This window comes from Notamacropus eugenii, chromosome 1 (assembly GCF_028372415.1).
Source record: "Notamacropus eugenii isolate mMacEug1 chromosome 1, mMacEug1.pri_v2, whole genome shotgun sequence".
Lineage (NCBI taxonomy): Eukaryota > Metazoa > Chordata > Mammalia > Diprotodontia > Macropodidae > Notamacropus > Notamacropus eugenii.
This window is the reverse complement of record NC_092872.1, coordinates 132241619-132385797: the sequence shown is the minus strand read 5'-3', so window position 1 is coordinate 132385797 and position 144179 is coordinate 132241619. Positions and strand designations below refer to the sequence as shown.

The window sequence follows — 144179 nt, the reverse complement described above, 5'->3', positions numbered from 1 at the left end:
AACATCCTTCTAACCTATAAGGTTCTCTTTCCTACCAGGATCTGGGTGACTAAGCTTTGAGGAAAATGTCCATCACTGGACCCTGTCCTTTCTGACTGTTCTCCTGGGTGACATCCTCGACCTTTTGCTCTTTTTCCACCCTCCTCTTGAGATAAGGTTCTATCAAGAGGTTTTGATGTCATTGCTAGTTGGGTTGAAAAAAGCAGAGGGCTCTTTAACATTCTGGTTTGAAGGAAATTGAGCAGTGGTGTTGACATTTGGACAAAGCTTCTTTTCTAAACCTTAAATACTTTGCAGCTCTCATCTCCATGGCACTGTCTGTTAGCTGCATTTGTATTTGTGATATGAAGAGCTGTGTAGCTTTCAAAAAGGACATGGAGAGAGGAGAAAAATGGAGAAGAGAAAAGGACGCTTCCATTAGGGTTTAAGCCAATTTATGAAGGCACCCTGGCCAATCTTGGACATAGGCACTTGGCCATTTACAGAGAATAAGTAAGAATGTGCTCTCAGGGCGTAGGGAAGACAGTGATGTCACTTGTCTTTTCACCAGCTGCTTTTCACCAGCCTGTTCCTGCCATGGCCAGAAATCTGTATCAGCTTCCTATCTTTTGAAAACATGATACACAGACCACATAACACTGTGCTTTCGAATTTTTTGGGCTAGTGTCCTAAGACTGTGGCATTGTGGATGGGATTCTGGACTCAGGAACATCAATTCAAATTCTGCCTATGATACTTATTGGCTGTAAGATTGGCTGTAAGGCCAGTTCCCTAGCATCTCTGAGCCCTACTTTTCCATCTATAAAATGGTGATAATGCTTCCTATGGCTACCACCTCACAGAGTTTCAAGGCTCAAACTTTGCAAATCTTAAAGCATTGTATAGACATCAGATCTTCTTGTTGTAGGCTTACTAGACAGAAGGTTCCATAGGGATAGATCCTGTGTTATATAGATTTTGCATCTATTCCAAGGATTTTGCTTATTATTTGACACATAGTGGGTACTTAATATTTGTTGCATGGATATTTAAGAAGATCAGAAAATTTTATAGTAATCTGAGTGCAGCTTAAGAGATCACAGATTTTATTTGTGGTATTATGCATTAAAAAAAAAGTATGAAGCAGGAACTGAGACTGATGAACATACCTTTTTTCTTGACTCAGATCTATTTACATGTCAATCAGAGGAGATCTTGGGAGTCCTAGGAGCCTAATCATCACAATCTTGTGAGTTTTTCTTGGGGAGTGGGTGATTGAGGGGAGGTAATTCAACAAAATGTTTTTTGGATATGTAGACTTAGAATCAGGAGTTTAACTGTACTTAAGAAGGAAATTTTCAGTCCCTAATTGCCCAGGGCCAAGAACCTCATATAAACAAAAGGAAAAAGATGGTTAAAATAATAGACAGTCTTAGTCTGAGGCACTCATTTTTGCATTTTAAGCTCACAATAGTCATGTGGGTTGTTTTTCTGAGTTTGGTGGCTTATAACTCTTAGCTTTGCATTAAAAGAGCTTCCCGTCAGGGAGAGACTTCCTAGGTACTATACTCTGGGATATGATATGAAAAAGGATCAGGTAGTGCTGATGATATGACAGGATACAGAGTACAGATACATAACCCAACAGAGAACAGTGTGATAATATCATCAGAGGATATCTGAAGTGTCAGAAATGTTTGCTGGTTACATATGTCCCTCTACATGTTTTACCCTTGCCACATGATTTTCCTACGTGTAATGTCCACATGCTTTACTTTATTACATGTTCCTATATCAGATGTTCTCTTAATCTATGCCATCCCCCTTGGTGGGTTGACAACCTGTGGAAAAATGTGCACATGATTGATTAAATATCTTTGTTTTGAACTAGTATATACCCTAGTTGGCTGATAAAAGCAAGCACATTGGTAGAGATTTATTAATTATGATATTGAGTTGGTTCTGACTCACAGAATGCCTTGAACTTGATGTAATCTTCTGGAGCTCACATCAGAAGGGGGATCTACATGTCTTATAAACAAATATGTATTGATGGAAATCTTTTGTGTAAAGGCACTCATGTATTCTATATCAGATTGCTTACTGTCACAGGGAGGGAATAGGGGAGGAAAGGAGAGAGAAAATTTAGCTTTTTTAAAAAAAATACTGAGAACTGTTTTTAAATGTAATTGGGGAAAGCAAAATATTATTTAAAAAAACCAAATGTATATTGAAAAAGACAGAAATTGGGAGTCATAGAGGAATATTTGAAAAATGAAGAAGCTCTTAGTAAGAAGCCACTGCTTCTCTTCCTTAGTTAACTTTTGGCCCTTATTCTATTCTGTTTTCTTTTGGATGCTACCAGGTAGTAGGAGCAGAGAAGTCAAGGAGTGAGGGTGGGACAAGCTTACCAATAATAAAAAAAATATTGTTGGGATTAGTAAGTTTTTCACATTAATTCATAAAGCTGCTGCAATGTACTGTATATAAACAGTGAGTCAGCAAGCATTTATTAAGTGCATACTATGTGCCAGGCACTATGCTATGTACTGGAGAAAGAAAGGAAAGCCAACTATAATATAAAATCTTTAGAGATCCCAGATTTCTATTTCTATACTTTTTGTTCCCTCATTAGTTTTCTTTCTTTGGCCCAAAGCCTAGTGGTTTCCAACTTTCCCTTTTCAAACCTGATCTCAGAAAAGAATTCTATAAGCTCATTTGACCTAATTATCCATAAAGGAATAACAAAATGGATGAAGATGTCATTTATCCAGATATATAATTGGATGAGTGACCCATAAAGCTCATCTTTTGGGAAATTGAATAGTTCTTTTAATGACCCTAAACTTCTTCCAGGAACAAAAGCCCATCTTTTGAACACTAACCATGATGTTCTAGTGAATATGCAGGTCTGAGAATCATGGAACATTATAGTCAATGAAGAAATGAAGGTGAGAATTACCTAAAGGGAAATGCAGAAGTACCTGGTGGAAGACAACAGGTTGTAACACATCATAGAAGAGAAATGGTCATGACAGCAATGAATGGCTAGAAAAAAGATGGGCCAGCCTTATAAGGAAGGAGCCTAACATGGATGCTGACTATTTCATTGGTACCCATGTATATGTTAAGAGAACATTTGTCACATTGGAGGGATCCTCTGTGGAGGGTTTACAGGACAACATGGACAGGAGCTGTACCAGATTGGCAGACATGGATGGATTGTGATCTGGGAGCACCCTCGCTGATGAGATCATAGACCTATTGGGGCACCAAAGTAAATTTGTTCTTATTGAGATGGAAATGACTGATGAGGTTTAATGTGTTAACTCTCCTTAGGGGATCTGCATTTTAATGAGAGACATGGCCTTATTTTGTTGACTCTAAATGAAGCTTTAATTATGAAATTTCTGGCATCAGTAGACTGGATGGGAGAGAAAATATTGTTGGGCTGGGGGGAGGTAGAGATTGAATAACTTCTATGTGTCCCTGAAGTTACATCATGCATGCAGAAGCATATTCTGTGTAGAAATAACGTTTTGCAAACATAATTACCCCCCCATCCTCATTCTTTCCCTGCCCCCATCTCTCCCAAATCTCAGATAAAGAGATGGACAGATATTGTCATCCCAATAACATCTTGTGGAAACTGACATCTGAGTCCCTGATGATCCTGTGATACATTTCAATAGACAGGTGTGTGTCTTGTTTAGTCACATTTAAAATAAATCACTTGCCCACACACAGTTGATGTACCAATCTGTTTTCTTACCTTGCTTTCCAGGAACAGACTCCTTAAAAAAGGAACTATGCTCAAAAGAGATAGAGAGGAAAAAAAGAGCTTAATAAATAAAAAATGGCCCTGGATGGGACCCAGCAAACATTTAGACTATTTTTAAAAAATGATGGAATATAGTAGAAAGAAAACTAAATTGAGAATATGGAGATGAGTTCGAATTCTCTGCCCCCCTAAAATCACTTCATTTCTCTGGCCCATATTTTCTTCATATCATAAGGACTAGAAATATCTAAGGTCCTTTTAGCTCTAAAATTTCTATGATTTCGTAGATTTGGGTGGAAACCAAAATATGTTAGCAATAAAAGAAATGTTAGAGATCATTTGAGAGACCCCTGCCCTCCATTTTATATATCAAGGATCTAAGGGTCACAGAAACTAAGTCCTTGTTTGAAGTCACATAGTGGCTGAACTAGGACTAGAACCCAGGTCTCCTGGCTCCCAGCCCAGTGCTCTGGAACTAAACCAAAGCTTCAAGTATTCCAGGGAGTGTGTGTGTGTATGTGTGTGTACATGTATATGTATAAGAATCCTCTCTATCCCATTGAATGATGGCTTGGAATCAGAAAGCCCTGAGTTCAAGTCCTGCCTCTGTGTGACCCTGAACCTCTCTATGCTCTCTAAGACTATAATTTGCAAAGAAGATGTTAACCTGCATTGGCAGAGGGAGTTTCCTGAGTTGAGAGCTCCATATACTAATGAATGTCTAGGTCCCATTTAATAAGCAGAGCTGGAAAGAAGCACTGTATTTGAAATTAAGTCATTAGGACTGAATTCTAGTTCCGTTAGTACCTGTGTGACTTTGTGCCAATTGCTTTCCCTCTCTGGGTCTCCATTTTCTCTTCTGTAAAATAAGACATTGAGACTAAATGATTATTAAGATCCTTTCAGTTCTAAATCTTATAACCCGAACTCCAACTCATTCCACAAACATTTTATAGGATCATAGATTTGGAACCACAAAAGACCATTGAATCCAACTCCTTTATTTTTAGATCGCTGCTTTTCCTTTGGATCATCAGCTCAGTTGCAAGTAGGGATTTTTTCATTCTATGTACTAAGGTATGATTTAAAGCCTTCCTGACTCTCAGTCTCTGCCCTATCCTCTAGACCAGAGATAGCAAACTCAGTGTTGCCAAAACTCCTCTGAGTCCCCTCACCCCAAACCAAATTAAAATATAATTGAGAAATGTTTAACAAAAAAAATAAAAATAAAATCGAGCCCTGATAATGTTAATTTATGGTTTTCTAGGACAATATGTGGTCCTCAGGCATCTGTTTCTATTTGAGTTCAATACCACTGCACTAGACCATGCTATCTCTCCATTTATTAAGATCCTGGGCTATCCACAATCACATAGAAAAATGCTCTAAATCACTAATAATTAGAAAATGCAAATTAAAGAAACTTTGATGTTCTACTCCATACCTACCAGATTCACAAACATGACAAAAGAGGAAAATGACAAATGTTGGAGGGGAGGTGGGAAGACAGATGCACTGTCATGCTGTTGGTGGAGGTATGAATTGGTCCAGCCATTCTGGAAAGAAATTTGGAACTATGCCCAGAAAGTTACTGAACCGTGCATATCGTCTCACCTCTCTATGCCACTACTAGGTTTTTCTACCCAAAAGAGATCAGAAAAAAGAGGAAAAGGATCTATACATGCAAAAATATTTATAGCAGCTCCTTTATAGTAATCAAAAATTGTAAACTGAGGGCTCATCCTCTTTTTATGGAATAGCTAAACACATATTGGTATATGAATTGAGTGAAATATTATACCATGAAAAATGATGAAATTGCAGAGAACAGGGAACAGAACTAGAACAATTTATTTAATAATAACCTTATAGAAAAAAAATATTGAGATACTTTAGACCCCAACCTTTAGAACCCATTGTGTTATCATACAATGATAAACCATGAGTCCAAAAGAATGAAGGTGAAATATGTCACTCACCTCCTGACAGAGAAAATGATGAATTTAAAATGTATAAAGAGACATGCATTTTTTTGCTTTGTTCTTGGTGTTCAGTCATTTCTGATTCTTTACGACTCCTTGTGGGGTTTCTTTGGCAGAGATACTGAAGTCATTTGCCACTTCTGTCTTCAGCACACATTTTTGGACCTGGCTACTGTGGGAATTTGTCTTGTCAGACCATGTAGATATTCATTGAAGGATCTTTTTTATACTTAATGGGGAGGGGAACATAGTGAAAGACAAATAAATTTAAAAAGCACTTATTACTTGACAATTAAAGAAAAAGATAAAAAGAACCTGCTATATACAAGATACTACTGGGCACTAGGGACACAACTATTAATATACTATACTTATTATGGTATATAATATATTAATATATTATACTATAAAGGAGGTTCTTGGGGATTATATAAAGGCATACTGAAAAATATGATACACTGTAGGGTTGATGGGTCCAAAGAAGAGATCCAGATAAAATGTCTTGAAAAATTTGGGGAGGGAGAGAGCACTCTCAGTCCTTGGGAATTAGGGAAGGCTTCATAGCAGGGGTGGCATTTCAGCTCAGTCTTGAAGGCCAAAAAGAGATCTAAAAGGTACAGGTGAGGGGGGAGTACATTCCAGGGATGATGAATCAATAGACCAAATGTGTAGGAGTAGGGGTTGGCAAGTGAATGGAGAGAAATGATAGTAGGCCAGTTTGACTGAAATGTAAAATTCATGAAGGGGAGTGGGGTGAAATTAGGCCAGTTGAGATCAGATTGTGGGAGATCTTAAATGTCAAGGAGTTTGCGTTTCACCCTGTAGCCAATTGTTGCTCTTTCTTCCTTCTTGAAGTGGACCAGTGACATCAGGAGGGTGATGTCTTGATTTACAAGTGAATTGGATTTAAGTGAGAAGAGCTATGCAGAGTCATCAGCTTCATTCTCCCCCAGAATCATTGAAGTCTAGAGGCAAGACATAGGTCAATATGCCTGGCAATGGCCTCAGATGCAGTGGGAGACCTTGGCCTTTCTCAGGTCTCAGTTTGTCTGAGTCAATGCCCATTCAGTGATTAAAGGCTAGTTAAGAATGGAGGCAAAAGATGGACTAGTTTGCTTTTGCAAATAGATCAGTCTGGGAGGGGAAGACCCTCAGAATTTAGATGACTATTTATATTCATACTGAGCCACCAGAACCCAAACAATGAGCAAGTGAAAGTTGTCTTGGTCAATCAGTGAGAGCTACAATGATTTGGGTTTAAAGGCACAATCAATTTGAATCCCAATGGACTTTCTGAAAGCCTGGCTTTTCAGAGCTATATTTCAAGAAATTATCAAATAAAAACTACATGAGAGAAAAGAGTTAATTGTCCTGGTTTTCAAAAAAACAAACAAACAAACAAAACCAACCAATGATAGAATAAATAAGTAGGAAAGAATAAAAATCTAACCTTCAAATGTTAAGCAATCAAAATTTATATTCCTTTGGACAGAGTACCAGAGAGTGAGGGTATGACTCCCCATATGGACAGAAGGAGGAGAATGAGGAGGAAGGGGAAGAGGAGGTAGCAGCATTGCCCAAATGAATTGAGTTGCCATTGGGTTTCCAAGGGGGCAGTTATTACTACTCACAGATGGTTGTCCTAGAGATAATAGGGAGCTACTAGAGGATCTTAACAGGGAAACTGCATAGTAAGATCATACAAATGGGAAAAGGATTCACACGTACAAAAATATTTATAGCAACTCTTTTTGTGGTGGCCGAGAACTGGAAATGGAGGGGATGTCCATCAGTTGGGGAATGGCTGAACAAGTTGTGTTATATGAATGTAATGGAATACTATTGTGTTATGAGAAATGATGAGCAGGAGGATTTCAGAAAAACCTGGAAAGACTTATATGAACTGATGCTGAGTGAGGGGAACAGAACCAGGAGAGCATTGTACACAGTTACAGCCACATCGCATCATGACTAACTTTGATAGACTTGGTTCTTCTCAGGAATGCAAGGTGCTAAGACAACTCCAAAAGGCTCATGATGGAAAATTTTATCTACATCCAGAGAAAGAATTATGGAGTCCGAAGGTAGATCTAAGCGCACTATTTGCTTTCTCTCTTTTTTGTTTTGTTTTCTTTCTTCTTTCTGGTGGTTCATTCTATTAGTTATAATTCTTCTTTGCAACATGACTAATGTGAAATATGTTTAATGTGAATGTATATGTAGAGGCTACATCAGATTGCATGCCATCTTGTGGCAGGTCAAGGGGAGATGGGGGAGTAAATTTAAAACTCAAAAGCTTGTGGAACTGAATGTTGGAAGCTAAAAATAAATAAATAAATAGTGTGGGGGGGAAAGAAGTTGCATAGTATGACTTATGTGTCTTTTGAAGATTATGTTCTCAGTTGTAGTGAGAATGAATTGGAAAGAGGAGAGACTGAAGTAGGGAGATCAATTGGAGGGCTATTAGAAAAATATAGGCAAGAGATCCTGAACTGGGGGAAGGGGCAGCAGGGTGAGGGCAGAGAAGGGGAAAGATGGGAAAGATATTATAGAGGTAGAATTGATAGAACTTGGCAACTAATTGGACTAAAAGATAGAAAAGTCAGGTGAACCAAAAATTTGGAGTCTGGGTAACTGGGAAGACATGGTATCTCAGTAAGAATAAGGAAATCAAGAAGTCTTCTGAAATGTCTGCAGACTTTCTTCTCTATGAATCCATGCCCCCCCCCCCCCATCAAGATTTGTAGCTTGGGGGGCAGGGGAGCCAAGATGGTGGAATAGAAAGACACACATACGCAGGGTCTCCCCACACAGCCCATAAAATAACTGTAGGGAGGGACTCTCAACAAATTCTGGAGCAGCAGAAGTGGAGAACAACAGAGTAGAGGAGATTTCCAGCCCAGGGTGACTTGAAAGACCCATGGGAAACGTTGGTTACACCGCACTCAGAGCAGAACCCAGCCCAGCATTGGCCGTGAGGCTCATGAACAGTCCTTGGGGGTGGAATCTCCAGTTGCAGAATCCCCAGTCCCAGTAGCAGCAGTTCTCAGATCCCTCAACCCACAGGCACCAAAGGTCAGTGACAGGGTATTTTCAGCTGGCCAGGAAGGGAGAAGGGCCTTTCCATAGCTCTGGCAGCAGGCAGGGGCCACACAGAGGCTGCACAGCAGCCAGTACAGACCACTCCATTGTTGGAGCATAAAAACCCCTAGGGGCACTGAAGAGCTGAGTCTTATCTCAGCCCTGTGTGGAGGCCCTGGGGGAGCTGGTCTTCATGTCACATTGAATGGCAGCCTTGCCCATCCAGCTTATCTGAAAATCAGCCCCCAGTGCTGACTTGGCGGAACTGGAGGCCAGGAGGCTGTGGAGAGGTAACTGCTAAGATTCTGGGCACAAAAATCCCCTTCTGTGTCCAGACCAGTACACGCTTGATCGTGACACCTTGGAGGAACTGAGATCTCACAGATTCCCAGAGTATATCCTACTCTTGACAAAGGACTCAAAAGTCAAATAACTGGTTGGGGAAAATGCCCAAAAAAGGGAAAAAAAAATAAGATTATAGAAGGTTACTTTCTTGGTGAACAGATATCTTCTCCCATCCTTTTGGATGAGGAAGAACAATGCTTACCATCAGGGAAAGACATAAAAGTCAAGGCTTCTATATCCCAAACATCCAAAATAAATATTCAATGGACTCAGGCCATGGAAGAGCTCAAAAAGAATTTTGAAAATCAAGTAAGAGATGTGGAGGAAAAATTGGGAAGAAAAATGAGAGATGCAAGAAAAGCAGGTCAACACCTTGCTAAAGGAGACCCAAAAAAATGCTGAAGAAAGTAACACCTTGAAAAATTGGCTAACTCAATTGGCAAAAGAGGTTCAAAAAGCCAATGAGGAGAAGAATGCTTTCAAAAGCAGAATTAGCTAAATGGAAAAGGAGGTTCAAAAGCTCACTGAAGAAAATAGTTCTCTAAAAATTAGAATGGAACAGATGAAGGCTAATGACTTTATGAGAAACCAAGAAATCACAAAACAAAACCAAAAGAATGAAAAAATGGAAGATAATGTGAAATATCTCATTGGAAAAACAACTGACCTGGAAAATAGATCCAGGAGAGACAATTTAAAAATTATGGGACTACCTGAAAGCCTTGATCAAAAAAGAGCCTAGACATCATCTTTCATGAAATTATCAAGGAAAACTGCCCTGATTCTAGAACCAGAGGGCATAAAATAAGTATTCAAGGAATCCACCAATCACTGCCTGAAAGAGATCCAAAAAGAGAAACTCCTAGGAACATTGTGGCCAAATTCCAGAGTTCCCTGGTCAAGGAGAAAATATTGCAAGCAGCTAGAAAGAAACAATTCAAGTATTGTGGAAATACAATCAGGATAACACAAGATCTAGCAGCTTCTACATTAAGGGATCGAAGGGCATGGAATAGGATATTCCAGAAGTCAAAAGAACTAGGACTAAAACCAAGAATCACCTACCCAGCAAAACTGAGTATAATACTTCAGGGGAAAAATTGGTCTTTCAATGAAATAGAGGACTTTCAAGCATTCTTGATGAAAAGACCAGAGCTGAAAAGAAAATCTGACTTTCAAACACAAGAATCAAGAGAAGCATGAAAAGGTAAACAGCAAAGAGAAGTCATAAGGGACTTACTAAAGTTGAACTGTTTACATTCTTACATGGAAAGACAATATTTGTAACTCTTGAAACTTTTTTCACTATCTAGGTAGTTGGTAGGATTACACACACACACACAAGAGAGACAGAGAGAGAGAGAGAGACAGAGACAGAGACAGAGAGAGAGACAGACAGAACAAGGTAAATTGAATAGGATGGGATCATATCTTAAAATAATGAAATTAAGCAGTGAGAGAGAAATATATTGGGAGGAGAAAGGGAGAAATGGAATGGGGCAAATTATCTCCCATAAAAGAGGCAAATAAAAGACTTTTTAGTGGAGGGAAAAAGAGGGGAGGTGAGAGAAAAACATGAAGTTTACTCTCATCACATTCAACGAAAGGAAGGAATAAAATGCACACTCATTTTGGTATGAATACGTATCTTACAATACAGGATAGTGGGGGAGAAGGGGATAAACAGGGTGGAGGGGATAATGGAAGGGAGGGCAGTGGGAGGAGGGAGCAATTTTGGGGAGAGATAGGATAAAAAGAGAATAGAAGAAATGGGAGGCAAGATAGGATGGAAGGAAATATAGTTAGTCTTACACAACATGACTATTATGGAAGTCATTTGCAAAACTACACAGATATGGCCTATATTGAATTGCTTGCCTTCCCAAATGGAATGGGTGGGGAGGGAGGGATGAAGAGAAGCTGGAACTCAAAGTTTTAGGAACAACTGTCGAATATTGTTCTTGCAACTAGGAAATAAGAAATACAGGTAACGGGGTATAGAAATTTATCTTGTCCTTCAGGACAAAAGAGAAGATGGGGATAAGGGAAGGGAGGGATGTTAGACGGGAGGGTAGATTGGTGATAGGGGTAATTAGAATGGTTGGTGTTTTGGGGTGCGTGGAGGGGAGAAATGGGGAGAAAATTTGGAACCCAAAATTTTGTGGAAATGAATGTTGAAAACTTAAATAAATAAATAAATAAAGATTTGTACCTTCCAGAGGTCAACCATAAGTTATCCCATTCCTATTAGATAATTACTTCCTTCTAAGATTTTTATTTAGATTGTATTTGTACTGGGTTAGGATATAGATGGATAGCCAGGTGGTACAATGGATAAAGCCCTGGGCTTAGAATCAGGAAGACTCATCTTCATAAGTTCAAATCCAACCTCAGACACTTACTAGCACTTACTGGGCAAATCACATAACCCTGTTTGCTTCAGTTCATCTGTAAAATGAGCTGGAGAAGGAAATGGAAAACTGCTGCAGTTGTTGTTTGTCCTTTGTCCTCTAGGAGGAGGAATGCAGTTTGTTTGTCCTTCATTCTCAGAAGATCATGACATCAGGGAGGTGATGCCATGACATGCAAGTGAATTGGACTTAAGTAAAGGAAAGCTGTGTAAAGTCACCAGCTTCACTTTCTCCTCCACAGCTATCTGGGTCAAAGGTCAGATGTGGATCAAGGCAACCGAAGATGACCCAGAATTCAGTGGGGGACCTTGGCTTTTTCAAACCAAGGTCTTTAACAGGTCTCAGTTTGACTGAGGCAGTGCCCATTCATTGATTAAAGCTTAATAAAAATGAGGCAAACAATGACACTTAAGAAAATAGATCTGGGAGTGGAAGACTCTCAGAGTTTCTGGCCAAATAAAAGACCAGTCTTAACTCCAAATCACTCTGGTCCCAGACCAAGCCCTAAACGATCACTGTTTGGGTCCTGATTGGCTCAGAATGAATGCAAAGAGGACCAATGGCATCATGAGGGTAATGTCTTAACTTGCCTGTAAATTGGATTTAAATGAAGCAGACGTGTGCAAAGTCATCAGCCTCATTCTTTCCTCCAGAATCATTGAAGTCCAGTGGCAAGATAAAAGTGAAGATGACTGGGCAATGGCCCAGGATGCAGTGGGTAACCTTGGCCTTTCTAAATTAAGGTCTTTCCCAGGTCTTACTTTGTCTGTGCAAGGCCTGTTCAATAACTAATGGCTAGATAAGAATTGAGACAAAAGATGGCCCAGTTTGCCCTCACAAAAATATCCATCTAGGAGGCCAAAGACCCTCAGAGTTTCTCACTGAAATAAAAAGTAATTGCTATTTATATCCATCCTAAACCATAAAATCAAAAACAATGAGCCACAGAGGCTTGGGCTAGGGGCTATTATTGGGCATTCAATGGAAGCCAAAAACCATTCCAACATCTTTGCCAAGAAACCCCAAAATGGGGTCACAGAGGTGACTAAAGAGACTAAACAACAAGCGTATGTACACTTGCACTTTGCTTTATAATGTGTTTCTAAGATTCACGTGCCTCTACTGTTTTACAAATGTTTATTACAGGGTAGTGCCTATATATGTTGCATGCATTTTGAGTCAAGGAGACCACGAGTTAGGTTCATTTGGGATTTGGTGAGTTTGAGACTCTAGCAAGATATTGAATCAGAGAGGACCAGCAGGGAGAGGTACAGGATAGCAACTCCCTGCTAAGAACGGAGGATTCTATAGTAGTTCTGAAGAGAGATCAGGCCTGAATACATTGATTTATGAGTCTTCTACATGGAGGTAATAATTAAATTCTCATTGGGAGCAAATGAAACCACCAAAGAAGTATTTGGAGAAACAAGAAAAGAGCACCTTGGACAGAGGTTTGTGGGTCGCACCCTTAATGGACAGGAAGAAGAAAAGAAGTCCAAAACAGAATTGTCCAGTAGGTAGGAGGATAACCAAGAGAGTAAAGTAAGGGCATGGAAGTAAAAGGAGAAGATGATATCCAGAGGGAGGGAGTTCTGCTCAACAGTGCCAAAAATTACCAAAAGTCAAGAAGGATGAGAAATGAAAAGAAAAGAAAAAAGGCTGTCAGACTTGAGTTGTTATAAATTGGTAACCTTTGAGGAAGCACTTTGAGCCTAGGATGTAAACCAGGTCACAAGAATTTGAAGAATAAGTAAATGGGTGGTGAGAGGGTAAGGTATGGAGAACTCTTTTTAACTTAGCTGCGAAAGGGAAGAGAAGTGTGGAATGACAGTATGAAGGGATGACAAGATCAAGGAAAGGTTTTGGAACCTTTAGAAAACATAAGTCTCACACCTCGAATTGAAATTGACCTTGCAAAATGTTAGCCCCAATTAAAAAAAAAAAGTACTGCTCTTATTCTGTATGGGAGATCTGGAGGAGGAGCCAAGGAGAATACAGAAGACCAAGAAGACTTCGTCACTGTCCCGAAGATCTTTTAACTTAATGAAAACCATTCACATACGTATAGCAACTGGCATAGGAGATATTGTTTGATCCTAGCAAATCACCTATAAGGAAGGTACTATTATTACAGCCCTTTTACAGATGAGGAACTTGAGCCTCAGAAAGGTTGTGACTTGCCCACAGTCACAATGATCAGATATTATTGGTTAGATAATAAGTATCTAGATATTATTAGTTAGATAATAAATATCTAAAGCAAGATTAAAGATCAGATCTTACTGACTACAAGTTTAGTACTTCATCCAACATATAATATTGTCTCTTCATTGGAGAAATAGTAGCAACACAAAAAAACACCTTAGAAACATTTTTCAATTGTGAGGACACAAATATAACATAGTATCTCTTAGGTTTAGAGGCCACAGAATGAAGGAGCAGGTGAATCGAGGAAGGCTTCATAAAAGAGGTGGTTTTGATGGGTCAAGTCCTGAAATAAATCAAAGCCATGAGTTGAGGAGTAAAATGTTCTTAATTGAGATAACAGGGTAGCAAACCTGCCACCCTGGGGGAGTGGAATGTCCGGTGGATTTTCCCAACTCCAAGACCCATGCAAAAGCATCTTATACCTTTAGGAGGAGAAGGGGAGGAGGTAGGGGAAGGAGGTAATGTGAGGCAGCAAGATCTGGTCATGAGATCCCAGCTACCCTCAGCAATCTGGGCAAGGAAAACCACTTCATTCCGGTTGTTTTGCCCTTCATGCCATGAATCCCAACAGAAAGGGGCAAGGACATCAGAGGCCTAGATCCAGCTTGAGCCAGGTTCTCCAACAAGACAAGACCTCAGGATGGGCTTTAAATTCTGACTCAGCACAACCTAATCAATACTATTTGATTGGGAATGCTACTGATGTTCTGATGTTGCTAGGATCATTTAGGGAGTGGCAGGTAACTACATTTGGTATTAACAATTTCTGTCATTATATTAACAATTTTCTGTCACATGGGAGTGGGGGAGAGCACAGACTAGGAGAGATGAAGGAGCAAGGGCATTTCAGAAGGCTGGGTAGAAAGTAGTAAGGAACAAAAAATTGGAAAATGAAAAGAAAATGCTTGAGAACAACTCAATTTGACCTAAGAAAAAACTTAGGTGACAAGGAGCAGCCTATGGCATTTAGTTTCCTGCCACAAAAATATAACTGAATTTGTACATAGGTTTATTTCTGCTCAGAATCAGATGGGGACTAGTCTCTATCACTTTTCCCCTCCCACTCCCAACTTCACATACACAGCCTCCTGTATGGGACAAGACTCTCCAACATAGCTCTGAGCAGCTAACATCTGCCTGAGAGATTCATTCCTCTCCAGGCTGTATTGCTAATTCTTTCCCCAAAGAGCTTTCTTTACCATGCCATAGTAATGTTTTTACACTGGAAGCCCCCTACATTAATTTCTCATATTAGAAGTACTCTCTATCCAGTGATATGATGATAAATATTTAAAAACCAGATCTAAAAAAAAAGCATGTAGATACTTTTGGGTTCAGTCTGCATTATTAACTTTTGCCCATCACTTTCTTAAATCTAGACAAACAACAAAACAGTAAATCAAACCCTTATTTGTAGTATTTGCTAACTTTTGGTGCAAATGGGCAGCTAGATGGTATAGTGGATAGAATGAGGAGGACCTTCAGGTCTAGAACAAGGAAGACCTGCTTTCAAATCTAATCTCAGACATTTACTAGCCATGGGACCCCAGGCAAATCACTTAATCCTATTTGCCTCAGTTTGCTCATCTGTAAAAAGAGCTGGAGAAGGAAATGACATACCGTTCCAGGATCTTTGCCAAGAAAACCCCAAATGGGAATATGAAGAGATGGATATGACTGACCTCCCACAACCAAATTTAACCATCTGCTCTTGCTGGAGCTGGCTCCAGCACATTCCTGATTCCATCCCTGGGGACTCTCCCTTGGATTGACAGATTGGTTCAAGAACCTCCATTTTGAGGAGGAGGCCCAGGCCAACCCATATTTTCCTTCCTTTCCAGGCTGCACTGCTGACTCATCTCCTTAGGACTTTCTCTAACATGCCATCTTCTCCTTCCAGTTCCCTTTTTTGTGTTGTCTTCTCTCATTAGTTTGTACATTTCTCCTTGAGGTCAGGTTAGTTTTCTTTTTTGCTTGTATTTTTATTTTCTGTATTTAGCACAGTACTTGGAAAATAGTTAACTTCAAATAAATATTTTTTTACTTGATTTGATTTAGATGTTTCTATTTTGTGTGTCTTATATTTGTACTTGTCCTTTGTTTTTCAAGAGGGCTATGATGTTAGAGAAATGATGACATGACTTGCTCTTGACTTTGTTTTGAGGGAGAGAGGGCTATGCAAGGTCACCAGCCTCACTTTCTCCTGAGCCATCTGGATCCAATGACCAGATATTCATCAGGATGACTGGAGATGGGCCAGGATGCAATGGGAGACCTTGGCCTTTTAGGTAAAGTTGTATAGTAACTGCTCGGTCAATGTCAATGAATAAATGAATGAATGAATGAATGAATGAATGAATGAATGAATGAAGAAGTCAGGATATCTGCTTCAGACATTTCATAAGCCTCAGGTATCTGTCTGCAGATAGATGAAACTCATGTTGTCTTTCTTTTTCTTTTCCAAAATAATGATCCACATTTATAGAACATATTCATGCACATTTTCCCTATTTAATCATTACAACAACCCTATGAAATTAGGATTAGAATCATACCTTAATCAATATTTGTTGAATTGATGAGACAGGGAAGGAATTAGGATTCCAGTTTTATGAACAATGAAACTGAGAGCCAAGAAGTTTAAGTGATTTGCCAAGAGTGCAAAGGCAGGAAACGTTCAAGCCTGAATTCAAACATAAGCCTTTTGGTTCCACATCCAGACCTCTTGCCTTTATGCCCATCTGTTTGTCACAGGTTCACTAGAAATTGCCTAGGAGTCTGCTCTCTTTCTCTCTCACTAGAGACTTGGAAGCTCCCAGTAAGCAGGGACATTGTTTTATCCCGTCTACTTTACCATCAAGCCCTAGCCTCACCTCCCACCACCAGTCTTGAGTAGAAAAAGCCCTTGCTTTTCTAGGGAATGGAACACAGTTGGGGCTTAATAAAAGCTTGAGAAATGAATGAATTCTTTTGAATCCTTTTATAGAGAGCCTATGACTATCTAGAAGCGATTTCTTTCACTGGTTCTGCCCCTTTCCTTTCTCTGGTTAAGTTGGCTACAGAGTCAGCTGGCTTAGGACCAGAGAAGGGCAGGTCAGAGGAATAGGCATGTGGCTATTTCTCTTTCTCCTTTGGTCTCTACAGCAGACTTACATAGAAATATATGTGCCCTTTTCTTATGATAACAAACTGAACCAGAGAGACCAGATTGGAAAAGGCTAGGAGAAACTGAATCAGGGAAATCTGAAGTTTTCATCTTCCAAATTATTCTTGATATGTTAGCTAGCCCAGGCAGTGGGGATTTACTATAGGTCAGTCAGGCAGTCAATAGACATTTGTCAAGTACCCACTATGGACCAGGCATTGTTCTAAGTCCTGAAGGTACAAAAAGAGTCAAAAGACAGTCCCTGCCCCCAAGGAGCTTATAATCTAATGGATTATAGAATCACATATATGATATATTTATATGTGTATATGTACATACACACATATATGCATAGATGCAAGGTATGTGTGTATATATACATATATAATATATATTTGTGTGTGTGTATATGCACAGAATCCACACAATCATAGAATCAAGGGTCAGAAATTACGTTACTGATTATATAGTCCAACCTCCTGATTTTACAGATGAAGAGTTCTGCAGCCACATGCCCCTTATTCCTCTTCATTCACTGTTTACAAATCTTAGGGGTAGTCTCCACGAATATTCACATTTTAAGAGTTAGAAAGAACCTTAGAGGCCATCCATTTAGCCCAATCACCTCATTTTACAATTGGGGAACCTGAGGCCAAGACATTGTCTAAGGATTTGAACTCAGGCCCTCTGACTCCAAATCCAATGCTCTTTACACTGGGCTTCTCATTCAAAGGAGAGTTCTTGAATGAGGAGAGTTTTGCTGTGTAGGGAGATCTCATAATGGCCACTTAATATGAGGTAGAAGGGGAAAAGGGGGACTGAGGGAGGGAGACAAGATGTTATTTGAGCCTCAAGTTTTTTTTTCCCCCTCTTTCTTATTTTCAGTGGGAGCTAGAGGGGAAAGGTAGGAGGAAAAGAAAATAACTGCATGTTAATTAAAATATAAATACATAAATAAAAGAGGTACACAACAAAGGACTCTCTGTAGTCCCCAAAGAAATGCCATTACGGACATCCTGACCAGGAGGATTAAGGCAGACTATGGAGACAGTATAGTTGAATAATGATAATAACTGGAATTTATATAGCACTTTAGAGTCTGCAGCCCATTTTGAACTCATTTAAGCTTTGCTTTGCACCTATTGCCTTCTTCATTCCCTTTGGTAAAATATAGCCTGCTAACAACAGAGTCCAGAGCCCTCCTAGGACACAAGACACAAAATACTGCTGTCTGTGGCAGCCCGTGCTGTATGATGTACCATTAGACCCCCACTGCCATGGGCAAGGGGCTCTGGGAAAAACCCCTCTGGCGACAGTTAATGTGCAGCAGGGGCCTTTTTTATGTCTTCTCTTAATGGCAGCGTCTGAGGGGGTCCTAGATGGCAGGTGGAAATGTGGTTGTAGGTACATCCTTTATGTTAACTGGTGAATAGCAGAGACATAAAAAGCTGAGGAGTCAGCCAAGAACTGAGCTAATTAGTTAGTAATTAGCAGGTTAATAGCTCACATCATGGCTAATGTAGGACTGCAGCCATATGGCCTGGAAATCTCTTGAAGTTTGTCTGGCTCTTTGCATGCCCTCCTTTCCTGATGTTTGATGGAGCTTTGAGCCCTCCCTGGGAAGGTATATTTCATACTTGGGTCCTTTCCTCTGAGAAGGGGGCACAGGGCTCAGAAAACTGATGCCCTGACTGAGCTCATTCCCACTGTCATTATCAAGAAACCTTAATATACCCTTAAAAATAATAGGAAAAGAAAGGAAAGGAGTAGATAGGAGAGGAGGAGGAGAGGAGAGAAGAGGAAAAGGGAGAAGAGAGGTGATGATAAGAGGGAGGAGAAGAGGAGACAAGGAAAGGGAGAGGAAAGGAGAGGAGAGGAAAGGAGAAGAAAGGGGAGGAGAGGAGAAGACAGGGGAGGAGACAAGAGGAGGAGAGAGGAAAGAGGAGGAGAGGAGAGAGGGGAGGAAAGGAGAAGAGAGGGGAGGAGAAGAGAGGAAAGGAGAAAACAGGGGAGGAGAGGAGAAGAGAGGAGAGGAAGCCTCACATCTAGCTCCATCCATCATCATTCTCATAGCCCATCCAACCAAAGATCCTTTCCTGATTCTTGCCTTTGTTAGTGGTTCTCCTCCAGTCTTCACGATTTTCAAAGTGTGGTCTGAAGATCCTCAAAACCTTTTTTGGGGACAGCCTGTGAGATCCAATCTATTTTAACAATCATGTTTTAATTTCTAATATGATAGATACTGATATATAACCCACCATGGTTGCTGTTCTTTTTTAAGCTCTTTGGGATGGCCCTTCATAATTTTAAAAGGGTAAATCGATCCTGAGATCAGAAAATTTGGGAATCATTGCTCTATATTTACCTGTGTCCTTGTTATTTTCCTCCAGTAGAATATCAACTTGCTGAGGGCAGGGATTATTTCACTTCTCTCTTTGTATCCTCAGTCCCCAGCACAGGGCTTGGCACCTTAGTAAATACTTGTTGTCTTGACTTGTGAAATTAAGTGGAATTCAGTCTGACGGAGAGTTTGTGGAAGAGGGCATTGACTTGAACATATTAAGGTGGTGCCACCTCTGAATCTTTATTGATGCTGTGCCTTGCCTTGGGTGCTGTCTCCTCTTTTTACTTAACCAGAGATCTTTCCTTTGCTTTAGAGTCCAGATCCTTTTATCTTATTCCCTATTGGGATCCGGCATAGCAATTCTTGGTGCTTATTTACATGCTGTTTTAGAGTTTAGAAAGTGCTTTCATTATAATAACCCTATGTATCTCTATCTCCATTTTGTAGGTAAGTAAGCTAAGGCTCAGAGAGGTTAAGTAATTTCTCTAGTATCACGCGGCTCTTAACAGTTGGAATCATAATTTGAAGTGAAGTCTTTTGAATGCTAGTCCAAGGTTCTCTCCATTATACAAGAAGGCCTATTAGAATTTAGCCAAGCACGTGTGCAACATACATGTGTGCCCAAATATACAAACACATACATGCAGACACACATATTCAGCCTTCACCACCTATGGAGCAACTGGATTAAACACATTTATCTATCTGTTTGTCTATCTATCTATCTATTATCTATCTATCTATCTATCTATCTATCTATCTATCTATCTATCTATCTATCTATCTATCTATTGCCAGCTATATAAAGCAAGGCTTCCTTTTATCTTCTCTAAACCTATATCCTTGAAGTTTGTCCTCTTTCTCTGGGACTTAAAAATATACCCATGCACTTGGAATCTGATCTTAGAAACTTAGGAATCTTTAAAAATCTAAGAAATGTTATAATCGAACAAAAAGCAGTTTTTGGCTCAACTTTGACCCCAGAACCACACTGGTTGTGTCACCCTGGGAAAGTCATTTAAATTCTCATTGCCCCAGGAGGTAAAGCTATGTATTCTGGAGCACTGGCTGAGTTGCCAAGGGAATTTCCACCACCAAGGATCTCCCTATGCCAATGAAATCAGTTCTGGACCAAAATATAGCTGCATAGAATCTGGGGGAAGGGCACTGGTAAAGTTCCAAAACACAGTCCCAGCCTTGCTTCTTCTAGTCTGTGATAATCCAAGAAATGCAGGCTCCCCCTGCTCTGGACACCAGGCATCCATGCCATAATTTGGTGAGTGTACGTGTGTGTATGTGTGGGGAGGCCCAGGGGGCATTGAGGAGTTTATCCTGAGCATTGCATTTCCAAGTTGCTGAGAGTCCTTAATTCTGTCGGAAGCTTAAAAACAGCTGAGTTTAGCTCCTAGTTTGCCTCTTTTCCTAGAATAATTAATTGAAACAGGAAGCTGCCAGATGACTCACTTCCTCCCTAGTTACACTCCAGGTACAGTCTTCCATCTCCAAAGCTAATGCTTGTTGTACTATGGTACAACATACTGGATTATTCATAGTCTTTTTCTATTGAAGGAATTCAATAGCCTGAAGAGTCAATTGACCAAAAAGACTAACATTAGGACAGTATGGAAAATCAAAAGTATAAGGGAAAGTGGCATTTGTCCCCATCTTAGGTGAAGTAGATTCTGGCCAGGCCAGGCCCTATTCACTACCCCTTCTACTGAGGTCTCTATTCAATAGGGCCTAGGATCTTTGTCTTCGTGCTGTGAAATGGTACCCCAGTAGGACCTTAGGTGCTCAGATCTCTCTCTAAACTAGATTTATCTTTAAAAGTTGATTTTAAGACATGTTTTATACTGCTTGCCCCAGGTATGTTTTGTGAAGTTGCTTCAGGAACCAAAATGACTATTTATATCCGCTGGTCATGACCCTTCTTTCCACCGTTTTCTGGAAACTTTCACTACCCAGACTTGAACCTCCTATTTGATTCAGCCAGGTCTCTCACATTAGCCAATCCCTAGCATCTCTATTAGTACAATGTGAGAGGTAAGAAAATGGTCTGACTTGCCTAAGCAAACCCCAGTTGCCTTGCTATAAACCTATGGCCTTCCAATTGTTTCAAGAGGGTGCCCTAGAGTAAAGGTGATTGTGACTTGAATATCCTGTACACCAGCCAAAGGGAAAGGATGGAGAGCTCAACGGAGCTGGTTGTGCCGGTTCTGAGGCCTTTGCCTAAGGACCTTCACCAAGCTCCTTCCATTCTATCATGGCCTAGAGACCAGAGCAACTGAAATTCTAGCAAATGATATGCTTCCATCCTTCCCTTGCTACCCCCGTTTCTCCATGTTCCTCCTCCAAGATACTTTCTTTTAGACCTTGAATCTTCCCATGTGTAAGCTAAAATATGCAGACAAAAAATTATTGCTTTAGGCATTACTACTCTGTCTGATTCTTTTTTGAGGGGAAATATTCTCTTGGTCCCATAACTGCTGTTAAGGACTAGGACACCATATAAAATGATCCTGACAGGAACAAACATTTAGAGGACACACAGGCAGTTATCAACATAAAACAATTAGATTAATGGGCAGTAAAATAGTTCTCTCATACACTCTCAGGTCAGTTAGCCAATCAGTCATTCAAGAATTTATTAAAGACAATGAAGAAATAGAAGGCACTTACATGGGTCTAGTCAAGCAGATGACCTATGTTCCTGTTGTGACAGGCACATTGACAAGAATCTTACCTGGTCACATATTGATTGCTAAGGATACTTCAGTGGAAGAAATACTGGATCTGGAGTCAAGAGAACTTAGGTTTGAATCCTAGCTTGACCACTTCTGGGTGACCTTGGGCAAGTCATTTTTATTCATTGGACTATAGTTACCTCATTTGGAAAATGAGGGGGTTGGATTTGATGGATAAGATCTCTTCTAACTATAAATCTATGCTCCCAAATAAAAATTTATATACACACATACATACATATATACATTGTCACAGTTTCAAAATATCACAAACTAGCAGAAGAAATTAAATGGGAATTGTTGGAGAGTTTTCCAGAATCCACAGACAACACACAAATCAAGGCCAGTAGACAACACAGAGCCTATGACCAAACACTTAAGCCAAATTTTACAATAAGGTACTCTAAATACCCCCATAAAAGAAAAAGAAAAAACATTCAGATTTCTTCTCTTGTATGTTAATTTCCCCCATTGGCTTAACTTCTCTCACTAGATTACAAGTTCTATGACTTTCTTTTTCATATTTGCATCCTAGTACTTGTCATGGTGCCTGGCATATAGTAGGTGCTTAATAAATGTTTATTGACTAATCAGTTCAAAGGTAGTAATACCTCTTTGTCTTATACCATACTATTTCTCTATCTTGGCAGTTAGGTGGTACAGCAGTTAGAGTGTTGGGCCACAGGAAGATCTGAGTTCAAATTTTATCTCAGACAGTTACTAGCTATGTAACCCTAGGCAAGTCACTTAACTTCTGTTTATCTCAGTTTCCTCATCTGCAAAATGGGGAGAATAATAGTTCCTGTTTCCCAAGCATTCATGAGTATCAAATGAGATAATGATGGTAAAGTGTTTAGCATTGTGCCTGGTACATAGTAAGAATTACATAAATGTTAGTTATTATGTTAGCTACTATGTTCTGCAGCCTCTCTTCTACAAAAGGAAGCAATGACCCAAGAAAGGGGCATTTGACCCAGAGCACAAGGGTGAGGGCAGTTGGCAAAGGTACAGGAAGTTGCAGAGAGAGTTTGATAGAATGAAAAGAACCCTGGGCTTATCAGGCTACCTGCATTGGAGTTCTAGCTCTGCTACTATTAATGTGACCTTAGGAAAATTCCTTTACTGTTTGGAGACTCTATTTCTTCCTCTGTAAAATGAAGGAATTGGACTATATGATCTCAAAGGTGCCTCCTAGCTCCGCAGCCTATGTTTATTGAGAAACCTTTAGTCCACTGTTGCAGACTCTCCAAGCATTGGAGGTCTCTTATTGTAGACCCCTGCTGGAATTTGTGGGGCTGTTTTAAAGGTCATATGACCCTTCCAGGTAGTCAGTAGATGCCACAGAGATGAAAGGGGAGGTGACTGGGAATCATCCCTGGGAAAAATGGTAATGCTTGTCCCAATTTTGCATCCTCCCATCTCCCTTACTCCTTCTCTCCATCTTGTAAATGTCCATATCAACTGCCACAAACATCAAGCACCTGGTGTATTCAGAACAGAACACTGTGCTAGGTCCTGGAGGAATTACAAAGAAAAAATCCAGATCCTGCCCATAGGAAGCTTCTAGTTCAGAAGGCAGATAGGATGCCTATATGACTGTATGTATAATGTACACATATAAACACATTATATATAAGGTTATGTGTCATATAAAATTGTATAATGTTATATATAATATGCTATATGTCACAAATATGTATCATATCCATAATATTATGAACACACATATAATAATGATACACAATTAGTACATAAAGGAGGTATAAGCCAAATATTATGCAAGGAGGAGAGAACAGAGGAGGAAGGGAAGCATTATTGACAGAGGATTCAGGTAAAGCTTCACCCACAAGTTAGCATTTGACCTGGGCCTTAAGAGACAGGCAGGATTCCTTAGGCTAGGGGTGGGGAACCTTTAGGTCCTCAGTGCAGTCCTTTGACTGAATCCAAAAGATTTGTTCTGTGAAGTTTGGATTCAGTCAAAGGACCTCTCTTGAGGGCCACATGTGGCCTGGAAGCTGCAGGTTCCCCACCCTTGCCCTCGACTCTTAAGTTATCCTTTGCTGGTGGTGGTGGTAGTGGTGGTAGAGGGGAGGTTAGGGAGGGACGCAGTTAAAGGAATCACATAAAATCATTGTCATTAAGTTTACACCTTGCAGGGAGGAGCTGCATGTAAAAGTAGGACCCAAATGGGAGGGCAATATCTGATCTAAAGAAATAAATCTCTAATGATAGAATCCGAGTTCTCCACTGATGTCTGGGATGAATTTGAGAAGTTTGTCTTGAGGCCCTTCAAATCGTATTCAGTCCAGTATTTATTAACTGAGTAGGATACAAATGCAAAATGAGTGAGTTGCTGTCCTGTCCTGAAGGGATTTGTATCCTACTCCTTTTTTTTAAAAAGCATTTTAACTTTTTATTTATTGATTTAGCATTTTTTTTTTTTGCATTTTGAGTTCCAAATTCTCTCCCTCCATCCCACTCCCCACCCACTGAGAAGGCGAGCATTGTGATATAAATTATACATGTGAAATCATACAAAACATGTTTCCATTATTAGCTATATTTCAAAGAAAAAAGCAAGAAAAATAAGGAAAGTATGAAAATTGTATTTCAGTTTGCTCTCAGAGTTCGTCAGTCCTCTTTCTGGAGCTAGAGAACATTTTTTCATCATGAGTCCTCTGGAACTGTCTTAGATCAGTGTATTGATCAGAGTAGCTAAGTCTTTCACAGTTTGTTGTTACAACGCTGCTGTTACTGTGCACAGTCATCTCCTGGTCCTTCTCACTTCACTTTGCATCAGTTTATGTAGGTCTTGCCATGTTTTTCAGAAATTATGACACAATATCATTCCTTCACAACTGTATACCACAGCTTGTTCAACCATTCCCCAGTTGATGGACATCCCCTCAATTTCCAATTCTTTGCCACCACGAAAAGAGATGCTATAAGTAGTTTTGTACACAGAGGTCTTTTTCCTTTTTTACATTCTGCTGCTACCACATAAAAGTCAGCCTTGGCTTCTTGGCCCCTAGATTTTCTCATTTTCCCAGAAGTAGAGTAGTGTCTCCTCTCAGTGTGGTAAAGTTAGGAATAATGATGGATTTGGAGCCAGGAGAGCCAGTGTAATTCACCCAGGGCTTCTTAAATACCTACTATGTGCCTGGCATTGTGCGAGGTGTTGGGGATAAGACGAAAAGGAAACGGTATCTGTCCTTAAGAAACCTAGAGATAGAGAAGTAACATGTAAATACAGCATACCTCAATTGGCCGATATTCATTTGTTGAATGCTTACTCTGAGCCAGGTATTAAGTGCTGAGAATTCATGGACAAAAAAGGAACAGGTCCCTGCTTTGAAGGAGCTTATGTTACAAAGTAATCTGGGAGATGGAGGAGGAGAAAAAGGGGGAGGAGGAGGATCAGGAAAAGCCTTCTCTTAAAGCATTGGAGCTGAGCTTGAAGAGAGCTGGGGGCAGGGGAGAGGGAAAGCATTCTAGGCATGGGGGGCTGCTTGTACAAAGGCACAAAGAAGAAGGAGATAGAATATTGTGAAGAAGGAATACCAAATACTATAGACTGGTCTGGCTAGAATGTAAAGTGTATGGAGGAAGATAATATGCAACTAGCCTGGGAAGACAGGTTGGAGACAGATAGCAAAGGCCTTTAAAAACTAAATCACATTTATATGCCACCTTAGAGGCAATAGGGACTGGCTAAAACTTCTTGAGTTGGGTAATGACCTAGTAATAGTTAGGTGAGAAAAAGGACAGGAGGCATTCCGTCTAGAATCACTGAGATGAAGGCACACTTGGATGATACAGTGTTTAAAGGGTGTCAACTTAAATAGAGATCATCCCAAAGGACTAACAAAGTATTGCTGTTTTCCTTAATAGAAAAAAAGAAAACCCAACTCAAAATGGAATCTAAGCAAATGATGCTCCTTGAAATGAGTCATTTTCCCAAAATGAAAGAGACCTTGCCTGGCTAACAAATGGAGGTCCTAGCCCAGTTGTTAGAACCAGGGTTAGCTCAGCACACTTGTGATGGACAGAGTCCAGGATTAAAGGGTTAGGGAAGAGGCTGATGAAGTCATTTAGCAGAAGCTGAAACAGCTGCCCAGGCTCTGAGGGCAAGGGAAGCTGAGCCAGAAGTCTCTTTCTTTGGCTGGAGGACCATCAGTCCAAGTAAATTATCTAATTTGAGCAGGGTGTTAAAGTTTTGGGATTTGAATCCCAGCTTTCCTAATTACCTGTGTGACCTTGGACAAGCCACTTAACCTCTCTGAACCTGTTTTTTCCCCTGTAAAATGCCAAGATCCAGCTCTAAATCTGTAACTTAAGGGTGAGGCCAGGGTGAGCTCTGAAATGGCAAAACAAACAAAGCATCAGTGCAATTGGTCAATAAACATTTATTAAGCACCTACTATGTGCTAGGCACTGTACTAAATGCTGGTAATACAACTACTAAGAAGAAAGACAATGTTTGCCCTCAAGGAGCTTATAATCCAATGGAGGAAAACAAGAACACTGGCATTTTTCTTGATGCCACTAGACCTTTAAACTCCCCCCAAATCGTATTTGTTTTTTCTCTTCTAGGGAAGAGGAGAATTAGAACGGAGGCTGATGTAGCCCGGCACAGATTTGATAAACGCAGGAGATTTTAGAGGCAATCAGGAGAGAAAAGAACACGCATTATCCCTTGTATTCACAATGCAGTAGCTAATGAGCTGAAGGAGCTCTGATTTGATCTCCTCCTGGCTCTTGCATCAAAGGATTAGCTGGTGTTTGAAAAGGAACAGAAGGAGGGAAGCTCAGACTCAGGCTTCTTAGAATAAATAAGGTAATTCTGCTCCTGTAAATACAGCAGGCAGTTCCAGCAACCTGCTGGCTGGCTGGGCAACGCATCTCCAGAGCACAGCGATGCTGAGATGCTTGGTGGTCAACAGTGATTGGGGGGAAGTAGTGAAGGAGCCAATGAGGATGAAGCCCCCCTCCCCCATGTGAAAGAATTCAGGATTCAGCTGAATAACATCTCCCATCCAGCATCAAGGCAAAGGGTCAGTGTAAGGGAAGGAAGACCCTACTGTGAGGTTATCTTACCCATAAGTCTCTGCTGGAATCCGAAGGGTGGTTCACAAAGGGTAAATGCCCAGGATTTCAGGACAATCCCTAGATCCTCGTGTTCCTCTCAGTCCTGTGTGGTCTAAGGGATCTCTCAGAGGAGAGGTCATTCATGCAGCCCAACAGTAAAAAATGTCTGAACATGTGCCTGATCCATAGGTGTATATTTCTTAAACATAAAGTATTGATGTACCGCTGTTCTAAAAAGTATGTGTATTATAAAACTTACACAAAACAGATATTTTAAAAGGATGAAATAATATTTGGTCTGTGATGGAAATCTTTCATTTTCCTTTTTATTCAATTTCACTATGACATTCCGGTTAACTGAAGTCTGTTTTCTGTTAATATTAGCTTCATCTGGCTAAAATAAATCAAATCCAACCCATGGAATGATGGTGTTAAGGGAAGACTTTGGACATACCTGAGATAAGAACCAAACCAGGAAAGAGGAGACTACATCTTTCAAACCTCCTGAAAAGACTGTATTTGTGGAAGAATTTTCCTGACACCAAGTTTTTGGTTATCTTTGTGACATGTGAATCTTTCTTTGTCAATTAGCCCATTCTGACTTCTTTAAAATGAGGCTTTATCATGTTTTGTAAATGTAGGATTTTGCAAACTAAGTCTTTAAATCTGCAACTTGGTCTGTTTACCAATTTGTTCTAAGTAATCTGTTCAGTCTTAATTAAAAGAAGTGATGAACCTGCTTAACTGTTTGCCTTTTGTGTGACCGTGTGATTGTTACATGTTTAAAAAAAATGATTTCTCTGATGAAATTTTCTCTATAAATATAGACTTGTCAGAAACTCCAGACTTTGTTCAGCGTTATTTTTCTGCATCCTGAACCTGTGCTTAAACATAATTAAACCTAGGTTTTTACCACTACACTTTCTTTGTTGTGGTATATTAATTCAGTAGTAGTAACCTACTATATGAACTCAAAGAGGAGATAACCTCCCAGAATAGACCTTAGGAAATCATTTTGACAGCTGTGTGGAGGATGGATTAGAGAGTGCAAAGATAAGTGAGTAGTTCTTAAGCTTGTTTGTAGACCCTTTGGCAGTCTGGTGAAAGGCTTTTACTCAATGGTCACTCTCCTGGAGTGCAGAGTCCCTCTCTGAAGGATGCCTGCCATAACTGATCTAGGGGGCAAGGCTGGGTATGATTGCGTGTTTGGGGGTATCCCATGACACCTGTGCACTATTCAGGCAGACGTTGCCTTGAGGGAGCCAGTGCAGACTTATAAAGGTAGGAGTTTGAGGACTTACCCAGAAGAGGAAGGTGTTGGAGGAGTAGAGTTATTGGGGCATAAAGGCAGATGTGCTTGTTTTGGAGTCAAGCTCCATGATTGGTTATTGCCAGGAGAGCAAGTTGACTCATCTTTTTATTCTGATTGGCTCATTCCATCCTTTGGAGTCAGGCTGTATCCCTAAGTCCCCAGGCCCAACTTTAGAAACCACTGACCTAGAGTCAGGCAACCTAGTTTCAAATTCAGCATCAGATAGATAATAGCTTTATGACTCTGAAATTATATGTCTATAATTTTATAGTTATTTATAATTTATTTATATTATATAAAATTTATATTCATATATTTATCACAATTTATTTATAATTATATAAAATTTATATTATATATTTGTTATATGTAACATATAACAAATATATAATATATATTTATTTATAATTATATGAAATTTATGACCATATTTTCAGCCTCTTTGAGCTTCAGTTTTCTCATCTGTGACCTGGGTATAATCCTGGCAGGATTGTTGGGAAGAAAGTACTCTTTTTTTTTTCCATTAAAAAAATCCAGCTGTGATTTAATTGGAATAGGAAATTTCTGGTAAGGGATGCTTGCTGCCTATCACGGTTTTAAAAAGATAACTATCTTGTCCATGGCAGTTGCGTTTGCCTAAGTGTACATGGTTGGAATACGGAGAGACAAAACCCAGAAGGAAGACCTAAACTACTGGGATTTATTCCCATAAAATACGTTAGCATTGGCAGAGCAAGATTTCTGGCTGGGGTTCAAGGAGCCAAGCACTACTAGCTTATTTGAGGGAGAAAGGGAACAGCCCTTGGGACCAGATGCTGCTAGCACGTTGAGTCTGGCCACAGGCGTGGGTAAGTAGTAAAGTTACAACCACTTCCCCCCTTTGCCCAGAACATCATGCTGAACTTGAAGGAGAAAGGCTCTCACCCTCCAGATGGGAGGGGGAAAACAAGTTGTGTGAGCATGCTCAGTAGGTCCCCTAGCCCAAAGGATGATTGATAGCTCAACTTACTTTGCTCATCAGTGCCACCTGGTGCCACCTGAGTGACAATTTATTTATCCACACAAATAAATAGGCTTTAAAAAATAAATGAATGAATAAGTGTTAATATCGTATTGATTGGGCAGGGAAGAGATCAACCGTACCAGGATGAGAAAGTCATGCTGCAGCAAAGGAGAACTCTACCTTCCTTCCCAAACTGGAGCTGACTTACTTACATCCAGTGGGACTGAGTAATGAAATGATACCTCTAATTTGCCCACCAGACTGCTGTCCATATCCTGAGATTTAGCGTCTCATTCTCAGAGACTGAGAGTGTTTGTGAGGCGTGATTTTAAGGCTTCCGTCTCTGTAAGAGAAACTCTAAAGCCTTGGAGTAGGAGCCGGGGAAATGGGCAGCATTTGGGATCATTGGGAAGCCTTCTAATCCATGGTTTCCATTGGTTCTTTTCTCATACAATGGCAGCCACCTCTTTGGTTTAGGCTGTGGATAGTACTTTAAAGAGTCTGAGAGTTCATAGGGAGAAGGAAATGGCAAACCACTCATGTATCTTTGCCAAGAAAGCCCCAAACGAGGTCACGAAGAGTAGGGCGTGATTGAAAATGACTGAAGAACAATGAGAATCCATAAACTAGGTGGTGCAAGTAGATAGAGCACTGAGCCTAGAGTCAGTGCTGGTTCTAGACTCAGGAAGACCTGAATTCAAATCTGCCCTCAGTTACTTATTAGCTATGTATCTCTGGACAAGTCAATTAACCTCTGGTTCAGTTTCCTCAATTACATAAAGGGTATAATGAGTACCTATGTTAACTAGACCATCTTAGTCAATATTGCTTTCTTAAGTCTGAGTTATGCATTCATAACTGACGACATCTGATCATTATGGTGGGATGTAAATCAGTGGAGGTTCCTCAACCATAATGTCAGATGAACAATCTCCCGACTCTCCAGGGGACCTCTGCCTCATTCTGGGGACCCAAGTTTTACTGCATATGGGAATTCAGATAAAAGCCCCCATCATCTACATATGCTATATAAAGAGAAGAATTGATGAATCACAAGATCGAGACTGTGAAGGCAATAACAGGGAAGGTCATAGGTTCTGGAGATAATGATGAATTCAAAATAAAGGTTTAGGCAGAGGGGGAAATTGAGGCATAGGTATTGAATTGAAGAAGCTTGGTTAAAGAGAAAAGGCAAAGTCATCTAACAATTAAGAGTATCATGTACCAGCCCCTACCTGAACAGGAGTGATCTCAGAAGACATTAATCAGGTACCAAGCTTATGCTGAGCCTGAATGTAAAACTCATCACAGAGCACTCCCCAGGTTGCTGGCTGTACAGAGACCTCCAGACAATTGAACAAATGCAACAACAGATGTGCATAACTTGCCAAAGAGACACAGATGGTGCACATCCTGCTAGTGACTCTTTTCAGAGAGGGTAGACATCCTAGCAGAACTCAGAAGCACATACACAGATCAAATTAATAAGTGCCTATTAAGTGCCTACTGTGTACCATGCATTGTTCTAAAGGCTAGAACAGAGCCATAATTAGGAATTATTGTACCCAGGAAAAATTAAATTTGGGTGGAAACATGTGGCAGTGACAGAAAAGATGCTGCCCACTGGCCCAGTTGCACTGGATGAGATTGTGGTGTCCTGTCTTCCAGAGAATTCATACCTTGTTAGAATGGGAACCCTGATGGTAGGAGCTTTAAGGCAGTAACTGTACATGCAAAGTATGGTGATGGTGACCTCTCATTTACTGATTCTTCTAAGACATAAGTAGGTCAGCATATTTATGTGTAACTGAGAAAGCCCAGGTTAAGAGAATGAATGAAGGAGAATGTCAGGGGTCTATGGGGAGACAGCTTGAGGCTGGAGAATACATTCCCTATCTTTTGCTTTGACATAGCAACACAGAAGACTCTTGTTCAGGGGGAAGAGATTCTGTGAAAAATGACAGAGCAGAAAGATACTTGAATTTGGAATTTGGAGATCTAGGTTCTAGTCTCAACTTTGCTATTTAATGATTGTATGACCTGGAGCTTACCTGCTCCTTTCCTTGGGTCTTTGTTTTCTTCTTTGTAAAGAATTGGACTGAGCTGGATAATAATAATATTAGTAATGGTAATTATGAAATAGTAGGAGTAATAATAAGGACTAATAAGGAGGAGGAGAAGGAGGAGAGAAGGAGAATTGAGGCATAGGAGGAGAAGGAGATGGAGGAAAAGGAAAAGGAGAAGGAGAAGAGACATTTGTGCAGTCCTTCAATGTCTGAAAAGTACTGTTGATAAAGTATCTCACGGGGGCCTCGACAAGCCTTGCAGGTAGGTGCTACAGATATAACTGTCCTGATTTTACAAATGGAAAAACAGCAGCTCAGTACACTTGAAGGACCAGAGCTCCCAAGGTCCCATGGTTACTAATCATCAAAGGTGGAATGATAGCTAAGGTCCCTCCCACTCTTACACCCTAGGATTCTCAAGTAATGAGTACTGAGCATTACCTTTAAAATAAGGGGGAGATCAGACTAGGTGGCCTTTGAGGGCCCTTTCAGCTCTCAGTCTCTGGTCCTATAATCCTAAGGTGTCTGTTATCACATGACCACTTTTCAGAGGCAGAAGTCAAGGTGTGTGGATATTCCGTGTTCACTGGATTAGAACCCAGCTGAGTCACCCCCATTCGTCCAGCCCAGGGTTCTGTCTACACTTTGGCAAACTCAATAATCTCAGGGGAACTGAAGATCAGTTTCTAAAGCTGCCAGTCAATACTAACAAGTCTCGTGGTCAAAATGGCATGAACCCTGGAATGGACAATGAGTGTAATGAAGGTAATGGAAGAAAACGAAAGAGACTCTCTAGAAGTCATTACATTGGTTGGTTGGAATACTTAGGAGAGTGAGAAGTCTGAGGCATATTCAGGCACTAGGCTGTCTCTGGTTCTCAGGGGAGCATTGACTATGCCAAACAAATACTCATATTAAACAGCTATTCCTGACAGATTGATGTGTCTTTTTATGACCTGCCTTTACAATATGATGACTCTATCCTTTTTAAAATAAGATTAATTCAGACAAGACATTTGTTTTATGGTCAGATCTATCCCAGGGGTAAAAAAAAAAAATTAAACAAACAGCTTACGAAGGGGTTGTTGAGGACTTGGTTGGAATCAGACTGGAAAACTTTACTTCTTATCTTCCTGAGTACATTCACCAACAATGAATGGGCTGTGCTGATTCCCATCCAAGGACAAACTGGGTTATATATAAATACACTTTGATTGGAGTAGGAGTGGGAATAAGGCTTGTAGAAATGAAAACAGAGGAGAATAAATTACTAGTCAGGAAAAACCCCCCAAATATGTGTTTTCCAGTATAAATTTTTTTTTATTTTTTTTTATTTTTTTATTTTTATTTTTTTTATTTTTTAATGTTTAGCAATCACTGCCATACAATTGAGATTTTATCCCCCCCCCACCTATCCCCCACTACCCCCCTCCCTCCCCACGACTGCATACAATTGGGTATAGGTTCTACATATACTTTTCTATTGAGTACATTTTCACTATAGTCATGCTATGTAGTCGGACTAAAATAAATGGAAGAAATCATATAACAAATCAAAACATGATACACAAAAACATACACATACACAAACATGATCTGCTACATTCTGCGAATGACTTCCATATTTCTTTCTCTGAGTGTGGAAGGCATTTTGCCTTGAGAACCACCTTTGGGATTTTTTTTTTTTTATTATTATAAGAAGTTTTTGCGTTATTACAAAATTCCAAGTCTACCAGAAAAAACTCTCACATACTGTGGTCGTTGCTGTGCACAAAGTTCTCCTGGTTCTGCTCCTTTCACTCAGCATCAGGTCATATAAGTCCTTCCAGGCCTCTCTGAAGTCTTCTTGTTCATCATTTCTTATGGCACAATAGTACTCCATTACATTCATATACCATAATTTATTCAGCCATTCCCCAATTGATGGACATCCCCTTGACTTCCAGTTTTTGGCAACTACAAAGAGTGCTGCTATAAATATTTTTGTACATGTGGGACCCTTTCCCATTTTTATGACCTCTTGGGGATACAGTCCTAGTAGCGATATTGCTGGGTCAAAGGGTATGCACATTTTTGTAGCCCTTTGGGCATAGTTCCAAATTGCTCTCCAGAATGGTTGGATGCACTCGCAGCTCCACCAACAATGAATTAGTGTTCCAACTCTCCCACATCCTCTCCAGCATTTATCATTTTCTTGTTCTGTCATGTTTGCCAATCTTATAGGTGTGATGTGGTACCTCAGAGTTGTTTTGATTTGCATCTCTCTAATCAATGGTGATTTAGAGAATTTTTTCATATGATTATAGATAGCTTTAATTTCTTCCTCTGAAAATTGCCTGTTCATATCCTTTGACCATTTATCAATTGGGGAATGACTTGTATGATTATACATTTGGATCAGTTCTCTATGTATTCTAGAAATGAGGCCTTTATCCCCGAGCTTAGCTGTAAAAATTCTTTCCCAATTTACTATATCCCTCCAGATTTTGGTTGCATTGGGTTTGGTTGTGCAAAAACTTCTCAGTTTAATGTAATCGAAGTTATCCATTTTGCATTTCATAATGCTTTCTATCTCCTTTAGTAAAGAATTCTTCCCTTCTCCATAGATCTGATAAATACACTATTCCTTGCTTCTCCAGTTTATTCATGGTATCAATCTTTATACCTAAATCATGTACCCATTTGGACTTTATTCTTGTGTACGGTGTCAGGTATGGGTCTATGCCTAATTTCCACCACACTGTTATCCAGTTTTCCCAGCAATTTTTGTCAAACAATGAGTTCTTATCCCAGAAGCTGGGGTCCTTGGGTTTATCAAACAGAAGGTTGCTATATTCCTTGCCTACTGCATCTTGAGTGCCAAGTCTATTCCACTTGTCTACCTCTCTGTTTCTTAGCCAATACCAAGTGGTTTCGATAATTGCTGCTTTATAGTACAGTTTGAGGTCTGGTAGCGCTAGGCCACCTTCCCAAGCATTTCTTTTCATTAGTCCCTTTGATATTCTGGACCTTTTGTTTTTCCAAATGAATTTTGATATTATTTTATCCAGCTCTAGAAAGTAATTGTCTGATAGTTTAATTGGTATGGCACTAAATAAGTATATTAATTTAGGTAGAATTGTCATTTTTATTATATTAGCATGGCCTACCCATGAGCAACTAATGTTTTTCCACTTACTTAAATCTGACTTTATTTGAGCAAAAAGTGTCTTGTAATTGTGTTCATATAATCCCTGGGTTTGTTTTGGCAGGTAGACTCCTAAGTATTTTATACTGTCTACCCTAGCTTTAAATGGGATTTCTCTTTCTATCTCTTGCTGTTGGACTTTGTTGCTAATATATAGGAACGCAGAAGATTTGTGTGGGCTTATTTTGTAACCTGCAACTTTGCCAAAGTTGTTTATTAATTCAAGTAATTTTTTACTTGAATCTCTGGGATTCTCTAGGTAAATCATCATATCATCTGCAAAGACTGATAACTTAGTTTCTTCTTTAGCTATTCTTATTCCTTGAATATCTTTATCTTGTCTAAGTGCCACAGCTAACATTTCTAGTACCATATTGAATAATAGTGGTGATAATGGACAACTTTGTTTCACCCCTGATCTTATTGGGAATGCATCTAGCTTATCCCCATTGCATATAATGCTTGCTGAAGGTTTTAGATAGATACTGCTTATTATTTTATGGAAAGTTCCCTTTATTCCTACATTCTCCAGTGTTTTTAGTAGAAATGGGTGTTGTATTTTGTCAAAAGCTTTTTCTGCATCTATTGAGATAATCATGTGGTTTTTGTTAGCTTTGTTGTTGATGTGATTGATAATGCTAATAGTTTTCCTAATATTGAACCAGCCCTGTAGTCCTGGTATGAATCCTATCTGATCATAATGTATTAATCTCATGATAAGATGCTGTATTCGTTTTGCTAAAATCTTATTTAAAATTTTTGCATCTATATTCATTAGGGAAATTGGTCTATAATTTTCTTTCTCTGTTTTGTCTCTTCCTGGTTTGGGTATCAAAACCATATTTGTATCATAGAAAGAATTTGGGAGGACTCCTTCTTCCCCAATTTTCAAAAATAGTGTATGTAGTATTGGAATTAACTGTTCTTTAAATGTTTGATAGAATTCACTTGTGAATCCATCTGGCCCTGGAGATTTTTTCCTAGGGAGTTCATTGATGGCTTGTTCAATTTCTTTTTCTGAGATGGGGTTGTTTAAGTATTCAACTTCCTCTTCTGTTAATCTGGGCAATTTGTATTTTTTAAAATATTCATCCATCTCGTTTAGATTATCGAATTTGTGGGCATAAAGTTGGGCAAAGTAGTTTCTAATTATTGTTTTAATTTCCTCCTCATTGGAGGTGAGTTCACCCCTTTCATTTTTAATATTAGTAATTTGATTTTCTTCTTTCTTTTTTTTAATCAGATTGACCGAAGGTTTATCAATTTTATTAGTTTTTTCATAAAACCAACTATTGGTTTTATTTATTAATTCAATAGTTTTCTTAATTTCAATTTTATTAATCTCTCCTTTGGTTTTCAGTATTTCTAATTTGGTATTTACTTGGGGATTTTCAATTTGTTCTTTTTCTAGCTTTTTCAACTGCAAGCCTAAGTCATTGATCTCCTCTTTCTCTATTTTATTTATGTAAGCATTCAAAGATATAAAACTTCCCCTAATAACTGCTTTTGCAGTATCCCATAAGTTTTGGTATGTTGTCTCACTATTGTCATTCTCTTGAATGAAATTGTTGATTGTTTCTATGATTTCTTCTTTAACCCAACCCTTCTTTAGAATTAGATTATTTAGTTTCCAATTGATTTTTGGTTTCTCTTTCCATGGCCTTTTATTACATGTAATTTTTAATGCATTATGATCTGAAAAGGATGCAGTGATTATCTCTACCTTTCTGCACTGGATTGTGAGATTTTTATGTCCTAGTACATGGTCAATTTTTGTAAATGTTCTATGTACCGCTGAGAAAAAGGTATATTCCTTTCTATTCCCATTTAATTTTCTCCAAAGATCTACCATATCTACCTTATCCAGAGTTTTATTTACCTCCTTAACCTCTTTCTTGTTTATTTTGAGGTTGGATTTATCGAGTTCAGAGAGGGGGAGGTTGAGGTCCCCCACTAGTATAGTTTTGCTATCAATTTCTTCCTTCAACTCCCCCAACCTCTCCTCTAAGAATCTGGATGCTATACCACTTGGAGCATACATGTTTAGTAATGATATTGCTTCATTGTCTATGGTGCCTTTTAGCAGGATATAGTTTCCATCCTTATCCCTTTTGATTAGATCTATTTCTGCTTTCGCTTTGTCTGAGATTAGGATTGCTACTCCTGCCTTTCTTACATGAGCTGAAGCACAATATATTCTGCTCCGTCCTTTGACCTTTATCCTATGTGTATCCCCCCGTTTCAAATGTGTTTCTTGTAAGCAGCATATTGTTGGATTATGGCTTTTAATCCATTCTGCTATCCGTCTCCGTTTTATGGGAGAGTTCATTCCATTCACATTCACAGTTATGATTACAATCTGTGTATTTCCCTCCAACCTCTTTCCCACCATTTGTGCTTTTAGCTCTCCCGTCTCCCTTCCCCTCCTCAATAGTATTCACTTTTCTCCCCCTCCTCCTGCAGCCTTCCCCTCCTTTTTTTAGCCCCCCTCCCTTTTACTCCCCTTTACTCTTATTGCTTCTTTCCTCCCTTTTAGCCACCCTCCCCTTTCTTCCCCCTTCCCCTCCTACTACCTATAGAGCTAGTTAGGATTATCTACTTAAGATTATTGTTCCCTCCTTTGAACAAATCAGATGAGAGTACCTGTCAAACAATGCTCATCTCTCTCCCCTCCTTCCCTCTACTATAGTTTTGTACTTCTTCCTGTGATATAATTTGCCATTTTCTGCTTCCCCCTTTTCACACCTCCTATTACAATCCCTTCTCATACTTAAATCATATTTTTGACATGACATCATTTACTTTATGCCCGTTCCCTCGACATATATCCCTTTTATCATAATAGCTGCACAGTTCTCAAGATTAACAGGTATCATCTTCCCTTATAGGGAGGTAAACAGTTTGCCCTAATTGAGTAGCAAGTTTTTGTTTTTGTTTTTTCCCCTCTGTTTACCTTTTTATGATTCTCTGCTGACCTGCATTTGAAGATCAAATTGTCTATTGAGTTCTGGTGTTTTGGTCAAGAAGCTCTGGAAATCCCTTATTTCGTTGAATGACTTTCTCCTTGCCTGAAATGTTATGCTGAACTTTGCTGGGTAGTTGATCCTTGGTTGAAGTCCCAACTCCTTTGCCTTATGGAATATTGGGTTCCATTTCTTTCGATCTTTTAATGTAGAAGCTGCAAGGTCCTGTGTGATCCTGACTGTGTGTCCTTGATATTTGAATTGTTTCTTTCTGGCTGCTTGTAGTATTTTCTCCTTCACTTGATAGCTCTGGAATTTGGCAACGATATTTCTTGGGGTTTTGAGTTTGGGATCCCTTTCGGGAGGGGAACGGTGGATTCTTTCGATGACTATTTTGCCCTCTGAGTCTAGTACTTCTGGGCAGTTTTCCTTGATGATTTCCTGGAAGATATTGTCCAGACTCTTTTCTTCATCATGGGTTTCTGGCAGGCCAATAATTCTTAAATTTTTCTCTCCTGGATCTATTTTCCAGGTCAGTTGTTTTTCCAATTAAATATTTTACGTTTTCTTCTATCTTTTCATTCTTTAGATTTTGTTTGACTGATTCTTGTTGCCTCATTGAGTCATTAGTTTCTACTTGCCCAATTCTAATCTTCATTGTATTGTTTTCTTCAGTTAGCTTTTGCATCTTCTTTTCCATCTGACCAATTTTTCCCTTTAAGGAGCTATTTTCTCCATTTAATTTTTGTACTTCTTTTTCCATTTGACCAATTTTCCCAGTTAGGTTTTGGGTTTCCTTTTCCATCTGATCCATTTTCCCAATTAGGTTTTGGGTTTCCTTTTCCATTTGATTAACTCTTCCTTTTAGGGAATTATTCTCTCCAGTTAATTTTTGAACTTCCTTTTCCATTTGTTCAATTTTCCTTTTCAGAGTGATGTTCTCATCAGTGAATTCTTTTTTTATAATTTTAAAATCATTGGCCAGTTTTTCTTTTATTTCCTTCTTCAGATGTTCCAGGTAATCTAGTTGTGCTTGTGAGAAATTCATAGTCCCATCTGAGGTTTCAGATGGAAGTACAGTCTCAGCTCTGAACTCTTTGGTGTTTGTGTTTTGGTCCTTATCCCCACAGAAAGATTCTATGGTTTTTTCACTTTTCGTCTGCTTTTTCCTGATTCCTGATGTTGGCTGAGTGTTGTAGCTTCTGGTTCTTTCAGTCAGAAGGTACAGATCTTTAAGTTGAGCTGATGTGTGTCTAGGCTAAAAGCAGGCTTTTTTTTTTTTTGTTTCCCAGATCAGCCCTGGGGTTAGCTTATTAGGTGTGTGGGAGGGGTGGTCTGGTCTCAGGAGATCTCCTCAGCTGACCTGAGGCAAAGGCAAGGTCAGGGGATGGTGATCCCAGCTTCCCTATTGTCTTCCCTTTTCCCCTGGAGGGTTGGGGCACGCCTAGAAGCTAATGTGTGTTCCTGCCCCTCCTGGGGCTTGTCTCCGGGCTCTGAGGCTTGCCTGGGTCTCAGTGCGAATTTTCTCTGCCCTGGGTCGTCTGTCCTCCCAGATCGCCTCCGCCACAGTAGGAAGAATCCCCCTTTGCTATTTTTCCAGCCTCTGGTGTTACGAGACCACTTGCCCCCCTCTGCTGTTCCCGCTGATACAGGATTTATCTGGGGAAGAACTTTATGATTCTTTCACAGTCATCAGGGGGGAGGAGAGAGCATTTACTGATCACTCCACCATCCTAGCTCCCAGAAGTTCCAGTAAGTGACCTACCGAAGTTTAGTCTTCAGGCTGAAGGTTTCAAGGGCTGCTGCGCTGATATTTGGCCCTCAGCGGCTCTCACCAGCTCGGTTTGGCTTGTCTCCTGCTCTGCTGGTTTCGCCCGCCACTCTTGGGCTTCTCAGGTCCCTTCCGCCCTGCTGCGCTGACCGCGCTGCGCTGTGCGCTGGGGGCTTACCCCCGCGGAACAGATCCTTCCCGTGGACCTTCCAGTCCAACCTGGGCTCTGAATCTGTCAAAGTCTGTCACCCACTGGATTCTACACCTCCAAAGTCTGGTCAGATTCTCCTTTCAGAGATATCCAGAGGAGTTTGTCCAGGAGCTTAGGTGAGTTGTTGCTTTCACTCCGCCATCTTGGCTCTGCCCCCTCCAGTATAAATTTTTTTTAAAAAAGGCCCTTGGGGCTACTGAGGGTAGGTGCATGTGTTTACATAGTAAACTCCCACTTATTTGGAATTCAGCAAATTCAGAAAGCTCAAGGTACAGAAACCCTGTTTTCATGAGAAAGAGTTTAATGATAAGAAACCAAGTGGAAATCAGGGATTGTGTCGGAAAAAAGTACACCTCCCATGACCTATGGGCATATTCATTTTGAACGGTTACATGTTTCTCATCTTCATCCACCTTACCAGACGTGGAAGATTCTTGGCCAGGACTCAGGCTCCAAGACCCTCTGGGTCCTATGAATCATCAAGGCAAGATTAATTTACACTTAGTTTGATTTTAGGATTAAACACATTCTTGATTCTAAGGAGGTGCCCTACTTGCAGCCCTATAGCCATCATCCAAGGAAGCCACCCTGGTAGAATGTAACTGCACAACTGCCTTTGTAGGTGCTCCAGCCCTTGCCTCCTCAGCAACTACAGCTAATGAAGAGTCAAAAAAGAAAGCTCTCTTCATAGCAAAGTCTTTGTCACCATCAAATGGATCCAACATGGGAAATGGGTATGATTTTACTACATTTGATGTGTGGTCATGAACTTGGCCACCATAGCCCAAGGACCACTGGGACTTTCCTTATGACTTGCAGCTGAAAGTTCCTATACCTATCTTCTTCCTCTATTAGAATGTGAGCTTTTTGAAAGCAAAGATTGTCCTACTTTTCTATTTGTATCCAGTGCTTTGAATCATACTTTGTACATAGTAAGTACTTTATATATATTTTTCTTTCATTCATGTATATATCAGTAGTAACTATTAACCAGAATATTTTCTTAATCAGAACAACTCAATCTCCAACCATTAAACAAGAGCTTTATATATTGTGTGTTGTTGTTCAGTTGTTTTCAGTCATGTTAAACTCTCTGTGACTCTATTTGAAGTTTTCTTGGCAGGTACTGAAGTGGTTTGCTATTTCTTTCTTCAGATCATTTTGCAAATGAAGAAACTGAGGCCAACAGGGTTAAGTGACTTGCCCAAGGTCACATAGCTAGTAAGTGTCTGAGGTCAGATTTGAACTTACAAAGATGAATCTTTCTGACTGCAGGCCCAGCATTCTATCCTCTAGCAGATTTCAAATCTTAGAACAATACACTGTATATGTGCATATAAGCAGTTACTTTAAAAAATGTGTTTAGATAAGCTCAGAGAACAGGTTCTCAAATCTCCAGTTTTAAAAACGTCTCTGACCCTAGCTGTTTATTCTCTTTGTCACCTACTTTTCTCCTCTCCTAATCTTTCCTGCTATCTACTGCTCCCCACCTAGAATTCACTCTGTCAATGACCTGCAAATAATACGTCTTACCAAAGGCAGAGCAGGCACCTGCCTGCCTGGTAGGATTTCAGGCCTCCTCCCCAAAATGACCTCCTCTACCTTCCAGCTAATGTCTGAAATCTTTAGCAGAGGACTCAGTTACAGTTAAATGTAGGAACTGTATATTCATTGAATTCCATAAAATAAATATATGGCTACAGGGGACACTGAGCTGTCCATCAACATAAAGTTGGCTGGTTTTGATTGGCTGTTGTGTCTGTCTTAATGCTGATTGGTAACTCAACCAACCAGTGATGGAAATAAAGATCTACCTCCTTGACCTCTTGTCTACTGATGAATTCAACACAAGAAAAAAGCCTTAGGCAGCAAGAAAAGGGACCCTGTAGAATGCCCATTGATGGTTAGTTAGAAAAAGGCGAACCAAAAGCAGGTATTTCTTAGTTTTACCTTTATTAGCTTATTGGTAGCTGGGGAATAGGAGATAGGATTTCTAGCTGGGCAGTAGAGAGGAGCCCCTAAATGCTCCCTAAAGTGGAAAGAACCCTACCGTTAGAGCCTCAGGCAATGAAAGATCCAAGCTTGGGAGAAGGAAGCTCAGTGGCTTTGCATTCATACTCAAGTGTAAATGACTGATATAAAGTCTTTCCTGAGAGCAGGGTGGAGTGTGAAAAAACTACAAATGGAAAATGCTGGGTGCCTAAAATTCAGTAAGAGACAAGTATTTATTAGATATCTATTAAATACAAAATACTGTGGTAGACACATGGTAATGCAAAGACAAAATTGAAAGAGTGTTTAACTTTCAGACCTTATGAAGTAGTGTGGGGGGAGGGGAAGGGGAAGACAGAAGGGGACACAGCAGAGAGGTTATGACAAAAGGAGGGAAATCACCTTGAAAAGGAGAGTCTGGACTTCCTGAATCCAAACTCTTTTTTAATTTTCCAAAGACAGATCAACCCATTCAGAGTTGCCATGGAAGTGGATGAATGAACGAACGAATGAATGAATGAAAGAACATTTATAAAGCATCTGCCATGGGCCAACCATGGTGTTAAGTGCTGAGAATACAAATTTAAAAATGAAAATAGTTCCTGCCCTCAAGGATCATCTAATGTGGAAGATCACATATAAAGGGGAGAGGTAGCCAGGAAGGAATATTTTGTTTTGGAGAGTTACAAGGATGGTGAGTAGAACCACAGGGTAGTAGATTGACATACCCTTTCCAGGAGCAACGACACAGTTGATTATGGTTCCAAAACTGGAAATAGTGGGATGTGTAGGTGGGGCAGGAAAGCAGGGAGGTTGGAGTATTGGGTCTTCAGGGCTGGGTTCCAATGGGGTAAAATCCTCTGAGGCTTGGTTTCTGAAAAGGTCAGAGAGTGAAGCAAAGAATGGCTGGAGTTGGGGTGTGTTTGAGGAGTGGTGCAGGGTGGGGAAGGTTAATGGAGGGTCCAGGACAAGACAGATGAAATTCCATAGAAACCTTGCCAAGAGAAACCTCGTTGGAGATGTTTTGGGAATATCATAGGGACAGTCAGGTGCCAAAGTAGATGAACTATTGGGCTTGGAATCTGGACGACTGGAGTTCAAATCTAGCCTCAGATGCTTCCTAGCTATGTGATGCTGTGCAAGACACTCAATCTCTATTTGCCTCAGTTTCCTCATCTGAAAATAAGGAATAATTATAGCTCCTATCTCCCCAGGTTGTTGTGAGAATTAAATGAAATAATCATTGAAAAGAACTTAGCACATACCTGGCACATAGGAGACCCTGAATCATCCATCCTCTTGGAACTCTGAATCTGATTTCTTTTAGGTTCAATTTTTGGATCTTTTTGCATCACTTCTTTAGGATCCTAAGTAATAACTGATAGAGAGACTCAAAATATCAGCTTTTCTGATTTCTAAATGATTGATGGAAAAGGTTCCAGTTTATTTCTCCCACTGCAGTAGGGTCAAGTGCAGCAATGGGGTTCTGTCCTCCACATTCTGCACACTGTCTCACCCTGACTCCATTGCAGTCTTTCGTTTTCATAGAAGAAGAAAAAGAAGTGGGAGAAGAGCCTTTACAAAGATGGATTTTGGCCTGCCCTCTGGGACTATTTCTGATTGCCTCAGACTCCATTGTACCCCTTAGCACTTAATGAATGCCTGTCACCTCACTAGGCAGAGAATCAGTTGTGGAAAAGGAATATTCCTACCTGGCAACATCCAGGAATGTGTGTTCACTGGGGCAGCCTAGGGACCAACCAACCAAATGACATTATGGTTGGTGGTGTGGCAAGACAGGACTTTGTCTAGCAATAAGCTTTCATTAAGTGCTTGCTATGTGCCAGGGACTTAAGACACAAATGCAAGCAAAAAGACAGTTCTTGCTTCTAATGAGCTTACACTCTCATGAAGAAAAACACCATATAAAAGGGAGCTGAAAAGATGGTGTGGAGAGGAGTTGGAGGTTGGTGAAGATATCCATCCATTCAGCAGAATGGTGCTGAAGCGACCAGAAGGGAAATGAAGGTTGACTGGCCTGTGTCCCTGTCAGAAATGGAGTCCTTACAGCAACCAATAGAACAAGGGAGAATGAATAAGAGATTGCACATAACCCAGAGAAGTTTCAGGATGAGAAGTCTTCAGGATGTCATGAATGCTTCAGGGTGAGGAAGTCCCAACCCTGAAGATTCCAGGGTAAGATCAGAAAGTAGGCATTGTTCTAAGATACAGAAAGGAATATACCACTTTCTCAGGTGTATGTGGCCTCTTCACAAAAACTGATCATGTTTTAGGGCATAAACAACTCCCAACCAAATACAGAAAAGCAGAAATGTTAAATGCACACTATTCAGATAATAATGAAATAAAACTTAAGTTCAATAAAAGGAAGTGGAAAGATAGATTAAAAATTAATTGGAAACTAAAAAATCTAATGCTAAAGAATGAGTCAAAAGACAAATCATAGAAACTATCAATAATTTCATTAGAGAGAATGACAACAATGAGACAACTAAAATTTGTGGGATGCATTGAAAGCAGTGCTTGGGGGAAATTTTATATCTCTAATATCTCTTATATTTCTAAATGCATACATCAATAAAAGAGAGGAAAAGCACATCAACAATTTGCCATGTGATTAAAAAACTAGGAAAAGAACAAATTAAAAATCCTCAAATGCCAACATGGAAATCCTTAAAATCAAAGGAGAGATTAATAAAATTGAAAGTTAAAAAAATTTAATAAATAAAAATGAGTTCTTTTATTGAAAAAAAAAATAAAATAGATAAACCATTTGGTTAATTTGACCAAAAAAGAAAAAAGAAATTACCAGTATCAAAAATGAAAAGGGTGAATACACCACCAATGAAGAGAAAATTAAAGCATTTAGAAGTTATTTTGCCCAATTATATGCCAGCAAAACTGAAAACCTAAGTGAAGTGGATGAATATTTACAAAACTATAAACTGTCCAGATTAACAGAAGAGGAAATAGAATAAAGAATTCTGTCTTAGATAAAGAAAGTGAATAAGCCATAAATGAGCTTCCTAAGAAAAAAATCCCCAGATGCAGAGGAATTTGTAAGTGAATTCTACCAAATATTGAAGAAACAATTAATTCTAATACTATATAAACTATTTGAAAAAAAAAGGTAAACAGAGAGTCCTACCAAATTCTTTTTATGATACAAATATGATTTTGATACCTAAACCAGACAGAACAAAAACAGAGAAATAAAATCATAGACTGATTTTTGTAATGGATGTTGATTCAAAAAATTTTAAATAAAATATTAGCAAGGAGATTACATATCACAAAAATCATACACTGTGATTAGGTGGGAGCTGTACTAGGAAGGTAGGGCTGGTTCAGTATTATGCTATAAGAATTGACAAACAGGATGATTTCAGGAAAAAAATCTGAGGAGACTGCTGGGAACTCAGGCAAAATAAAGAAAGCAGAACCAGAACATTGTACACAGTAACAGCAATATTGTAAGGAAGATTAACTGTGAAAGACATAGCCTATCTGCTTAAGACAATGATCCAAACCAATTCCAAAGGACCCATGATGAAAAATACTACCCGCCTCCAGAAGGAGAGAAATAATGAACTTCTGAGTGCAATTTGAAGCATATTTTCTTTAACTTTCTTTTTCTTGTGTTTGTGTTTTCTTTTGCAATGTGGTTACTATGGAAATATGTTTTGCACGACTTTCCATGTATTATTGATGTCAAATTGCTGGCCTACTCAAGGAGAAGGGAGGGCAAGGAGGGACGGAGAGAAATTAGAACTCAAAATTTTATAAAATGAATGTTAAAAAAAATTTAACTTGTAATTGGGAAATAGTTAAAAAAATAAAAATATATTAAGAAATAAAAGAGTGCTGTGATCTTGGTCCTTGAGGCTCAAAGGGTCTGGCCTTGGGTGAGCTCCTAAGGGATCCCCTAATACTAGTCTTTAGGTCTAAGGGTTGTAGTTGGATTCTATCCCTTTTTTGGGATTTAAAATACAGGTATCACTTCAAAGGCATTGCTTAGGCAATGCTTAGGTATTCAGTGTAGAAATAAAGAAAATGTTTGCCACCCGCATGTTCATTATTTTCATATTCTGTAGTTTCCAGGAATGACAAAGGTAGTGTATTATCCTAACTCAGTCCCCTGGATTCAGTTTTCTTTGGATGGGAAACAGATTTGTTCTTGGCCCTCTCTCATAATAAGTGACATTTATATAGTGTTTCTAAGTTTCAAAAGTGTTTCATATATATCACCTTATTTAAACTTCACATCAATTCTGTGAGGCAGGTACTGTTACGACCCCCATTTTACATGGGGAAACAGGTTCAGAAAACTTAAGAGATTTGCCCGGGCTGGGCAACTAGTAAGTATCTGAGGCAGGAGTAGAATTCAGGTCTTCTTGACCTCAAACCCAACACTCTTTCTACTATAGGCAGCCCCCTAGCTGCCTTTCACCTATGAGGACCATTTCTTATCTCTGAAGACAGCAAGAATAGGGAGAACCCAACAGCACTCTGCCTCCAACCAAAGAAGAAAGAGCTCAGCCCCCACCCCCAACTTGTGTGCCTCCCACTCCTGACAGAGCACTCAAAGGTTAGAGAATGATGTTGGTGGCTGCCTAAAGACACAAATGAATCTGAAATTGAGAAAGAGGAACAAGGAAAATAGAGAGCAATTTTCACAGTTATTATTCAAAGCAGCACTCCAGAACCAAGTGTATGTGGGGCCCCAATCAATCACTCAGTCATGCTAAAAACAAACAAAAAAAAGAAATCTCCCCCCCCCCCCACACACACACAGACATACACACGGCCTGCAAGACAATTTATAGAGTGCTTTGGTTGGCAGGCAATGTGTGCAGGGTCTAAGAGAATCTGAACTCTCTCTTCTAGAGCCAGGGTCCTTGGAGAAAAATCAAAATCTCAGCTGCCAACAGCTGGGGTCAGACAAGCCCCATCTGATGAGGAGAAGGAAAGGGAGGAAACCTGGGGAAGGATCCCCAGAAACTGCAAACTGAAATCACCTCATCCCTGGTCCCCTTCCACACTTTGGCTTGCCTCTTGGAGTTGGGCATCTTGACTAGAAAGAGGAGATAACATCTGAGAAGAGATTACACGTATAAAGCCCTTTGCACACTATAAAGTATGTGTGTGTATATATGTGTATATATATGCATATATATGTGAATATATATTCTAATTATCATCATCTTCATTATCATTATCATTATCATCTACTCCAACCTATACTCCTTCTTAGGGAAGAAAAGTGATTAAGACAGAGGTTGGGAGGGGGAATCTCTTTAGCCCTTCCTTGGTGAACCTTTGTAAACAACATATTGTTAGATTATGGTTTTTAATCCATTCTGCTATCCATCTCCATTTTATGGGAGAGTTCATCCCATTCACATTTACAGTTATGATTACTATGTGTCTTTCCTTCCATCCACTTTCCCCCTGTTTGTGCTTTTAGTTTTCCCTTCTCTCAGTCTTCCCTTCCTTCTTTCAGTCCCCTTCCCTTTTCTTTCCCCCTTCCCCTCCTACTTCCTATAGAGCTAGTTAGATTTCTATACTTAACTGAGCTTGTTGTTCCTTCCTTGAACCAAATCAGATGAGAGTAAATCTCAAATAATGCTCATCTCCCTCCCCTCTTTCCCTCTACTGTAATATATTTTTGTGCCTCTTCTTATGATGCAATTTACCATTTTCTGCCTTCTCCTTTTCACATCTGCTGTTGCAATCAATTTGCACCCTGAAATCACATTTTTATCATCACATCATTTACTTTACACCCTCTCCCTCTATGTATATCCCTTTTATATATCATGATAAATATACAATTCTCAAGATTAACAAGTATCATCTATGCTTATAGGGATGTAAACAGTTTGCCCATATTGAAAAACAAGTTTTTTTTTCCCTGCTTACCTTTTTATGCCTCTCTTGAGACTTGTGTTTGAAGATCAAATTTTCTATTGATCTCTGGCCTTTTCATCAGGAAGGTCTGGAAATCACTTATTTCATTGAATGTCCATCTCCTTACATGAAATATTATGCTCAACTTTGCTGGTAATTGATCCTTGGTTGTAGTCCCAGCTCCTTTGCCTTACAGAATATCATATTCCAATTCCTTTGATCTTTTAACGTAGAAGCTGCAAGGTCCTATGTGATCCTGACTGTAGTTCCTTGATATTTGCGTGGTTTCTTTCTGGCCGCCTGTAGTATTTTCTCCTTAACTTGATAGTTCTGCATTTGGCAATGATATTCCTTGGTGTTTTCAGTTTGGGATCCCTTTCAGGAGGTGAATGGTGTATTCTTTCGATGACTATTTTGCCCTCTGAATCTAAGGCTTCTGGGCTTCACTTTCTTTGATGATTTCTTGGAAGATATTGTCCAGGCTCTTTTTTTTCATCATGGCTTTCTGGTAGACCAATAATTCTTAGATTTTCTCTCCTGGATCTATTTTCCAGGTCAGTTGTTTTTCCAATAACATATTTTACATTTTCTTCTATCCTTTCATTCTTTAGATTCTGTTTGACTCATTCTTGATGTCTCATAGAGCCATTAGCTTCAACTTGTGTGATTCTAATTTTTATCAAATTGTTTTCTTCAGTTAACTTTTGCATCTCCTTTTTCATCTGTCCAATTGCTCCTTTAAAGGAGTTATTTTCTCCATTTAGTTTTTGTACTTCATTTTCCACTTGTCCAATTTTCATTTTAAATTCCTCTGTGATTTCTTTTTTCATATTTTTAAAATCATTAGCCAGTTTTTCTTCTATTTTTCTAATTTGGCTTTTAAAATTCTTCCTGAGTTCTTCCAAGAATGCTCTTTGTGCTTGCAACCAGTTTGTATTCTCTTCTGAAGTTTCAGATGGGACTACAGTCTCAATACTGACCTCTTTGGTATTCGTGTTTTGGTCCTTGTCTCCATAGAAAGATTCTATGGTCTTTTCTTTTCTGCTTTGCTTCTTACTCATGATGATCATACTTTTCCTGGCTTTTATAGTAGATTTCTGCTTCTGGGGCACGAGGGGCTCTGTCCCACAATTCTTGTGCTTTGAACTTGAGTCTTTGTGGGTTGTGGCCTCTGGTTCTTTCAGCTAGAAGCTAAAATGCTGCAGCTTACCTGGTGCTGAACTGGCTGGTGTGAGAAAGCAGAGGCCAGGTGAAGTCTTTCTGAGTTTCCTCATTGGTGAACCTTTAAAAAAGAGTTTGGCAAGTTATTTATTTTGTTTTTTTTCAGTGGTATCTGACTCTCCATGATTTGGGTTTTTTTTTTGGTTTTTTTTTGGCAAAGATATTGGAGTGGCTTGCCATTTCCTTCTCCAGCTCATTTGACAGATAAGGAAACTGAAGCAAATAGGGTGAAATGACTTGCCCAGGGCCACAAGGTTAGGAAGTGTCTGAGGCCACATTTGAACTCAGAAAGATAGTCTTCCTGACTCCAGGGTGGAAATTCTATCCACTGAGCCACCTAGCTGCCTAGGAAACAAAGACCAATGATCAAAAGATCAATGTCATCTTCTCCCTGCAGAGGAGGCCAGCTGAATGAGGAGGGTCTAGGAAAACTTACTAAACTTGACCTCTTGAAGAGATATGAGAATATCCCCAACACCTCTTCTTTGAAGAGGTAGAATTTTCTGGGTGTGGAATAGTATATATACAGTCAAACTTCTGTTGCTTAGGAACTGCTTTTTCTCCTCTTTCTTTTTTATTCTTTGGCACTAGGGATAGATTTCAAGGCAAACAAGAAGGATGCATTTATTAAGCACCCACTATGTGCTAAGCACTTTATGAATATTATCTCATTTGATCCTTACAACCATCTTGGGAAGGAGATACTATTATTATTCTTATTTTATGGTTGAGGAGATTAAGGCACACAGAGGTTAAATTATTTGCCCAGGGTTACACAACTAGTAAGTAGCTGAGGTAGGATTTGAACTCTGACTTTCTTCACTCCTGGACTAGCTCTCTATCTGCTAGACCACCCAGTTACCTCTGGGTAGCTGGCAAAGGAAGAAAATCTGGGAAATGTAGGCCAATGAATGAAAAAGCATTTTATAAGCATTATCATGTGTCAAGCTCTATGCTAAGCATGAGGGATAAAAGTATGGAAAAAAAAGACAAAAAGTTCTTTTCCTTAAAGAGCTTGTATTCTAAGGATAGAGAAACAAATAGGCCAATGGTAGACAGGAAAGGACACTTTGATCCAGAAAGTTAAAGGAATGATGAATGTGGAACTTTGAGGGAATAGCTTAATACAATCCATCCAGGTACAAAGACTGAGTTGATTGACTGTGGCTCAGGGTTCAAGAACTCAAGAGTTCTGAGAAGACTAAGGCATTGGTGGTTGGAGAGGAAGAAATGAAGTGAGCATGACTAGAGCTTTCCTGATATAGAGCTCTAGGAGAGATAATTATCAATCAGAAGAGCAGGGCCCCTGGGCCAAAGTTCTTACCCTTTCCTTGTGTGCTACCATGCTGAGGAAGTCTCACGTAGCCTCTGGCTCCCTTCTCGGAACAGCCTTTGTAGTTGCATCAAGTAAGATAAAGAAGATTGTAAAGGAAACTAATTATATTGAAAGATATTGGTCAAAATATTTTTTAGAAAAACCATATTCACAGACTCCAGGCTGAGAACCCCTGCTCAGGGTGTGATCTCTGATGAATGTAATGCAGAAACAAAAAATAACAATATTGATTTTGTTTAGGAAGGTAGAAGGCACCTCCCAGAGCTCGCCAAACTGCCTCCATCACATTTAGACCTATATCCTCCCTGTGCCTTGGGCAGAGTCATTCCTATCTCCATGCCTTTCTTCCCTTTGGGTACTGTACCCGTCCCATACCTGCTCCTCTCCACTGATGCAAATCTTGCTTCAGGACTTGCCTCAAGCACTGTTTCTTCCACGAAGCTGTCTCTAACTATTTGAGGCCACATTGATCTCTTCCTTTCTCTGAACTCTTTCGATTACATTCACCCAGCTATCGATTATAGTCATTTTGGCACTTGGCAGTACACCGACTGGTATCTATCTTTGTGTTAGCACAGCAAGGAAAATGGCACAAATGAGCCAAGGAGGCAGGTAAAGGCACAGACACATGCAGCCCTGCTACAATAGAGTGTCAGCTGTTTGTGTTGACGCTGTTGTTAACCCCCTTGAATAAAAGGCAATGCATGCAGCCAGCAAGTTAGGAAGGAAGGAAATAAGAACCTACTCTGTGCCCGGCACTGTGCTAAGCATTTTACAAATATTACTTTATCATCACAACAATCCTGGGAGGTAAGGACTATTATTCTCCCCATTTCACAGTTGAGGAAACTGAAGCAGAGGTTAAGTGACTTGCCCAGGGTCATACAGCATGTCTGAGGGTGGATTCAAACTAAGATTTTCCTCAGTCCAGGTCCATCCCTATAATCACTGCAGCTATAGCCTCTGCAGCTAGCTGCAATGTTACTGGTGCCTCGCAATTTTGTGGGTTCAGAGTGGAACAGTGAAAGGCATGGGATAAGTCCCATTCTGGACTTCAGTTTCCCCATCTGACAGATGGGCAGGGACTAAATGATCTTTGAGGTTCTTTCTCACTTTAGCATCCTTTGAATTTGAGAAGTATTTATAAGTAGCCCCTCCTCCATGAAGTCTCCCCTTCCCATTCCAGCATGTAGTAGTCCTTCTCCTTTCTGAACTCCTACAAACATTACAACCTATGCCATGGAATCTTATGCCTGAGAGTCTATAACCTTATACTGACCTCTAATTGTTTCACGTGTATAAGTATCACCTGCCTAAGTTCCCTGTCTTCTACAATATTTAACATAGGACTGGGTAGATGGTATTCCATAAAGAGGATAGGAGTTAGATCTAGGATTTCATCATCATGGGGAACTCCCAGGTGAGAAAATCCTGTCAATGCAGGTTAACAACTTCTTTGAAATCTGTATCCATAGAGGGTTGCAGAGAGTACTGATACTTTCTCAGGGTCACACAGCCAGTGTGTGTCAGAATTGGGACTTGAATACAGGTTTGAAGCCAGCTTTTTCTCTATTAAACTATACTACTTCCTATGTTCCATAAAGACTGTATCTCATTGAAGCATGATTTGTAGTTTTCCCATATTATCTTTCTCCATCTGTTTCTTTATACGTGCCATAGTGTTATTGACTAAGGCTCAGATGTGTCCACACGGTGGCCAACATCTGAATGCAAAGTGAAAAATGAAGTTCAGCCGGATGTTTTTATTTGCCTGCAGGATGCCAAACATCTGGATATTTGGGAAACATCCAGACAACTGACTGAATTTTTCTCTTCCAGCCCAGATGGTGTGGTCCCAGAGGACAGGAAGTGGTACTGGTTAGTATTTTCTCAACGAAGGCTAGGCCAGCACTATGAACATGCTCTAGAGACTTTTTGATGATTCGATTAGTTTCCTGATGGGCCTCAGGTTCAGGTTTTGGGGTGCAAGAGCAAATAGTAGTCAACAGGGACAAAATGGATCAGCCTTATTTTAAGTAGGCGGAGGAGGCATCTGCCTCTGCAGTGTATATAAAAGAAGCTAGGGAAGGTTTTCCACCCCTTAATATTCTATCTGAAATTATTTACTTGAACACAGTGCCTACCATTAGAGTGTAATTCCTTTGAACAGAAATACTTTCCCCTCTTCGAAGGAAAATCCATCCTGGGAGAGGCAGAATGTATTAAGCCTTCTTGTTTAAACAGACTTTAATGTCTGAGTTCATTATGTCTTTTCTTGTGAGAAGTGGGAAGTGTGGGAAGTTTTATTGCCCTGCCTAAAGTCTTTTCCTTTCTTATTCAGTCTCTGAGTAGTTGCCTAAGTGATTTTCCTTAAGGGTAGATCTCACCACAACTCCTTTATATTTGTCAATAAAGTCTGCCATGGCTCCCTATTGCCTCTAGTATAGAAGAGAAATATCATAGTTTGATTTTTAAAGCCCTATTCAACCTAGCACCAGCCTCACAAAACTTTACTTCCCATACTTTGTGGTCCAAACAAACTGGCCTCTACTCTGTTCCTCAGGACTGAGGACTCTTTGTCTTCCATCTCTGTTCTTTTGCACTGACTGAAATTTCCTTCCTCCCCACCTTTGCTGCATAGAATCCCTCTCTTCAAGACATAGTTGACACATCACCTTCTATACAAAGTTAACCTTGATCCCATTCCACTACTGTTTTCCTTTCTCCTTGTCTTATATTTATTTTTGTATTTCCTCAATACATACACACATATGTATGTATATAATATATACTTACATTTTATATGCATATATGCAATTATATATTTAACACGTACTTATATGCAATATATACAGTTGTATATGTATATGGGGTCATAGAATCGTAGATTTAGAGTTAGAAGTTCAAAGACTATGTCATTGAATCCCAAACCCTTATGGCAGAGTAGAAAGATGCATATACTCTAGCTCTTCCCCCACAGCCCATAAAATACCTGTAAACAAAGATCCTCAACAAATTCTAGTGCAGCAGAAGCCACAGAATGATGGAGTAGAGGAGATTTCCAGCCCAGGGTGACCTGGAAGGCTGATGAGAAAGGTCTGTCATAGGATAAGGAGTGGAGCACAGTCCAGCCTTGGCCTCACCACATCAGGAGGACTAGGGCCAGAGCAGGTCTCAAGCAGAATCTCCAGCAGCAGCAGCAGAGGTTCCCAGACCCCTCAACCTACAAACACCAGAGGCAGTTTCAAAGGTCAGTGAGAGGGCTTTTTCACCTCTGTGACCAGGGAGCAGGGTTCTCCCCTAGTCCTGGCCCCAGGCCGCAGTGGTGGCAGTAGCAGCAGTGGCTGTGGCCCAGATAGGCAGCAGTCAGGTTCCCTTGTTGAAGCCTCAGCTTAAAGCCCTGGGGGAACTGAGCCGCTGATCTGAACCTCAGCTGTGAGCCAGGCCTGGGAGTAAACTCCTCTCCCTTGATTGTGCCACCTTGGAGGAACTGAGAACTTATAGGTTCCCAGAGTATACTGTACTCTTGACAAACTACCCAAAAGTCAAGTAACTGGTTGAGAAAATGCCCAAAAGAGGAAAAAATAAGACTACAGAAGGTTACTTTCTTGGTGAACAGGTATTCTCTTTCATCCTTTTGGATGAGGAAGAACAATGTTTACCATCAGAGGAAGGCATAAAAATCAAGCTTCTGCATCTAAAACCTCCAAAATAAATATGCAATGTTCCCAGGCCATGGAAGAGCTCAGAATCAAGTAAGTTAAGTGGAGGAAAAATTGGGAAGAGAAATGAGAACAATGCAAGAAAATCATGAAAAATGAGTCAACAGCTTGCTAAGGGAGACCCCAAAAAATGCTGAAAAAAATAACACCTTTAAAAATAAGCTAATTCAATTGGAAAAAGAGGTCCAAAAAGCCAATGAAGAGAAGAATGTTTTAAAAAGCAGAATTAGCCAAATGGAAAAGGAAGTTCAAAAGCTCACTGAAGAAAATACTTCTTTAAAAATTAGAATGGAACAGATGGAAGCTAATGACTTAGAAACTTAGAAACCAAGGAATTATAAAACAAAACCAAAAGAATGAAAAAATGGAAGATACTGTGAAATATCTCATTGGAAAAACAACTGACCTAGAAACTAGATCCAGGAGAGACAATTTAAAAATTATGGGACTACCTGAAAGCCATGATCAAAAAAAGAGTCTAGACATCATTTTTCATGAAATTATCAAGGAAAACTGCCCTGATATTCTAGAACCAGAGGGCAAAATAAATATTGAAAGAATCCACCAATCACCTCCTGAAAGAGATCCAAACAGAGAAACTCATAGGAATGTTGTAGCCAAATTCCAGAGTTCTCAAGTCAAGGAGAAAATATTGCAAGCAACTACAAAGAAACAATTCAAGTATTGTGGAAATACAATCAGGATATCACAAGATCTAACAACTTCTACATTAAGGGATCAAAGGATTTGGAATATGATATTCCAGAAGTCAAAGGAACTAGGATTAAGCCAAGAATCACCTACCCAGCAAAACTGAGTATAATACTTCAGGGGAAAAATTGGACTTTCAATGAAATAGAGGACTTTCAAGCATTCTTGATGAAAAGACCAGAGCTGAAAAGAAAATTTGACTTTCAAACACAAGAATCAAGAGAAGCATGAAAAGGTAAACAGCAAAGAGAAGTCACAAGGGACTTACTAAAGGTGAATTGTTTACATTCCTACATGGAAAGATAATATTTGTAACTCTTGAAACTTTTCTCAGTATCTGGGTAGTTGGAGGGATTATACACACACACACACACACACACACATACACACACACACACACACAGAGATAGAGACAGAGAGCACAGGGTGAGTTGAATAGAAAGGGATCATATCTTAAAAAAATTATAATTAAGGGGTGAGAGAGGAAAATATTGGGAGGAGAAAGGGAGAAATAGAATGGAGCAAATTATCTTTCATAGAAGAGGCAAGAAAAAGCTTTTCCAATGGAGGGGGAAAAAGGGGGAGGACAGAGAGAAAAGATGAAGCTTATTCTCATCATATTTGGCTCAAGGACGGAATAACATGCACACTCAATTTGGTGTGAAAATCTATCTTACACTACAGGAAAGTAGGGGAGAAGGGAATAAGCAGGGTAGGGGGGATGATGGAAGGGAGAGCAAGTGGGAGGAGGGAGCAATTAGAAGTCAACAGTCTTGGGGAGGGACAAGGTCAAAAGAGAGAATAGAAGAAATGGGGGGCAGGATAGGATGGAGGGAAGTGTAGTTAGTCTTACACAACATTACTATTATGGAAGTTATTTGCAAAACTACACATATTTAGCCTATATTGAATTGCTTGCCTTCTCAGTGGGGATGGGTGGGGAGGAAGGAAGGAAGAGAAGTTGGAACTCAAAGTTTTAGGAATAAATGTTGAGAATTGTTTTTGTGCACAACTGGGAAATAAGAAATACAGGTAATGGGGTATAGAAGTTTATGTTGCCCTACAGGACAAGAGAGAAGATGGAGATAAGGGAAGGGAGGAGTGATAAAAGGGAGGGCAGATTGGTGGAAGGGGCAATCAGAATGCAAAGCGTTTTGGGTGGAGGGAGGGGTGAGATGGGGAGAAAATTTGGAACTCAAAATTTTGTGGAAATGAATGTTGAAAACTTAAAGTAAATAAATAAATGAATTTAAAAAAAAAATTGAAATCTACATGGGCATTCCTCCCAGAACCTCCATTCCTGGTTAAGTCACTTGACCAAGGTCACACAGCTGGTATCTTAAGACAGGACTAAAGCCTAACTCCAAGTTACGCATCCTATTAATTATACCAAAGTGGCTCTCATTATACTGTTTCCTTCACAGAGTATAAGCTCCAGAGTGGGGATTGTTTGATGGGTTTTTTGTTTTGTTTTTGTACTTTTTTTGTTTTTGCATTCCCAGGGCCTAATACAGCATTTCATGCACAGTCCATTCTTAGTAAATATGTGCTGATTGATTGAATGGAACTTTAGTTGGGGGATGATAAAGAGAAGAGCTTGGCCCAGCATGAGGACCCTGGATATGGGAGAGGGAATAAAGTCAGTGAAGGAGTGAAGAAAAGGGAATAGAAGAGGAAAACTGGATAAGAACTTGGACAACTTCCCAGTTTTAGCAGGGACAGCCTGAGGCATCATGCTAACTCACAAAATCAGAGATTCAGAGCTGGAAGGCACCTCTGCGGTTGTTTTTGTCCAATTGTGTCTAACTCTTTGTGATGCCATTTGGGGTTTTCTTGGCAAAGATACTGGAATGGTTTGCCATTTCCTTTTCCAGCTCATTTGACTGAAGAGAAAATTGAACAAACAAGGTTAAGTGACTCTCCCAGGGTCACACACCCAGTAAGTATGACCTCAGACAGCCAGATTTCAGCCCAAACTTCCTGACTCCAGACCTGGTGCTCTAGGTGGCTACCATGTCACCTAGCCAGACCTTAGAGGTCATCTCATCTAAGCCATTTTACAAATGGAGAAATTGAGGTACCGAGAGCCCAAAGCCATACAGGTAGGAAATATTAGAAGCAGGAATTAAACACAGGTCCTTTGAATCAAGAGTCAGTGCTCCTTTCATTGGACCGCTCCTGTCATGCAATCTTTCTGGTGGCCCAGATTGCACGAGGGGAGGGCCGATTCCAATCCCCTGCTGTCAACTCCCAGGGATTCCTGTGGAGCTACTATTTGATTTGATATTATAGATGGGCCACTGTCAGTCAAGTATAATGTGCCAGGCTTTAGAGACATTACTTAGTCTTCTCCGCCCTCTAGTGAGCAAATAGTTTAGTGCCATGATGAAAGTGGAAAATCCTAAAATTGTTTTTGAAAGATCATCTAACCATGGCATCAAAGATTTAGAGCTAGAAGTGGCTTTTGATATCAGGATCCAACCCTCTGACTTTACAAGGTAATAATAGCTAGTATTTAACTCCTTAAGGTTTGCAAAACGCTTGACAAATATTTCCTCACAACAACCCTACAAGTTAGGTATTAGTTAATACTGGTAGATTGTTACATAATCTTTTCTAGTATTTGATTCTCCATCATTAGAGCTTCATTACAGAGGACTGAATAAGATATTATTCCCTGTTAAAATTGCAAACACTCCTGGGAGGGATAATGCTGGGTTCTAGTGGAAAAAGTATAAACTAAGGAGTCAGAATTCAAATCCTACCTTGGATATTTAATAGTTTCATGACCCTGAGCAAGTCACTTGACCTCGGAGCCTCAGTTTCTTCATCTGTAAAATGAGAGGATTGTCTGATATGACCTTTGAATTCCCTTCCAGCTCTAAATGTATGATCTAGTCATTAACCAAGACCAATATTTTATTGAGATTAGTTTATTAGATTCTTTCACTTGGAAGAGAGCAAAGCATTGAGAGTTATAGGCTTTTAAAGCTGAAAGTAGCAGAGCATGAATGAATGACTACCTTTGTCAATCCCTCCACACCATGGGACTCTCACATTCCTACCTGAGGGTATCTCATGTACTATATATGAGAATTTCCAGGTCCTCTCAGCTTCTAGTGTTGTTTTTCAGTCATTTTTTTTTTCCAGTTGTGTCTGACCTATCATGATCCCATTTCTTGGCAAAGCTACTGGAATGTCTTGTCATTTTCTTCTCCAGTTTATTTTGCAGATGAGGAAACTGAGGCAAACAGGGTTAAGTGATTTAGCTAGCATCCCACAGCTAATAAGTGCCTGAGACCAGATTTGAATTTAGGTCTTCCTGACTCCAGGTCAGGCGCTCTTTCCACTGTGCCACCTAACTGCCCAGCAGCTAGTGGACCCCTTCTCAAATCTAATTTTGTGTTAATTTTGCATATATTTTGCATATACTAGGCTCTACTCCTACTATATACACTATGCCATACTGGCCTTCTCAACCTGAAAGTTCAATCAATCATTTGACTTTCTTACACTGCAAGTATACTCCATCTTTGTAGTCCCCTTATCTAAACTGATTGGTTCCTCCCAGAATTTTCATTTTAAGAAAAGTGTTTAGGCCAGCTAATTCTTCATAATTAATAATAGCTAACATTATGGCACTTTAAGTTTTGTATAATGCTTTATAAATACTATCTCATTTTATCCTCAAAACAAATCTAGTAGGTAGATGCTAAAGATTAGCCTCTTTTTGCAGAGGGAGAAGCTAAGATTTGATGACTTGCCCACAGTACCACAGGTAGTGTCCAAGGCTGGATTTGAGCTCAGCTTTTCCTGATTCCAGCTCTAGTGCTCTGTCTACTGCACCACCTACCTGCCTCTCCATGTTCCATTTCTGAGTTGCCACACTTTGTCCACTATGCCTCTGTGCCAGTACTTTTTACTGCCTTTTTAGCGTCTTTTTATATGTTGTCTTCTCCCATGAGAATGTAAATACCTTGCGAGTGGGCTCTGTTCGTCTTTCTGTTTGTATATGTGTTCACAGTGTTTAGCACACAGTAAGCTTGTAAGAAATATATGTGGACTTGTTGTTTCCCAAATTATAATGTGAACTCCTTAGGGGCAGGTACTGTCTGTCTTTCTGCTTCTGCTTGTATTCCTAGTGTTTGCATGAAAACTTGGCACACAATAAACTCTTTTAAAATGTTTTTATTAATGTCTTCCTTTAAAAAAAATCATCATATTTATTCCCAGGATCCCTTCTTTTGTTCTCTAAGAGAGCTAACTTATGTAACAAATAACATTTTGTTTTAAAGATGAGAGACAGAGACAGACAGAGAGGCAGAGAGGAGAAGTATGAGTAGAAAAAGAACAGGAAGAAGGAGAAGAAGAAGAAGAAGAAGAAGAAGAAGAAGGTGAAGAAGAAGAGGAAGAAGAAGAAGGAGAAGAAGAAGAGGAGGAGAAGGAAGAAGGAAGGATAAGAAGAGGAATAAGGAAGAGAAGGAGGAAGAGGAGGAAATTTTCAACAATTCAGCATTGAAAAATGTTGAAAATACTTGCAATGTGTAACACCTCCTACCTACCTCCTCACCTCCATGAAGGAGTCTTTTAATACATTTTCATTCATGTCATGCTTGATCTTTAAAATTATGTTACGTTTACTCGATTTTTTGTGTGGTTGTTCTTTCAATTTACAACATTGTAGTCATTGTCTACATTGTTTTCTTGACTCTTCTTACTTCACCCTGTATCAGTTCATGTAGGTCTTTCCATGCTTCTCTGTATTCATCACACATAGAATTTCTTACAGTATAGTAATTCTATTATGTTTATGCACCAAATTTATCTATTTCCCAGTCAATGAGTATCTACTTTGTTTCAGATTCTTTGCTATCACAAAACAGTGCTGTTAGAAATATTCAGGTATAAATGGGGACTTTCTTCTTATCAATATCTTTCTTGAGGCATATGATGTATTCAGGGAGGACTAGTACCTCTGGTGTGAATTCTTTTCAGGGCTGCTTATCCACCTTTGATGTCCATCTTCATGCAACTTTCATCTGTGACTCTAAGAAGTTATTGCACATGCAGTGGTCACACTCCAGTGAACTGTTTTGGTTGAGGATAACCAAACTAGATTGAGGGTAACCAAGAGTCCTCAAACGTGTCAGTGAGTTAGGGGGATGTCAACCCCAAGCATGTAAAAACTTCCCTGGTGAAATGGACAGATGAGAACAATTTATTTCAATGGCGATGAAGGCAACTAAAGCAGGGTTTGTGGAATGCTTAGAGGTTGGTCAAGTATCAAAGACACCAAGGTCATCACTGCATCCTGGGCCATTTTCAGTCATCTTGACTTTTGTACTGTCACTGGACTTCAATGACTCACGAAAGAGATTGAGAATGATGACATTGCACAGCTCTGTCTCTCTTAACTCTAATTCACACACAAGTCAAAATATCCTCATGATGTCCCTTCGAAAATGAAGGGCAAACAAACAAGTTTCCTTGAGGATATAAGTCGAATAATAGAGTCTCTGGTTCAAAAGGTGTGAGCATCTTAGTCATAATTCCAAATTGTTTTTCAAAGTGGTTTCACCATTTCATAGCTCCACTAACAATGTATTGGTGTGCCTATTTTAAAACCTCTCCAGCATTAACTATTGTCATTTTTGGTCATTTTTGCTAATTTGAAGGTTGTGAGATGAATCTTTAAGGTTGTTCTGATTTGCATTTCTCTTGTTATTATTAGTGATTTGGAGCATTCTTTCATCTGGTTGTGAATATTTTTCAATTTCTCTTTTGAGAACTGTTCTTTCCTAAATAATTTCTATTTTCTGATTTGTTGAACATTGGTTTATTGAGTTTCAAAGTTTTTGATTCTTCCTTTCCTAATCTGTTCCATCGATCTATCTATTTAAAAAAAACCCACAAACCAATATTAGATGATTTTGGTGACTGCAACTTTATAATATATTTTGAGGTCTAGAAGTGCTAGTCCCCTTCCACTCCTACTTCTTTTCATCATTTCTGTTGATATTCTAGACCTTTTATTTTTCCAAGTGAATTCTGTTATTATTTTATCAAGTTCTATAAAGTATTATGTTGGCAATTTGGTTAGTATAACAGCAAAAGTATAAATTAACTTTAAAAGTATTGTCATTTTTATTATATTGTTATGGTCTACCTGTGAGCACTGAATATTCTTCCAGCTATTTAAGTTTTTCTTTACTTTTTAAAGGGGTACTTTATAGTTAAATATATACAAGACTTCTGTGTGCTTTGGTAGGTCAATTCCCTGTTGTTTTGTGCATTTCATAGCTATCTGGAATGGAATTTCCCATTCTGTTATTGCTTTTTGTGTTCTGTTATTATTGTATAGAAATGCTGTTGAGTTTTGAAGGTTTATATTATAGCCTGAAACTTTGAGGAAGCTAATAGCTGTCTCAATTAGTATTATTGATGATTTTCTAGGATTTTCTAAGTATACCTAGATATCACCAGCAAATAGGAACAGTTTTTACTTCTTCTTTACCAGTCTTTATACCTTTAATTTCTTTCTCTTGTCTTATTGCTGTTGCTAGCATTTCAAGAACTAAATCAAATAATGGTGGGGAGAGTGACCATCCTCACTTCACACGTCTATTGATTGGGAAAGGCTCTAGTATATCTTCCCTGCATGTGCCACTTACTTCTGGTATTAGAAATATTACTTTTATGATATTCAAAAGGCCCTTCTATGACTATACTTTGTGTTTTTGTTTTGTTTTTAGTATAAATGAGTATTGTATTTTGTGAACAGCTTTTTCTGCATCTATTGGTATAATCCTGCAGTTGGGAATATTTTGGTTTTTAATATGATTAATTATGTTGATTGATTTCTTAATGTTGAACCGTCATTGCATCTCTGGTATACATTTCATGTGAATATAATGAATGAATTATTTTAATAAATTCCTATAGTTTGTTTGACAAGACTTTGTTTATAATTTTTGAATTAATATTCATTAACGATGTTGTCTAATAGTTTTCCTACTGTGTTTTATCTTTCCTGGTTTAAATCTTAGGATTATATTTGTCTAATAAAATGATTCTGGTAGAATGTCTTCTTTCTCAGTTTTTGATAAAAATTTGTAAAGTATAGATACAAATTATTTTTTTTAAAAGCTTGATATAATTTTCCTGTGAATCCATAAAAACCTGGAGTTTTTTTCCTTTGGTAGTTCCTTTACAGCTAGATCTATTTCCTTCTCTTAAGTTTAGGTCATTTAAGATTTCTACTTAGTCTTCTGACATTTTGGGAATTTTATATTTTTGAAGGTATTCCTCTATTTCTTCTATGCTCTCAGTTTTCTCAGCATATAATTGTATGTTACATATCCTGATTATTTCTATTTTTCTGGTTTTGTTGTGATTTCACTTTGCTCATTTCCTATTTTTTATTTAATTGTCTGCCCTCTTATTTTTAGTCAAAATAGCTAAATTAGCCAAAGAACCAGATTTTAGTTTTATTTATCATTTCTGTTTTCAATTTATCTAATTCTCTTCTAATTTTTAATATTTCATCTTTTGTACTTATTCTAGGTTTGCTTACTTATTTGCTTTCTAATTTTTAAAAATACACATTCACTTCTTCAATCCTCTCTTTTTCTACTTTGTTCATATATATCTGTAGGGATGTGATTTCCCTCTGAGGATTGCTTTAGCTATATTCCAGAAATTTTGGCATATTATTTCATCAAATCATTTTCTTTTACATAATCATTTATTGTTTCTATGCTTTGTTCTCTGACACACTCATTATTTAGGATTTCATTGTTAACTCTCCATTTGGGTCTATGTCTTTTGCTTGTGGTCCCTGAACCAATGACTATTTTTTATTGTTTTATAGTTTGTAAAGGATGTATTTACTATTTCTACCCTTTTACATTTGTTTGCAATATCTCTCTGCCCTATACATGGTCAATATTTGTAAAAGTTCCAAAAGTTTTGTAAAAAGTTCTAAGCAACATGTATGTTCTTTTGCAGTCCATTTAGAAAATATCACAAGTCTTTTAGATCTAGTTTCTCCATCAATTTGTTCAGTTCCATATTTTCCCTTTTGTTTATCGTTCTGTCAGACTTATACAAAACTGAGAGAGGCATATTAAAATCTTCTCTCAGCATTGGGTTACTGTTTATGTCTTCTTGTGGCTGAGATAATGTTTTCTTTATGAATTTGGAAGCTAAGATATTTGGAATGTTTTATTATTGATATTGCTTTCTTGTCTATGGTTCCTTTTGATATCATATGATTCCTTTGTCTATCCCTTTCTTGAATGTTTTAGTTTTGTGAGATATAGTTCAAAAAATTCTATCCCTTCAGAGTTATTTTGTGTAAGTCTTTGTTTTTTAAATGTTTCTTGTAAGAAACAGATGGCAAGGTTTTGTTTTCTTTACCAATCTGTCACTCTTTTTCATTTTATTTGATTATTTAATCCATTCATATCTAAGGTTACGAGAGATTCATATTTTTCTCTATTTGTCTCTAATATTTTTTCAAGTTATCATCTCCCTTCTCTTCGATGATTCCTTCAGTGACTTTATTTTAATCTTTTTATAAAAGTAACCCTATTCCTATTAGCTCTCTTCCCCTTATTCCCAATACTCCCTCCCATTAGTTATCCCTTTCCCTTTGGGATTTTGCTTATTAATTTCTTCTTCTTTCCTGATTTTATCTGTTTATTAGTTTTCTCCCTCTTTTTTCAGTCAAATATATTCCCACTTTTCTTGCCCTTCAACTAATCTTGTTCATTAGTTATTTTTTAATTCTGTCTTTTGTACCCACTTATTGAGAGGATTTCTTTCTTTCTCTATCCCGTCATTCTGTCTACTCCAGACCCCTGTCCTCTGGTTCATGACCCCTATAGTTATCTGGTCTCTCTCTATATTACTTATGTAATCAGAATTTCTAAGATATCCATTTTGCACTCTCTCCTCTAGGCAGTTTCTATTAGTGCCTTGTAGAGCTTGCCCTATAGATTTCCTTTTTCACTTGTACTTCAGTCCCAAAACAATGCCAATTCCTGTAGGTGACAGAAAGGATACTGCCTTATGGTAGGACATTCCCTGTTTCATATCCCTGATTATGCAGACCACCACTACTCTTCTTTCCCATTTGCCTCAAAATCTTCTCCTTGAGTTATCCCTTCCTGTTTCCCAATGTGCCAGTTGCCCCTAGGAGCTCCAACTGCCTCCTTTACTGTAGTGTAGGATAAGCGGTCTTTTCAAGTATCAAAAATCCCCCTGACAATATCTCCCTTCTCCCCATCTCCCTTCACAGAACATTTCTCTTTTTCTACAAGAACATTGGTTATCTTTCCTTCTACAACCAAAGTAAGGCCTTCTCTTCCTACTCTCATTTTAACTCCACCCCACCTCCATACTCAATGTAGACTTTTCTCTTTCTGGGACAATAGGGGTTCATTTCCCTCTTACTGCTAGCCCTCAGTTTGACTTGGGCACATCCTGTACTCTTCTTTATTGTCCTGCTCCCTTCCTCCCTTCGTGTATCCTCACATTTTGTAACATTGTCCCACAGAAAAAAAACTGATTCACTTGTAGGCAGGGTGTCATAAGATTCCGTCTATATTGCCCACACCTACCTCTTTACTATTGCCTTTACTCGCTTTCTGCCCTCACCCCTGTCTCTTTGTGTACGTTTAGAAAGTCCCTTGCTGTTCTCTCTCTTGCCCCTCTGTTTTTACTCTCCTTGGATGTTGCATTCATTCACCCTTCCTGCATTCCTGTTTATTTGGGAGTGTATAAGAAATAAATAATCTCATCAGGAGTGGTTTTCTTACTAAATATTTCAAACACCTTTTTATCACTGAATTTCTATCTTTTTTCATTTATGATTAATTTCAGATTGTCAGGTCACCCTGGGCTGCATTCTGAGCTCTGGTGCTCTTCAGAATACATTATTCCATTCCCTCCTACATTTTCTGGTGGGTGTAAAATAGTCTTAAATTATTTGAATTTTCCTTCCTTTGTATTTACAGATCTTCTCCTGGTTATTGGCAGAACTTCTTGTTTATGAATTGAATTGTTAAATTTAACCATATATGTCTTGGAGTTTGTAGCCTTATTTTATTTCCTCTAGAGAAAAATCTGTATTTTTTTTCCTATTGGCATTTCATTTTCTACATTCAGAAGTTATGGGTAGTTTTCTTGTATTATTTCTTGCTTTATGATTCCTAGGTTTTTAAATCTTTTATGTTCTTCTGGGAGATACCTAATTCTTGGCTTGTCTTTATGCATCCTGTATGATATCAGGATGTTTTAATTCAATCAAGAGTTTATTTTCTATTAATGTTATTGTTTTTTGCTTCTGCTCTTATAGATTGTCCTGTGTATTTGCATTCCCATTAAATCATTCCTTTTTTTGTTTCTTTTAGTGAGATTTGCCGTCAAAGATTCAAAGTTTTCTATTCTATCAATTATTTTTTTCTGTGTCAATCATATATTCTACCCTCAAAATTCTCACTTTTCTTTTAAACCACTCAGGAACAGGTTGTACTCTTTTCATGTTGTCTTCAAATTCAACAAAATCTCTCATCAAGTGTTGGATCATTTTCTGTTTTTCAGTATTTATTCATAGATACCCAAACTCACCAATTAGATTTGGAGGCTTTATTTCCTTCTGTTAATATTTTCACTGTTGATTTATCTGCTTCCATTTTGGGGCTTTGAGTTTTCTTCTTCATGAAATCTTTGGTAATCTTAGTCTTCTCTCTGCCTTATTTTTCCCTATTGCTCTCTTTCTGACTCCTTTCTTTCTGATAATGGTTTCCCTGGGGGATAGGTCTCAAAGCATTTCAGCCTCCTCTCTTGTTAAACAATTCACAGTTCCTTAGTATACATTTCTGCCTTTTGTGGCAGTGACTTTTGGGGGAACAGAATTGAACCTAGCTGGATGTTGGGTTCTTTCCTTCAGACTTAATGGAGTTCTACACAATTGTCTTCCTGCCCCCAATCACCACTATGTCTTGCTCCATTCTGTCTTTTTTTCAGTTCTCAGTTATTTGGTGCTGATTCTTCCCGAATTAATCTTAGAGCAAAGGTTCTTACACTGAGGTCTGCCACTAAGGATAGATTTCAGTAGATCCATTTGTTTGGATGGAGGAAAATGCATCTTTATTTTCACTAATCTCTATTTGAAAATTAGCATTTTCTTCAATCATGAATGTGGGCAGGCAACAAAAAATTATTCTGTGGCAAGGTCTTTGGGCTTCATGAGCCTGCCAGACGGGTCTATGACACAAAAAGATTAAGAATCTTTCTGCCTTACAGAGAGACAATGAGATTTTCTGATGGCCAAAATCCAGCTTCAAAGCCAGCTGGTCTTGCTACTAACAGATTTACATAATAAAGGCAGAACTGAGGGCCAGGAGAGTGAACGCAAGGATCTAGCCTGCTTTGCTTAGTTTTTGTTCTGGCTCAAACTCATTTGTATGCCGAGCCAGAGTGAAAGGGGCTTCTATCTTCACTGAGACTCTGCTAATTACTACCCATGTGATCTTGGTCATTTCCCCTCTCTGGATCTCACTTTCTTCATATGTAAAATGAGGTTTTTGGACTGGTGAGACACAGTAATTTTTTAGATGGAGAACTGGATTTGGAGCCAAAGAATATGGGTTATAAGCCCAACTTGGGGTCTCTGGTCTCCACCCATGTCTGGTCTCAGATCTTTATACCATATTCAGATGATTGCACTTATCTGACCCAACTCATGCTCCCATGTTTCCCCATTGTTTCTCCAGGTTTCTTTAAAGACCATTTTGTCCACCCAAGAACAAATTTTAGTTAAAAAAACTAAAACTTAAACCATTTTTAGTTTCTTTGAAACAATTCTCCCTTACAATGTTGTTTCACCAAAAGTTCTGGGTTCTTCCTTTCTTTCTTATTTTCTCTCTTTCTCTCTCCCTCCCCCCCCCCCCTCTCTTATAACGAGTCAATAATATTAGATGAGTTTAGAGAGACATCATGATGTATGTAATACAGAATCAGTCTCAGAGCCACCATATCCTGGATTCAAGTCCCTCCTCTGAGACATATTGGCCCTAGGAATATATGACTGTGACAATACCCCTCAGGGATCAAGGCTACTCTCTAAAACAATAAACAATAAGGCAATTGCCAGTCTGCATTGGAAAAGTGTTTCTGTACTGGGATTTCCCTAAATTAGTGAAATGATAGAGTGGCACCAAAAAGAAAAAGAAAAAAAGTGGAGCATTCCTGTATTTTTTAAACTCAGCAAATAAAAGTCTGCCAGATGATGGGACAAAAATGGAGGGACAATTGCAGAAGAGAAGTATCCCATGTTATCATCCACTGGACATCATGATCACTCTAGGATGAACTCTAACAGGAAGGTGGATAACTATCCTCAAAGTATCATCATGATTTTGGCATCTTGAAACCACACATTCTCCCTTCTCCTCTGGAAGCAGACGATGTAGTATAGCAGACAAAAATGACTTTGGAGCACAGTTAAGTTTTATTACAATATAAGGGAATTTCAAGGCACAAGCTACATGCAGTTGAAAATGACCACTGATAGACATTCTTACTGGCTCGTCAGCTTAGCTCAACTCAAGCTTACAAGCACTCGTGGCACTACAAGCACTGCTGATTCTAGCTGATGCTTCAAGCTCCCAAAGATAGATGCTCTCTGGTTTTTTTGCTGAAATATGTTCCTGGGAGCCTCATTGTAAAGTCAAATGGGGAAGAGTGGGCATCATCACCTCTCCACCTCCATGCACTACCCCAATTTGGGATAACTGTCTGTAGTTATATCCTTTCAACAGTAGATGATGCTGGTGCTGCCAGTGCTAAATGCGGAAGGGATTATTTCAACTAAATTGACAGGTGGAAATCTAGAACCAAATGAGGTGGCAATGGTGTTAGAGTATTAAGGAGAGAACTATCAGTGTTTTTTTTCCTCAACCAGGAAAAAGTATAACAACAAAATACGAAACAGCAATAGCTACACTGATGGGATTAAATTCTTACAGGAGGCTCTTGTCTGTCCTCTCCAGAAGGAAGTGTATAATGGATAGGGCACTGGACTGGGAAACAGGAAGAGCTAAACCCACCTCAGGCACTTACTTGGTATGTGACCCTAGGTAAGGCACTTAACCTTTCTATGCCTCAGTTTCCTCATCTGTAATGTGAGGACGTTGGACTACATAATACCACTATTCTTTCTGTTCTCTATATCTGATCCCATGATATGAGCCTCCCACTACCCCACTCCTACCCTTACTTCATAGTCTGCCCTCCTGAACTGAGTTTATTTCTTAGGTCCGCTTCTAGTCTCCAAATGAGAAAGGTCCTCAACCATTTGGGCTCAGAGTTTACCCTAAAAGGTTTTCATCAGTACCACAAAGACATTTCAACCATCTCTTTTACCATTGACTCTTCCCCTAGGAATTCCTAGAGTCCCATTATCTACCACTATGTTAGTTTAGCATAGATAACCTTAATACCTTCATAGAATTACAAATTTTGAGGTTTGGAAGGAATCTTAGTGGTATATAGTCCAGCCATGTAGAAAAGAAATCCTTACTACAATACAGCTTGACGAATCATTTTCCTTCCTTTCTTTCTTCCTCCCTTCTTTCCTTCCTTCTCTTCTTCCTGCTTTCCTTCTTTCCTCCTTCCTTTGTTCCTTCCTTCCTTCTTCCCTCCATATGTTTTCTTTCTTTCTTCCTTTACATATGTATATAGAGATTTATAATTTACAAAGCACTCTCACATAGAATATCTCATTCGATCTTCATAATCCTTTGTGAGGCAAGCAGGGTACACAATGTTATCATCACCAGATAAAGCTCTGAGATGGTAGATGACTTGTACAAGGTCACACCTATCCAGCAAATGGCAGTCAGGGCTAGTAGTCAGGTCATCTTACTCTGAATCCAAGACTTTCTTTTCTATATACCACTGCCTCTGGTCTTTTTGTCCCTTTGAGCTATTTTGTCAGATTCCATTCCATGTTCTGAACTCAGATGTAACATATGTGATACATAGGATAGCATATTAGGCTATAACTTTTCAATCTTCCCAGCAAATAGTTCTTCTCTCTCTCTCTCTCTCTCTCTCTCTCTCTCTCTCTCTCTCTCTCTCTCTCTCTCTCTCTCTCTCTCTGTGTCTCTGTATTTCTGTCTCTAAATATATGTATATATACATATTTATGCATGTGTATATACACATACATATATCATTGGGAGTAAGAAGTGTGATATAGTGAAGAGAGAGCTATAAGGGATCCAGGAAGACCTGGGTTCAAATCTCATCTCAGAATCATATAGGTTATGTGACCCTAGGCAAGCCACTCAGTGTTCCAAGGAGCTCTCTAAGACTCAGGGTTAAAGGACAATTACTGAACTGCATTAGTAGGGGGAGTTTCCTCATGGGGAACTCTCTACCCCCAGTCAAATCACAGGTCCTGTGGAAAAAGTAAAAAGATTTGTAAAAGTATGTACACACATGTGCTGACATGCTGCGAGTAGAACTCCTCCTACTGAAACTGTCTCCTGGAGACTCTTCCACCTACCTGAAAATGCCTTGGACTTTGCTCCTCTGAGAATGCTTTTCAAATTTTGTTTTGTATTTTGCTAAATGTGATGGGCATGGACATTTCTAGGATTTAATTAGTTGTGTCACCTTGTGCTAGTCATTTCATACCTTTGGGACTCAGTTTCCCAATCAATAAATATATATATACATATATATATAGAGAGAGAGAGGTGACTATATAATATTTTCAGTCTTACAAAGAGCTTTCTATACAACATCTCGTTTTATCCTCACAATATTATGTAAGAGAGGTTCCCCATTTTGCAATGAGGAAACTGAGACTTAGGTTATTCTACTTGCCCAGAGTTGCACCATTAGTACTTTTCAAAAGTGGGATTCAAACCCAGGTATTCCTGATGAGAAGTCCAATAGATTTTCTATACTATGATGCTGCCACTCAAGAAAGAGAAAAAGAGAGATATATACAAAGATTCTGAGAGATAGAGAGATAGAAATAAATATGGAAAGATGCAGAGGAAAAAGATAATAGGCAACACAGATAAGAGGAGAGGTTTTTTCCACATGAATTGAAAACCTTTTCCCTTTTCTATTTACTTGTCTCTGAGAAAGAGCACAGATTAGGCACATACTGGGGACTTGGGGGAGCATTCCTCTGAAGACTATTTTAAAAGGTAAAATTTACTTGAGATTCTCCCTGAAACTGCTTTTGCCAATATGTACATATATTCTTTCCATTCCAGCCAGCCTTCAGCCTGAGATGATCGAGAAACATATGGCAGCCCTCCAAAATTTTAGGATACAAGCATTCAACAATATATTTCCACTATATTTTGTTCCAAATGAAATCCATCTGGTATTGGTCTCTTGAGTTCTATCAGGACAAGATAAAATTTGGAGAGGAGCATTAATACCTCTGCTCCTGTCTTTGTCCTTCCAGGTAGCCTATGTGAGCATGAATTTGATCACAGGTGGCAGATTTTGACATCCAAAAACAATACATCTCTATTAAATTACTCCTCTAAGAATGATGGTTTCCTAAATCCTAATGAGAAAGAGCTGGCAGGGTTGGAACTAGAAATTCTCTTTGAAGAATCTGAAGTTGCGTTGTTCACAATGATTCTTCAGCACCTTGGCCAGAGCTGGAGATCCGCAGAAGAATACCTGGACTTTGCCCTTGTTTTCAGCAGCCACCTTTTGGAACACCTGAAGCAGAGGAGAAGAAAGACAGAGAAGGGGCAAAGGAGCCTGGTCACAGATCTAGAGCAGGAAGAGAACTTAGAAAAAATCCACTTCAATCTCCTAATTTTAGAGGTTGAATTTGGAGGTTGAATTGAAGTTAGAGGGGGATTGAAACAGGGAGGAAGTCTTGGTTGAAGACAGAAGTTAAACCAAGTCTCTGTCACTAACTCCATGACCCTCAAACAAGGCCCATAATTTTAGTTCCTGGGTCCTTTCTTTCTTCCTCTAGTGTAGTGACCTCTTCTCTCCCTCATGTTCTGTAGAGTCTATAGGAACCATAACATTGTCTCCCCATGATCTTAAATTATAGCTAAAGGCTTGCATGGTTCCTCAGTTTCTCTCTTTTAGAAATGGGAAGGATCATCCCTACTTTCCCTGGGAGAGAAGAGGTGTGGCTCTATGGTTAAGTTCCTAGAAGGGAAGAACCACAGGATAGTATGAGAGTGCTAATGTGTGAGATTACTTTAAACTGTATCATAATTCTATGATGCTGTCAGATCCTTACTTTGCTCCAGTCTGGTCTCCCTGGCTGGGTTCTTGTCTTTAGTCCAGTGATGGAGTCTTTGCTTTCTTTCTTGGCCAGGAGATCAAGCGCCATCTGCAGGCCAATGGCCTTCATGTCATTCTTGCTCAGGGCTGAAGTCATGTACATGTGCAACTCCAGGAAACGACCTGGGGGCAAGAGAAGAGGGAACATGCTTTGAAGAGATGCCAGTTCAACTGAGGTAGTATATGATCCAGTTCTACCTCTTCTAGGGTTCTAGATACAATGGAAAGGCTCTGAAATGAATTTATTTAACCAACTTATAATTCAATACTTGAAAATATTTATGGTTTCACAAGTGTGGGCATTCCCCCAAATAGATCACAATCCCTGTAGCACCTTCTTTAACCTTCCCCATTCATACTCCATTCCCAGTTCCTGACTATTATGGTGCACTTGAGGGCTACCTCATTTGCAGGCCATTCCAACCTCTGAGACTCCCTGACCATCTCAGCTTACCTCCCAGTTCCTCTTCAGCCTGATCCATCTCAAGCTTTGTCAGCAAACTCACAAACCATTCAAATGACCTCTGGTCCCGGTTGATCCAAATGAAGTCCACCTGGTGATATTAATCCATCAAGTTGGTAAATATGCCACTAACTTTTTCAAGATACTTTCAGTCCAGTTCATTATCTGAGCACCTACTATCCACAAAGCTCTGAGTGAAGAGTATTTCACATTTATTCTCACATTTGCTCCTTATGACAACTACTTGTGGTACTACTACCACTATTACTACTGCTGCTGCTGCTGCTGCTAGCTAGCTAGCATTTATTTAGCACTTCAAGATTTACAAAGCGCTTTACAAATATTATTTCATTTTATCCTCACAACAACCTTGAGAGGTAGGTACTATTTTTATCCCCATTTTATAATTGAGGAAACTGAGGCAAAGGGAGGCTAAGTGCTTACCCAGGATTATACAGCATGAGGACAGATAAAAACTCAGGTCTTCCTGACTTCAGGTTCTGTGCTCCACCTAGATGCTAGGATTCCTTTACATTCATTGATCTAGGATTATAATGCTTATTTTTCAGATGAGAAAACTGAGACCCAAATAAGTCATATGACCACCAAATCATTTATTTGAGCCAGAAGAGACCGTGGAGGTCATCAAGCATAACTTGCTCATTTTGTGGATAAAGGAAAGTTAGGTTGAGAAAATTAAGTGACATGTTCAAGCTTAGACAGCCAGCCAGGACACAAGCCTGGTTGTTCTGGCTCTCAACCCTTCCACTGGAATACCTAGGACTGGATGCCCTATTTTATCATGAAACTCAGGCTGATTTTCTGTGTCAGGTCAACCCATTTGATTTGTTGCAGGTGTAGTACAGTGGAAAGTGTGCCAGACCTGGACTATGGAGAACTGGGTGGGAAGCCTGGTTGTCCCCCTTATTATACTGTAAGTTCTTGGAGGGTAGGGACTATCCTATTGTATCCCCAGGGCTTAGCCTGGCACATAGTAGGCTCTTCATAAATGTTTATTAAATTTAATTCAAATCAGGAAAATAATACTTGGCAACCACTGATTAGCTGTCAGGAAAGGACTCTGTGACCTTTAACGTACTATGTAAATAAATGTAAGTCCTTCTTATTGTTAATAGAATGGAACCATGTCAGCGACCATTCTCGCTTGGTACCAGCATGTTGCCTATAGCAAACAGAATCATGGTTTCTGAAAGTCTGAAACCATCTAGTTGGACTCCCTCATTTGACAGTGGAGGAAACTAGGGTCCAAAGAGAAGTAACCTATCTAAGTTCACACAGCTCATTTGGCAGCAAAGCTGAGTCTAGAACTGTGTTGAGTCACAAATTTAGATCTAGAAGGAATTTCCAAAGGTCATCAGGGTGAACCTCATTTTATACATGAGGAGGCACTGGGTGACAGAAGCAGGTTTTGAACTCAGGTTTTGACTTCAACTTCTGCAACTTTACCATATCACCATGAGGTCCTGATGCTCAAGAAAGTTTCCTTTCTGACCTAGACACTCAATAAATAGGGAATCTTAAATTGCTTTGGGTGCAGTGAGTGAGGATGTCCTTGTCCATCTCCCAAAGCTCCCAGTCTTCTGGGCTTTCCACCTTTGCACTCAACTCACAAGCTGTGGCCATATACCCTGAAGCCATGGTCATATATCCTACAGCCTTGGCATATCCCTGCACTCAAGAGTACATGGGAAACTCATCTATTCTCTGTCCAGGCTTTTTCAAAAGAAGTGTTTCAAAAGAGGGGTGGTGGTGGAATAAATCCTTTTGCAAAATGAGAGAATTTAGAGCAGGGATTCTTAACTTTTTTGGTGACATGAATGCTTTGGCAGGCTGGGGAGGCCTATGGATTCCTTCTTGGAACAATGTTTTTAAAGTTTTGAAATAAAATAAAATACAAAGGAAGTAAAAAACTAGTGAAAATAGGGATGTAATTTTTTTCTATCCAAGTTCATGGGCTTCCCAAAGAATTCCTAGCTAGAGGGAGTTTCAGAAGAGATTGTGGGAGCCATAGCATTCCTACCACCACCACCAAAGCAAATAGGACCTGCTTTACAAGGAGATGGGATAGATAATCACATACTCAGTGTTATTTGAATGGCCAATGACTACTATCTTTCCCTCTATCCCTACTCCTATAGCACTAGACTTTTTTCCTAATAGAAATTTATTTCTTTTTGCTGATAAATTTCTAGCTGTCAAATTTACTTCTTTTTAAGTAAAAATCCTTTACTTAAATGTAAACTTAGGAGGCATTAGAATCATAGACTCTTCAAAATCTAATAGAGTCTCTCACTCAATGCAAGAACCTTCTTTGCAATATCCTTGACAAAGATTCAAATACTTCTCATGACAGAGAACTCATTCTTGTGAAAGCCAAGACCCTCATTTTGTTGTATAACAACTCTAACTGCTATGCATAATCTAAATCTTCCTTTCTACCTCCCTGGATCATACACACCTGCCAGTCCTAATTTTTCCCTTGGAAACTATACAGAAGTCTGATCCTTCTTCCATATGACAGCTTTTCCCATCTGTTTTGATTAGTTTAATCAGATGATTTCTTCCTGATAGGTAATTAAGATCCTCTCACAGAAAAGGTGGATAGAACAGAGGAGGGGAAGAACAGGTCTCCAGGGATAGGGCAACATGAGAACATTGGGCATCTAAGAAAGCAGGATGGGGAAGGCAGAGTTGGGAGAGGGTGTGAGACAATAATGAAGGGTTCCAGCAGGTAAAAAAATCATCTTATTCCTCCCCCTTTCTCTGTGAAGGATATTCCTTCCTGGGTTGTTATACATAATTAGAGAAAGATGTGGTACCAACCACCATATCCTTAGAAAATCATCACTTACCTTTCGCAGCTTCATTTCATCCTTGACATCCTCATACCATGAGTAATGGCAGTTGGGGCATTTTTTCTTTCTCTTTTGGTGCCTGAATAAAGTCAGCCAGAGAGGGCCAATGAGAAAGACTGGAAACTGGGGTATGAAAAATAGAGGAAAGAGGAACAAGGAAGAGGAGGAAAAGGAAAGGGGAAGGGGAAGGAAGAGGGTAATGGGTAGTGACCTAAGATACTGAAGGAACTGGGTTATTTTTTTTTAAGTTAACCCCCTACACTCCCACAATTTCAGCTGTGACTGTCATGAGCAAAGAAGCTGTGGTCAGACCTGGGGCAGTTGGGGTGACCTTTGGCCCCAGGTGACTTGATCTGGGACTGTCTATGGACTCTTTGGGTATACACAAAATCAGTTTCTAGGACTTTGGTGATGAGCTCCTGAGACCCTAGGGAACCTCCTTTCTGTCTGCTTTTAATTTTCTCCTTTCGTTGCCACTTTTATTTTGCTCAATTGCTTTTAATTGTCTTGAAAACTACTTTTACCCCTTGGATATTTGAATATGGTTTAATTAAACAGGAAGTTTATTTGACTTCTCAGGCAGTGGATAATCCAATACATCAGAAGTGGAATAGGCTTGGAATAAGAAAAATAGAAGAAAGACAAGAGGACAAGACTGTCTCTAGACTTCAGAGCAGGGCGGGTATGATGGGTGAAATCTGAAATAAGTGAGGAAAGAAAGGTTCAAGCTTCTGAGCATATTGAGTTATTAAATAATGCATGCCAATTGCATAACAAGTCAGGACAAAGTCTCTTCAGCTTGGCATTGGACCTTGAATATAAAGGGATTAAGAGCATTAAGAGCAAACAGTTAACAGGCTATAAACCAGGATACACGATAAAATAATCTGATTTCTAACTGGAGGAAAGATGAGGGACTTTCCAAGTTGGGAGGGGGATGAGTGACTTTTGGGAGTCAGGAGAGTGAGCAAGTGGACTTTGAGGTATGTGAAAGAGGATGTCACTCAGTTCCCATGTAAGAAGGTGAAATTTACAGGGAAATGAAGTGTACATCTCAATGTAGAATCAGTTGTACAAGATGAAGTCAATCTGGTGGCCACAATTCCCTCACTGGCAAATCAGTCATAGATGCCCTACTCACCTGTACATGATACTCTGCAGAATGGAGGCAAAAGGGGTAATGCCAATTCCAGCCCCAATCAATACTGCATGTTCAGAAGCAAAGATCCTCCGGGTTGGAGTTCCATAGGGACCATCCAGGTAGCACTGGAGTGAGAGGAGGAAAGGGGTTGAATTTCATGCTTCTCCTGGCTCTGGTAACATTTGAACCTCTGAGCTGCTGAGCAGCCCTGACCCAGTCTCCTTTCCCCCATTCTCCTGGGCAGAAAAGGTCTTTTTGGAGAAGTCATACAATCAGAGTATTACAAAAGCTTAGATTTAGGAGAGTCCCCTTTGTCCAACCACTCACTTTAAAGAAAAAGATTCAGAGGTAGGAAGGGCTTTGTCTGTGGTAGCTAGGTCATGCAGTGGACAGGGTTCTGGGGAATTAGGAAGGGCTGAGTTCAAAGCCAGCCTCTAACAGTTGGCTGTGTGACCCTGGGCAAGTCACTTAACCTGTTTGCCTCAGTTTTCTTAACTGTAAAATGGGGATCAAAATAGCACTTACCTCTCAGGGTTTGTGAGAATGAAATGAGATAATATCTGTAAAGCACCTAGCACAGTGCCTGGTACACAGTAGGTACCATATACCACTATATAAATGTTAGTTCTTGTTAGCTACTATTAAAATGCATGACAGAACAGAGACTAAAAAATGGATTCTCTGGGTTAGGTATAGACATAGTACAGTGGAAAGCTTATTGGACTGGTTTCAAATTTGAACTCTGCCATCTACTAACTATGTAAGGTTGGGAAATTCACAATTTTCCTAGGCCTCAGTTTCCTTATCTGTAAAATGAAGGAATTGGACTGGGATGCCTCCAAACTATCATCCCATTATCCAGCAGCATGGCCTAAAGGACAGTTTCCATTTGTTATGTCAATGGGGCATGATGTCATAAGATCATGAATTTAGGGCTGAATGGAACCGTAGGAATCATCTATTCTACCCTCCTCATTTCACAGATAGGACAATGAATTTCCAGAGATGCAAATAGTCAAAGGTCACACAAATAGTCAAGTGAGTGAGGTGGAATTTGAATCTGTTCAATGACTTCAGAACCAATTATCTTGCTGTTTCACTCTGCCCCTCATTTTATAGGTGAGGAAACTGAGGCCTAGAGAGATTATTACTTGTCCAAGACCACTTCGGTTAAGTAAGTGATGAGCTCAAATTTGAACTCATGTTCTAATTCGCAACTGAATATTCCTTCCCCCAAGGGAATAAGCCTTCCAATAGAGTCACCATGGTACCTTTGGTCATCCCCATCCTGAAAAAAGAAGGACGATGTAGGTCTTCACTGGGGCACATGACTCACAACTTCTTTAAAGACTTTTCCCCAATCACCCTCTTCTCCACCATGCCCTCTTCCCTTGGAGTCTCTTACCTTGATGTTACCAAATTGATGGTTTTCATTTAATGAAGGAAAGACCTATAAGAAACAGAAAGATGGGCTGGTCCAGAGGGCCACATCAGCTGTTTTCTCTGCTCTTAGCCATCACAACCCCTTTTCTAGTACAAGGCTTGAGAGGAAGCTTGAGTAGTCCTAGTAGTATTCTTTTTAAAGATCAGATTTTTAAAGATATTTAAACATTGGACACTAGGATTACAGTGGGGTACTTCAGGAGCAATGCTTTTTCTGGAGGCTAGCAAGAACAAGAGGAAATGGATTTTTGTTGCATCATGAGTGATGTAAATTACAAACACACTCTTATCTCTGCTATAGATGGCCCACTCTTTCTGTACCCCTGCAAGATAGACAAGCTTCCCCATTCACTATCACCTGGGTATATAAACATATCATATTTATTCTTGGCTGAAGAAAGGGAGCAGTTATACCCTTCTCCACAAATGAAGGACTAAATTCTATATCTTGAGGACTTTTAAGAATATCAATTTAGCAGGAAGCTGAACCTTAGAAGTTCCTGGAGTAGAGCTCAGGGTAGAAGAATATACAGTCACAAAGGAAAGAAAAGTAATCACTTTCCACTCCTAACCTCTCTGTCTCCTTCTTCCTACCCCTTCCCCCAGCCTCCTCCAAGTTCCAAAGCCCTACACTTCTTGTATGAGACTTTTCTTCTCTCTCCTTTCCGCAGTTAATAAGGTCTTCCTCCTTTCTCTGGGGCAGTGTCTCAAACTTGTAGTTCGTCAGTTGCACAGCATTCTCCATGTCCATGGCCACTACTCCTTGAGCTGCACTAGCAGGATGAGCACTCAAGACCTGGATCTTGGATTCCTGGAAACAACAGTTTTCAGGGTAGGATGTTCCAATTTGTTTTCCTACTTAGAAAATGACCTCCTTTGGGTTGCCTTGCCTGATTGGGCATGTCCAGCTCTGGTGCCTTCTTTTTCCTTTCCCTCAATCACAAGGTGTTGTTTTATCTTATGCTATTGGGTATTTGTTCAGATGTGACTGATCAATATGGAACTGGCCTGATGGTGTTTCATGGGTCCCTCTTATCCCTGGTACAAGATTATAAACTTCCCCAGGGAGGCAGGGATAGGGTCTGGTCTCCTTTGTCTTTGTTATCTTATAAACCTATGCTTACATAAGACATGGGAAAAGAGGAACACAGATTTAGGAGTTGGAAGGGACCTTAGAGATCAATTGCCCTCTTCCCCAAACTCCTCACTTGCCAGATGAGGAAACTGAGGCCCAGAGAGGCAGAGCTGGGATTTGAACCCAGATGCTCTGATCCCAAATCTCTCATGCTTTACACTGGGCCACACTGCCTTAGGCCTCCATGTCCTTTTAGCACTCCTCTTCCATGTCCTCATGGTTTCTTTTCCTCCTCTCCTTTCTATCAGGGGCTGCTCTCAGACTCTTCACTTTCCTCTAAGGCATCAGAGTCTGGGAGTAGCTTATCTTCTCTCTCCTCAGTATTTGCCTTTTAACTGAGAATAAAGACTTAATATAAAGAGGCAAGCTTTAACCAGTGGCATTTCAGACGGCATCCCAAGGGTCTTCTGGAGGTTAATGGAATCACACATCGTAGGCAGCTATGTAAGTCTAGTCCTGTGCAGACTTCTATTGCTCAGTAAATGATATCAGCTGAGTGTAGGGGAAGTACTCATTCAGTGCCCTAGGCCAGGTTTGTGGTGAGCTAGCTCTAACCTGCTCCTTAAATTTTCAGTGTAAGCATTTATACTTGGAAATCTGCAAACACTATAAAGCAGGACTTGGTTTAATATTTTGTTGATTGTCTGGGTTTAAGAAAGTGATGTAGAAAATGTTGATAATGTAGATTAAATTTTCAAAGGGTTCATGGGTTCTATTTTTCTTTTGCCCAGAGAGCTGGTACCAACATACCTCTAGAGGGGACATGTGACTTTTGAGGAAAATTTCCATTATCCTTCAGCCACCTACCTGGGACTTCTTCTGACTCCTTCTGAGCTTCAGGCTCTGTGTCAGCCTCTTGGAACCAGAACAAATGGGACCAGAAGCCTTGAAGTATTCATACAGCCTATTTGTCCACTGTCCCTGAGATCTGATGTGTAGCCAGATGGTGCCTGGGAAGGGAATGCAATCAGTGGGGAAGGGAGGTCTTGTTAAATTTCACAGGAAAGAATAAAGGAGATAAATAAGCATCTATCAAGCACTTCCTATCTATTAGGCACTGTGATAAATGCCTTAGAAAATTTTCAGAGCCAAGATGGCAGATTAGAGAAATACTCAGCTGAGCTCTCCCAAATCTCCTTCCAAACAACTCTAAAATAATGCCTCAATTAAAATTCTGAATCAACAGAACTCACAAAAACTCAGGTGAAACAGTTCTCCAGCACAAGACAATTTAGGAGGTCATCAGAAAAATTCTGTCTCACCAGGGTGTGGTCTGTCAGGCCTAGAGCTAGAAAAGACTATGCAGCTCAGGACACTCTCAGGAAATGACTGCATCTGTGGCAGCAGCAGTTTTTGGAACCCTCAGATAATGGACAGTGAGGGGAGCAGACAACTGGTTGGAAGGAGATTTCAGGGAACCTTTTACTAGCACTGAGTTCAGGACCCTATTGTATTGCCCATATGCAGTTCTAGTTGCAATCCTAGAAACAAAAGGACTGATAGCACTTGTAGATTCAGGGGAGCAAGGACTCTGGGTGGAGAGGAGTATTTATGGTCACTCATGGGGGAGTAGGGACCCTGGTTTCAGTTCTAAGACAGAAAGGAGCACTAACAATTGAGGCAACAGGAGAGTGAGGGACCTAGTCACAGTTCCAGGGCCAGGAGGAAAGCTAGTGCTGCTGGTCACAGGGGAACAAGGTCTCTTTCTGGGTAAAACCCAGAGCACAAGACAAGAGAGCAGTGATTACACCTCTCCCTAGATAATGCTACTTTGGAAATTTCAAAAGCCAAAAGCTACCTCTGAAAAAAGCAACAAGAAAGACCTGAAGCTGAGAACAATGCCTCTGCACTCTGGGAGTAGAGCTCAATTTTAACACAAAATTAAATATTGAGAAAAAGTCTGGAGAAGTGAGCAAACAACAACAACAACAACAAAATCCTGATCACAAAAAGTTTTTCTGGTGACAGGGAAGATCAAGACATACATCCAGAAGAACACAACAATATCAAAGCAGCTACAAAAGCCTCAAAGAAAAATGTAAATTGGATACAAGAACTCCTGGAAGAGCTAAAAAAAAAAGGATTTAAAAAATCCAATAAGAGAGGTAGTAAAAAAAAAACTGGGAAAAGAAATGAGAATGATGAAGAAAGTTATGAAAAAAGAGTCAACAGTTTGGAAAGGGGGCACAAAAAACTAAAGAAAATAATACCTTAGAAAAACAAAATAAGCCAAATAGTTTTTTAAAAAGGCATAAAAATCCACTGAAGAGAACTTCATAAAAAGTGGAATTGAACAAATAGAAAAGGGTTACAAAAGCTCACTGAAGAATTAGAACTGGGTAAATAGAAGCAAATAACTACATGGAACATAAAAAAAAAAAAACACCCCATAACAACAACAATAAAACAAAATCTATAATATGGGGGAACCTCAACTTTATCTTCTCAGAACTAGACAAGTCTAACCATAAAATAAACAAGAAGGAAGTTAAGGAGATGAATAAAATTTTAGAAAAGTTAGATATGATTGATCACTGGAGAAAACTGAATGGGAATAGAAGAGTATACTTTCTTTTTAGTTATAATGGCACCATCACAAAAATTGACCATGTATTAGGGAATAAAAACCTTACAACCAAATGCAGAAAACCAAATATTAAATGTATCCTTTTAAAAGACCGTAATGAAATAAATTGTATTCAGTAAAAGGCCATGAAAACACAGATTAAAATTTTAGAAACTAAATAATCTAAATGTAAAGAATGAGTCAAAGAACAAATCACAGAAACAATCAATCATTTCATTAAAAAGAATGACAACAATGAGACAATATGCCAAAATTTATTGGATTTAGCCAAAGCAGTATTTAGGGGAAAATGTGTATCTCTAAGTGCTTACATCAATAAAACAGAAAAAGAACAGATCAATCAATTGGAGAAGACATTTTTTTTAAAAAAATTGGAAAAAGAACAAATTAAAAATCCCCAATTAAGCATCAAATTGGAAATCCTGAACATCAAGGTAGAGATTAATAAAATTGCAAGTAAGAACATTGCTAAACTAAGAAATAAAATGAGGAGTTGGTTTTCTGAAAAAAAACTCAACAACAATAAAGTAAAGTATTAGTCAATTTTCTTTTTTGAAAGAAAACCAAATTGCCAGTATCTAAAATGAAAAGGGTGAATGTGTCACCAATGAAGATGAAATCAAAGCAGTTATTATTGACCCAAAAAAAAGTTTAAACTCAGAAATGCATATAATTTATGTAAAGCATTATATAATATCAACCCAAATTTTATAAGAAAGTACTATAAATACCCTGTAAAAGAAAAAGAAAAAAAAATCACATTTCTCTGGTATGCAAGAAAGGCCAAAAAATTTTGCATGGACTTTCCACATCATGAGGGTACTGTACCCCTAATCCATGTGATGTGGAAGGGATAATTGTATCACTTCTCACTGCACTGAGGTGGGGGTAGGGAGTACTAAGGGAGTGAGGTGATGCTAGTCAGACTACCATAGACTATAGAAATGACGCCTGGTACTAAATGTTGAGTTATATGATTATTCATTCCTTCTCACACGCATGCATTATTCCTCAATCCACTTTTATTTAGTACCATTTAGGTTGAAGTCACTGTTCTAGTAAGGAGTAAATTGGTCTCTGACATCTCTTAAAAAAGGACAGTTGAACTTCCAGCAACTTGAGAAATAATATGACATTGTAGATAATAATAATGATGGTGTTGATCATGATAACTAGTATTTATATAACACTTTCAGGTTTATAAATCACCTTACACAATGATAATAATAACTAGAATTTACATAGTGTCTACTAAGTGATAGGCACTATGCCAAATACTTTATAAATATTATCTCATTGATCCTCACAACAAATCTAGGAGGTAGGTGCTATTATTATCATTGTTGAGGAAACTGAGGCAAAATATGTTAAGTGACTTGTCCAGAGTCAAACAGCTAGTAAGTGTCTGAGGCTAGATTTGAAATCAGGTCTTCTTGACTTGAGGCTCTGTGATATATCCACTGCACCACCTACCTGACTCTATATATTGTCTTGGTTCACCCTTCCCACAGTCCTGTCATATGGATACTATTATTATCCTTGTTTGAGATGAAACCAAAGATCCCAACTATTGGGGCAAGAATTCACTATTTGACAAAAATTCCTGGAAAATAGCCTAGCAGAAGCCACACTGCATACCAAGTAAGGTAAGATGGGTACACGATATAGACAAAAAGGGTAAAATCATGAGTAAATTAGTGGAGCATAGAAGAAATTACCTGTCAGATCTATGAATAGGGGATGAGTTCATGACCACACAAGAATCAGAGAGGTACACAGGAGATAAAATGAATAATTTTGATTACATAAAATTAAAAAGTTTACACACAAACAAAACAAATGAAGCTAAAATTAGGGGAAAAAAATCTAGAAAACTGAAGAAAGCCTTTGCAGCAATTTTCCCTGATAAAAGTCTGAGTTCTCAAAGATGTAGGTAAATGAATGAAATTTATAAGAATAGAACAGTTCCCCAACTGATAAATGGTCGAGGGATATGAACAGGTAGTTTTCAGAGGAAGAAATAAAAGCTATTAATAGTCATATAAAAATGCTCTAAGTCATTAATAATTACGGAAACAAAAATTAAAATACCTCTGAGGTACTCTCACACTCACAAGATTTGCTAAGATGAAGAAAAGGAAAACTACAAATGGAGAAGGCAGGTGCAAAAATAGATATACTAATGCACTATTGGTGGAGTTGTGAACTAGTCCAATCTGGAAAGCAATTTGGAACTATGCACAAAAATCTACTAAGCTGTTAAGGGTTAATCTATTAACCCTTTACCCCTGTAATACTGTCTGTTCCCTAAAGAAATCAAAGGAAAAGAGTCCATGTACAAAAAAATATATAGTAGCTCTTTCTGTGGTGGCAAAAATTGGAAAATGGAGAGATGCCCATCAATTGGGGAATGGCAGAAAAAATTATGTTATATAAATATGATGGAATTACTATTGTGCTGTATGAAATGATATGGTTTCAGAAATACCTGGGAAAACTTGTATGAAATGATGCAAAGTTAATTGAATAGAACTTGGAGAACAATCTACACAGTAACCAAAAGATTATAAAGATGTTCCATTATGAAAGGCTTGGTAATTGATCAACCCAATGACCCACCACTATTCCAAAGGACTCATAATAAAATCAAATTTTAAAAAACCATCATCCTTTTTAATGTATGAAAAAAACTGAGGCTGAGAGCTATTAGATGATTTATGCAACTAGTTTAGAGTATGACGCAGGTTTTGAACTCACGTCTTCCTGACTTCAGATCTAGTGTTTTTTTGCCTTGCCTGGGCAAGTTACTTAACATCCCTCAGCCTGCTTTTGCCCCTATAAAATGGAGATAATAAGAGCTCCCACCTCACAAGGCTGTTATGGAAAATGAGTGAGATGATATACAAAAAGTACTTTGAAAATCTTAAAGCACTACATTCATATTAGACATCGTCATCTTCATCATTCCAGGCTCCAGCACCAGCAGGAGTGGGATGAAGGTATTCAGATGGGAAACCAAGGAGAAGTAGAGAAAAGGGAAAGGGAGTTATCCTAGTAATTCACTCAGATTGTCTTCTGTTACCCACTTCACAGGATTGTTGGGAGAAAAAGTGTTGTCTTTTTTTTTTTTTTAATAATTAAATTTATTTATTTAACTTTTAACATACATTTTCACAAAATTTTGGGTTACAAATTTTCTCCCCTTTTATCCCCTCCCCCCCCAAACACCAAGCATTCTAATTGCCCCTGTGACCAATCTGCTCTCTCTTCTATCAGCCCTCTCTGCCCTTGTCTCCGTCTTCTCTTTTGTCCTGTAGGGCCAGATAGCTTTCTTTACCCCTTTACCTGTATTTCTTATTTCCTAGTGGTAAGAACATTACAGTTGATCCTAACACTTTGAGTTCCAACTTCTTTACCTCCCTCCCTCTCCACCCCTTCCCTTTGGAAGGCAAGCAATTCAATATAGGCCAAATCTGTGTAGTTTTGCAAATGACTTCCATAGTAGTTGTGTTGTATAGGACTAACTATATTTCCCTCCATCCTATCCTGTCCCCCATTACTTCTATTCTTTTTTGATCCTATCCCTCCCCATGAGTGTCGACCTCGAATTGCATTCTCCTCCCCATGCCCTCCCTTCTATCATCCCCCCCACCCTGCTTGTCCCCTTATCCCCCACTTTCCTGTATTGTGAGATAGGTTTTCCTACCAGAATGAGTGTGCATTTTATTCTTTCCTTTAGTGGAATGTGATGAGAGTAGACTTCATGTTTTTCTCTCACTTCCCCTCTTTATCCCTCTACTAATGAGTCTTTTGCTTGCTTCTTTTATGAGAGATAATTTGCCCCATTCAATTTCTCCCTTTCTCCTCCCAATATATTTCTCTCTCACTGCTTGATTTCATTTTTTTTTTTAAGATATGATCCCATCCTCTTCAATTCACTCTGTGCACTCTGTCTCTATGTATGTGTGCGTGTGTGCATGTGTGTGTGTGTAATCCCACCCAGTACCCAGATACTGAAATGTTTCAAGAGTTACAAATATTGTCTTTCCATGTAGGAATGTAAACAGTTCAGCTTTAGTAAGTCCTTTATGACTTCTCTTTGCTGTTCACCTTTTCATGGTTCTCTTCATTCTTGTGTTTGAAAGTCAAATTTTCCTTTCAGCTCTGGTCTTTTCATCAAGAATGCTTGAAAATCCCCTATTTCATTGAAAGACCATTTTTTCCCCTGAAGTATTATACTCAGTTTTGCTGGGTAGGTGATTCTTGGTTTTAGTCCTAGTTCCTTTGACTTCTGGAATATCCTATTCCATGCCCTTCGATCCCTTAATGTGGAGGCTGCTAGATCTTGTGTTATCCTGATTGTATTTCCACAATACTTGAATTGTTTCTTTCTAGCTGCTTGCAATATTTTCTCCTTGACCTGGGAACTCTGGAACTTAGCCACAATGTTCCTAGGAGTTTCTCTTTTTGGATCTCTTTCAGGCGGTGTTCTGTGGATTCCTTGAATATTTATTTTGCCCTCTGGTTCTAGAATCTCAGGGCAGTTTTCCTTGATAATTTCATGGAAGATGATGTCTAGGCTCTTCTTTTGATCATGGCTTTCAGGTAGTCCCAAAATTTTTTAATTGTCTCTCCTGAATCTATTTTCCAGGTCAGTTGTTTTTCCAATGAGATATTTCACATTATCTTCCATTTTTCCATTCTTTTGGTTTTGTATTGTGATATCATGCTTTCTCACAAAGTCCTTAGCCTCCATCTGTGCCATTCTAGTTTTGAAAGAACTATTTTCTTCAGTGAGCTTTTGAATCTCCTTTTCCATTTGGCTAATTCTGCTTTTGAAAGCATTCTTCTCCTCATTGGCTTTTTGAACCTCTTTTGCCAATTGAGTTAGGCTAGTTTTCAAGGTGTTAATTTCTTCAACATTTTTTTGGGTCTCCTTTAGCAGGGAGCTGATCTGCTTTTCATGCTTTTCTTTCATCTCTCTCATTTCTCTTCCCAGTTTTTCCTCCACCTCTCTAACTTGATTTTCAAAATTCTTTTTGAGCTCTTCCATGGCCTGAGCCCATTGGGTGGGCTGGGACACAGAAGCCTTGATTTCTGTGTCTTTGCCTGATGGTAAGCATTGTTCTTCCTCATCAGAAAGGAAGGGAGGAAATGCCTGTTCGCCAAGAAAGTAACCTTCTGTGGTCTTATTTCTTTTCCCTTTTCTGGGCATTTTCCCAGCCAGTGACTTGACCTCTGAATATTCTCCTCACACCCACCTTGCCTCCTGATCCTCCCAGCCAGTGTTTGGGGTCTGAGATTCAAATGCTGCTTCCAGCCTTAGGGCTTTTGGCGGGGGCAGGGCTGCTATTCAGTGTGAGATTAAGATCAGGTGGTCAGGTCAGGGCAGGGCTGCCTCTCAGGCTCAGTTCCCTCAGGGGGTTTATGCACAGACCTTCCTCAATGGATCCAGGCTCTCGCCTGCTTGGAGAGCCCCTGTCTGCAGCTGCCTCTCAGCTTCTACCTCCCGGGGGGGGCCCAAATCATGGGGGCACCCCACTCCCCCTTCGACCCGCCAAAGAGACTCTCTCACCGACCCCCGTCACCTGTGGGTGGAGGTACTTGTGCGGCCGCTGGAGATCCCGTCCCTGAAGCCTGCTCGGATCTGTATCTCTCGGTGCTGTGGCCGCAGCAGGGCTGCACTCAGCTCCCACTCTCGGCGCCCAGTCCGCAGCATGAAGGACCCCCCGCGAGAGGTTTGCAGGTCTCTCCGGAACAGAAATCTCCCTCGCTCCAATATTCCGTGGCCTCTGGGTGCAGAATTCGCCGTGAGTTACTCCCCTGTAGCCATTCTATGGGTTGTGGGTTCGGAGCTATGTGTATGTGCGTCTTTCTACTCCGCCATCTGGGCTCCGCCTCTCGTCTTTTTTTAAGTCATAAAGTGCTATTGAAAAACAAATGGTTGTCACTGAGGTCCTCCTCTAGTGTCTTATCAGGATTGGAAGGTGACCTTGCCTTATCCGAGGTTACGCTAATGGGTCATAAGCTTTGGCAGGTTCTACCAGGCTACAAACTGTAGCTTGTAGTACAAGCTACAGATAGAATGAATGTCTTTTGTCCAAGAACAACCACCAAAAGCCTAACAATTAGCTAGTGAAATTTTTCAGTTAAAGCACATCACAAGAACATCCTAGTAAGATTGGGGGGCTGATGATCTGTGTTACTGAAGGGAGGACCAAATTCCAATCAAGTCATGGATTCTTGAAATAGTGAAGTATGAAGAATAAATCCAAGGGGTCTCTGGACATTATTCATTTTTAGGAATAGGGAAGTGATATGTCATCTCACTGTACTCTACCCCCATCAGACCTCCTCAGGAGGACCATCATCAGTTTAGGGTCTCACCAAAGACATAGATAAGCTGGAGAGCATCCAAAGGAGGGGAGCTATATTGGCTGAGAGTCTTGATATCCTGCCACTTTTGGATGAGTTGAATGAACTGGGCATGTTTAACCTGGAGAAGACTCAGGTAGGATATAACTGTCTTCAAATGTTAGACATTGGAGAAATTAAACTTCTTCTGTCTGGCCCCACAAGAGTAATGGGTAGAAGTGGCAAAGAAGCCAAAGATGGCTTGATGACAGGAAAATACTTCCTTAACAATTAGAGCTATCCCAAAGTGCACAGGGACAGCTAGTTAGTGCAGTGGAGAGAGTGCCAGACCTGGAGTCAGGAAGATTCATCTTCCTGAGTTCAAATCTGCCTCAGACACTTACTAGCTGTGTGACCCTGGGCAAGTCACTTAACCCTGTTTGCCTCAGTGTCCTCATCTATAAAAATAGGGACATATTGGAGAAGGAAATGGCAAACTGTTCTAGCATGTTTGCCAAAAAAACCCCCATGGAGTCACATAGGGTTGGACATGGTTGGATGACTGAATGACAACAAGCATTCATTAAGTGCTCACTGTATTCCAGGGGTGGGAATCCTGCAGCCTTGAGGCCACATGTGGCCTTCTAGGTCCTTGGGTACAGTCTTTTGACTGAGACCAAGTTTCACAGAACAAATCCTTTTAGTAAGTGGATTTCTTCTGTGGAGTTTGGATTCAGTCAAAAGGACTAGACACTGCCCTAAGTGCTAAGAGGTCATTTGCAATTTAAATGGTGTTTAATGAACAATGACTCTGGAGTCAGAGAAACTAGGTGCAAATCCCACCTCTGACGTTATCTTTGTGACATTAGTCAAGCCCTCCGTGGACCTCATCTTCCTAATTTATAAATGAAGAGATTGGACAAGATGGCTTCAGAGGTCCCTTTTAGTTCAAGGTATGTGATACCTATGATCCCAAATCTAGGATTCTATGAGAACTACCACATGTTTCAAGTCAAAGGACTGAAGCTCCAATTTCAAACACCACTCAGTGGATAGGAGAGATATTTGGGGAGCAGAGAGTCCTTCCCAGAGTCCCTGAAATCACTGGTTCTGCCTACAGTAAGGTGGTTTTGGTCTTGTTGGAACAAGGGTCAGGGTTAGGGTTAGGGTTAGAGATGGCCAGCCTGAAGAAGAATGATGGGAGATAAGGGGAGAGTGGTCATCGTGAGAAAGAGCCTTACGTTCCACAGACAGTGGCAATTAAGAAGGAAGAAAGCCTTTTGGTTTCACAACTTCCCCTAAGCAGGGTGAGCAGGACTGTATTAGGAGAATGATCACACTGATGCTTTGAGATAAAAATTTGGTGTGCACCGTCTTAGCCTTGCAGGTGACAGGCTGGTCAAATGTCCCTTCCTACCTTCCTGCTCCGGAGCACTGCTGATGGTGAAAGGGTGCCATTCATACTTGGCAATAGCTGGGATGTTCAAGTACACGTAGTCTCCAGGCTTGTAGTGGAAAAAAGGGGGCCGACTGATCACGAGGTGAGTAACCTGAGATTAGAGGAAACAAATCAGGTCAGACAAGCATTCTACAAAAGTAACGGAGCTTTCTAATAGTGAAAGTATAGAGGATGTCCTAGCTGAAGATTTGGGGGATGTTAGAGACCATCAAGTCTAATCCTTTCATTTTACAGTTGAGGAAACTGAGAAAAACAAAGGTTAAGTGACTTGCCAAGGGTCCATAGCTAGTAAGTGTCAAATGTCAGATTTGAACTCAGGTCTTCCTGACTTCAGATCTAGGGCATTATCCCTTGTGTGCTATGTTAGTCTATTAACTGGGAGAAAGCAAATGCATGGAGCTAGGACATTAAGGGGTCATGGTGGAAACTGAAGTGGGGCATGGTAAGGAAGAACATCATTTCACTTCTTTTCAGGAAGAATTTGAAACCATTTCAGTAACACATACGTCCCTTATGAAGCCTACCCTAACTACCATAGCCTACACTGATGTCTCTTTTCTTAGATAGGAGCATGGTGAAGTGGATAGTGTTGGACCTGGCATCAGAAAAACTTGGATCCAAATCCTGCCCTGGACAGTCAACAAGTATACATGAAATGCCTACTATGTGCCCCCAGACCTTTCTACCTATGTGACTCTGGGCAAGTCCCTGAAATCTCAGAGTCTCAGTTCCTTCATCTATAAAATGGGGTAATAACAACAGCTACCTTGTCAGGTTGTTGTGAGGACAAGAGGTGATAATGTATTATAACAAACTTCACAAATGCTATAGAGGTCTATGAATGTGAGCTATGCACATTGTAAGAACTCCTGTATCATTTGTACTTTGTGCCTTATAGTCAAAGACTTAATTATGTAATGATTGGTATCTTTCTCTTATTTATAGAATGATTAGATCATAGATTTAGGGCTGAAAGAGAGCCTAGAGGTCATTGAGTCCAACCCACTTGAACTTTCCTCTTCCAGCTTCTGTTCCCTTAAATCTTTATGGTGATGGGTGAGGGTATAGTACATAAAAGGCTAGGGATGATAGCAGAGGAGAACCAATCCACCTTGGAGGAGAGGAGGTTGACTTCCACAATGCATACAGTTCCCATGCGTGACAACACCAACCCTACAACTTTCTCCAGGAAGAATAAGAGACCCGGGACCAGCAGCCACTTCCAGAAATTAGGCCCATGTAGGATGAGCAGCACCCAGACAAAGATGTAGGAGAGGTGGGTCCAGTAGAATACCTGTTAGAACACACAGAGAGAGATACTGGCTTGGAGGTGGCTTCAAATTCAGCAGGGAACTGTCCTGTACTGCCCTGTGGGGTTGGGGAGGTTTGGGCAGGCAGTGGGACAGTCTCAGCATAGCAATTCAATGCCAATGATTTCTTTTTGCTGACGGGTTTGCCAGAACCAGGACGGTGATGGCCACTTGGGCCATTCATTCACAAGCAGCAATAATTTCAGCAAAGAAGTAGCAATGGAGACAGTGTTCCTTTGACTTGTTACCTAGAGTAGGGTGAGGATCTCCACCATGAACCAGAGGGTTCAAGTCCTGTAGGTGACCCTACCCCATCTGTCCTTTTCAGTAGGGTGGAAACACTTCTTATCTACGTAGTGATAACTGGCTAGAGAAGGGAGTCCTGACCTGGAAATAAACAGAGAGTCCCCCAAAAGACCCTTGCTGTCTTTCCTTGCCTTCTTGGGCTCTGCAATTCTCTTTTGCTTTTACTGTCCACCATAGGTAGAAAGGACCTGACGATAATTTTGAGTGGATGAGGGAGATTGAGAAAATTGAGAATCTATCCAGAGTCAAGCATTTTGACTTGAGCATGAAAATAGTGCTGTACAACGTGGTACATGAAAATTGCATGTAAATAACATGTAAACATAGTCATGAGTCTTTTGTTCACTGGTTTACTACCCTGGGGAAGAGTGAAAGAAAGATAGCCAGAATAAAGGATATGGAATGGGGTGGGGATGGGGGGCAGATAGCCACAGGTATGATCCTGAAAGAGTAGATTCTAGGGGGATGGGAAAGAGAGATAGATATAGAGGGATATCATACCTCAAAGTGCCCACTCCTTCGGACAAAGGAACAGGAACATACAAGCATGATGAAGATGAGAAGTTGCAGAACAATGCCTGTGAGAGAAGCTGTGCCATGGACCCAGCCAATGCCAGGCCGAGTGGTGAGGAGATATTCCCAGAACTGGAAGGGGCTGTCCTCCAATTGAGACAAGCGCACTAGACAAAAAAAAAAATCCCAGAATGGGGAAAACAGACAGATAGGTGACCCCCCAGGCACCTGGGACAATTACAGAGAGTAGAAGTTTATTCTGGAGTCCAGGGGCCAGCAGCCACCAGTATACTCATCAGTCTTCTGATCCACACTGAACTTTCTTCCTCCTACACAGCATTTAGATTCCCAATCATAGAATGCTAATACTGGAAAGGGATGTTGGAGATCTTCTCTAGAATGTGTCTCTCTTCTGTCCCTCATGGTGCCCAACTCAGAACTGGGCACACAGCAGACATATTTGTTGAATTTTTTCTATTAAGAATCATTCAGGTATGTACGTGGTCATCTTCTGCCCTCAACTTGCTTGAGCTCTTAAATCCTACAGTGATAAAATGGAAACCTGAAGAAGATGAGGTCCTCAAGATCACACAATTAATTACTAGCATATATATTGACTTGCCTTAGATATTTAAAAGGACGTCTTGAAAATGTCATTTTGTTTTCCTCTCTGGCCCCCATCCCACCAACGGGTGACACGAGGAGAGACCAACCATACCTGATGCCACTGGAGGGAACCACTGATGTTTTCTTTTCCAAGACAACCCTCACTGTCCCCCTGCCCAGTTCCCACTAGGTACAGGATGCCCACTGCCAATTGGAAACTGACCCCTAAATTCCTACTTGTGTTGGAGAATCTCAGAGCACTCTGGAACTCACTATTCTTTTTTGCAGTGAAACAGCCATTGGCCTCCGAGATCATCTGGACCTTGCTGTCTGCTCTACAACTCGACCTTCCTAAGTTTTACTTGGCTTTCCCATTTTTCATAAACTGAACATAAATACAAGCTTTCCTTTTTGTGTTACCTCCTCCAATTAGAATGTGACCTCCTTGAGACAGTCTCAATTTTATATTTTGCATCTTGAGTGCTCAGTGAAGTGCTTGATGCTTAGTAGGCTCTTAAATATTTTTCCATTTAGTTATATTTAATTTACTACCCCAACATGCACTGTCTTCCCATATTCTAATTGTTCCACATGTATTATCATCATTTCCACAGCTAGAATTTTAACTCTCAAAGCATATGACTGTTGTCTATCTCTCACAATACCTAGAATGGAACTGGACACATCAGAGGCATGTTGGTTGAATGTTGTCCGTTGTTCAGGTTGAGACTGTCTACGTCTACTAACCAGTGCCCTTCATCCTATGATAGCTTCTGCATGAGGCCATGTCTTATCTCTAATACTAATATAATATATATTATATATTATATATATATAATATATAATATAATAACGTGACCTGACTATCCTTTGTTCTTGAAGAAGACCATGACATCAGGGAGGTGATGCCATGACATGCAAGTGGATTGATTTAAGTGAGGGAAGGCTGTTCAAAGTCATTAGCCAAACTCTCTCCTCTTGAGCAATCTGGGTCCAGTGGTGAGATATAGGTCAGGATGACTGGAGATGGCCCAGAATGCAGGTAGGGACCTTGGCCTTTTTAAGCTAAAGTCTTCAACAGGTCTCACTTTGATGGAGGCAATGCCTATTCAGTTATTGAGGCTTAATAAGAATTGAGGCAGAGAGTGTCCTAATTACATAGACAAAAATTAAATAAATTAATTTTTAAAAATTGATAATAATTATGTGACCATGAGCAAACTAAATAACCTCTTGAGCCTCAGTTTCCTTATCCATATGTAACAGTAATATCCAAGAGAAAAAGAACCTCATTTCTCAGGATATGGGAGCCCAGAAATACTCATTGGAGGAGAGTAAGAATTCTATTTCCATAAAGCTGGATGCTGATGGCATGGTTGTTGTTTAGAAAGAGAAAGAGACTTCTTTAAAATAGGACAACCCCAAGGGATGAAGAGTTGACAGTAGCAGAGTGTAGTAGCAACAAGAATTTTGGATGTCCAGCCAGCCACTGAGTGATCTAGGGGGACAGGTGGACAAGAAGAGTAGTCATGCCAAGAGGAAGAAATCCAATCTGAACAGGCAGAGGGCATCTTTGGGGAATTTTCAATCCTCCCACTTTTACTGCAGAGACTTTGTCCAAGCTTCTGCTATCAGAATTGTGTGTTTTTATTGGTCAGTCTTTTTTCTGTCATTTCTGATTCTTCATGACCCATTTGGAGTTTTCTTGGCAAAAATACTGGAATGGTTTGCTATTTCCTTCTCTAGCTCATTTGACGGATGAGGAAACTGAGGTCAATAGGGTTAAGTGACTTGCCCAGCTAGATTTGAACTCAGAAAGTCTTCCTGACTCTAGGTCTCACACTCTATCCACTATGCCACCTAGCTGCCCCTGAACTACTCTGGCAAAAAGGAGGAATGATTACCCCAAATGTGGGTTGTAATCATAGCCTGCTGATTTGCTATTCACTTCTGTTCTGATTTCATGTCCTGTGAAGGACATGGGAACTGTGGCTTCCAGGACTGAATACAATGATCTAGATGATGCGTTTATTTTGTACATAACTATATTGTACATGTTGGCTCTCCATTAGAGTAAGCCACTTTCCAGTAAGGATGGTTTTGTTACTGTTATTTTTCTTTGCCTCTCCAGCATCTAGCCCACTGTCTTCCTCACGGTAGGCACTTAATGAGTCTTCATCGATCAATAACTTGACAGCGTCCAATCCTTACTCAAATCCATATTCCTGTTAAAATGTGCCCACCAAATTCAGTCTCTGCTTGAAGATCATCAGTGAGGACAAATGTATCATTGCCCAGGGCATCCCATTCTACTTTGAAATAGCATTGATTTTTTGGAACTCTTGTCTTGCTTAGCTCTTTACAGGCCCCGTCAGTCTCTTAAGCAGAGCTGGAGGAAAAATATTATATTAAATAATCATGATGCAGGAGGCTGCAACTCTGGCAAGGAAAGATCAGTGGCAATGAGCAACTGTCCTTTCTGCTTTTGAAAATAAGCCTGCAAATAAGCCTTATTATTTTGAAAATAATACTTAATGCCTATGGATGGGGCTAGAAATTAATCTGATTCCAGAAAGCTATTTTGAATTATGCTAAAATACAAAAGTGCCTAAAATTGAGCTAACAAATCCACTGCTAAGCATATGCTCAAAAGAAGTCAAAGACAAGAAGATTCTGTATTACTCCATCATATTCATGATGGCACCTTTTTGTGGTAGCAAAGACTGAGAAACAGAAAAATTGCCTATCAGTGAGGGAATGAATGACCAAACAAATTGTGGTGTGTGAACATAATGGAATATTATTTCACCAAAAGAATTGACAAATATGACACATTCAGAGACACATGAAAAGGCCAATATGAATTGTTACCAAGTAAGGGAAACAGAGCCAGAAAAATACTTCATGTTTTCAAGGGTTCTGAGCCTGAACTCCTTGAGTGGATTTTATGAGCTCTGTGAATTTGGATGAGGGAAAAATTACATAATTTTTTTTCTCCCACTAACCTGCTTCAAGTCTCTTCCCATCCTTCATTCAGCTACCAAAGGGATTTTCCTAAAGTGCAGGTCTGACTATGTGACTCACTAACTCCATAAAACTCTTCCTACCTCTTTCAAGATCAGACACATTCAAAGTTCTTCATAAACTAGCCCCCTCCTATCTTCCCAGTGTTATTATTATACCTTGCTCCCCAACACCTTCTCTTTGATCCAATGGCACTGGTCTCCTGGCCGTTCCATGAACAAGATACTTCATTTCTAGGTTCTTAACATTTTCTCTGGCTATACCCCATGCCTGGAATGCTTTTCCCACTCCCTTACCCCTCCTAGCTTTCTTTAAGTTCCATTTAAAATCTTATCTTCTGTAGGAAGCCTTTCCCAACCCCTCTTAATTCTAGTGCCTTTCCTCTGTTGATTATTTCCAATTCATATTGTATACTGATTGTTTGTACATATCTGTTTGCTTGTCATCTCGCCTGTTAGATTATAAGCTCCTTGACTCTTTTTTAAAAATCCCCAATGCTTAGCACAGAGCCTATCACATAGTAGTCACTTAACAAATATTTCTTGACTGACTGAGGTTTAGCCTTTCATTCAATTATTTAAGAACATTATTTCAAGGAGTCCGTAGACTTCCCCAGACTGCTCTAAGGGCCCACAACACACAAAAAAATCTTAAGATTTAGTGGAATGATATAGTGCAACAGATTTGGAGTCTGAGGACTACCTCTGATACCTCTGTGACTTCAGTCAAGTAATTTAATTTCCCCAGGTCTCAGTTTCCTAACTTGTAAAATAAGGGAATTGATAGTCTCTAAGGTTCTCTTCAGCTCCAAATCTAAGATCTTATTGTCTATGAATATATACAACGGTTGTAACAAAGTAATTGGAAAGAATAAGGAACTGGATAATTGTAATTACCACACAGTACCAGAGAAGAGCTGAGAAAACATGCCATTCTCCTTTCTTTGCAAAAGATACTACAGGTGTGGACATCGTAAAAATTGTGAGTCTTGGCTAATGAGTTGGTTAGTTTTGCTGAAATGCTTTTTTTCCCTCTCTTCTTTTTTAATTCTTTATTACAAGAAGAAGCTCATTATCTCACAGAGATATTTAGAGAGGAAGGTAGTATAAAAACAAAACATATGAATAAAATAAGGTTAAAAGGAAATTGTAGGTCAAAAAAAGGAATGAAAAACATAAACAAACTAACTTTCATCTGCAGGATCATTTGGCCAACAGGATGTGTGGCCATTGGCCTTTTGCATGACATCTATTGCAATGTTTAGTGTTGGCTTAAGAATTACGGGAATATCCCTATAAATTGGGGGAGGCAGAGCCCAGGCCCACTCTCCCTCCAGCACAGCCCAGAGCTCATGTCCCTGCATATCAATACAATGAAAATAGATTTTTAAAATATGATTGCTTTTATTGGAACCTCAATATAGTGACCAGCAACAGAACAGACTTTCTAAGTAATACAGTCCTTCACACTGATGATTAGTTTATTGGAAATCTATATCCTAGATGTGATTATACATAGCTCATGTCATTAAAGCTGGAGGAAGCAAGTGAAACCTGAAGAAATGGTTGACAAATCCTCTTGATAAATACCATCAAGTGTGCAGGACACATGTTCTCCATATTTGTCTGTCTAAGATACTTAATGTTCTGTAAATGCTGAGCCAACCTTAATCATGGGCAAAGGATATGCGGTATGACCAAAGGACATACTCCCTCTACATGGATTCCTCTCTTTCCTTAATACCTGAAATATCACCCTTAATCAGAACATTGTAGATCTAGAATTGAAAGAGACTTTAGAGATCATTTAGTCCAATCATTTTTTTTTTGTTTGTTTTTACCAATGAGGATACTGAGGCCCAGGAAGGGTAAGAACTACTAAGTTCAACTAATGCATGGTTGGTAGAATTATGAACTAATCCAATCAGTCTGGAAAACAATTTGGAACAGTGTCCAAATGGCTATTAAATTGTGCATACCCTTTGACCTAGCAATACCATTAATAGTTCTGTATCCCAAAAAGATCAAAGGAAAAGGAAAAAGAGCTATATGTACAAAAATATATAAAGCTACTCTTTTTCTGATGGCAAAGCATTGGAATTTGAGGATATGCTCTTCAACTGTGAATAGTTGAATAAAGTGTGGTATACATATGATTGTGATGGAATACTATTGTGCAATAAGAAATGATGAGCAAGACGGTTTCAGGAAAACCTGGGAAGACTTACATGAACTGATGCAAAGTGAAGTGAGTACAACCAGGAGAACGTTGTACACAGAAAACAGCAATATCGTCTGGGTGATCAACTGCAAAAGACTTAGCTATTCTGATTAAGATAATGATTCAAGACAATCCCAAAGGACTCATGATGAAAAATGCTGTCCACCTCCAGAGAGAGAATTGATGAATTCTGAGTGCAGGTTGAAACAAGCTTTTATTTTAAATTTTTTTAGTATTTTTTAAAATTTATTTTTAGTTTTCAACATTTGCTTTTATAAGATTTTGAATTTCAAGATTTTCCCCTTCCCTTTCCTCCCTCCTCCCCAAGACAGTATGTAATCTGATATAGGCTATACATGTACAATCATATTAAATATATTTCCACATTAGTCATGTTGTGAAAGAAGAATCAGAACAAAAGGGAAAAAACAGTATAAAAAGAAAAGAGAGAGAAAGAAAGAGAAAGAGAGAGAGAGAGAGAGAGAGAGAATAATATGCTTCTATGTACATTCAGACTCCATAGTTCTTTCTCCGGATTGGATAGCATTTTCCATCATGAGTCTTTTGGAATTGTCTTAGATCATTATATTGCTGAACTAAGTCTATCAAAATTGATCCTCACATGATGTGAAGCAAGTTTTTTTTTACTTTCTTAACTTTTCTTTTTGCTTTGTGTGTTTGCAACATGACTAATATGGAAATATTATGGAAATACGGAAGTATGTTTTGCATGACTTATGATGTATAATTAATACCCTATTGCTTGCCTTCTTCAGGCATGGGGGAGGGGAGGGAGGGAAATATTAAAATATTAAAAAATGAAAAAGTATAACTGGGAAGTATTTAATGAAATAAATGATATAAATATATAAATATTGTATATAGTATGTAAATAAGTATTACATATTTATGTGTATTTCAAAAAGAACTGCGCAGTTCAAATAGGTAGTAAGTATATGAGGCTAGATTTGAACCCAGACGCTCTCCCTTCAGAACTAGCAATCTTTTCATTGTACCACTTTACAATTGTAATCTCTAGATTCCTTTTTAAAAAATTTAAATTAAAAAAAATTATTCTGTCCCCTTCCCGATTGCAGGGGAACACATGAAATCATTAGCATTCTGGTGTGAATATATTTACCGGATGGCCTCTTGACGGGGTAGATTTGGACAGTGCAGGGGTACTTGTCACTGGGGAGGAAATTGAGGTTGAAAGCAGGAGTAAGGGCAACCAAAAAAAGGGGAAGAGGGGTAGATGGCATCAAAAACAGACTTAGAATCATAGCATCTCAGATTTGGAAAGGACTTCAGAAACCACCTAGTCTGTCCCATAAATGAACGGGACCCTCCCTACCCCCTTTCAATATCCCTGATTAGTGGTCATCACTTGCTTGCAGACCTCCAGTGATGGAGAATTCATTCTCCTCTGAGAAAGCCCATTTTATTTTGGGTAGCTCTCCACTGTTAAGAAGCTTTTTTTTTTTTTTAATACCTATCCTTAATCTACCTTCCTATTGTATCAACCCACTGCTCCTAGTTCTGCCCCCTGGACCTAACAGAAACATATTAACCCCTCTTCTACATAATAAACCTTCAGATTCTTGAAGACATCTGAAATCCACTCCTCTTTCTTCTCTTCTCTAAGTTAATCACCTTCCTGTTCCTTTAATGAATCTTTGAGTTCTCACAGTTTTATGTCTTTGTCCTCATCAAGTCAGCCTAAGTAGGTGGGCTACCCCTAATGAGATCTCTGCTAGCAATCAGGGATAGCTCTTCCTTCTCAGCCAATGCCACCCCCTACACAAAGGCTATACTATGCTGTCAGGGCATTCTCTCATCTTGTCCAAGAATAATGATAACAGAAATGCACCTCAGCCTCCTCCCTTAGGAGATGGGTTACGGTTCATCACCCACTCTCTTGGTGTAGTGTTTATCCTTTGCTCTTGAAGAGGACCATGACCTCAGAAAGGTGATGCTGTGACATGCAAGTGAATTGGATTTAAGTGAGGAAGGACTGGGCAAAATCACCAGCCTCACTTTCTTCTCAGGAGCCATCTGGGTTCAGTGACCAAATACACATCTGGACCACTGGAGATGGCCCCAGATGCAGTGACAGACCTTAGCCTTTTCAAGCCTTTTAGCAGGTCTCAATTTGACTGAGGCAAGGCCCATTGTACAATTAAGGCTAGGTTAAAAAAAAAAAATGACGCAAAGAATGGCCTTTTTATCATAGTTCAAAAAAAGAAAAATCAACCTGGGAGGGGAAACCCTCAGGATTTCTGGAGGAAATAGAATTTACATTCACTCTGAGTCACTTGGGCCCAAACAATGACCAAGTACATATCTACATACCTTAAGCCAAAATCACTTGGGCTCTCAAGCTAAATCCCACTCCATCATTGTGAGATTTGGCTTTAGGCTAGTACAGAATATCAATAAGGTGATAGGAGAGGATGACTTACTGCTAAGGGAGATGATAAGTAAAAGCCTCATGGAGGAGGTACACTTGAAGGAAAGTAGGGATTCTGAAAAACAAAGAGAGCTCATTCTAGGCGTAAGGGGAAGTCAATGCAAAGGAATGCAGAAAGGAAATCAGATGTTGTATAAAGGGAATATGGATAAGGCCAGTTCAAATGGACCATAAAGTAGATATAATGTGTAATAGGACTGAAAAAGTAGATTTGGAGCAGGTCCTAAGGAATTTTAAATGTCAAAACAGAGCTATCAGAGTTTATAAAGTTTATAAAGTGATGTGGTTAGACTTGCATTTTAAGAGCAGTACAAAGTAAGGGGGGAAGAAGAGGGTCATGATGAGATTCTGAGTGGTCTTGGTTGGGGAGGTGAGTTTTTAGGAGCAAAAACTTACCAAAGTTGACCACATGGGCAGTAGTGTGTATGACTGTAAATCCAACTACCACATAGCCAATAAGCTGGTGGAACTCAATGTTCTGGTCCAATGGGAAAATTCGGGCCAACCACGTAGCCCTTAGCCATGTGAGACAACGCCTCAGCATCAGCACCTAGGAAGACCATGGGGAACGGTAGTGGGGAGCAGAAAAAAGAAGCAGTTTTGGCATCACACCTGTGCGTCTCTCTGATCCATTTGCATTTCTCTCTGGAAATAGCCTTATTGCATCTTTCTAGGATAGCCAGCTTCTGAAAGTACTGTTTTCTTTATCACTTCCATCCCCTGCTCAGGGACTGACATTGAGTCCCCAGAATCTACAAGATAAAACTCAAATGATTGTGCTTGGCATCCAAAATTCCTTAGCTCTTCTTCATCCTATGCAGGTGGTAGGACTTCACTCTACATTCCCAAACATACCACCCCATCTTTCTCCAACATGAGATCTCTATTCTAGCCAAGCTGGTCTCCTCACTGCTGCATGATGACTTGGACCATTGCTCGTCTCCCTTTTTCCTTGGGATGCCTTCCAAAGCTCTTCTCTATCTACCCAAATTTTACTCAGGAGATATATGAATCTTAGCAATTCAGGTTATGAGGCAATTTGCAAATGCACACACCTATTATCATACCTCTAGAGCTGTCAGGAACCCTGGAGGCCACTAGTTCAAACCCCTTCATTTGCAGGTGAGAATACTGATTCCCTGAGACTTTCCCAAAGTCATCCTGGTAGTAAGTAGCAGAGCCAGAAACAGGTCCAAACTTGTTCTGTAACATCTGAGGTCCAGCTTTTCCATAATTACCTTTGATTTCATCTCATCTTCCAAAAAGAAGGCTGTCTTGGCAGAAAGGTGGTAGGCCAGAGGCACAAAATAAGGCTTATTTCTCAGTTGTGGCCAGTGTGTTAATTAGTTTTGTTGACTACTCCTATTTGTTACAAGGGAGATTGTGTGTGTGTGTGTGTGTGTGTGTGTGTGTGTGTGTGCGTGAGTGTGTGTGTTTTGAGGGAGAAAATCCTATGTGGGGTAGGCAGATAGTTGGAACAGCGGATAGAGCACTGGTCCTGGAGTTATGAAGACATCTTCCTGAGGTTTCAGATATTTATTAGCTGTGTGACCCTGGACAGGTCACTCAACGCTATTTGCCTCAGTTTCCTCATCTGTCAAATGAGCTAGAGAAGGAGATAGCAAACCACTTCAGTATCTTTGCCAGGGAAACTCAGAATGAGATCACAAAGAATCAGACATGACTGAAATGGCTTAACAACAACAAATCCTAGAGAGTGGGTAGATACTAGTAGTGATACAAAAAGAAGAAAAAATAGAAAAGCATCAAGGAAACATTTAAGAAATACACAGAAAAGAATAGAAAGAAGTGTAGAAGAGGACATTGATAAGCAGGACAGCAATGGAACTACCAAGTTAAATTTAATATATGCTTTTCAAAAACGGCATATAATACAGAGTCATAGTGTCACATATAGTCCTCTTTTTCTGTACATTGCATAAGGAAATAATGCCTGCTGATGCACAATAGATTCATAAGAATCACAAAGGAAATTTTAAAAAATAAATAAAACAAAGACATACTTGGAAAGAGGAGGTGAAGCTACTGACCAAATTTAACTTAGAATTTTTTGAAAACTTAATTCACTGCCTCTAGTGACCACAGATAATCAAGAATGTAATTTTCTGGGACAATTCCCCATCTTTCCTTAAAGTTCTAACATCCCCACCTCTTCCTCCCTGAGTAAATAACTGTGTACTTCTCCAAAGCAAGGAAAAGACCTCAGCTAAGGCTGCTGAGCAATCCTGGAGTCCTAAGGTTATATCTGAGACCTTCCCCCTTCTTTCCTCTCCATTCCTTCCCATTCAACTACTTTCCCATGATCCCCTGATGGAAAGTCCATCTAGTCCTCACCACAATGAAACTGCAGTTGAAGTTCAGACATTGGCCACCGCCTCTGGCTACCATGATACTGGCTCCTGAGGACTGATACTTCAGGGCTGCCAGGGTAAAGAGCAGGACGTTGAGCCCAATGTAGGCTGCCAGAATGGCTAGCTTCCCACTGTTGTTATGCCAGTATGCTGAGGTCAGGTAGCGGGGCATCCGTGGCCTGTTCTTGGAGGATGGAGGCTTCAGCCAACTGGCTGCACTGTGGAAAGGAGAAGTGGTTTCCATTCACTGGAGAGGGGGCCTAGTAATGGGGAAAAGACTGATAAGTGAGTTTAGGCAATAAGAGAGAGAAAGAAAGGAAACCCTGGTATACCATGAATAGTAATCAAAGTGAATAAATTGCAAAATGGATAATCTATACAATGGATCATCTGCATGGAAGGGAAAAATGAGGAAGAAAGAAAGGAGTAAAGGAAGGAAATGTATAAAATCCTACTACGTGCCAAGAACTTGCAAATCTTATTTCATTTCATCCCCACAACAACCCTGGGAGATAGATGCTATTATTATTTCAATTTTACAGTTGAGCAAACTGAGGCAAATAGAGGTGAAGTGACTTTCCCAGGGTCACACAACCAGTATGGGTCTGAGTTGGAATTTGAACTCTGGTTCTGAGTTCCTGATTACAGTCTCATCACTCTCCACTGTATCTACATAATAGATCATTCACAAATTGGAAGAAATACAAAATGGATGATTTATGAGATCAGTAACTGATGGGACAAAACATGTACAAAGCTTATAAACCCATGAATGAGGTGATCTACCAAATACCAAGGAAGACTTGGGAATATGAGAATAGATGAGATCCAATCCAATGAGAATAGATCATGGTCATCATCATTGTCAGAAAGTCTTAAATTATCAACCTGATTGCATTTGGCCTGATAGTTCAACAACTGTCTAAAGAACAAAGTACCTTCTGTGAAGGAGCTTGGTCAATTAATCAGTAAACATAGATTAAGTGCCTATTATGTGCCAGGCACTGTGGTAAGTGCTTTGCAAATATTATTTCATTTGGTCCTTACAACAATCCTGGGAGGAAGCTGCTATTATTCTTCTGATTTTACAGTTGAGGAAACTGAGGCAAATAGAGGTTCAGATTAGCATCAGATAGTAAGAATTCTGACATCTATGTAGCTCAGTGGCTGCCACTTACACGTGTGCCTTCTAGGGAGTTCTAGACTTGGTTCCAAATAATTGCTGGCCTTCTATAATGACCCTATCAGCTTCCCCTAAGCTTAGCACTTAAACTAGGCTCCTAGATAAGTATCTCCTTCCAATGGCCTTTCCTGATTCAGTTTCGAGGGCAGCACCCCCATCCCTAATCACTATGTAGTTATATTGTATATATCTCATATTTACTTGTTGTGCCCCCACTCAGTAGAGTGTAAGCTCCTTGTGTATCTACATCCCCAGTGCCTAGCCTAGTACTTGGTACATGTGAGTGCCTAATAAGAGATTTTGGATTGATTAATCTAAAATGGACAGAATGACATGTGTAAACACAGTACAATATATACAGAGGGCCCAAGAAAAATGGTAACTCAATAGAAATATAGATGGTGAATGATGCATAAGCATCAAATTCAGGCTGGGGTGAGGATACATGGGGAGGGAGAGTTGGTTCAAATGAATGCATCTGCTCAAAGAAGTCAATAGTACCTGATGGTTAAATTTTCCATGACCTCAGGAAAATTTTCTAGTTCCTCCCGGAGCTCCTCAAAGGTGATAGAGCCATTGTGATCTTTGTCGGCTGATTCAAAAAGGGCCAGGGTGAGGTCGTCCAGCTTCTCTTCTGGTAGCGAGATGGCACTCTCTTTCAGGCAACACTGCAGCACTGTGCGAAGTTCATCCGGATCAATGGATCCACTGCCTGGTGGGGAGAGGAGGAATGGTTATGGGGAGGAGTGATCACTCTTGACTAGACTTGGAGGCAGAAGGGACTGTAAGAGTCCAAGTCCAATGCCATAATCTCACAAATGGGAAAATGGAATTGGCCAGGATCACACAGACAGGGAGTGCCCAGGGTAGTCACTATTTCTGTTTCCTCATGCTTGGAGGTTTCTCACAAAGTAACTTCTCACAGCTTCTTGGATGATGTTCTTCCAAAGAAGAACCACCCTTCTAAGGGAACACAATGTGTACAATGGTACAACGAGAATGCTGACTTATGCCTGGATCCCCCAGGTCTATCATCCTCTTCCTTTTCCCACAGATACCCCACAATACATCTAAGATATAGCTAACAGAACGAGGTGCAGAAAAAGGACATAGTGCAACCCCCTCTGCTCAAAGACATCAAATTAACAACCATTTATTTAATGTCTACTATGTTCAAGGCAGGGAATGATGGATGGAGTCACGGACTTGGAATCAGGAAGGCTCATCTTCATAAGTTCAAATCTAATCTCAGACCCTTACTAGCTGTATGAGGGTAGGCAAATTATTTAACCCTGTTTGTCTCAGTTTCCTCAGCTGTAAAATGAGCTAGGGAAGGAAATAGCAAACCACTCCAGTATCTTTGCCAAGAAAACTCCAAATGAGGTCACAAAGAGTTGGAAACAAGTAGAATGGCCCAACAACAAAATGTTCAAGGTACTATGCTAGGTGCTGAGGACACAGATTTTTTTTAACGGCACTTTGCTCTTAAGTAGTCTACTGGGTGTATGTAGTTTATGTGTGTATAGATGGGTTTAACAAGTATGATAAGTAAGATAGAGTGTAGATAGTGATGAGGTAAAGGCTACCCACTCCCCTCCCCACTCCAGGCTCCCTGAAAATTATACCCAGAGTCATAATTCTGTTAGGCTCTGTTACCTATTCACAGAACACCTCTGAGTCCACTTTTCCATGATTCTCCCAGGCCAAGTCAGTAGGCTTACAATTTCAAACAGAAGGCACTTGATGAAGCATAGTCACAAAGAGGTAGCAGAAATTAGAGGAAAAGGGAACAAGGGTACAAATGGAACATTTATTAAGTGCCTACTATGTGCTAGGCACTGTGTTAAGTGCTTCACAAATATCTCCTTTGACCGTCACAACAATCCTGAGAGGTGGTACTTTTATTATTCACATTTTATGGGTGGGGAAACTAAGGCAGTAGAAATTAAGGTTATCATTAGATAATAAGAATTCTGACTCTTTTCATAGTCCAGTAGCGGCTACCTGCACATGTGCCTTGCAGACAGGGCTAGACTTGGTTCTCATTAATTAATGGCTTCCTATAATGGCCCCATTAGCCTCCCCACTCCACTGAACAAAGCCTCTGGGAAACTGAAAACCCCTGAGTCAACCAGACAGAATAAGATCAGTAGTAGCAGTTCAACAGCCCTTCCCCTGCCATGGGAGAGTTTGATTATCAACTAGCTGCCAATTTCCGGGAATCTCCTCCCCCTCAGGACTCCCCAGGAATCTTCCCTGTCTTCCCCCTCCTAGTCCCTACTAGAACCCCAGTCCCTAGGTTTAGGCTCCTCACTCCTTCCCCATATTGGTTTGGTGAACCCATTTCCACCTGGGGGTCCAGGTGGACCTGACCCATTTTTGACCAGATTGCTTGATTGTTCTGAAGTAGATGAAGTTTATTTGAAGGATCTCTGTCTTCCTGCTGTTAGCTCCCTCTCCTATCCACTTTGATGAACCTTTCTACTAAGTGCCTGGTGGCTACCGAGGGTCCCCCATTTGGAACTCAGGGCTGGTCATGGATAAGCAGAACAGATAACTGTCACTAAGCCTGTCAGTCAATAAGTGTTTATTAAGTTCTTACTATTTGTCAGATGCTGGGAATACAAACAAAAGCGAAAACATGATTTTTGTACACTTTTAGTGGGGAGAGACAACAGGCAAACAGCTACGTACACATAATATAATCTCAAAGGAAAAGCACTAAGGCACAAAAACAGTGCCCCCTACTTCCTCCAAAACTCTCCTGATTTTCCTTTACCAAAAGACAGTTATTCATTCTCCAGAAAAAAAGTGAGCTTACAGCAGAAGCAGCCCGGAAGTCTAGATGGCACAGCAGATATAGAGTTTCTGGCCTGGGGTCAGGAAAACTCATCTTCCTGGGTTCAAATCCAGCCTCAGGCACTTGTTAGCTGTGTGACCCAGGGCAAGTTACTTAACTCTGTTTGCCTCAGTTTCCTCATCTGTAAAATGAGCTGGAGAAGGAAATGGAAAAAACCATTCTACTAACTCCAAATGGGGTTACAAAAAAATCAGACACGACTGAAAATGACAACAAAAAAAGCCTTGGGAGAGAAAAAGACTTCACCCTTCTTGCCTCTCCTCTGAAATTCCTACCATTTTGCTGTGGTCATCAGATTGTACCACTGTGGCGAGCCTCTTACCGTCCACATCATACACCTGGAAGAGGAATTTGAGTTTATCCATCGGACTCCCATGTATGAGTAGACTCAGAGCCCCCAGAAGCTCTTGTAGGGTGATGGTGCCGCTTCCATCAGAGTCAAACAGGGTAAAGAACCTCTCTGCGAAGAAGGACTGTGGGAATCAGAGTGTTAGAGTCTTAGAAGTCATGTGATCATCAACATGAGCGTCTCATGTCAATTAAAGAGGGCATTTACAAAATGTTTTAACATTTGCAAAGTGCTTTATAACTATTATCTCATTTTATTCACACAATGACCCTTGAAGATAGGTGCTGTTATTATCCCAATTTCACTGATGAAGACACTGAAGCAGAAGGTGGTGAAGTGATTTGCCCAGGGTCATATAGCTAGCAAATGTTTGAGACTAAATTTGCACTCTGGACTCCAAGGCCAGTACTCTATCCACTGTACTACCTAACACCTAATCCTCCTAAGTGATGCAAGAATTCCCTAGAACATTGTCCAAATCTGCTTGAATACTTCTATCAATGAATACTTCCCATCAATGGGGAGCAACTTCTCCAGAAGTGGATAAAATTGTTAGAAACTTCTCAGAATAGGCAATTTGCTTCCTTTGTGGCTTCTACTTTTAGGCCTAGTTCTGTCTTCTGGAACTACAGAGAATAAGCTTCATCTCTGTTCCATGTGGTAGCCCTTCAGGAAACAAACTGTGAGGTCCACAATCCGTACCTAGCTAACACTGGTTTTTATTTTCCTCCTTTTCATTGGGGATGCCCACCTTCTATGGGAACATGTTAGAATAAGCAGGGTGGAGATATCCTGCTCACAGCTGGCCAGGCTTTCTGGGATTACATCCATTCAATTCAAATTAATTCAATTCAGATCCCTGTGTGAGAGAATGCTCACTTCCCTAGGAAAAGATTTCAAGGAAAATAAACAATGGGAGCCCCAGAAATACATTTTCAGATCACTGCCTCATATCCTGGGGAATTGAAACTGACTGAGACCCTCACCATTATTTATAATTGAAAATAATTTATTGGACTTAGGGAATTCTGCTTTCACAGGCTTGAACTGATATCTATATCTATAGATATATAGATATCTCTAAACATGTGTATGTATATGAACATATGGATACATGTGTGTATGTGTGCACACATGCCTATATACATACACACATGCATGTGCGTTGTGTATATATACATATATCTACACATATAAGTGTGTATATGTATGTGAATGCATGTATGTACACACACATGCATTATATATACTATATACACTGAAAGTGTATGTGTACATATTCACATACACATATAGTATACACACTGTATATACAGTACACATACAATAAGGGGTTAATCTGTTTAAGATTCAGGATCAGTGGCCATAGGCTAATACGGAGACACGTCTGTTAGTTTAACAGTTGGCCCTGAAAAAATGTACACAGGACACACTTTTGAGTTTAATATGTATTATTAAGATTTTCTCCATGACTCTCACAAGTCTAGCCAGAGGTTTCCAACTTTATTTAGTCTACTGCCCCCTTTTCAAAAAAATACCCAGAATTCCCCTCCAAAACCTACTTTCTTTAATCTTTTAATATGTTTTTCAAAATTTGCTTCATTTCAAACTACTACTGTACCCCTAGATCATTCCAGTGTCTGCCAGTGATTGGTATCACCCACTTTGGGAACCTATGACTTTAGACAATCACGTCCTGATTTGTTTTGCTGATTTTGGAAGAATAAATTTTCATACTGAAATTTTAAGTAGCAGGTTTAGAGTTAGGTCAGCATGTAACCTACACAAAATGACTACCTGAAAAGGCTCCTCCATAATAACAAGTCAAGTCCCTCTAATACCTACTAGTTGTAGCAGCAACTCCATATCAGATAGCATACATGCAAAACCCAGAAAGACTGACTTTTATCACATGATCACTAGCCAAAGATTGACCTTTTCTGCTGGTTCTTTCTGATAATCTGAGAGCCTGGAGAGCGTTAGTATATTAGTGACAGCAATTATACTGCTGTGGAGAGATTGTTTATACATGAGACATTTTTAGGGCCAGCAAGGAACCAGGCCTGATAAAAAATGCACATAGGAAGTACTTAAAGCAATCTGGTTGAAAGGAAGGGAAGGCTGACCAAAAATTTTGAAAAGAACAATTAAAAGAACTTGGAACATAGCCAATCATGCTCTACACGAGGGGTGGGGAACTTGTGGACTTGAGGCCACATGTGACCTTTTAGGTCCAGAACACATCCCCTTAAAGGATTTGTTCTGTAAAGCTTCACCCAAGGATCTAGAAAGCCATACGTGGCTTTCAAGGCTGTAGGTTCCCCACCCCTAATAAGCTATGATGGGTGAACATATCAGGCCAGGATCAAGCTATCCCTGACTCTTCAGGTAAAGCAAGGGGAATATCATTACTACTCCCCCTAATAATAATAATGACTAACATTTATATAGAGCTTTACATAACGCTCTATCATTGCAATCTCCTTTAATCCTCACAAACACCCCGGGGGATACGTGCAACTATTACACCCATTTTACAGTTGAGGAAACTGAAGCAGACAATAGTGAGGTGATTGCCCAGGGTCACGCAGCGAATAAGATAAGTGCTTTATAAGATAAATAAGATAATCCATCTGCCCCAAAAGGGAGCTTTGCATAAAGAAAAAGAATCAACAGATTCTCCTGGATGGGGGCCTCAGCTTTCTTGGAAGCAGTGAACAGATCAGTTCTTAAGACCTTTATTGCTTTTTCTCTGGGTGACATATAAGCTGTATCTTGCATTCATCAATAGGCACTTGCCTCTTTCACTTTCAATGCTGTCTTGAACTCTTGCAAGTCAATTTCCCGATCTTCTCCAGCAATGGCCTCAAACTGGCGTGATACCCACTCCAACCACTTAGCATCTTCGTCAGCATTCATGGCACTGAGAAACCAAAGGGAAATTTCTGGCTTGTCAATGGAAAGTGGGCCAGGAACCTGAGAGAAGTCCCAGTGATCCAAGTACTTTTGCTCCTGCCCCAATTAGGAGCAGGTGTCATTAGACATTTTATAATGAACATTTGTGGACTCAGAACAGGAAGGAAGGAAGGAAGGAAGGAAGGAAGGAAGGAAGGAAGGAAGGAAGGAAGGAAGGAAGGAAGGAAGGAAGGAAGGAAGGAAGGAAGGTGAGGAAAGAGGGAGGGAGGAAAGAAAAGATTCTTTATTAAGCATCTACTATGTCCCAAGCAATGAATTAAGTAAGAAATATGAAATCCAGTTAAAAGCAAATAACTTCTGCTCTGGGAAGACAGCTTGCTTTTTGGTATCAACTACTGATTTTGCGAATTCTCAATGATCTTCTGAAATCTTCATCACTTCCAGACCCATGATACCTATCACCATGCCTTAGTAGATCGCCCTGGACTAGAACTCTTACATACACCTCTTACATACCTCTACAACATATCAGAGACCTCCCCTCAAAGATGAAAGTATTTATAACTCCAGTGTAACAGGACCCTGGTAAAAATGGATCCCAGAATCCAGGGAAAAACTTGGGAAAGCCAACCCTCTGGCACTATAACAAATAAAAATGGAACAAATTATATATAAGATTATCAGTTACAGGAAACCTTTCAAAGAAAATCATTCTATAATGTGAAATGAAAGCATTTCCTGATTAGATTAATGTTCTTTTTTTATTTTAGCAGGAAAGGGACAACTCTAAGTGGAAACAGTGGGGAATAATCTGCAATCTTGGGACTGTAACCTGACATGAATGTTGCTGAAATAAATTAAGGGTCATGGTGATAAAATGAAGAACCTTGTAATGATAAGTACATGTAAAAGAATAATGGTCCCCATGGAATATGTATCCAGCTACATAGTTGTGTGTTTATACACACATATAAATAATGTGTGTATATACATACATTTTACATGCATATACATAAACACATACATATAAAATTATATATACACACATACACATGTATAAATGTGCATGTATACACATATGTATGTGTATGTATCTGTATCTATCTATCTATCTATGAAGATGGCAGTTGGCCTTTTTCCAGACCAGTTCCAATAGAATTACCCTCTCCCACACCCTAAAATGCAATCTCCTTTAGGACAGGGATTTTTAAAAATCATTTATTAAGCCTCCTGTGTGCTTGGAATAAAGGAGATAACAAGTGCTTATTGAATTGAATTGAATTGAAGTCTATTTTCAGCACTGATTGAGGAGAGAGGCTTTAATTCTGTGTTTGAGTGAATAAGGACAATTGATCAGTTACCCCATGTTGGTTAGAATTATCCCTTAAAAAAATCATGCAACAACTTTCACTTTAATCCTATGCTCAACAAAAAGTCTCTTACTCTGTATCTGGTTTCCTAAAAAGATAAAGAAATTTCCCCTCCAGGAAGGTAGCGCTTTTTCCAGAATACCAATGTTAGATCTCAGATCAAGTATTGCCTCTGGGATTAACAAATTGATTAGGAGACTAGCCAAGATGTCAGAGCAGGAGGAAATAGTACAGACCAGCTCCCTCCAAAACCATTCTAACAATAATCTAAAAAGATTTCCAGACTGAGAAGAACATCAAAGAAGAAATTATAATGGGTCTTCTCTATAGTCCAAGATCACAGATTTGACCTACTTGCAAATGACCAAGGGAGAAATTATGGGACCATTTTGGTCTAGGATTACAGACTCATTACCCAGAAGGCTGAGCCAGGCTTACAGCACAGAGATGCCCAGAACTGATCTTGGGGGTGGACCAACAATTCAGGAGGTATCTCCCAAAGGGTTTGGGGTCACAGACTTACTTAGATCCAAAAGAGTTCTTAACTGGCCCAGAAATGCTGATCACTGGAAGAATGACTAATAAAAAGATAAAAATCATGATGAGTTTAGGGATGTCCAAGACACAAACCAAGAAGAGGAAAATTCCAAAATACTCACAAGCAAAGCAAACCCAGTTTTCCCACAAGATCAATTAGAATTACTAGGAAATAACACAAGATTTAAAAATGAGTTAAAAGGTAGTATTATAAATGAAATGAGAATGATAGAAGAAAGGAGAAGAGATTAGAACTATGGGAAGAGATCTGAAAAAGAATTAGCATCTTAGGACAAGAGTTGTAAAACTTTACCCAAGTAATAAACTTAAAAATTAAAATGGATAAAATCAGAATTAATGACAACGTGGAGGGATAAAAGAAATATTAAACAGTGTCTCATGTCAAAAATACATCAAAGAGAGATAATTTAAAAAATCATTCTATTAGCTTAAAGTGACATCTGAAAAAAAGCCTAGAAATCATGAAAGAAAACTGATCACATTTCTTAGAATCAGAGAGCAAAGTTTAGTTCCAAGTATTTAACAGTTATCACCTGAAAGAAATAAAAAATTCCTAGAAACACAATGGCCAAAATCCAAAGGTTGCAGGTCAAAGAAAAAAATACTGCAACTGTCCTAAATAAAAAAAGGTTCTAGGTAGCAAGGAACCATAATCAGGATCACATAAGATTTAGTAGCTACTACTATAAAGAAAGAGAGCATGGAATACAATATTCCAAAAGGCAAAAGATACAGGCTTACTATAAAGAATACAATTAAGAATTATTATCCAGAAAAGCTAAATATAATCTTACAGGGGACAAAAATGGATCTTTAATGAAGTAGAAGATTTCTAAATATCCCAAATGAAAAGACTAGAGTTTAATAAAACTTTGAAATGCAAACATGGGAATAAAGAGAAGCAAAAAAAGATAAATGAAAGTGAGCAATCAGAAAAGACTTTATAATCTGGTGTTTGCATTCTAATTGGGGAATGATGATACAATCATCTCTTAAAAACGGCGATATCAGCAAAAGGCACAGGGGGAATCAAATAAGATGGAGAGCCTTGGAGTAATTCTTTGTTACATTTTGATGATCTTAAAAAAAGAAAGGAAAGAGAAAGGGAAAAAGATACATGAAGGGGGAGAGGGAGAGGACTTATCTCAGATAATCAGGGGTTCAGAGGACTTATCTCAGATAATCAGGGGTTCAGATAAAAGACTATACAATTGAAAAGAGGGTAGAGATAACATGTATCACTTGAACCTCACTGAATGATTCAGAATGAAGTGAGAAGAACCAAGAGGGGGAAAAAATCTACAAAAACAGACTGTAAAAATTCATTGTAAAAATGAATAATTGTGAAAATCTTAAGAATTCTGATTGACACAATAGTCAACCATGCTTTCAGAAGACTATTCATTTGGAATGTTGTCTACCTCCTGATAGAGAGGTGATAGACTAGGTATCCCAGAATGAAACATGCGTGATTGGGCATGGCCAATATGGTATTATATTTTGTTTGATTATATATATTTGTTACAGGAGGATTCTTTTTTTTTCCGGGGGGGGGCGGTAAGAGGTAGAAAGGCCAAATAATGCCTATCAATTTAAAAAACAAATTGACTTTCTAACTTATAAATCCTGAACCATCTGGCAATATAAATGTGTACTAAAAATAGTCATGCTTTTTGACCTAATAATCCCATTATCAGAAATATACCCCAAGAAAGCACTTAAAAAGAAAAAAAAGCTACTAGTAGAAAGAGCTTTTACTCATGTAATGTGGAATGGAGTTGGAAGAAGTCACGCAACCATAGGTTCATTGCAAATTCATGCTATGTTAACTGAGCTGGATCCTCACCAGAACATAGCAGTCCTTTCATTCTTAACTCTCTATCATAGTCCCCACAGAGGCCATTCTAAATCTTCTCTTCTCTCCCCAAGCTTTCCACACCACCCTCTTGAGCTGTGGATATTACTTCTTACTCTAGTGAGAAAATTGAGACATTCAACATGTTTCTTCTTTCCCCCCTCCTGTCTAGATCTCCAAATCCCCCATTCCTTTACTTCCATCTCTGGTTCAAAGGTGACTCTTCTCCTTGATGAAGCCGACCCTTCCATATATTCTCTTGATCCCATCCCCATTTTCTCTGCCAGAATTCTTTCTTCTCTCTCTAATCTTTCCCCATCTATTGCTTCCTTCTCTTTTGCCTATAAACATGTCCAAGTCTTCCTCTCCTGCCCCATCCCACCAACCTTAAATAAACCTTCACTAGGTCCTACTCTCATGTTACTGTTTTTATCATCCTCTCTTTCATAGCCAACTTTCTAGGGAAAGTTTTCTACAATTTTTCCTTATGCTTCCTTTTCTCTAACTCACTTCTTGCTGATTTAATCACTCAACTCTCTGCTGCTCTCTCCAAAAAACTAGTCACTTCTTACTTGCCAAACCAAATAGCTTGACCTTATCCTTTTTGACTTCTCTGTAGCCTTTGACACATTGACAGTCCTCTCCTCATGGATATCTTCTCCTCTCTGGGTTTTCATGACAAAACTCTCTTGTTCCTATTCTTACCTCTCTGATTGCTCCTTTGTTGGATCATTATCCTTATCATGCCTAACTGTGAGTGTCCCCCAAGATTATGTCTTGGGTCCACTTCTTTCTCACTTGGCAACCTTAACATTCCCCATTAGTTTAATTATCATCTCTATACTGATGAGTCCCAGATCTATATTTTTAGCCCCAGTCTTAGGTACTCTTAGCTACCTCTGGGACATATCCCATAAGCATTTCCAATATAGCATGTCCTACCCACTCCCAACCTTTCCCTCTCTGAACTTTCCAATTTCTACTGGAGGCACCATTCTTCCATGAACAGGCAGTTTTAAGAAGAAATAAAAGTTATCAATAGTCACATTAAAAAATGCTCAAAATCACTATTTTATTAGAGAAATGGAAATTAAAACAACTCAAATACTACCTCACACCTATCAGATTTTCTAACATGACAGAAAAGGAAAATGATAAATACTGGAGGGGATGTGGAAAAATTGGGACACGAAAGCACTGTTGGTGGAGTTGCGAACTTGTCCAAGCATTCTGGAAAACAATTTGGAATGATGTCAAAAGGCTATAAAACTATGCATACAGCGATGTCAAAGGGTTATAAAACTATGCATACCCTTTGACTCAGCAATGCCACTAATAGATCTGTGTTCCAAAGATATCAAAGAAAAGGGAAAAGAACTTATTTGTACCAAAACATTTGTAGCAACTCTTTTTGTGGTGACAAAGAATTGAAATTTGAGGATATATCCATCTGTTAAGGAATAGCTGAACAAGTTGTGGTATACGATTGTGATAAAATACTATTATACTATAAGAAATGACAAACAAAATGGTTTCAGAAAAAACTGAAAAGACTGACATGAAGTCATGCAAGTAAAGTCAGCAGAGCCAAGAGAACACTACATTCAGTGACAGCAATTTAGAAGGATGACTAACTGTGAAGGACTTGGTTCCTCTGATTAAGACAATGATCCAAGACCATTCTGAAGTACACGTGACAGAAAATGCCATCCACTCTCCAGAGAGAAAAGTGATGAATTCTGAGTGTACGTTGAAGCATACTTTTAAAACTTTTAAAATTTTTCTTGTGTATGTGTATTTTCTTTTGCAACATCATCAATGTGGAAAAATGTTCTGCATGACTTCATATGTATAATTAGTATGATATTACTTGCCTTCTCAAGAGTGCAGGGAGAGAATTTGAGACTTAAAATTTTAAAAAATAAGTGTGAATTTTTTTACATGTAGTTGGGAAATATTTAATGAAATAAATAAAAATATAAAAATCCTTTCCCAGGAAGTTTTTCCGTTTGGCCAACATTCTTCATAGTACTATATGATTTAGAACTGGGAGTTATCTATAATGACTGTGGGGTCCCAGCATCTTATATCTAGAGCTAGGAGGGATCTTAGAAGTCATCTACTTCAACCACCTTTATTTTACTGACTATGGCCCAGAGAGAGGAATGGCCAGATAACAACTGTTAAAGCTTTGATTTGATTCAAATCCAATGCTCCTTATCAACTAGTCCAACCTCCATTACCTTATGATAAAATTAAGACTCAAAGGGTGGAGGGATTTACTCAAGATTGCACAGGTAAGAGGTAGAGATGAAATTCACTTTCAGGTTTTCTGACAGATAACAGGAGAAAATGAGTAGCCAGAGTTGGCAGGGTCACTCTGGAATCTAGAGACTAGTTCACCAGATAGAGTGCCCAGGAGTCAAAATCCTTATTGTTCCCAGATGCACCCATTTGCATCCCTTCCTCAGATCCTCAGCTGCAAAATAGAGTAAGTGAACCATCTATCTGATATTCTTTAAGGGGTCAAGAAGGTCCTCTGACCCCAAATCTCTCCTTCATTGCTCTCTAGAAATTCTTTATTAACTTCTTCTTATCATAATGGCTGGCATTCTATCAGGTATTCCTTTGAATAATTCCTATGAATCAGCTACACTCTTACAAAATGCCGAAACAATGCAAGTTAAAATCAACAACAACAAACACTAAGAGCATTAAGGTGGCCAAGGGTTTTTTAGTTAAATCACATCTTCCTTCACTGAGAAAATGAGAGTTTTGATGGGCATGGGAAAGTGGAGAAAAGCAATATTGGGTAAGGGAATACAGTGAGATAAGGTAGGTTAGAGGGTCTAGAGTTGGAAGAGACCTCAAAGATGAAGGCCTACTCCCTTATTTGACAAAGAGAAAATGGAGACCAAAGTGATTTGCCCAAAGCCACACAGGGAGCAAGTAACAGCTAGTACTCAAACAAAGTCTTATGACTCCATGTTCTTTCCTGTGGATCTGGGTGGGCTTAGAGTGGTTAGAAGGAATGTGAGGATAGTGTGGGAACCAGAAACCACAAAGGGGAATAGAAGGAGAAGTAGGAAGGTATCCAAGGAAGGGTTTAACAATTTTAAAATTTTTCTGAGGATTAACTCTGGACATACATACGTAAATGCACACACAAACACACACACATTTGGTAAATTTCCTTTTTTCCCATCCCCTAGTTTTCCCCAAATCCCTAGCCTACCTGCATCCCAGAACATGCATCTAACTTACCTTCTGCTCTCCATGGGTTCTGGTTCTGGCTGGCCCGGCTTTGTGCCCATACTCACCTTCTCTCCCTATCTCTGGACTAAGCACTGATGATATTACATGTGTGACTTTGTATGTTTTTACGACAAATAAGGAAGACGTATTGTTTTCCTGCCAACTGACACACCCTCCTTTTCTTTAGAAATGTACTGGCTATGAGGTGATTTGGCTGCTTTCACATTCTGCTTCCAAAGAAGTCCAGTTTGTTGCTTGGGGATGGGGTGGAGATGGAGTTGGAAGAGGACTTTCATCCAGATGGAAGTCATCTGGCCATTTGCCATTTTTCTCCCATCTATTCACTGTTGTCTAAATCCCAGTGAGACAGAGAAAGAGAGGAGGGAGAGACAGAGAGACTGAAAGAAACAGAGACGGAGAGACAGAGAAAGAGATAGAAAAAGACAGAGACAAAGAGAGAGAAAAGACAGAGACAGAGAGAAAGAAAATGAGACAGAAAAAAACAGACAGAGTTCATGTCTAGTTCTCTATAGAAAAACAGAGATCCCTAGCTTCCAAGCAAGCACTCAGGCTAACAACACATCAAAAACTTGATAGGCTTGATTTAGCCAGACAGAAAGTGCAAAACACAGAAGGACATGCAACCAAACCCATGAATTTTCAAGGCAACTCTCCCACACAGACTCACAAAATTAGAGCTGGAAGGATCTTAGAAGTTTTCTGATCCATTGTCCTCCTTTTAAAGATGGAGAAAATCAAAATCAGAGAAAATTAAGTGATTTGCCCAGAGTCATACAGATAGTAAGGAGCAGAGCCAGCATTTGAACTCAGGTACAACAACTACAAGTCTTAAAACTTTTTACACTGACCATGCTGCCTTTCAATGAACCCTGTTTTCCCTGGGACCTATGTGGTCCTCCAGACTTAGAGTATTACTCAAAGGTAGATACTTCTCCAGAACATGAACGATTACCATTATTAGCTTTGACTTCCTCAGACCTGTTAGTCCACATAAACCTCTAACAATAACAATAATGATGATAATAAATCATACGTAGATGGCACTTTAAAGTTTACAATTTCCTTAGATGCTTAAAACAACCCTGTGATGTAGGTGTCAATATTTTTCACATTTAACAGATGAGGAAATGGAGACTGAGAGAGCTTAAGTGACTTGCCCAGAACTGCACAATTAGTAAGCAAGTAGGACTTGAAGGTGGGTCTTCCTGAATCTAATGAAGTGTAAAATCCTAGTTTGTTCCTCCACTTGGACAACATCAGGAATCGGTTTAAAATGTAGTTGTATACTTACAAAGTAAACAAAACTTCCACGGAACATAGATAATGTTAGGTGGTACAGTGGATACAGTTCTAGGCCTGGAGTCAGAAAGACCCATCTTCCTTAGATCTGACCTCAGACACTTATTAGCTGTGTGACCCTGGGAAAGTCACTTATCCCTGCTTGCCTCAGTTTCCTCATCTGTTAAATGAGCTGGAGAAGAAAATGGCAAACCACTCCAGTATCTTTGCCCAGAAAACACCAAAAATGAGGTCACAAAGAGTCAGACACAACTGAAATAAATAAACAATTACAGTGTTAAAATGTGGTTTTCTAAGTCAATATGACATGCCTACAGGAATCCTTAAGTATAGTTTAGAGGCCCCATTTCTTTCTTTTTTTAAAAAATTTATGGAACAAAACAAGCATTTCCATAACAGTCCAATAAAAAAGATGAATGTATGGGAAATTGCAAATCTATTAAGCACAGCTTGCTTTTCCTTTCAAAGGTCTCATTTCTAATTGAGTTTGTCATTGCTGCTACGTGTCATGGCTCACATGTCCCCTCACAGTCTTCAGATTCCTCTCCTTGATTCCAGGAATCTTCTTTATATTCTCTGAACTAATGAAGGACAAAGTCCAGGTTTGCTCTTCCAGAATGAGGTTCCATCTTTTTATGCTCCTTGATTTAGTGCACGGTCTTTGAGATCCCCTTGCTTTGTCCAAGAACTTGTCCAGGAGAGGAGATTTTCCCCTGAGGTCACAGATGAACTGAACAAAGGCTGGCTATCTCCAAATGCAGCATGCTTAGCACTCTGCCTCCCTGCCTCCCCGATAGAAAAGGTGATTCATCAGTTGCCCCTCAATTAGTGGCTTTAGAGGAGAGGAGAAAGGTCCCCATACAAAAATAATTCTGTAGTAAAGATAACAACAAAATATTTATATTGGCTCAGAACCATGGAATTTTCTACTCTTTCCTGTTATTCTCCATTACCCCCATCTTCTTATCTCAAGTCATTTCCTTATGCTGTGGCATTAAGAGAAGAGCCCATCCCCTTTTAGGAATGTATGCCTTTCTGGATTTTCTTATCTCTTGGCCATATTCAATGTATTTTTGCCTTGGGTGCTACAATAAACGCCTTTTAATTTTTAATTTTCTCTATTTGGGTTTGCTGCATTATTGAGGGCAAAAGCCCAAACAAAGAATTTCTTTTAGCAGTTAAAAGAACTGTGATAGGTGGGGCTTATTTGTGGCACTGGAGTCTATGGGTATGGAATATTACATGTACTATCAGGCTTGGTTAATGTATTGGTTAGTTGAATTGATTTTTTTTCTTTTTTCTTCTTCATTTCATGCTGAGTAGGGTAATAGGGAGGGATATATTTGGAATTAAAAGTGATGTAAAAACAAGATATATCATTTTTTAAAATTTCATTTGTAGGGGGGCAGAGCCAAGATGGCAGAGTAGAAAGACAAAAAAATGCAGGCTTTCCTCACACAGTCCATAAAATACCTATAGAGAGGGAGTCTCAACAAATTTTGGAGCAGCAGAAGTGAAGACAACAGAGTGGAGGAGATTTCCAGCCCAGGGTGACCTGAAAGACCCACAGGAAAGGTCAGTTGCACCAGACATGGAGCCCAGCGGGAGCACAGCCCAGCCTTGGCTGGGCTGCACGATGAGACACTGGGAGGAGGACACCTCAGGGATGGAATCTCTAGTCGCAACAGCAGGTCCTCAGATCCCTCAACCCACAGACGCCAAAGGTCAGTGACCAGGGTTTTTTCAGCTGACCAGGAAGGGAGAAGGGCCTTCCCATAGCTCCAGCCTCAGGCAGCAGCCTGCAGAGGCCACATCAAGCAGGCAGCAGCAGATCTCAAGGCAGCCCCTACAGCAGCCTGAGACCATTGTTGAATTGTAAAAACCCCTGGGGGAACTGAGGGAGCTGGTCTTTGTCTTGCACTGAATGGTGGCCCTGCCCCTACAGCTTGACTGAATCCCATCCCCCCAGTGGTAGCTTGGTGGAACTGGAGGTCAGGTGCCTGTGGAGAGGAAACTCTGCTAAGATTTTGGCCACAAAATCCTTCCCTACACCCAGACCATTACATGCTTGATTGTGCCACCTTGGAGGAACTGATATCTTACAGGTCCCCAGAGTATACCTTGCTCTTGACAAAGGACCCAAAAGTCAAGTAACTGGTTGGGAAAATGCCCAAAAAGGGGAAAAAAAATAAGACCATAGAAGGTTACTTTCCTGGTGAACAGATATCTCCTCCCATCCTTTCAGATGAGGAAGAATAATGCTTACCATCAGGGAAAGACATAAAAGTCAAGGCTTCTGTATCCCAAACATCCAAAATAAATATTCAGTGATCTCAGACCATGGAAGAACTCAAAAAGGATTTTGAAAATCAAGTAAGAGAGGTGGAGGAAAAACTGGGAAGAGAAATGAGAGAGATACAAGAAAAGCATCAAAAGCAGGTCAACACCTTGATAAAGGAGACCCAAAAAAATGCTGAAGAAAATAACACCTTGAAAAATAGGCTAACTCAAATGGCAAAAGAGGTTCAAAAAGCCAATGAGGAGAAGAATGTTTTAAAAAGCAGAATTAGCCAAATGGAAAAGGAGGTTCAAAAGCTCACTGAAGAAAATAGTTCTTTAAAAATTAGAATGGAATAGATGGAGGCTAATGACTTTATGAGAAACCAAGAAATCACAAAACAAAACCAAAAGAATGACAAAATGGAAGATAATGTGAAATATCTCATTGGAAAAACAATTGACCTGGAAACTAGATCCAGGAGAGACAATTTAAAAATTATGGGACTGCCTGAAAGCCTTGATCAAAAAAAGAGTCTAGACATCATCTTTCATGAAATTATCAAGGAAAACTACCCTGATATTCTAGAACCAGGGTGCAAAATAAATATTGAAAGAATCCACCGATCACCTCTTGAAAGAGATCCAAAAAGAGAAACTCTTAGGAACATTGTGGACAAATTCCAGAGTTCCCTGGTCAAGGAGAAAAATATTGCAAGCAGCTAGAAAGAAACAATTCAAGTATTGTGGAAATACAATCAGGATAACACAAGATCTAGCAGCTTCTACCTTAAGGGACCGAAGGGCATAGAATAGGATATTCCAGAGGTCAAAGGAACTAGGAGTAAAACCAAGAATCACCTACCCAGAAAAACTGAGTATAATACTTCAGGAGAAAAAATGGTCTTGCAATTAAATAGAGGACTTTCAAGAATTCTTGATGAAAAGACCAGAGCTGAAAAGAAAATTTGACTTTCAAACACAAGAATCAAGAGAAGCATGAAAAGGTAAAGAGCAAAGAGAAATCATAAGAGACTTACTAAAGTTGAACTATTTACATTCCTACATGGAAAGACAGTATTTGTAACTCCTGAAACTTTTTTCAGTATCTGGGTAGTGGGTGGGATTACAGACAAACACACACACACACACACACACACACACACACACACACACACACACAGAGACAGAGAGCACAGGGTGAATTGAATAAGATGGGATCATATCTTAAAAAGATGAAATTAAGCAGTGAGAGAGAAATATAATGGGAGGAGAAAGGGAGAAATGGAATGGGGCAAATTATCTCTCCGAAAAGAGGCAAGTAAAAGACTTTTCAGTGGAGGGAAAAAGAGGGGAGGTGAGAGAAAAAAACATGAAGCTTACTCTCATCACATTCAACTAAAGGAAGGAATAAAATGCGCACTCATTTTGGTATGAAAACCTATCTTACAATACAGGAAAATGGGGAAGAAGGGGATAAGCAAGGTGGGGAGGATGATGGAAGGGAGGGCAGTGGGAGGAGGGAGCAATTTGAAGTCAACACTCTTGGGGAGGGACAGGATCAAAAGAGAGAACAGAGGAAATGGGGCCAGGATAGGATGGAGGGAATTATAGTTAGTCTTACACAGCATGACTGTTATGGAAGTCATTTGCAAAACTACACAGATATGGCCTATATTGACTTGCCTGCCCTCCCAAAGGGAATGGGTGAGGAGGGAGGGATGGGGAGAATTTGGAACTCAAAGTTTTAGGAACAACTGTTGAGTATTGTTCTTGCAACTAACAAATAGAAATACAGGTAATGTGGTATAGAAAGTTTTCTTGACCTACAGGAAGAAGGGGATAAGGGAAGGGAGGAATGTTAGAAGAGAGGGCAGATTGGTGATAGGGGCAATTAGAATGCTTGGTGTTTTGGGGTGGGAGGAGGGGAGAAATGGGGAGAAAATTTGGAACCCAAAATTTTGTGAAAATGAATGTTGAAAAGTTAAATAAAAAAAATTTCATTTGTAGGACTACAGATTTATGAGTACAAATTCTGAGTATCATCTCTCTTATCTGCTCATAGCCCACCCTACATGCATAATAACTCAAGAATGTCCTAAGAATTTCCTAAGAACCGTTCAAACCTAGACTTACTCATGATTTAATTAAACTTTGTATCTCCCATAGTGCTTAGCACAATTTGCCAAACTGAATTGATTTGAGTCAATAGAGAGGACCCTCTGATACAGGAACATGTATATATTAGGAAGTAGTATGGTGCTTGTTAGGCAGAAAGACCTTGGCCTCACAAAGAAACACTGAATTTCAGCTTTGGACATTGTAGAAAACTCTTGCAGGTGTGCTTAACCTAAGATCACATAATTTTTAAAAAAATAAAATATTTTGATAACTATTTTAATATAATTGGTTTCCTTTGTAATCCTATGTATCTTATTTTATGAATTTAAAAACATTATTCTGAGATGTTCACAGATCACCAGATTTCACCAAGGGAATCCATGACCCGCAAAAAAAGTTAAAAATTCCTGCCCTAAGATGATTCTAAAGGTCAGGTTGCCTACAGGAGAATCCCCAAAGAGAAATGCCCATATCCTCAGCCGGTGACTCAAAATACCCCCATTCTAGTCCTAAAAGTTGTTGCCAGGGACTATGAGAGGGGGAAAAGACCAAAAGCGTCGGAACAGAAGCTCAGAGATGTTTCTTGTATTCCCTAGTTCTGCCCCTAAATAGCAACAGGACACATAACAAGTCAGTCTCTGGGCTTCAGTTTTCTCACCTGTAAAATGAGAATAATAACCTCTGTCCCACTTCACTCACAGAAGTCATGTTAGAATACAACAAAAAAAGATATGCATAAGCATTTTGGAAAAAAGAAAAATGTTCCAAGCAGGAAAGGTATTGTTTCCATTGCTATGTAAAAGGAAAGGAATTTACAGAGATGTTTTGGATCATTTGATACTGATTCTAACACTCAATCTCCTCCAGCTGCCCTTCCCTCCCACAATTTACAGTCTCCAAGAGGCAAGATGTGTTTCCCTCTATGAGGCAGTAACATCTGGGATGAAATTTATTCTGTTTCTTTAGACTGTTGAGACAATATCCATGAAGCAAAACAAGCAAGTTCTTGTAACCAAGGTCACAACCCTTTTCTAGCTTTATAGCCATCTTGAACGACTGTTTAAATTAAAACAAAGGTGCTTATTTTGCATCGTCTATGTCTCCTCATGAGACTATAAGCTCTTTGAAGGGTTGGGTTATGAATAAGGCATAAGGCATTTGAATTCACTCCTTCACCTAGAGGCGATGGAGAGGGGAATTATGTTCATCTCTTGTTGCCAAAGAAAGACCATGGCATCAGAAAAATAATGATATGACTTGCACTTGACTTTGTTTTGAGTGAGGGAGGGCTGTGCAGATCACCAGCCTCACTTCTCCTCCAGAGCCATCTGAATCCAGTGACCAGATATTCATCAGGATGAGTGGAGATGACCCAGGATGAGGCACTTGGGGTTAAGTGACTTGCCCAAGGTCACACAGCTAGTGAGTGTCAAGTGTCTGAGGTGAGCAGCTAGGTGGTGCTATGGATAGAGCACCAGTGCAGGAGTCAGGAGGATCTGAGGGGAGGGGAATAACCATTTATAGAATGCCTGTTCTGTGTCAGGTACTGTGCTAAGTACTTGGAACCCTGCAAGGTAGAGGCTGTTATTATTCTCTTTTTGCGGTTGAGGCAACTGAGGCAAGTAAGTAAGTAAGAAGTGAAGTGGGATGTCAACTCAGGTCTTTCTGACTCCAGGCTCAGCACTCCATCTTCTCCACTAGCCACCTGCCTAGCACCTAGATGAGTAAATGAATGAATAAGGAGAGTGAGTAAGTGAACATTAGGCACTACATACCTATTTACTGCTCTTCTCATTTGGACAGTCACCTGGGACTCAAACTGCTATCCTTCAGCCTGTCTCATTGATTTGGGGGCCTATCTAAAGAAAACTTCAACAGACATTGTTGGAAAAAAATTGAAAAAATAGGAGAAATGGTTCCCACTTTGAAGACTTAAAATATCTTTGAGGAGACCAGTTAAACATAAAGCAATATGAAAACAAAAACTCAGAGAACCAGATTGATTCAACTTTTCTCAGTTCCCTCATCTGTCAAATGATGGGATTAGATAAGACAGCCTGTAAGGTCCTTTCCAATTGGAAAGATGTCATCCTGTGATTTCATCTCTCTTCCACACAAGCTCTCTGTGGCAATCCAAAAATCCAAAGGATCTCTCTTCACTATCACACAAGTTCAGCTTGAGAATCCTCTTCCTTCATGCCTTTGCTCATTTCACTGTCTCTAACTAGAATATCTTTCCATCCTTGGCTACCCATCAACATCTTTCCCATTTTTCAGGGCCCAGATCATGTCCTCCTCCTCCAAGAAGACTCCTCTGACCATCTGAATCCACTAAACTCTCCCCTCCTCTGAACTCTCATGGTACTTAAGTGTCCATACTGTCCAACTGACACGTGTTAGCATGCTCTTACTGTAAAATATCTCCAAATATCTTGTAGTATTGCTGGCAGTTAGGTGGCAGAAGATTGAACATTGGAAGTACAGCCATTAAGACTTCACTTTAGATCCTACCTCAGGCACTACTAACTATGTGACCCTTGGGCAAGGCACTTAACTCCAGCTCCCTCATCTGTAAAATGGGGATAATAAAGACACCTATCTCCCAGTGCTGGCATAAGGATAAAATGAGATAATATTTGTAAACTACTGTGTAAATCTTAAAATGCAATATAAATGCTAGTTACAATTTATTTTATTTATCATCATCATTAACATTATTCAAAATCACTTATAAAATTTATTATTGTTATTGATTATCATCATTAATTATCATTATTGTTACACAATAGTAGCAGTAGGTAGAGCAACTAACATTTCTATAGCATTTGCAATTTTCCAGACACTATGCTAAGCACTTTACAATTATTATCATGTTGGATCCTCATAACAACTTTGAGTGGTAGGTGCTCTTATGATCTTCATTTTACCAATGAGGAAATTGAGGCAAAAAGAAGTCAAGTGACTTGCTCAGGGTCACAAAGCTAGTAAATATCTGAGGCTGGATTTGAACTCTAGTCTTGATGTTTCCAGACCCAGGACTTTATCCACCGTGCCATGTAACAGCCTTTTGAGCTTAGCAAAGCAGTTTATATGTCATCTCATTTAATATTCACAATGACCCTGTGAGGTAGGTGTTATTATTGCATACATTTTACAAGTAAAGTAAGCAAACTGAGGCTGGGAAAGGTTAAGTGACTTGCCCAGGGTCATACAACTAAAACGTGTCAGAAACAGAATTCAAAACTCAGGTCTCCCCAATTTCAAGTAAGGAAAGAAGAGAATTTGTCATAAGAGAATTTCTGGCTTAACTTCAGTCAAAAGTGAATTTTGGGGAAAACATACTTGACTCCTTTTGTTCTATATTCACCATTTTGTTGGGTATGAACCCTGCATAAACTCTAAGATCAACTATAATAGGTGATTCTCTTCAGTGTCTTTCTTTGCTCCCCTATTTGGTACAATGGCAAGCACCCCAACACACACAGGAGGGTCTGCTGTACAGGTTATTAGGTCTGCTTTTCTCAATGGAAAACAACTTTTGAAGGGTCAACTATCTACTTTAATCAAAAAAGTCTGTACCCTGAACTTCAGAGAAAATACAAACAGGGAAATAAAGACCAACAGACAGGGCTTCCAACTGTCTGACTATAAGTAATACACACACATCATAGACCAACAGACAGAGCTTCCAACTGTCTGACTATAAGTAATACACACACATCATAGACCAACAGACAGAGCTTCCAACTGTCTGACTATAAGTAATACACACACATCATAGACCAACAGACAGGGCTTCCAACTGTCTGACTATAAGTAATACACACACATCATAGACCAACAGACAGGGCTTCCAACTGTCTGACTATAAGTAATACACACACATCATAGACCAACAGACAGGGCTTCCAACTGTCTGACTCTAAGTAATACACATACATCACAGACCAACAGACAGGGCTTCCAACTGTCTGACTCTAAGTAATACACATACATCATAGATCAACAGACAGACTCAACTGTCTGACCATTACATACATACACAGTTACCAGAGACAAAAGCACCAACATCTGGGTTTTCAAAGCCAGGAGGCTCCTTAGTGGCTGCCCAGAGTATTGTCTGGCCAAACAAACACTTACAATGAATAAGCCCCCAAACAAAACCTCACCTCAGAGTATATGGACACTTTTCAGAGTCAAAGGGCATCACAACCCTTGAGAACCAGTGCCTCATTAGAAATTAACAAAAGGTATGGACCTTCCCACAAAAGAAATTTCCCCTAATCAAACTTCCCTTAATGGCCAAGCCCATTAATGAGTGGGGAAGATCTTTAACTCTCATTAACATAATTAACATTACAATTGGTACAAAAAGACTAAATTAATAAAAGAACAAAAAAGAAAGAAGATTTCAATCTCTGGAATGTCTCCCTCCTTTATCTAGCCTGTCACTTCCTTTTCATTTGGTGAAATCAGCTATCCCAACAAGGACACAACCTTTCTCTATCTCTTGTAGCTAATAACATACATTCTCCTTCTTTGTATGATGAACAACCATCTTTTCATCCTTTGTTAATCACATGCTAGTGGAATGTGTTATATACACTATGAGTATAATAAAACTTGTATGCCGAATTGTGCTGGCTTAGTGGTGTTAGGTAGTCAAAATGATATCTAAACTCATGCAAAGGAATAGTAGGCCATATTAGACCTTGAGAGAATCTCAGCAGTCACCACTCTTACCAGCTGAGGAGCAAGAAACCCAGAGTGATTGTTACTTGTCCAAGGTCATCCAGGTCTCCAGGTCCCCAAACTCTTTTCACAGCACCACAGTGATAAACACATTGTAATATATTTCAATAAAACCCATGTCAGAGCTAAAGCATTATGGAGGGCAGAATACTGATTAGTTGAACAGCTCAAAATAAAGTAGGTTTGGGAGCTCCAAGGATCTCAGGGCTGAGCAGAGAAAACTGGGAACTTAGTATCTAATCACAACTACTGGAAGTTAGGTCTCCAGTCATAAACTGGGTCAACTATGAGCTGACATCCATCCTGAAAGCAAAAATTTCAGTGAGGTTCCATATCACACTAATAACCTCAGAGAATGACTATGAGGAACCAATTCTGAAAACCAGAAACACTGTATAAACTTGAGTGATTGATATGAGAACTAATGGGGTGATGAAAGACACATTGGACTCCAGCCTAGGGTCCCTGGCTTTGAGGCCTAGCTTTCATACTTACTAGTTCTGACATCTTGGGCAAGCCACCTAACCTTTCTTGGGGCTAGCTTCCACATCTGTTCCAAAACAAAACAAAAAACCTAATCTGGGAAAAATAGTTTCTTTCTTGCCTGTTTCACAGAATTGTGAGAAAAGTGCTTTGTAAATCTCAATGTACCTGAGCTAGGAAACAGAAAGAAACCGCACTATCCTCCATGACATAGACTGGAGAAGACTGTTCTGAAAATTGTGAAGCACACTCTTGGTGGTTCCTTTGCCATGTTAGAACGTTCTTTCTACCACCGGTCCCCATCACCACCAGTCCAGGGTGGCCAAAAGCCTTGTGCTTTGCCCCTCCTCATTACCCCAGTATCTCTTCTCAATAAAGACCATTTATAAATACTGAATATTCCAATTGCAGTGTGCATTTTGCCTGATCTGGACTCAGGGAATAAAAGTCTCTGTCCCTTAACTAAAATTCAACCAATAGGTAGGGGAGGTTCAAAGACTCTAACCAAGGCCTCTGAAATTATACCTGGTTTTGGACCTCAGTGAATGCTGGAGATGTTCCTGCCAGCACAGATCTGAGTTCTGTGTAGCCCATATATGGGTTGGCATGTTTTTCTCCCTTCCTTCTTCTGACCTTTCACTACTTGGTTACATACCAAGCACCACCTCTCCGGGGCTAACAGCACCCCTCTAAATTCTCAGGTTATCCAGTTCCCTGAACCCTATCACTAGGGCTTGGGTTTAAATTCCAGGATTTCAGCCTGAAATTTTAAAAGGCAAGGCCTATTCTTAATACCACCCCTCCAAGCACCCACAGACTCTCCTTGCCTGGCTTAATGTCAAAGAAAAACTCCTTTTCTGAGTCAGAGGAACAGTTTTAATCCAAGCTCTGTCACACTGTGTGGTCTAGGGCAAATCACTTCTCTCTGGGTCCTGCTTCCTTTATCTGTAACTCAAGAGTTTTAGACTGGACAGTTTACTTCTAGAGTCCCTTCTGGCTCTCAAGCTATGATCTAGGGTTCTTTTGAAGCTCAAATATTTCTTGCCATTTTCACATTCCTCCTCCAACTTTCTCAGCTAGGCTAGTTTCTGAAACCAGCTGATATTTGGAGCCTCCCTAATTCATATCCTATTTCTCATTTTCTCTCTCTGCCCTTACATCACATCATTGTAGATCTACTATGGAGATACCTTCCTCATTCCCTAATGTGTTCCACAAGGAATGTCATATTAATTATTTACTAGTATTATTTATTAATTACTATTTACAGCAAACCAGCCAGAATTATAATCATCTTGACACAGTGCAAAGGTCTTTCTCTTAAAAGTTTCAAAAGTGAGAAAATCATATTGATACAGTCCCAATTTTTGTGATTGATTCTATTTTGTATCACCACCAACATTTTCTATACTGACTAAATCATGTTTCTTTGTCTCCGAGTTAAGTTCTTAAGTACTGTTTTCCTCTCTGAATTAAGCTTAGAAGTTCAGTTTTCCCACTAATTATTGCATCAAGGAAATCTTTTATCCTTGAAGGATGCAGGTGGATGCCAGGAAGTCTGTTCTGTTATCTCTGCAATACTAACTAGTCTTCAAGAAAGTCTGATCTGTCATCACTGTGACATTAACTAGCCATGAGGTTTCCATTGCAACAAAATGGAAGGAGGGATTGTTGCTACCTGTGTAATTCAATTTGTTTGTCTTTATTCAGGGTCTTTTTGCTTCCATAAGAGCTAAAGATCATTGCTAGCCTTACCAATAAATTTGACCTGAAAAGGGACTTCTACTTGTGCACAGTGATTTTAAAGTGTTCTTGTGTTTGTCTTGTCATATTATTTATGTTTCTGAGTCAAACTAGATTTTTCCTGAAGCCTAGTCAGCTGAAGGAGAAGGAGTGGAAAAAAATTTCCTTCAGAAGAAAGTTTTTCTGTCTTTTAATTCTGGCCAATTTAGAAAACAGACAAGATAAAAGGGAACCTTTGATCCCAATTTGCAGAAATGTGTGGTATTATAAAATAATTGGAGACTAAATTTATGACTTAAATATTATTTCTCTGCTGTGAATTTCCAAAATGTGTTTTTAATGTTTTTATAAATGTTGAAATTCTTTAGTAAATTTTGAAGTCATTCTCTGTAGAACTTGTTTTGAACAAAAATGAGAATAGAACTGTGAAAGTTAGAGAAACAACATTTAGATCTTGTGTCACTCTATCCTTGGATGATGATAGATTTATTTCTTTTTAGTGCGAGAGGAAAAGTAATTTCATGGCTCAGAAAAACCTTAGTCAAAATGTGGTCTTGAATATTTTTTAGCTGTGTGACCTTAAGCAAGTTACTTTACTTCCGTTTACCTCAGTTCCTTCATCTATAAGGAGAATGATGACTTACCTCGCTTGGTTGCTCTATGGATCAAAATGATATGATAATTGTGAAATGCTTAATGCAATGCCTGACATATGGTAAGCACTATGAAAATGTTTATTATTATTATTTCTTTAACGGAATATAATCACTCCTTATTGGGTAACTATATATTGGATTTTCAATGTGATTGGTATAAAATGCTAAAGGTGATAAAATGGTTTTCTATGTAAGATAATTTGGAAATGCATTAGACAATTAATGTCCTCTCACTGGTATCAGGTTTTGTTTCATGCTATCATAGATATTATTATTGTGTGTCTAAATTTTCCTATATTGTGATCTTTGGTCATCCATTGTATAAGGAATACTGTTAAGATAATGTAATTTTATCACTAAAAATTTTAACTCTTTTAATCTGGATATTGTGAAATTATTAGTTAAGTTATTAGAGGCTATTGTTATGATGTAAAATCTATGAAGTATTTAGATGAGTATATTTTAAGAGAGAATAATGATAATTACTTACTTTATGACGAAAAAAAGAGAGAGATTGAGATCTTATAATCTCCTTATTTATACACTTGTCAGGTTTCTGCTTGAGCAAGGTCATAGAACATTATCCGTCATGATAAGAACTTGTGAATTGGTTTACTGAGGAAATGGGATCCTTCCTTCCATTACTAATATTCCTTGACAAGGTGGGGGGGGGGGGGGGGGGAAGATTTCCAAATTTGTTTAGAGTGCCGAAGCGATTTATACAATTATTTATGATTGTAAAAATTGTAAAGTTCTACTTAGATTAACACATTACGTCTAGAGTTACGTCTTGGGTCATCTTAGTCTCAACGTACTGCAGTCTCAATGATTTATTTTTGATTTAGGGATTAATATACAATACCTTAAGATACAAAAGTCTGTTAGTCTGAGAGCATATTATAGTGAGTGCTTTTATTCTGGATTTTGTTTTTTAGCAAACAATCATTTATTTATTATCTATGTGGGATTCCAGAATGTTACTATTTTCTTTATTCCTATTGATTGATTTTTATACCAGGATAAAGTTAAACTGGAAAAGAAGAAGAAAAGGATATTGAATGAATTTTTTTGTGTATAAGACATGATAAATGTTTTTATTGCTAACTGCTATCACAACAAAATGAGCGAACAATAATAACTGTATTTGGCTTTAAGCTATAATTATGAAACAGGCTGTTGGAGGTAAATATCTCTTGGCACTGAAATTTGATTTTCTTTTGAGTTTTGGATTCAGTTATGAATCTCTGAAGTATCATTAAGTCAACGATCCACCCTTTGAGGGAAGTGCCACAAGCTACTTTAAGCAAGTTCAATCTGAGAACTACTAATGTGGATTGTTATTTTGTTGCTGTTACAAGGCAGTGGGAGTTCAGTGATTTGCCCAGGTAATAAATGTCAAGGTCTGAGCCCAGATTTGAACCTAGGTCAACCTGACCCCAGGGCCAGTGCTCCTTCCAATGTACCACCTAACTGCCCCACACAAGTAGATTATTGAGTCTAGGAAAAGTTGAGAGGACCGCCTTTGCAAAGGTGTTCTTGACTCAGTTTCCTCATTATGTTATTTTCTTTTTTGAACAGGACTGTGTCCCACCTGATTAGTCTTAAGCCTAGCGATGATACCCTGTGAATAATGGGAATCTTTGCTTCGTGATTAGCTGTTCCAAAAGGTTAACTGCCACTGTTACCTGAAATCAAATAGAACTAAAGATTCTGTATCCTATTACACTTGTTAAGTCATTCTGTGCCCTTAGCCAACCTGGAGAACAACTCTTTATGTTGTTGCATGTTTTTGCTTCTTCTTTTCATATAAAATCTCTCTAACCATAGCAGGTAAAGTTTTAAAGTTGGTTTGTTTTTTTTTTTAACATAGTGAATCTTCTTGCTGTAATACTCCAGCACCTCTGCACTACTATAATAGAATTGGTAGGCAAATCCATACCCTAAGCAACTAAATAAGTTAAGTTCTGGGGGTTGCTAATAATCATATATTGGTGTATCAAATTAGGTCCTGGAAATATTTTACTCTTTCAGGGTCATACAAGGATGTCATCCTAAGGGGAGAATTAAAACAAAGATGCAAAAAGATATCTTAACAAGATAAGAATATAAAAGTTTTCTAATCAAGGTAGTAAACTCTGAGAAAACAGTCTATTTATGTAAATGATTGGTTTCCAAATATTTCTAATGAGAAATTTAGGTGTGGTGTCTAATTTAGTAATAAATTTTCAACACTGGATTAAGGATTTTACACATATAATTGCACTGATAATCACAAAGTGGGTGAAATTATTTTACTATTTGAAATATCTATCTGATAATTTTAAGAGAAAGAAGGACCCATTTTGTAGTTCAGGTTTTCAAAATTAATTTTTTTTAAATAATTAATTAATTAATTTGTTTTCAGTTTTCTACAACCACTTCCATATATCTTAGATTTTTTCCCCTTCCCTCCCCTACCCTTCTTCCTCCCTCCCTGAGATGGCATGCAATTTTATGTAGGTTCTACACATACATTCTTATTAAATACATTTTCACCTTAGTCATGTTACATTGAAGAATTAAAACGAATAGGAGAACCCGTGAAAACAAAACAAAACATAACACAAGAGAAAATGGTCTGCTTCATTCTGTGATATAGTTCCATAGTTTTCTCTGGATGTGGAAGGCATTTTGCCTCAAGAGTTCATTGGGAATTTTTTTAGGTCCTTGCATTGCTTTGAAGGGCTAAGTCTACCAGAAAAATTCCTTGCACACTGTGGTTGTGGCCATGCACAAAGCTCTCTTAGTTCTGCTTCTTTCACTCAGTATCATTTCATATAGTCCTTCCAGGCCTCTCTGAAGTCTTCTTGTTCATCTTTTCTTATAGCACAATAGTATTCCATTACATTCATATACCACAACTTGTAAAGCCATTCCCTAATTAATGGGCATCCTCTCAATTTCCAGTTCTTGGCCACCACAAAAAGAGCTGCTATAAATATTTTTATACATATGGGACCCTTTCCCATTTTTATGATCTCTTTGTGATACAGTCTTAGAAGCGATATTGCTATGTCAAAGGGTATGCACATTTTTGTAGCTCTTTGGACATAGTTCCAAACTGCTCTCCAGAAAGGTTGGATCAGCTCACAATTCTACCCACAATGAATTAGTGTTCCAACTCTCCCACATCTTCTCCAATATTTAGCATCTTCCCGTTTTGTCATGTTAGCCAATCTGATAAGTGTGATGTGGTACCTCAGAGTTGTTTTGATTTTCATCTCTCTAATCAATAGTGATTTAGAGCATTTTTTCATATGACTACAGATAGCTTTAATTTCTTCCTCTGAAAATTCCCTGTTTATATCCTTTCACCAGTTATCAATTGGAGAATGACATATTCTTGTACATTTGACTCAGTTCTTTATATATTTTAGAAATGAGGCCTTTATCACAGACACTAGTTGCAAAAGTTCTTTCCCAGTTTTCTGCTTCCCTCCTAATCTTGGTTGCATTGGGTTTGTTTGTGTAAAACCTTTCCAATTTCATGTAATCAAAATTATTAATTTTGCACTTCATAATGTTCTCTATGTCTTGTTTGATCAAAAATTCCTCCATTCTCCATAAATCTGACAAATACACTATTCCTTGTTCCCCTAATTTGTGTAATCTTTATACCTAGATCATGTATCCATTTGGACTTTATTCTTGTGTACGGTGTCAAGCATTGGTCTATGCCCAGTTTCCACCACACTGTTATTCAGTTTTCCCAGCAATTTTTGTCAAACACTGAGTTCTTATTCGGGAAAATGGGATCCTTGAGTTTATCAAGCCATCAATTGCTATATTCATTGACTACTGTGTCTTGAGTACCTAACCTATTCTGCTGGTTTACCCCTCTGTTTCTTAGCCAGTGCCAAGTGCTTTTGATGATTGCTGCTTTATCATACAATTTGAGATCTGGTAGGGCTAGACCACCTTCCCTACCATTTCTTTTCATTAGTTCCCTTGATTTTCTGGACCTTTTGTTCTTTCAAATGAATTTTGATATTATTTTTTCTAACTCTAAATAATTATCTGGTAGTTTGATTGGTATGACACTGAATTGGTAAATTAATTTAGGCAGGATTGTCATTTTTATTATATTAGTTCGGCCTACCCAGGAGCAACTGATATTTTCCCACTTACTTACATCTGATTTAATTTGTGCAAAAAGTGTTTTGTAATTGTGTTCATATAATCCCTGGATTTGTTTTGGCAGGCACACTCCCAAATATTTTACAGTGTGTACCATAGCATTAAATGGGATTTCTTTTTCTATCTCGTGCTGTTGGGCTTTGTTAGTAATATATAGAAAGGCAGATGATTTATGTGGGTTTACTTTGTAACCTGCAACTTTACCTAAGTTCTTTATTATTTCAAGTAGCTTTTTACTTGATTGTTTGGGAGTCTCTAAGTATATCATCATATCATCTGCAAAGAGTGATTACTTAGTTTCTTCTAATTCCTTCAATTTCTTTATTTTCTCTAATTGCTATAGCTAACATTTCTAGTACTATATTGAATAACAGTGGTGACAATGCACATCCTTGTTTCACCCCTGATCTTATCGGAAATACATCTAGCTTATCCCAAAATTCTTTTTAAAATTCCTCCTTAAGTCTGTTTGGCAGTTTCTATATCAGGTACCGGGTTTAGGTAAAGATAGAAACAGCAAGTAGTATGCAAAAACTGGAAGTCTCTGAAGTTTCACATGAATGATAGGTTCCTAATTTTATGTCCTTCTTGTTAATGTCTATATCATTGCTGTTAATAAGATCAGAACAATAAGATTTGAGCTAGTTACTACCACAAGAACTAGTTATTGGAAAAGCAAATTTAGAAGATTATGCTAACTTATTAAGCCTTGAAATCTGTCAGATTTCAGCAAAATTACTCAGAAATCTCTCCAAGTGACTTGGAACCAGAGAAACAAATGTACTAAAGAAGATTCTCCCTTCAGAGCTACCCTGGGAACAAAACCCATTTCAGAATGTTTAATATAGGATTCTGTTAGGAACAAGAAGAATATGGGACACCTGTGATTCAAGATGAAATGTCTTGTTTTAATGGACATTGGGAGTGGGTTACTAGAACACAAAGAGATTTGATATTAGTTAATATTGATGATCATTATTGTTTTACTTTGGCTTTTTGTTTCATGGTATCTATGTTTGTTGAGTTTTCTAGGTTACTTTGATGACATATAAATCTCCCCTCAAAAATTAGTTTATGGTTTTAGATATTTTTACTATGACTTGTGCTATGATTAATTGATCTTATTGCCTTTATGCTAACCAATTGGGAAAAATTGTTATCAGCCTCCATAAAATTCAGCAAGTTATGACAGAGACACAGCTTCTCATTCCAACTGACCTCTGGTAGAATTCGTCTTCTTAATTCACTTGTCTGAAGGGAAACAGCTCATTAGCCACCCTTGGTAAATGGGCCCTTATTGTCCTCTGTCTTATTATTCTCTACAGACTTTGCCTCAGTTGTTGTATGTGGGAAGTAAGGAAAGTTCTGTTTTCCACATTTAGGTGATAAGGGTTGTGATCTAGCATGGACAGATTAGAGGTCAGAAACTAATGTGCAGACTCAAGGAGCTGTGAGAGGAAGGGCTTATTAGGGAGGAAAACATGGAGTCACATGGCCAGGGGCTTATATTAAGAGAGATCCAAAGTTCAGAAAACAGTATAAGAAACCTTATCTTTGTGAGTGTGTTGCAGTCATCCTGTAACCTTACTGGGGAGGCAACCCAGAATGGATGTAAAGATTAATAAAGTCTTTCTTGATTTCACAACAGGTATTGTTCTTTGTTTAAGGTGAGCATGTTTCCCACAGTTAGGGGGTTGTTAGATGGACTCACGTCTAACAATTCTTGGGGGTTTGTCCAGGATCTTGAGCATCAGAAAGGTTAGGATGGAATCTTTCTTGCAGGGGATGGGAGCTCACCCATTGATTTTTCAGTGGCCCAAACACCCACAGGTACATTTCCCCTCTTCTGACTGATAATTTCTCCAGGACTCCTTGGAATTGTTGTGAACTCAGGAACACAGGCAAAACAATGGTTTGAATGACTGGGAGACAGTGTAAATCAGGGACTTGAGCTAGGGCAGGAAAATCAGTGGCTAAGTACTGCTTTGTACACAACCAGTCCTTAGGGATCTTGGGAGCATAAGTACTAAGATGGGCAGTGAGTACTCTTAAGATAATGGTACCAGGGAGGAGATGAATAATCCTCTGGGTATTCCTTCAGAAGCCTGATTGAAAGAATGTTGGCTATATTCTTTCCCCTGTCTGCTCTGGAGAGAGAGTGGAGAGAATGAGTGGAGGGAGAATCTAGATTCTGGAAAGGATCCTTTTGAAATTGGCTTGGAATCAGTTAGAGTAAATTGACATGAATAGTTGAATTTTGACTGGTCTAATCTGAAATTAGTTTATTTCCTAAAAACAGAGGAACTGAATTGCTTTATATGTTCTGTGTATGTCTGTGTGTTTGTGAAGTGTTTTGTTAAATTATAAATGTAGCCATGCAGCCAGCCAAAGTAGCAAGAGCTGTAGCTGTACTTTCCCTTGGAATTCTGCTATCTCTTAATCTTCCCCTAACCTTCTCTCCCTGATTACAGTAGTTTCAGAGGAGTTAGTTGGCTGGACAGAGAGAGAGAAAGAGAGAAAAAGATATTTTACTGTTTGGTTTGATAATGGTGTTAGCAGAATTTGAAAACTTTTAAGAAGTTGTTTTAAAAAATCTTTCTTTCTGCATTCTAGACCCTAGTCACGTTTTTGAATGTGAAAAGATAAGGGAAAATGAACCTCAGGCAGTCTGCAGAGAAAAGCTGAGTTTTGATTTGATGAGATCTCAAAGCTAAAATCTGTACTTTAGGTTTGAATTGGGTAAATGTATCTGATACAGACAGGAGGTTTAAAATTACAATTTCATTTTGGAATTTCAGTGATTTCTTTTGGAGGCATTGGCTCTCTTCAGATTCTGAAGGATGAAGACAAGGAGGGTAAGTATGGAGGCTCCTTGCTTATCTGACTGGATTTTGTGCTAACCTAAGGAGAGCACGTAGGATTTCAACTCTTTCTAGAGCCTGAAATACCCAGGGCAGAAGGATATGGATGAAATGGTAGTATCCATGTGCCCAGACCATGTACTCAAGGGAGATTTTTCTGTCCCTCTCCCAAACTGAGTTAAGTGGGAAAGCTCCTGGTCTGGTGAAACTTGGAGGAGGGAGGGGAGTTGGAATATGGTTTTTCAGCTCTTTAAGGAAGTACAGTAAAAAGAGATTATGAGAAGTTATAAATAAAGTTTTCTTTCAAGTAGCAAGAGTATTTGAAAAAAAAGAGGGCTAAAATGTTTATCATTAGTGATTATAAGTCCAGGTTTGATATGATTTCAAGTTAAAATCTGTCCTGAAGGAATAACAAGCAGCATCTGAGAATGCTCTTCCTATCAGAATTCAGCAGAAAAAGATGTTGTTATTCAGCATTTACGATTGTAAAGTGCTTAACACAAAGATGGATATAAGGATGGGTATATATTAGATGCAACTTTACACAATTTTTAAATTTGGATTTTGTTAGATATAGATTGGGATTTTAAAAGGGTGTGGTAGAAATTTGATAATTTGAAACATATTTGGTTATAAATAAGAAGATTGAACAATCATGTAACTTGGTTTAGTAGTTAATAGCTCAATCAAATTTGAGATGACGCTATCTGAAAGGATATCAGGTAATAAAATGTGCCCACATGGTGGTAAGGAGATGAAATACTGTGCAAGGTGATGTGGAAATACCTTCAGTTGAATGAGTAGTGGCTTATTTTAAGTTTTAAAAAAACTTAAATAAGTTTAAATTTTTAGGTAATCCATCTAAATGTTGTTATATTAGAAATTGCACTTTTAAGTTAATAATGAATTGGTTAAAAAAAAGCTGTTTTGAATTCTGTGTAAGAGATTCTGTGTAAAAATTCCTATTGAGAAAATGAGAATCCTTTAAAAAATACATATACATTTTTATATATGGTTGTGATTTTCAAATCTGTTCCGTCTAAGGATATATTAAGCATGTTAAAAAAGTTTATTTCTGCTGTTAAGAAGGAAGTTTTTGAAGTGGACATTATTTCCCCTCCCCCCCAGAACCCCTGGGTTGAGAAATGTCTGTTGAGTTTCTAGGCAGGGTTGGGCCTAGTAGCCTCTTACTGTTAGTGGCTACACTTTCTGTTGCACCCCTTTGCCAAGCAGCTGCCTGGGCCCCCCTCTCTGTTGTACACGTTTGCCTAGCAGCTGCCTGGGCCCCCATCTCTGTTGTACACGTTTGCCTAGCAGCTGCTTGGGCCCCCCTTGCCTAGCAGTACCTAGGAACCCTTGTCAAAACTGTTCTGTGAAAAATGTGTGCTATTGGAACCACAAGGCTGTACCAGGAGGTGCTAAGATGCTTAAAAGGCACACACACCTTTGTTCAGGGCTGCCTCTTTGGAGGACAGCTGACGGCTGATAAAGACGCTCCCAAATTCTCAATTGACTCTTGCCTGTGCCTGTCTCAGTCTGTCCATTACAGTTTTAACTAAAATTGTTTTTGCTGTGAATCAGGCATTCATAAAAATGTTTGTAAAAGGGAAGCTTATGGCCAAATGTGAAAAGACTGTGGTTTTAGATCTTGTAATTTTTGCCAGTTAGGTTCATGAGGATTTTGTGATAAATTGTAAACTGTTCTTAGAAGAGGAAAATATTTGTTGTATGAAGAAATGTAATTGTAAATGTAAATGTAATTGTAAAATCTTTTGTACGATTTTTGAAAGGCCTACCTACCAAATTTATGTTTGAAAGTTAATTTGTTATAACTTCAGGTTTTATGGGGGGTTGGAATATAAGGGAGAAGATAAGGGAGACAAGGAATTTTATGATTCCAGGAAGTTCTGTGACAATGTTAAGACAAAAAGCCTCCTGGTCCCTCCCCTTTTCCTTTTGAAGTTCAGTCATTACAAAAGGACTTCTTAAGATCTAATCTGAACTGGAGATGCTTAGAGGAGAGATGTTAACTATTTCCTGTTGTTGAAGGAGAGGAATGGTTCCAGCCCCACCCAGGGGCCCCTAAGGCTTAGAGGAGAGATATTAACTATTTCCTGTTGTTGAAGGAGAGGAATGGTTCCAGCCCCACCCAGGGGCCCCTAAGACTTGAAAGGTCTAAACTAATCACCCAAGTAGTGTGGTCCCTCACTTTGGTAAAGTTGCAATCTCTATGTAAAGTATAAACTATTTGTATATGAAGTTCCTAAACAAGGAATTTGTTTAGGTGATAGATAATCTCTAGTGATTGGACAAATATAAGATTTAAGATGTAAGTCCTGGTAAAATTTTTGATTAGTGAAACCTGTCATTTGGTAAAAGCCTCTGGGACCATTACTCATTGCATCCTCAGCTTCGGATGGAATCCTTCTGGCTAAGTTTCCCCATTGTGTTCCTTTGAAAAGGAACGTTTTCCCACTTGACTATTTCTGAGTCTGGTTATGCATTGGAGATGATATCTAACTAGATTCTTGCTTTTAGTCTTCATGGAATGTTCCTATAATCAAAGCAGATAGTTTAAAATGTAAGCACAGTGCAAGTAGTGGAATCTGGCTGGTTTTAATTAATTGGGTAAATGGGTACTCTGGTATGGTCTTGTGAAAGATAAGATCCCTGGGTACATTCTTTCTGAATGTAATGGGAATGATTAGGGAAAGGAAAGGAAACCAAAGTATAAATGTGATGTTGTATCATTGTTCCAAAGAACGAGACTGGTATTTAAAAATTAACTGTAATTATATGGAATTATTGAGGTTAGGGGTATGGAACCCTCCCCCCCCCCCTCCAAATAGTAACATGCTGGGTCATGCTTAAACGAATTCAACCTAAGCCTTCTTTAAACCAAAGCAGGTCAAAGTTTGTTTCCTTATCGAGGGACTGAGGGAGTCCAGGGGTGGCTGCAGGTAGTCTGGAGTTTCCAGGTATGGTCTTGATGGGAATGGCCAGTAACCTGGAGATTTGGATTGATAGGGCATAGTGACAGGGAAAACCTCATGGACCTCAGGAGAGCCACTTCATAGGGGGAAAGCCAAGGAGTTTTCAAGGTGAGGTTTTCCAGGACCCTTTTAGACAAATAGACCTAAAACTCTTTTGGGGTGAGGGACAAAGGTCCCAACTTGGAATAAGGTCTTTACCTATTACAAAATGATGTAAAAGCAATTGGTATTAAAATAGCTGACTGGATTAATTACTGAGACTAAATCAAAGACATCTTTAGTTCGGGGAAAAGAATTTCAGTCTAAGTTTCTTAGAGGCATGTAACCTCTGGTAACATTTTGCATTAATGGAAAAGTTAAATGTTTCTGTTTTGGTATGAATTCATTTCATTAACGTAAGTTGAAATTAGTGTTTGAATTTACCATATGTGTAGCTCATTCATTTAGTTTGAGCATGGTTAGAAAAGGACAGAATAGTTTGGGAAACAGATGTAAATCTTTTAGAGCAGTTACTTAAGGTTTTAATGGCAAATTTGATTTTACGATTGTTATTTCATCAGGAACTAGAATATGTATAGAAAGGCATGTAAGCTACTTAAGACTTGCCTCAAAAGATGCTCCTTAGCCAGTGTGAAATTATAGTCGCATCTGAAACTGATTATTGGAACCTGCTATTTTAAGATTTTATGGGACTATTAACTGACTGTTCTGAGTCTAACTCCAGATGTGGATAGCAAGAGAGGCTGTCTGAGCCATTGATCCATGATGCCAGTGAGCCTGTGAGATGCCGGTATGAACTGCAAAAAATAATCTCATGGGAAGGTCGGAAGAGTGGCTGTTCAGCTTGTGCTGAGGTAGGATTCTCCTGACTCAATTTCCCCACTGACACCTGGCACTTTAAGCCTGGCTGAAAGCCAGTTGACAATCTGCTCCTGCCTGAAATTGACATGAAGTTAGGGAGATATTGTTTCCCTGCAATGTCCCTACTCTTAGCGGCAATTTCATGTAATGAAAATTTTGTAAGTTTAAGATCAAATCTATTAAATAATAGATTGTTGGTAAGGGAACATCTGAGGTTAAGTCAAAAATTAAGCTATTAGGCTAAGGATTTGAGACCAACAACAATAAGTTAGGATCCTTTAATTCTTAGTAACGGTAGAGACAATCAGGTCAAGGACTTGTGAAGTTAGCATATTATTTTGTCTCAGTTGCCTAATGTTAAAAGAAAAATGGTTTGTGGTCTATATTGTAAAAGCTTTAAAAGAAGCATCACATGACCAGAAGTTGGAATTGTTTTACGATGTAATATATTCTGTGTTAAAAATGATTATTTATTGTATTTATGTAAGTACTTGAGCCTGGTATTGACTCCTTAGTTAAATCTCATCTTCCTGATGCAGGAAATGAATAGTGAATTAACGTAAAATGTAAAAACTGAGTTCTAATGTGAATTTCTTAAACATGACAATTGGCCAAAGTTCCAATTTTGATTTTGTAAGAGTGATAGGAGTATGAAGCTTAGGAATTGTCATCTAAAATTGTATCAAGGTCAGTTTTGTAGGAGAGTAAACATCTAGATTTCCACAAGAAGACAAAGGAAAGAAGATGCAGAGATGCTGTGCTGAAGGTGGCTTGAACGAGCATCCAGACCAGAAAACTGTATCAGATGATGTTCCTCCCCAAACTACTGTACGAGATGGAACTTCTAAATGGACAATTCATTAATTTACCTTTTCCTTTTGAATCTCTGTATCTGTACTTATAACAAAGGGACTGCCTTCTTGTAATTTGGCAGTGTTGGTCAACTTTGCTCCATTCCCATATTCATATAAAGAGGAGATATATGAAGGGAAGAATTCATAAGGGAAAGAATGTGAGGAGGTATTTGTTGGATTTAGGTGTGAAAACAGAAATTTTAATAAAGAAAAAAGGGGGAATTTGTGGGAAGTAAGGAAAGTTCTGTTTTCCACATTCCTAGGTGATAAGGGTTGTGACCTAGCATGGACAGGTTAGAAATCAGAAACTAATGTGCAGGCTCAAGGAGCTGTGTAAGGAAGGGCCTATTAGAGAGGAGAACATAGAGTCACATGGCCAGGATGGTATTGTTGGAGATCCAAAGTTCAGAAAACAGTATAAGAAACCCTATCTTTCTGAATGTGTTATAGTAATCCTATACAGTAATCCCCTTACTGGGGAGGCTGCCTGGCCATTCAGGGGAATTGACAGAAAGATTAATAAAGGCTTTCCTGATTCACAACAGGTATTGTTCTGTGTTTAAGGTGAGCATGTTTCCCACAGTTGGGGCCTTGTTAGACAGGCTCACTTCTAACATTGTGTTAAAAGACTAGCTGCAGAAAAGCTCAGTACAATACACTCTGCTAGTATTGACTATATTATAAATCATATAGAACTAGCTTATAGATATGTGATCCATGGGACACATGTCTCCCACTGACCAAAGAGGGGAATTGAGAAAAATCAAACTAATATTGCCTTCATTGTTGCAATTGATTCTATTCTGTATTGCTGTTAACATTTTGTATACTGCCTATGTCATTTTTCTTTGTCTCTGAGTTAAGTTCAGAAGTTCAGCTTTCCTTCTGGGTAAAGTTTAGAAGGCTAGTTTTCCTGTTAATCAATGTTCTTGGGTCAAAGAAATCTGTTATCCTTGAAGGATGCAGTGAATGCCAGGAAGTCTGGTCTGTTATTTCTGCAACACTGGCTGTCCTTCAAGAAAGTTTGTTCTTTTGCTATGACTCTAACTAGCCATGCAGGTGGACACTACCAGTGACCTTTCTATGGCAATAAGATGGAAGGAGGGGTTGTTGTTAGCCCAGCATTCCAAATTTCTAGCCACTCATTTTGTTTTCCCATCTTTGATGTGGTCTTCCAACTCTTGGATGCTCTTCATTTAGTCTGCAAAAATGATGCCTGCCTTCATTAAGGGTCTATTTTATTTGCTGAGAAACTAAAGAATCCTCTTATTGGTAATTGCTAAGCTTACCGATAAGTTGAGTGTACATGTAACTTTTGGCTCAGGTTATCTTAATTTCACTCATAATGAAAGTCTTACCAGGAACTCAGTCAGGAATGCAGCAGTCATTAAGTAAACTTAGTTCTCTCTTTTAATTTTGGGCCATTCTCGCTCTCCATCACCATTTCCTCTTGGCTCCAGGATCAGGCATCTAATTGCCTCCATTCCCAGTAACCACCTCGTTTTAGTTAAAAAAAAAACCCATTAGATAATCTGATTTGTGGTGAGGTGGTAAAGACTGCCTGGCAAAGAGAACAAAGACACTACCAGCTTTGCCAAATGTTAGTTGTGCTACAAGTCCTTATTTTGGGGGGTAGATCTTGATTTACTATCTCTAAATTAGATTCAGGAATCTAAAATTCAATCATCAATCAAAAAATATATATAATGTGTTTATTATGTGTTGGGGAATGGAAATAATAGCACAAAGATGAAGCAGTCTCTTCCTTCAAATAATTTCTATCCTATCTGATTAGAGATTCTTGACTTGCTGTTCCTATGTCCCCAAGAGGTCTGTGGATAGATTTCAGGTAATTCATGAACATGTATGGGAAAAAAAGAATACATCTTTAATTTCACTAACTGCTAACTGAAATTTAACATTTCCCTCAATTATTTAAAAGCGTTATTCTGAGAAGGAGGTCCATAGGCATTACCAGAATGCCAAAGGGATCTATGGCACACAAAAAAGTGAAAATTAGGTGGGCTAGAGAGAGAGCACATGCATATTCACAGATAAGTAAATATAGGAAATATACAAAATAGGGGGTGGAGCCAAGATGGTGGAGTAGGAAGATGCATGTACTCTAGTGCTTCCCCCACATCCCACAAAATACTTGTAAAAAATGACTCTCAACAAATTCTAGAAGAGCAAAAGCCACAGAACAACAGAATGAAAGAGGTTTCCAGCCAAAGGTAACCTGGACGGCCAACAAGAAAGGTCTATCTCATGGGATGCTGAGTGGAGCAGAGCCCAGCCCTGACTGTGTGACACTGGAAGGAACAGGACCTGAACAGACCTCTGGGGCAGAATTCCCAGCAGGGAAGGTCCCAGATCCCTCAACCCACAAGTGACAAAGAAAGCTCTAAAGGTCAGTGTGGGAGAGCTTACCTAGCTGGGTAAGAGGGGAGCAGGGTCCCCCCAGCACTGGTCCCAGATAGCAGCAGAGGTGGCGGTGGCAGCAGCAGCAGCAGACAGCAGGTGGCTACAGTGGCCACAGAAGCAGCCTGGGTCCATTGTCCAGGCAGTTCAGCTTAAAGCCCCTGGGAGTATTGAGCAGCTGATGTGAATCTCAACCTTGAGCATTGTACTGAGCGGAGGAGGAGCACTAGGACCCTCCTCTTGACAAAGGATTCAGAAGTCAAGTAACTGACTGGGAAAATGCCCCCCCAAAAGGGAAAAAACATAAGATCATAGAAGGTTACTTTCTTGGTGAACAGATATTTCCTTCCATCCTTTCAGATGAGGAAGAACAATGCATACTGTCAGAGAAAGTCAAGGCATCTGCCTCTTGAACCTCCAAAATGAATATGAAATGGGCTCAGGCCACAGAAGAGTTTGAAAAGCATGCCAGCAGCTTGTTAAAGGAGAACCAAAAAAATGCTGAGGAAAATAACACCTTGAAGAATAGGCTAACTCAACTGGAAAAAGAGGTCCAACAAGACAATGAGGAAAAGGAGACTTTAAAAAGCAGAATTAGCCAAATGGGAAAGGAGGTTCAAAAGCTCACTGAACAGAATAGTCCTTTGAAAGAGAGACTGGAGTTCAGGGAAGCTAATGAGTATGAGATAAACCAACAAGTTAAAAAACAAAACCAAAAGACTGAAAAAATAGAAGATCATGTGAAACATCTCATTGGAAAAACAACTGACCTGGAAAATAGATCCAGGAGAGACAATTTAAAAATTATGGGATTACCTGAAAGCCATGATCAAAAAAAAGAGCCTAGACATTATCTTTCATGAAATTATCAAGGAAACATTCTAGAACCAGAGGGCAAAATAAATATTGAAAGAACCCACCTTCTGAAAGAGACTCAAAAAGAGAAACTCATAAGAATATTGTAGCCAAATTTCAGAGTTCCCAGGGCAAGGAGAAAATATTGCAAGCAACTAGAAACAAACAATTTGAGTATTGTGGAAATACAATCAGGATAACACAGAATCTGGCAGCTTCTACATTAAGGGATTGAAGGGCTTGGAATAGGATATTTCAGAAGTCAAGGGAACTGGAATTAAACCAAGAATTACTTAC

General features: G+C 39.3%; 1 protein-coding gene across 2 annotated transcripts; it reads right to left on the bottom strand.

Moving 5' to 3' along the window:
• Window positions 1–67028: 67028 nt before the first annotated feature.
• Window positions 67029–115646, bottom strand: NOX5 (NADPH oxidase 5). 2 transcript variants are annotated; one of them, XM_072615183.1, is made up of 17 exons: window positions 115519–115646; window positions 108355–108478; window positions 105529–105679; window positions 102848–103058; window positions 101147–101381; window positions 99188–99341; window positions 90460–90638; window positions 89454–89636; window positions 88301–88433; window positions 78750–78892; window positions 77439–77618; window positions 76770–76814; window positions 75365–75489; window positions 74221–74302; window positions 71339–71438; window positions 70841–71007; window positions 67029–70299 (listed from the first exon to the last, which is right to left on the bottom strand). In XM_072615183.1, exons 1-17 carry the CDS (start codon window positions 115566–115568, stop codon window positions 70168–70170), a joined length of 2394 nt encoding a protein of 797 aa, XP_072471284.1. In that variant the 5' UTR covers window positions 115569–115646; the 3' UTR covers window positions 67029–70167. The 2 variants fall into 2 exon arrangements, with proteins under 2 accessions (XP_072471284.1, XP_072471291.1); XM_072615190.1 differs by lacking the exon at window positions 77439–77618.
• Window positions 115647–144179: the final 28533 nt, after the last annotated feature.

Coding starts and splice junctions, on each gene's coding strand:
- NOX5 (XM_072615183.1), bottom strand. CDS start 115,568: ATGGGCACAAAGCCGGGCCAGCCAGAACCAGAACCCATGGAGAGCAGA. Junction 99,342..101,146: donor TCAACTGCAGTTTCATTGTG/GTGAGGACTAGA, acceptor TGGTCTTCCTAG/GTGCTGATGCTGAGGCGTTG. Junction 77,619..78,749: donor GGAGTCAGAAGAAGTCCCAG/GTAGGTGGCTGA, acceptor TGTTGTTTCCAG/GAATCCAAGATCCAGGTCTT.